A 119633-nucleotide genomic window follows, 5' to 3' on the forward strand; every position below is an offset into this window, starting at 1 on the left:
TCTCCACATTTAGTAAATCATTTAAAAATATGCATCAGTGGTGGAGTCCGTTTTTCCTTTTACAGAGTTTTGTCTGCTATTATTCCAAAAGCTCAAGCATAGACTCAGATGTAGTTTTCACATAGATTAGTATCTGCATATATTCACCTCTAAATAATTATGCCTTTTTAAAATGCTTTTTTAATTGCTCCATTGCAAGACAATGGAGTTGTAAAATGTTACAAAAACGTTTCTGCATTATTTATGTTAATTGTACAGTATAAGCCTGTGTTTTTCAAATTTGTACTTTTACGTTTTGGGCAAAATGAATCAATTAGATTTTTAACAACTGAAAAATAATCAGATTTCTTCCTTGCAATACTTTCTGGTATGTTTACTTTGTTCTATTGAAGATTCATAAACGGCAAATGATTGTATCCATTGTAAACTGACTTAATTTACATTGATCAAATTGATCGGACCAGAAAATGTAGCAACTTACTAACCTTTATAATAACAACTGACATTGTTTCACTTAGTATTAATGTTGCGAAGTGTGAGTGAATTGTGAAAAAAAATTTACATTTAATTTAACATATTTTTCATGCAAAACCAGAAAAAACTTGGTTTTGAAAGGGATTTTTTTGCAAGTTCAAGATTGCGTAAAAAACAACAACAACCTAACAACAAACATCACGACAATAACGAAGGATAAAATGTGATGCAGTGCACTTGTTTCTATTGCGTACACGAGCCAAACAGAAGGTCCTGTGAAACACAATGTCTTATGTGCAGAATCACTTTAACGCAAAGCTAAAATGCCAAAACAAAGGCCCGTCTGGAAAGATAGATTTCAGCTTTGTTAGGACTCGGGCAAACACAGCAGCAGGGTCTCTAAACATTGCTTTTAGAAACCTGAGAACAGACCATGTTGGCTTCTTCGAGCCATAAACAAGTGACACAAACATTACTTTTCAAGGTCGTCTGTTTGAATTGGAGACTTTCGCAATCTACTGGAGAGTAAAAAAAAAAGGTTTTGAGACTTTATTCGGTGACGTTTGCACACTGGCATGTTAGAATAAAGTGACATCTATTGTTTTGTGTTTTTCAAAGCAGCTTTAAAACGCTGACCGACCAGAGATGAAATATGGTAGATGATGAGGGTGAAATAGATCTCCCCAACAAGTCCAAGTAAATAATGAAGCCAGAAAATTAATATAATTCTGCTATTTCAACAGATTTGAATCATTTGCTTTTGTTGGCATATAAATGTGGGAAATAAATCATGAATGAATGAAAACAACAGGAGTTGGGTTTTTTTTTTAAAATAAAACCACCTGCGTATTATGAAAGTCAATCCTGGTGGTGCCACTGTTTGCATTCAGGGCCCGATAAGCTGGATTCCTTGTGGGAAATGTGGATGTGGATGTCGGGGAGAAGTCGGCCTTTTCATCCTCAACCTATCTTGTAAAAACCTCAATATAAATATGTGAAAACTGTTAGAGGTCCCTTAGCTTTTAAAGCATTTCAAGTTCATTTTTACAAAGTACAAGAGCAGACTTGGAAAGCACCTCTTCCTCATTGAGGTCCTTCTAAGAATATCTGCCTCTTTGTAAACACCTAACTGTTTTAAAAAAAACTGACAGGTCCTCCACACTAAATCTGCTTCGACTTGGACAGGGCTGTAAATCTCTTCATACTGTAAAGACGTGGACGTGGTATAAATCTTTGGCTTCTCTTTGCCCTGTGGCCTTCTCGTCTGAATGGGGCTTGGTGTTTGAAGAACACCTGCTCACTATTCCCAGCCTTCAAGGCGAGGATGACACCAGGAGCGAGCAGGAGGACTTGGATAACTTGGAGAAAGGGGCAATGACCTTACATACTCCAAGAAATCACAGTGATGCCTCGGGGTCTCTACACTTTATGTGCCGCTGGTGCGGTTTTTGGTCATGTGGAAGGAGGGGCGTTGTCACGTGGTCAGGAAAGATTCATGACCGGTGGGTCTCGGAGCAGCGAGTCCTGACACACTGAACAGAAAGCTCGACATGCAAAGGCTTAAATAAACACAAAATATGGCCTCAAGTTCTGAATGAGCCACAACATGTCTGACATCAGTGAGCAGTAAATTTGCAGACAATACAAGGCAACCAAATTATTAACTTTGGAGTCAAAGCATAAGCTGCACGGTGGCGCAGTGGTCAGTGCCTCACACCGAGAAGGTACAGGTTCAAATACTGGCCGGGGCCTTTCTGTGTGGAGTTTGCATGTTCCCCCCACCCCCGTGTGTGGGTTTCCTATCGGTACTCTGGCTTTCTCCCACATTCCAAACTGAAGGGATGTAGTCAAAGCATCAAATTCTGCTGTAAATTTTGCAAGACATCATCACCAGCAACAATGTGACTTATATCCTGTGCGTTTTGTCTGTGCATATTGTCATTCGTCCAGGTAGGAGGCATGTCGACGCATTTAAATTAGGTCAACTCCCCATGGTCATATGTTTTTGGAAGAGGTTCCATCCCTAATCCAAGAGTCTTTATCACTTCATAGTGTTCCCTTTATGAGGTTGACCCTCGTCAATATGTGTGTGTTGTGATTTGATTGCAAAAACCAAGTTATCTTGTATAAACAAGACAATTGGAGAAAATAAATAGAAGAATTTTGAAACATATCCAAATTAGGAAAGGGAAAGTACAGCAAGAAGTAAAGAAGATAGGCTCAACTAATGCTACCCAGGCATCGCAACTGAAAAGCAGAGTCTTGTTACTCATTAGCACCTGTTTAATAACTGGCAAGTACAATTAGCTCAGACTTTCCAGATGCGCACGTCCTTGTGTCATCCTCCACTCTGCTCTGAGATCTCACCTCGGGGCTGGAAACCAAACACAAGGAAACGTGCACAGCGAGGGAGCCCAGTCAGCCGGCTCACGCTGCAGACGGCCGTACGTATGCAGGAAGTCTGGCAGACAGAGAGAAAGCTGCTCTGCAGAGGGTTTTGCCACATTAATCCCACATCTTCACTGGAAGTGCAGCATCGCATGATGCAAGATTTTTTTTTTTTCCTGTTTTCCTTTTATCATCGTAATGCCTTTCGTTGCTTAAGGGTTCTTGTGCTTTCATGTGGCCAGAGAAGAGGAAACATCCGCCCAGTTTGATGCCCTTTATCTTCATCAGCTAAACTAATCAAACAACTTTAAGCAATGGTTTACAAAATGTGGCACAGCCCTCTCCTAGGGGTGCTTTATGGGCTTTTGGAGTACAGTAGAAAATATCTGGGGGCCTCGGTTTTTTTGTTTTTGTTTTCACCATGACTCATTTTATTAGTTACTGTTCAGGGATTCACCTTGCTCACAAACAACATTTGGCTCAAATAAAGCATCATTCTAACCTCCAAAGACTAAAATTGAATCTCATTGTTTGTGAAATTAGAGGAATCTCGACACCAACCATTATTGGGAGTATCAAGCAATTAGTGTGAAAGGATTTTGCAGCTATATTGATTGACAAAACCATCCAACCAATCAGCATTTGGAATTTCTACCAGTACAGGTGAAGGGATGATGACAAAAAGGGTTTGGACCAGGAGAGAAATACAGAAACTGAAGAAATTGAAGCTTCACTCAAAGGTGTAATGTTAAAACAAACATCCTGTGGAAGGAATCAGTCACATTAAATGGTAAGCCTTCAGGTATCAATAAATGTATACGAGCATTAATGAAAGAAGGCTGTTGGTTGGAGGCCTCAAAATATCCTATCTATTGAGGCCTTAATTTGCCCATGGGCTTCCCTGTATCCATAATATAACCGTGATTTGTGAACTCGCATAAACTAACATGTATTCATAAATGACATGAAACAGATGGTTTGTTTTTAGAACCAAGGTTTATAAAGGTAAAAATTAGAATGTATTCAATAAGTTAATAATAAAAAAACAAAACTCAAAATGTACTGAACAGAGCAAAACAAAAATCTAATCCCCAGGCAAAATACACACAACAGCATCCACAATAAGTGACATTTGGACGTTGTGGATTCGGTGAGCTCTTTTGAATGAATCACAAACAGATCTGCCAGAGAGTCGCAAACACGTGGCTCAACAAAAAACCTCCTCATAATCAACTCTTCATGTTGGTCCAAAGCATTAGAACTGGGCCATCCGTCAACATCTTTTAGAGATAACCACACACACATTTCCCAAAACTGTCCCATATTTAAATGTTGGCCCAAGTAGAATTATGTTTCATGCTTTCTGTGTTTTTTAAGCCAACCATCACAGAATTAGATCATTTATCAGACAGAAAAAGATGCCAATCAGGCCAATTTCCTGACATCATTCACAGAAGCCCATAAAGCATTGTTTTATTTCTGGTGTTGATAGCAAAAATATATATAAAGCGAGGTCTGTCAAGAGATTATATATCACTCATCTTGAAACAAAACCATTGGTTGGACTACCAATAAAAAAATATTAAAGTATGTTTAATGTGTATGGCTGTGTCTTTCTTTCTTCTGTGTGCAGTGAACTAAAACTGATCTTTCAAATGTTTTATTCTCATATCTGACAAAAAACAAACCCACAAAAGTGGAATATTGACTTACATAATCCACATAATATCAGGTGAGTGAAGTTAGTCTTCAATGAAAAATGGAAAGTAACTTGGCTATGAACTGTTTTTACAAACAATGTTTGATAATGGCTGCTGAGTAACATTTTACAAGGCAGGAATAGACAGAACAGATCAATCAAATTTAAACCCACAAGCCTGCTTAACCTTGCCTGTTAAATCCTAACTAATGTTCTGCCAGCCAGTATTCATCCCCGTGCATTGATAAGAAAATAGAACCTGAAAGACTCCTGTTACACCTGATGTAGTTCAATCAGTCAGTCTTGAACCACTCCCCAAGTCACAGCTATCTCCAGTATCTATCAGAGTAAACCTTGAGATTATAGGAATGCAAGTAGAATATAATCAACATAGCTGATATTTTAGCCATTATGTCTGCCCCTGTGACAGACAGAGTACAAGTCTTATTTCAAAATGTTCAGGTCATTCCTATAATCGTGATAAATGAGCAGCAACGACCCCTCTCCACAATGTGCTTCCAATTTATGGTTTAAAAATGTAGTTTTAAAAGGGTGGGCAAGGGGATTAAATATCATGGCAACTTAACCAAAAAGGACAGACAGTTAAGCCAAAGCACGGCTGGAACGAACACCCAGGAACAGGCCAGTGAGATGAACTCACACAGACAAGACTGAAGACCAAACATTTATACACCAGGGGAAGGGCGGACTAACAACTCACACCTGACAGCAATTAAAGGAGACGCATGCAGCAGAGCAGCATGCAGAGCAGTTACGATGACGCTTCTACTCATGATACCATCCACTACATTTAAGCAAATTGATGTTTTTTGATGATATAGTCCAGAATTTTCTGTGGAGAGGAGAAAACCTAGAATTTAGGAGAGTAAACGTTTCACTGTCAGAGAGAACGGCGGGTTGGGCCTGTCTGATTTAAGATTATACTACTTAGCTTTTGAAATGGCTGAGATAGAAAGATATTGACAATCCACAGAGGATACAGCAGTTTGGGTGGTCACTGAAAATAACACATGTATCCTGGAAAAGTTTGAAAATTACAAACCCAATAATTCTGCAGCCAAGTGATGTCTGGACCAGAGTACACAACATTTTTCCAAAGTCACAGACAAAGATATTCATCATTGTGGTGTAATTCTGATATCATATATCTGGGAACTTATTTGAAATGGTGTATTTCTTTCAAATAGTAAATCATTGGTGAGATTTGTCCTGAAAAGTATTTTTTTGAAAATATTTTAAAGCCACTCAATGGTCCTGACAAATTACAAATTTTTTTTACACCAAATTACAAATCATCTGAAGCTACAACCTGGGAAATATTCTCAAAGTATACCAAGCATAATGATTCCAACTACTAGACACCAATGAAAAAGACCAGTTAATGAGTCACTTCAATTATTTCAATGCAGTTAATATCAAATGCATACATTGGAAGATTTAAAATGAGGCCACATTTACACGTACCTGGGTTTTTACAGAAACTGATATTTCCTCCTCTATGTTTACAAAAATGCCAAACCTGTAGGGGGCAGTGTAATGAGAAGCATTAAGCCAATCAGAATCCCGGGAAAAAAACTAATTGTGATGCAAATATCTGCCTTTCCCCCTTTTGATTCAAATGGAGAAATGGAGTTTATCCAGATCTCCACTGTGACCAGAGTTTTCAGGAATCATTGTTTGTGGTGAGTCGTAGCTGCGTTTATATATGAATGCACGGCCCAAATGCCGAGAAATATCCTAGTTTTTTCAAATACCCAGGTACGTGTAAACATGGCCTAAGTCTTTTTCATTAAATTAGTTCCCATAATTGTCATAAATGTGCTCGCTCTTAATTTAGCAGTCTTGTAGTGTGTGCCTGCATGTGTAGTTTGTTGCTCAGTCTTAACTGGGAAATACTCCAGGTCCTGCAACCCTAACTTGAATAAAGAAATTCACTACAGCATTACTTTGACCTAGTTTATCCCTCTCACCATGTTTGTGCCAACAACAAAAAAAAAAAACACCTGCTCCAGGCTGCCACAGCATTTGGAGACACAAACCACACTTAAGTAATTGAAAAAAATCTGATTCAGTAATTTTGGATGAATTCAAACTGTTTCCCATCAGAATGTTGAGGAATAAACTGAATTTGGAGTGTGAAAAATACGTCGCAGATCTTTTCCTTATTTCATTGCTGGCCTTTACTGTAAGTGGCCCCAGATGTTCATACTGCATTATTTTGAGCAGGTTTCACCTCGTCTGACTCTGGACGTATTTTCAGTGTATTTAGTTATGCTAAACTTTCAGCGCATGAGGAGCTCACAGCTATCGGATGTACACTTGAGTTTCTGCACAACCATACACGTGTTTGAGGTTTGTGACTGACAGTTGTTTGGTATTATGTTCTCACATTCTGGACACAATGCAACCATTTTGCTTGAAACAGGCTAAGAAATATTTGGCGCCAATTTTCGTCGGGGTTTTCCATTCGATCAAAACACGTAGGCAATAAAAACAGCAGAGACTTTTTGAATATGGTGTGTTGAATATGACACAAAAAGTCCAATAGACAGAGCCTCACACATGACAGCTGGAATAAAACTTTAAATAGTGGCCATGGAATCTTAATTTGTGGACACAAAATAGTCATTTGTGGCTATTGAATTAGTATTTCTTGGCTATGAAGCAGTCATTTATAACTAAAACATAATAATTTCTGTCGACAAAAAAGTACATTGTGAACATAAAATAGCCATTTCTTCCCGCATAATAGTCATATGTGGCAACCCAAAAATAATTGTGGTTGTGAAACAATAATTTCTGGCCACAGAATAGTCATTTCGTTTCACAAATTAAAGTTGTATTTCATATGCCATGTCTGGGGCTCTGTACCAGTCCAATATGTTTAGCGCTGCAGACTCTATCTCCACTTTTTAAGAAGAAAATCTTTAATCCTGCAACCGAAATTACACCCGAGTTCCTGTGGTGGCTACTAATATTCTAGAAAACTTTCTATAGTCAAAATGTGAAAAAGAAATTAAATTTAGCTTCAAATAAATTCCATTGTTACAATTTCAGCACTATCACTTAAGTGTTTTCTTTTCTTTTCTTTTTTTTTTTTTTTAACAATACTCACATAAGTGAGAGCAACTTACACTGGTGACATGATACATTTTTACACTTGTCTTTTCTGCTACAGCCACAATTCGACACACCCAATTTTAAGATTTAATCCAATGCAACAGTACAAGGTAGTGTTGTTAAGAAGCAGTACAAATACTCCGCTATCTTGACTTCAGCTGAGAGTTCACTCTACCATTTTAGAGCCAGAATAAAAACTGAGCCTCGATCCCAGTGAGCATCCACGAGGATGTGGTTTTGTCGAATGTCCAGAGGCAGCAGATGAGCAATGAGTTTGACTGCAGTTTAGGAGAAGGAAACAACTGAATGTCGGCTCTAACATGGAACGAGTGCAATGAATAGAGATCAATGATTTGATGGCAAATACAGGCGCTTTTGTCGTAAGGAAGGAGTCGCAATGGTTCAAGCAGAAGATGGCAGATACGAACAGATGAAGCAATGTCCAAATAGACTGAGAAGGAAGTACGTGAATTTGTATAAACCTTGCCGGATATGCAGGACACTTTAATACCAGCTTTAAGTAAATCTACTGGGAAAAAAATGAGCTCATTCAAACTTGTTAAATTTTCTTATTTGACCTCAGGTCTGCTGCTGCACTTCACGAGGAGACTATTTTCTTGCCCACAGTCTCTCAGATACACCAGGAACGGATGTTGTTGTCATCTATTCCCCACTTCTATTTAGAACTGCACCAACTAACCGGCCATTATCATATAATGTCTCCATGAAATCATACACTGCTTGAATCCCTGATGTCCCTCTGAGGGTGATCGCACCACTTATTATACAGCACACAACCACACGGGTCCCAATTTTTAAACATGAACGACTCAAAGCTTTTCTCAATGGATCTACGATGGTCCCGGATCACATAGCTGCTGGTGACACATGCAATCTGTCTTCATATAACATGCCACCCAAAGACAAGGTGGGTTTCAATCTGGAGCCGGATGCCAGGCTCATCATAAAAATAGATGGTTGCTGACATTATGTTTAGAACCGGTACAGCAATAGACGGCTCAAAAGCAATGCAGTCATCTTTAAAATAAAACAAATAGTCATGCCTCGTAGAATTTTTTTGACCACAGATGCTTTTTGATGATTTTGCGCACTACTTGTAGGCTGATTGAATTTTGACATGATTTTCACTGTTGATTGTTGTATTAACTTCATTGAACTGGCAACATTTTTCCACCACATAAGTGATTGACTGAGCTGTCGACACAATAACTATACAAGAAATATGCCTCAAACACTAATGATGAAGCAGAAGCAGAACATCAAATATAGAATATTAAAGAACAAATCTACTCAACAATCACTCCACCACGTTCTGGATTTCAAATTGATAATTATGGGCTCCCATATCTATTATATTGGAATGAAAAGCACCGTTGGAGGATGTGTGTGTGTGTGTGTGTGTGTGTGTGTGTGTGTGTGTGTGTGTGTGTGTGTGTGTGTGTGTGTGTGTGTGTGTGTGTGTGTGTCAGCATGTATGTGGGTAAGTGGGGCAAAGCCAGCCGAGCCAAACGAGAGCTGTGCCGCTGATTAGACATAATAACCGGCACTTTGACGGTGCGCAGAGTGACTGTGAGTGGTGGCCAATGACAGGGCTCGCTGTCTGCTGCGCTCGCTGTGCGATCTCGGTGTGGCTGAGGGGAGGCAGAGCAGAGCTGTCTGTCACTCCGGCAGCCAAGCCACAGCTGGCCAGATTACAAGAGCCTGGATTAGAGGCCACGGCTCCAGGCGGGGGGAGTTAAATGCTATTGAAAGAGAAGGGCCTCAAAAATAGTTGGGTGCCACACAATATTAATTCCCCGATGTCATCACACGGTTAATTGTAGCCATTTCTCTTGCTTTTGTTTTAATTGAACTTTATGTGGTTGCTTATAGAGGAATATGAGCCGACTTTAAGCAGGTGTGTTTCCTCATTTCTGACTAATTAAAGTAGATGTACGAACTTCAAAGTCAGATACTGGGACAAATATATAAAAACATTTTAATCCCATTTGGTATGCAATTGTTTTCATACATGCGAAAGAGACTCATGAAGCAAAAACAAAACAAAAAGGACAATGAGAACGATCTGCACCGCACACTGAGCCACAGACCGCTGGCTAGCAAGGAGGAAAAGCTGCATTACACAAACTCAGATGCGCTTCACAATCGTTTTGCTTTTTGATTCCGACCAGATCATTTATTTCCAATCACTGGTGTTAAGAAATCACCAAATGGACATCCTGTGGGAAGAAACAGAATTTTTTCGTAACTTGATCAGAATGGACAAAATGTAGAGAACAGATGGTGTATGTTAAAATAAATGATTTCTGTCATCACGTTGGGATACGTGCTGTACTCACATCCGATACTTAAGCAGAAATACAGCTGCCTGCGTAAAAAATAACTTAAGAAGAAAGAAATTTTTACTTTAGAAAAAATAAAAAGTTGAGGTCCTGAAATGAAATTAAATGTGTGTGCGTGTGTGTGTGTGTGTGTGTGTGTGTGTGTGTGTGTGTGTGTGTGTGTGTGTGTGTGTGTGTGTGTGTGTGTGTGTGTGTGTGTGTGTGTGTGTGTGTGTGTGTGTGTGTGTGTGTGTGTGTTAAGAAAAACAAATGGTAACAACCTGGTTGACTGGAAACATTACATCTTGGCATTAAACCATTAACGATGCAACTTTATCATTCTTCAAGTGGAAAATGATGCACCTTTAGTAGGGATAACTATGGATAACCCTCTTCAACTGTGATCATTTCACTGCAAGTCTAAATCTGAAGCTGTAACGTTGGTTTAAGATTATGATTTCCTAAAGAGAAATATTGGGAGAACTTTGTTGTTGTTTTTTTCTTTTTTTTTTTTTTACATAAAATACAGTATGACCTTAGCCTTTTTAACTCTGCATCATGTCTGATTTAGTTTGATTTGCTGTGTTTCTCAGAAAATGTGAATTTTGCACCCATCATTATGGTCAGCTGGCGTTAAATGTTAATTGTGTACTGCCAAACTGTGGCCGCCCCACACAACCCGTCCACCGAGCGGGCCACTGTGACTTCATAAACCGCAACGAGGAGACATCAACAAGGGTTACACATAAACGCCTAATTGTTTGTTGGGCATTCCCAAAAGCTAGTGCTCGGCCATGGTGGACTTTATAAATGCAACCGTGCCTGGACATGACTCACATCCACCACGGGTGAATGTTTATGCCACGTGACATCTTCTCTTCCAAAACACCACGGCTGAGGTTCTTCAACATTTAAGTTCAAGCGAGCACAAGTTTATATGAAAAGACTGAATTTTTGATGTTGAGCTATATTATAAACAATAATTTGATTCCTTCTGCTGCAATGTACCAATCATGGTCTCTGGCAGGAAATGTTTTTTGAGCTGAGCAACATGGGAGCCACTCTGTGGGAAGATTGCATTATGAAAAATACTTGTTATTTGATCTTCTAATAAGAGTGCGTCTTACAAAATGAAATCAAAGCAAGAGCCTGAAGATCAGGTCCACAAGGGTTTAACTCAGGGGAAAAATTATGACAGTAACAGCTGGTGGCGACCAAGAAAGTACAAAGACTTTTGTAACAAGCTTTTTCATTTCAGGCTTTTTGCAGAGTTCTTGATTTATTCATCAACTTTAATTATATTGCAGCAGGAAAACATATAAATCAGACCAGATGGTTTTGTTCCAACACCAATACTGGACATCTTTGATGTTTGGTTCTTTTTTTGTTTTTTGGCCTATCAGCAGCACACATGGACACAAATATTGCACTCTTTAAAGTATTGATTTGTCCATTTTTGACCAATCAAAATACATGTATTAGTCAATGTGAGCTGTGATTACAAAATAAACGGTCCAGATTCTTTCAAACATATTGAAGTCATAGATTCATGGATAGAGAGATTCATGTATGTAGAGAACAGTGTGACGTAAACATTCAAACTTGTTTAAACTGTCTTTCTTCATTGTGTTGGGAGAAGCACAGGTAAAAAAAAAAAATTAAGAAAAAGAGTGAACGGCACAACCAGCTCTATGGAGTCTTACATTGTTGATGTTGATTTACTTGCAAATGGAACTATAGATTGTGACTACAGTGCACATGTGCAGCATTGTTTCCATGTGTTTACATGGAGTGTTTCGAAATAAGAAGAAAAAAAGAGACATTGCAATGTAAATTATCAGCCAAAAGGAAACACTTTTTTTTCTTTTTTACTTGAAAACGTTGTCGTGTAAAGGACCTCAATCTTCATAATTCTTCTTCCTTCAAATTTCCTCATACATGTTGTGCCTTTTTTCTTGCCAGGGAATCTCTCATCTGAACACCACTGAGTTTTCCAAAATAGAATTATAGCTAAATGTTGCGGTTCACCACCCAAAACCAGCAGTTAGCCAGTACTCTCAGTGTCTTTCCTCATATTTCACAGAATTCGCCCCCTGGTTGGATTTGCCCCTGAATAAGCAATGGCACACTGCAGCAGGGATTCTTCTAGAACAAAGCAGTAGAAGAAAGGACCTATCTGGTGATATGCAGAAAAGAGGAATTCGTTAGAATTCTCATTTCAACAAGGACAATAAAGTATTCTAATAGACGACACACTGAAGCAAAACAACCTCAGAACTGATCTTGGTTTTCATTTCAAAGCAGTAATACAGCCTTTCCAAAGGGAGCAGGAGGCAGAGTCGTGTCCCTGAAGCGGCTCCAAAATCTTGATTCAAGCGATGTGATTCGATTACAAATGAATGGTGGTTCTGGAGGAGCAGATGTGGTTTCACTAGTTCAACGCATATAGCTTAGATGTCCCCTCTGACTTGCAAATATCTCTCTCTCACAGCAATATGTGAACATGAGTCCCTCGTGTTAACTTTCAATCCATGTCACACAAAGATGAGACATAATTGACATAGACATCCAAGTAATTGATAATGGCATGGAGCTGCTCCCCTGGACCTTTTCAAGAGGTCCTCATGTTATGCCGTCTGTCATTGATCCGGAGCTGGAATGCAAAGACTTCAGCAGAAAAAAAGTGCAGAAATATGAGTAAAAGCTTTTGCTTTTTTTTTTTATTGTTTGCATGTTAGCAGGCCCATATTAGAGAGTGATGCTCTATGCAAGAATGATAAGCACATTTTCAGTGTTTTAAGTCCAGAGATTTAATTATAAAACAGCAAAACTATAGAAACAAGCAAATCTAATGCTGTCTATTTCTTAAAAGACTCCACATCTACTTCACTGGTAATATAAAATGTTTGGAGCTTTCTGTCCATCACAGGATGTCAAAGGTCAGATGTGAAGCTTGACAAGAGAAGGTTGTTCATCACTACATCTCCACAGTTCACAGCGAGCTAATCAACAGCTGATGAACACTGGGATTCGGTCACTCTGCAAGCTGCCTAATAACATCTGTCTGCTGGCTTTTTTTTTTTTTACCCCAGAAAATGAAAGGACTGTCATAGGTGATGCCCTCAGACTGCTGGGGTCAAAGTACTTTCTTAAAAGCCAGATGGTGGTAAGTAAGTAAAAAAAGGACTCAATTTTCGTATAAATTTAACATAACTTTCAACAAAATATGCTGCAGAGTCACATTGTAGTCCAGTTTAAACTTGTCAAAAAAAAAAAAAGCTGCATTTATATGTAGTCATTTTGTGCTCTCCGCTGTATTCAAATGGAAAATATAATTGCTGCTGGAATGAGATTAGTTTCAGAAAATAAGCATACAATTCTCAGAGATTTAACTAGGCTGAACATTGTTTGTAGTATTCATTTCTATAAATCTAAAGGAACCAACACTTTTAATTGGTCGATGGACTGACTCACAAAGCTTGATCCAAACCCATAATTGACATTACCAGTTTGAAAAAGAACCTGCTATTTGACAGCCATTCAACAAGTGGTTTATTGTTAGCGTGTGATTAAAAGACACTGAGATGTTTTCTTATTTATTTTATCTGGACTGGACACCTTTGCCATTGGTGAGGCTCAAAAATGAAACATACCACAGAATAACAGCAAATAATTAGGAATTCAGAAAAAAATATTTTAAAACAATGCAATATTGGAGATAATCCATTACTCAGTCAAAGCTGGGAGAACATTTTTAAAAAGCAACAAAGAGATAAAGAGAAGATGGAAAGACCTGCAAATAAAAGTCTTGAGGAGCCAGCTGAATAAATGCTCCCACCACAATAACATAAATAGATTGGGAGTGTTATTTATTTTGTGCATCTTTCAGATACAATCCTCTCCCCATCCCGTCAGTAGATCCATTCCCACTTGTTTTACAATAACACATCCATGCCTGTTTTCTTACACCCAAGCCTTGACCAGAGGACCATGTCTGCTACTTTACTGTTCATCTTGGTACTATTATGCCTGAACTACCTGCCCTATACATTCCCGTTATCCTCTGCAGTTTTAATCAATTGCATGTCACTGTCAACGGTTTAAAAACAATATGCTATGAATTGAACCCAGCTATGTGTATTTAAGATGTTGATGCAAACTTACTGAGACAAGGCTGGTTTTAATGTTCCACAAGTGATTTCACTGCGCCAACATACAACCGGCAGCACTCGCTTCCTGCGGAGGTGTTTTTGTTGTAGAAGCAGGAATGATGGCCACTGACATGACACTTCACAGCATGTACCTGTGGAGAAGGCCTCCGCAGGTTCGAAAACATTTGTGGTCCGGTTCAGGATCCTGCGGAGCCGAGAGGCCACAGGCCGTTCGATGTTGTTAACGCAGCTGCAGCCAGACATTTCCAGGACGTCCTGCACGTGCCGTGGAAAAACACACTGCTGTCCACATCCAACGAGACATTCGCTGCCCTTTACCGATGCACCTAGGAATGTGAGTGACGCATTAAAATCACAAAATTAACAGACTGGCATAGCTGAAAATAATGGGGGGGGGGGAATTATAAAAGGTCAATCTGTGAGGTGTTTTCTAGTTTGTGGTTTGGTCAATAGCTGCTGTGGAAAAGTGTAACTCAAGGAAAACCTTGAATATCTTGTTTTTTTGGTGAAATACCAATGCAAAAACAGCATTCATTAGAGTCTGATTTAGACTCTAATGACCTCAATTCTTACGAAAGTGGTTCAATGCTTTCATCTCCTCTGAGGCTCTGCAGGATTAACGCCTTATTGTTTTCTCAGGCAGATTAATTTATAGACACATCACTTGTAGATGAAATCCATCCTGTGATCCTTTTTGATGAATCGCTCTATGAGGCTGCTAAAACCACTGCTATTCCATGTTCCAGAGCTTGAAATGAAGAGTAAACCTGGCCAGCAGAACAGCTTGTTGCGCTACCAGCTCACTGTCACCCAGTCGCAGTGTTGGTAGTTTCCCTCTCTAAAATGCTGTACAAAGCCTTGGGTCTTCCTCTACTCACAATTTCTATTTCTTCTGCAAACGGGCACCTTGATAAAGGTCCCTGAAGCAGATCCGCTATCGTATCATCCTATCTTGCTGTTAAATTAGCCGCCATCACTCCAGATTAGTGGATAATAACAGCACGTCATCACGCACCTGCCTATTGGCCAATCAGTCAAGCTCATTTCAATGATGGCACCAAGACCAACCCAAGAAACTCCACTTGCCCGAGGTCATACCATTAATAACGCATCAAAATCTGATTGGCTGATGATACAGTCACTCAACATTTTAAGCCAATAGCAGCGTCCAGCTTCGATCAGATGCCAGCAAGGCAGTTACTGCTGGCCCCGGCTGAGGAAAGGAGCTGTGATACGCTTCGAAGACGTAGGATATTTGAGATCCACAAAATATAACCAGTCGTTTTCCAGGTAAAGTTGTATGCTGAACAAGCAGTCTAATTGATTCCAGACACAGATCCAGAATCACTCTTTAATAAAAAAAAGAAAAATCATTTTTGCTAATCAATCATTGCCAGTCCTGCTGCCCCTGACTGCACACCACTGTGTAAAAATAAGAAGTCTTCTTTGCAAGTCTCTGAATGAGCCTGGATGAATGGCCTTACATGGCTTAACGGTCAGAAATGGCTTTTGAGCAACAGGAAAAGTATTCTCTTTTAGTTTAGATTTTTGTCTCCACAATCCCTGTTGGTTCTTTGTACTTTTTGCTGTAAACTCCAAAATGTATGCAGGTCAAATCACAAATTAGTCTCATCCAGGGGCTGTGACACCACTGAATCGGTTATTTTGGCAGTTTAGATGACAGACAGCTCGTTTCTCTTGCCTCATCTTTAGAAACACTGTAACAGTCCAGATGAATTGTCCCAAAGTTTAAGTGAACTCGAAAATACACAGTGGCTACAGCTGATCGTCACCTTACAAACATCAGAAGACATGCACAGCCCCAGAGGTGAGTCAGTCAGTGAAGTTCAACTACCTGCTCACCTCCTGCTGAGAGGGTGGACTGATGTTTTACTGTCTTGCTAGACTTTTAATGACCTACTGTGGCTCTGGCTCATGTAAATCACATTCCGTGAGAAAATAATTACACTCCACTGACACTTGGCACTACTGTTGAAATATTACAGAGAAACTAGGTGACAGGGTCATTTTAACAATATAAATTTACGAGCCAGGTCTAATTCCTCGAGTGTCGAATTCCTCCAGCACATGTGAACATGGCACGTTGCTCCTATTGGTAGTCCTGGACCACAACAAACAGGAAGGATCAATACATTTTGGCCTGGGACCACCCCAGACAGGTTTTTAAAAACATACATTTGTTTATATGGTCACAATCGCTCCGAACCAGGTCTGGACCAGATAATACTGCCAATATTTTGATAATGTGAATGACAGAATATACAAAAAAACCCAAGTGAGAAATATTTGTAAGGCATGATAATCACAAAAGGATACTGCCTCTATCAGTTTAATCTATTCATATCTTCCATGAAAAGAAATATAATATACTTCCTTTTGTCAGAAATGGAATTTGATTTTTTTTTTTTTTTTTTTTTGTAGGTTCTCTGAAATTCACCCCACTTGGAGATAAACAACTTTCCTCATTTAAAGATGTGTCTAAATTCTTCACCATGTTAAAAAGCATTTACGGCCTTTCTTCTGGAGACATAGTAACACCACGCACTGTTTAAACCACTGACATTTAAACAGGGTCCCCCTGCCTCTTGTTTTACTGTTAACTTTTTCGCCCGACATTAGCTTAAGCTTGTCCTCAGTCAGAAGTTGCGCCCTGACTTTTGATAGTGAAGCTGATACATTTCCAGTGTACTCCACCCAGTATTTTTTACCTCAAGGAAACTCTCTGACCTTGGAGATTCATAATGAAACGGCCTCTGCACTCCAAGGTATTTTTCCTGAAACATAATCCCACAGAAAGCCTGGTGCATATGGAGGCCAATCTAAAGCACTGTGTGGCACAGTGGCACAAATGACTCTTTGTTGCCTCGCGGGTCTTACATCATCTCCAGACTCCGGTTCCTGGACCGACTGCAGGACTTTTGATGGGAGATCCCTGTGGTACACTTGACCCCAGACTCAACCCTTTACATTTCTACTTTTCTCACAGAAGTTGCTGTTCGCTCAATTATAACCTCACACGTTCCCATGCACGGCTTTCCTGTTTCTCTCAGTCGTTTGAGACGAGATCTCACCTTTTGGTGCTACGTCGGCCTCTGAACCACACTGCTTTGGATCAGGAGTTACAGGGAGCCTCTGTGGCTGGCAGGTTAACTGTGTCCATGTTGGAATGGCTTCTGCTCGGTCTCAATTGACTGGCCTGCCTGAGCTCACGTTTTCCAGCCTGGCCAGTTGGTGAGGGAACCACTTTCATATGGGAACCCTTGTTTCCACCCCCTGTGCCCAACCATGACTTTACGGCGTTATGGGACAAGACTCCGGCAGAGAGAAACACAGACAAGAGAGATCTTTCAGCTCTTCCCTGAGGTCACCTTCACTTGGCACAATAACGCTGCCCTCACATGAGCTCTGCTCCGCCAAATGCATAAACAATCAATGGAAACATTCATGAGCTGCTCATCCTTCACTCATCTGACACTTTTACAAGGTTTAACTGGACACATGTACAAAAACGAATATGTAAATTATTCCTAAACCACAGATGCTTTGAAAGGTGCTATTGACCAAACTAAAACGTGTCACAAGGTGCTGACATACTGGTTGTGACAGTAATGACTCATCGTTTCCAAATATGCCCTTGGCTTGTGACAACAAAGAGGTTAAATGGTTATATTCAAGTAAACTGCTCTTGTTGAGGACAGCTGAAATGTGCGCTCTGTGATTTGTTGTATTTGTACAATAATGAACAACATTTCCCCAAAATCGGTCATTGGTCATTGACTGAAGATGTACATGATTATTATTAGAGGGCAACGGCCTCATCTGAAGTACTATTAACAAGAGGATGTCAAACTCATATCTATGAGAGCTGGACACAAGTGAAAACTTTAGAAGACAAAATGGCAAAACGGAGTGTGTTGTCCTTTACAATTTAGCTTTACTCATTTGGTTGTTTTTTGGGTTGTTTTTTTTAACTTGATAAAAAAATTGTATTTGTTCATTCAACAGCAGGGTTGACGTGTTTGACCTGTTGCTATTTGATTTTCATTTTAGGATTAAAAACTGTTACAGAATAGACATCTCTCTCTGCCCTGCTTATTGAGGAAGTTGTTTTAGTGTGAGGCTCAACTGATGTATCACAGCAACTTTACAAAAAAAAAAGATTCCATAAGATTTCCCAAAACTTTCATCTTAACTCTCACAATTGGCTTTTGACTTTTCCACTATATTTTAACTGAAATCTTTTCTCGCATAAAGCTTTTTCCCTCGGTGGAGCTCTAAACATACCATCATACCTGTATAGTCTAGATAGAAAATGTGTGTAGGCAACTGTTATTGTAGCATATAATATCCACTCCCCTTCAGCTGACTAATACTCCACAATCTTCAGCCACCTGTTGTAAACTTTGACTTGATGCGGATGAAGGAGTGGATTTATCCAAACTATAATGAACCAACTTTTCTAATGGAAGGATGACAGCAGAGACAAAGCAGAACAAAAACAGGGAATTACCATGCCATAAAATCAAAACACAGAGCTTAAAGTTGCTAAAAACGATCACTGAGAAAGGTCAGGGTGTGGCGCGGATGTGGACTTCCAACCTACTTTCAACAAATGCCAACTTAAAAAAAAAACACACAAAAAAACCATGGTTTCTATTTTTTTAAGCTTGCAAAATTAAAAAAAATAAATAAATAAAGGAAAACATTCAGAAGATATTCACTGTGTGCTTTAGTGTTGCACCACCAACAGCAGCAAGAGCCCATTGTGGTTTAATATGTCCCTTAATGTACCAAGTTTCCAGCTGATAAAATAGTGTCTTGGTAGCAACAGCACTCGGCCCACAAAAATGGGACTTTTCTGGCCTTTGTGCTTGTCTTTATGTGACACACAGTAAAGCTGGTATGCGGCTGAGCGAGGTGACTGACTGGAACTAACAACAGCCTGAGCCACTGTGGGGAATGGAGGACACTGGTAAACCAGAAAATCTCCCCTAAAATTATAAGAGACCAAAAGGAACAAGAGATCCGGATTGAAAGCCAGAAGAAGGAAAAGAAAGAGAGAAGCAGGAGGAGCAAAATAAAAGAAACGTGCAGTGGAATGGAGAGAAGGATTATAAAACCTGAAGTACACACTGCAAACACACTCACAAAAGCGTCTTCTTTATAGAAATTAAGAGGTGGATCAGTACATGCCTTTAACCGGGGAAGCATGTGTCTGTCTTTATTGTGCTGTATATTGCTTTGCTGGCACCGAGGGGCTTTATTAAGACTCAGAGAATTACATCTGTGAAAACAACCAGACTTTCGCTGGCTGCTGAGGCCAGAAACTGTGGTTGGCCGTTATACTAATTTAACGACAATTGTATTATGCAACAGTAAACACAGCATGCACAAATGTACACACATGCTTTTGGAAAATATAAATATATTGGTGAGATGTTCCAAAATCACTATGAACATGCTTTAACTGGATTAAAGTTATAATTCATGAAAAAGTTTCCTGCTTCTGTCACTGACTGAAAAGCCTGTTTGAGGTCTTCAGTGTTCCCATTTCAGCCTTTTACTGTTTTGGAGTTGTTTTTGTTTTTTACACTCTATGTGCCAGTTACAAATAAGCGTGATTCAACATGCTGCTCATTTGTCCCAGAATAACACATTTGTGCCAGAAACAGACTTCTCCCTAAAGACAAACATAGTGAAATCCTCAATCATTGTCATGTGATAAAGCCATAAATTACCATCTCACAGCTTCCAGGCGAGTGTGAATCTGTCTGTGGTTGAAATTTTCATGATGAGCGCTAACGTTTGATCCATTTCAGCCCTTTAAACTGACTCACTTCCCCTGTCTCCCGTCCCTGTCATGTCAAGCCTGCGGTCAGGTATCGTCATTGGCGGCACTTTGAAGAACATAAAAGCGACCGGTCAGCTCAGATGCACCAGTGCAGCTGTCAGTCCACATGAAAAACTCCTTGGTGCAGTATGTAAATACAGAGTTTCATCCAGCAGATGGGGTGAGAACGCCAACCCAAAAGGAATGTTTGATCAGGGGTAATTGAGATATAAATGCAGCAAGAGTCAGATTACAAACCAATCAGAGACTAATTATTTAAAGACTTCCTATCACATGAAGCTTCTCAAACTCAAATCCAGACAAAACCCACAAAATAAATTATAGATCATAAAGTCCTCTCAGCCGTTGCTGTAATGTTTTCGAGTTAAACCATTTCACAAACTTGAGCAATAGAAATTTGTTCCTGGTTCCTGTTGGACATGGATCAAATACTTATTCATCTCTGTGAGAAGACTTTGAGGAAACTTCTGACAGCCATTGTATGAGAAAATCTGAAAAGTAAAGCTACTATATACAAGGTTGAACTCTAACTGTAAATATTGATCAACCAAGCCATTGACTTCTACAATAACTTCTAAAATTGCTATGATTATTAGCTGTATACAACGGTTCTCTTTTTTCTTAGGGGAGTTTGCATGTTTTCTCTGTGTGTGGATGCATTTTCTTTTCCTCCCACAGTCCAAAAACCTGCATTTGAGGTTCACTCTGAATCCCCCATAGTGTCATGAGCGTGGCTTTGGTTTTCTATGTTGTTCAGTGTTCTTTCCCACTGTTGTATCGCCATGTTGTTTTGGTTTCCTTTCTGTTTGTTTTTTTCCCCCCTTGTATTCCCTCAGGTTGATGTGTGGTATACACTCCCAGCCTGAGTTCAGTGTATTTTCACTTGTGTCCTCCTCAGGGTTCCCTCCCCTCCCCAAATATCCTTGATCATTGTCTGGTATGTCTTGTTGTCACTCCTGCCTCCAGTATATTTCAACCCGCAGTCTGTCCCTGTGACTTTGTTAGGCCATCTGCTTAGAGCTCCGTTCTTCCTGCTGTGTCTCTGCGGTTTTTGGTTCCCTGTGGTTCTGTCTTGTTCTGCAGGGTTTTCTGGCCTCCATCTAGTTTAATAAATATTGATTCGTGCTTGCAACTGGTTGTGTGTTTGGTTCTTCAGTCTTTGCATTCTGACACATAGATGTAGATGTGAGTGTGTGTGATTGTTTGTGTCTTTGTGTTTGCGTTTTGTTGGACCAGCAACATGTATATGTTGCACCCGACCTTCACCCAGATTCAATTTCTTGAATTTTCTTTGAAATGTCATCAAAGTAGCACTATTAGATTGGAATAAACTGGGGGAAATGGCAACGTATCAGAATATAGCCATTTATCAGATGAAGAAAAGCCTTCATTATAATGTAGTCCAAATCAAAAATGAAAGACTAAACCATGTTTTGCAGTTGGATATTAAAATTAATTGTTGCATTGCTTTAAGATGAGATGTGTATAAAAACCAATGACATTTAGTAGCTCACCCATAACATGTTTTTCTCATTTGAGCTACGACTTATGACTCGTTTTAAATCATACTTGTCACAGGGAGAAATTATGGTATGAGTTCTTTATATTGTGGCGTTGAAGTGAAGTGCATGGCTCTGATAGATCTTCCATGTCAGATATCTGTCTCCTTCTTGTGTTTGTTTTACAATACTATACTCAAATTGTGACAATGCATTGTTTGTTCTAATTTCTTGCTTTCCCCATTTTTTCCCAGACAGTTTTGCCCTGCTTTTGCTTTCTTTTCTTTTCTCTCGTTCAAACCATGTATTTAGAATCCTCTTCTGCTCAAATGAATCTCGGGTGATATTGATCAGAAGATGAATGTCAGGCATAACAGTGGGAAGTAAAAATGATTGCAGACTAAGGGCCCCTGCTAATTAACGATCGATAAAACTAATCAAAACCAATCATTCTTGCATTGGCAAGGAGGGATGCATCTATGTCTGCTGAGAGGCTCTGTGGATTAGTCTTATTGCACCTTGTGTTTCATTTAAATGATGCTGAAAATCGGGGTAACGTCACAAAAAGGTCAGCAGAATGGATCAGCCTGCATTAATAAAAATAAATAAACAATACGTTTAACCTGTGCTATAAAACAATATTAATAGTTAATATATCCATAAATAATTCACAATGTTGTTACAAAAAGGGGGTAAACACTCAGGTTGATGGCTCCTGTAAGAGCTTGTTGGAATCAGGGGTTAGTGAACAACAAGTCCAGTCAATAAAACCAGCCGGTGTTGCGGCACTTTGACTTTTACGATACCTGCATTTTATCGAGTTTGCTTTTCCTGTCACCATCAGGATTTGATGCCACTTTTCTGATTTAATGAAAAGCACCAAAACCTTGGAACGTCTTTCCAATTAAACTCTGGCGCCTTTAAAATCACATTATAAAGCCTTTATGTGCTGTATTAAATGTTTTACTGCTTGATGTTATGTATGCATCATTCTGACCAACTGCAAAGACCCTTTGTGGGATTTTATTAATTTTAATATGATCTTTAAATTGTTGTCATTGTTGTCTTTCCACTGCTCCCTCTGCAGGTGAAGACTTTTGTTCACAAGGTTGTTCGTTATCATGTAGTTATATATTGTATAATGATTATTTTAATACTTTGTGAAACACATCCATCCATCCATCCATTGGCTACCGCTTTATCCGGGGCCGGGTCGCGGAGGCAGCAGTCTGAGCAGAGTTGCCCAGACTTCCCTCGCCCCAGACACTTCCTCCAGCTCCTCCGGTGGCACCCCAAGGCGTTCCCAGGCCAGCCGAGAGACATAGTCCCTCCAGCGTGTCCTGGGTCTGCCCCGAGGCCTCCTACCGGAGGGACATGCCCGAAACACCTCCCTCGGGAGGCGTCCGGGGGGCATCCGAAATAGATGCCCGAGCCACCTCAGCTGGCTCCTCTCGATGTGGAGGAGCAGCGGCTCTACTCCGAGCTCCTCCCTGGTGACTGAGCTCCTCACCCTATCTCTAAGGGTACGCCCAGCCACCCTACGGAGGAAGCTCATTTCAGCCGCTTGTATCCGGGATCTCGTTCTTTCGGTCATGACCCATAGTTCATGACCATAGGTGAGGGTAGGAACGAAGATCGACCGGTAAATCGAGAGCTTCGCTTTTTGGCTCAGCTCCTTCTTCACCACGACGGACCGATACAACGTCCGCATAACTGCAGACGCTGCACCGATCCGCCTGTCGATCTCACGCTCCATCTTTCCCCCACTCGTGAACAAGACCCCAAGATACTTAAACTCCTCCACTTGGGACAAGGGCACTCCACCGACCTGGAGGGGGCAAGCCACCTTTTTCCGGTCGAGAACCATGGCCTCGGATTTAGAGGTGCTGATCCTCATCCCAGCTGCTTCACACTCGGCTGCGAACCGTGTCAGTGCACGCTGGAGATCCAGGCTTGATGGGGCCAACAGAACCACATCATCCGCAAATAGCAGAGATGAGATTCTGTGGTCCCCAAGCCGGACCCCCTCCGGCCCCCGGCTGTGCCTAGAAATTCTGTCCATATATATGATGAACAGAACCGGTGACAAAGGACACCCCTGCCGGAGGCCAACGTGCACAGGGAACAGGTCCGACTTACTGCCGGCAATGCGAACCAGACTCCTGCTCCGGGAATACAAGGACCGAACAGCCCTCAGCAAGGGACCCCGGACTCCGTACTCCCGGAGCACCCCCCACAGGACATCTCGGGGGACGCGGTCGAACGCCTTCTCCAGATCCACAAAACACATGTGGACTGGTTGGGCGAACTCCCACGAACCCTCAAGCACCTGGCGGAGGGTATAGAGCTGGTCCAGTGTTCCACGACCAGGACGAAAACCGCATTGTTCCTCTTGGATCCGAGGTTCGACTAACGGCCGGACCCTCCTCTCCAGTACCCTGGAATAGACTTTCCCGGGGAGGCTGAGGAGTGTGATCCCTCTGTAGTTGGAACACACCCTCCGATCCCCCTTCTTAAAGAGAGGGACCACCACCCCGGTCTGCCAGTCCAGAGGTACTGTCCCCGCCCGCCACGCGATGTTGCAGAGACGAGTCAGCCACGACAGTCCCTGCACATCCAGAGACTTAAGGAACTCTGGGCGAATCTCATCCACTCCCGGTGCCTTGCCACCGAGGAGCTTCACAACAACCTCGGTGACTTCAGCTTGGGAGATGGACGAGTCCACCTCTGAGAACCCAGTCTCTGCTTCCTCAATGGAAGACGTGGTGGTGGGATTGAGGAGGTCCTCGAAGTATTCCTTCCACCGCCCAACAATGTCCCCAGTTGAGGTCAACAGCTCCCCACTTCCACTGTAAACAGTGTTGGTGGAGAACTGCTTCCCCCGCCTGAGGCGCCGGACGGTTTGCCAGAATTTCCTCGAGGCCGACCGAAAGTCCTCCTCCATGGCCTCTCCGAACTCCTCCCAGGCCCGAGTTTTTGCCTCCACCACAGCCCGGGCTGCGGCTCGCTTGGCCTGCCGGTACCTGTCGATTGCCTCGGGAGTCCTATGAGCTAACAGTGCCCGGTAGGACTCCTTCTTCAGCTTGACGGCATCCCCTACTTCCGGTGTCCACCACCGGGTTCGGGGATTGCCGCCACGACAGGCGCCAGAGACCCTGCGGCCACAGCTCCGAGCAGCAGCTTCGACAATGGAAGTGGAGAACATGGTCCACTCGGACTCAATGTCTCCAACCTCCCTCGGGATCTGTGAGAAGCTCTCCCGGAGGTGGGAGTTGAAGGCTGCGCGGACGGAGGGCTCGGCCAGATGTTCCCAGCAGACCCTCACAACACGTTTGGGCCTGCCGAGTCTATCCGGCCTCCTCCCAGTCCAGCGCATCCAACTCACCACCAGGTGGTGATCAGTTGACAGCTCTGCCCCTCTCTTTACCCGAGTGTCCAAGACACGCGGCCAGAGATCAGATGACACGACCACAAAGTCTATCATTGACCTCCGGCCTAGGGTGTCCTGGTGCCATGTGCACTTATGGACACCCCTGTGCTCGAACATGGTGTTCGTTATGGACAAACTGTGACTGGCACAGAAGTCCAATAACAGAACACCACTCGGGTTCAGATCGGGGAGGCCGTTCCTCCCAATCACCCCCTTCCAAGTCTCGCTGTCATTACCCACGTGTGCGTTGAAGTCCCCCAGGAGAACAATGGAGTCCCCAGTTGGGGCACTATCCAGCACCCCTCCCAGGGACTCCAAGAAGGTTGGGTACTCTGAGCTGCTGTTCGGTGCATAGGCCGAGACAACAGTCAGAGACCTGTCCCCTACTTGTAGGCGTAGGGACGCAACCCTCTCGTTCACCGGGGTGAACTCCAACACATGGCGGCTGAGCTGTGGGGCAATAAGCAAGCCCACTCCAGCCCGCCGCCTTACACCGCGGGCAACTCCAGAAAAGTGGAGTATCCAGCCCCTGTCGAGGAGCTGGGTTCCAGAGTCCAAGCTGTGAGTGGAGGTGAGCCCGACTATATCTAGCCGGTATCTCTCAACCTCCCTCACAAGCTCGGGCTCCTTCCCCCCCAGCGAGGTCACATTCCATGTCCCAAAAGCTAGAGTCCGTGTCCGGGGATCGGGTCGTCGAGGCCCCTGCCGTCGACTGCCACCCAATCCACACTGCACCCGACCCCTACGGCAGCCTCTGTGGGTGGTGGGTCCACAGGAGGATGAGGAAGAGGGGCCCGCGTCGTCCCTTCGGGCTGAGCCCGGCCGAGTCCCGCGGGCGAGAACGCGGCCACCAGGCGCTCGCGTGCGAGCCTCCACCCCGGGCCTGGCTCCAGGGTGTGGCCCCGGCTGCGCCAAACCGGGCGACGTCACCTTGCTCCTCTTGCGTGTATCCATGGGGGTTTTGTGAACTGCTTTTAGTCTGACCCGTCGCCTCGGACCTGTTTGCCTTGGGAGACCCTACTGGGGGGGCAAGCCCCCCGACAACATAGCTCCGAGGGTCATTCGGGTGCTCAAACTCCCCCACCACGATAAGGTTGCAGTTCAAGGGGGAGAAACACATTGTAATAATATTTTTGTAGCTCCGGTAAAATGTTATCACCTCCATTTTTTCAAAACTTAATAATGTATAATATAAATATGACAATAATCCTATGACTTGTCACAGCGCCCAAGCTGAAGATTGCACCCTGCTTAAAGCTCTTACTTCTGTGCAACAGAAATACCCCAAGGAGCAATGAAAAAGTATTGCATCATATTTTGTTGTTGTGTGTACAGTCAGTGGCATATGTGATTCACCTGGGGGAAACGTGTCATCCGTATGTAATGCAATAGGACAGCAAGCAGGTGGAGGTAGTGTGAAGCACAAGGAAATGTTCTGCTAGGAAACATATGTCCTGGTATAACATGTAGCATTTACTGCACTGCAGAGACGATACACCTCCTGGCTCCCCGGGGAACTTTCGTGAGCTTTCATGGGCCCTGTCAGGCTGTGGAAATCGTTCAGGAATTCAAAAATGCACCGGCGTTCAATCCATGTGTGGAATGTGCTGGAAAAACACATCTGACCTATGGAGGCCACTCCTCACTGAGACTTAAAGGATTCGCTGTTAACATCTTGGGCTGTGTTGCAAAGCATGAAGTGAACCACGCAGGGTGGCTACACAGGGAGCCTTCTTTCAAAAACAATATTGGTAGTTCGATTCCTTTGTCTGCTTTTACATGCATCAAAGTGTCTTTAAGAAGCAAACATTATTATTAATATATATGGGTTACTTGAAGGAAATTAACTAATACGTAGGGAACATGAAAACAAATTTATGAACCCGGACTTGGTCTGGGTTTATGCAGCTGTGATGCTGATGTGCTTCCCACTGCACAACATACAGTCCACAGACACTTATATGTACTGGACTGGCACGACAACCACAGAACACGAAAAGACGCAACACTTTAGGAACCATCCATCCACTTCAGACTCCACACAAAAAAGCCTGGTCCAGACTCAAAAATATAACTTTATTGTTATGCGGAATGCTAATCACTAAGCACCGTGTGGCTTCAGTAGGAAGAATGAGGAAACACGATGGGAAAAGAAACCATGAAGCCACAAAAGAGGACTGACAACAAAACTAAACTCTAAAGTTGTGACACTTCAAAGGTCACTTCTGTATGAACTTCCTACAACATTGCCAACTCACCCTGTTCAGGTCCCAATACTGAATAGTTGATGGTTGTTTTACTCGACTTTGAACCCATTCAGCATGGACAGGTTTGCCCAGCCACTGACGGCACACATCTCTCCATCAATACACCTGCAAGTCCATGTTTATCTGTGATCATTGAGCTGTTTGAAGATACTAATGGGCATCTGTCTGCAAATCCTCCTGTCCCCATGCCACTCAAAGTCCACATAGAATTTACTTTAAATCCTCCAAAACACAGAGAGTTGAAGGGCCGCTGCCACGCAGACATTAAAAATTTTTAAAAAGCATGAAAATGTGCCGGCGTCATGAGTGACAGCTGGTCTGCAATGACTGCTAAATTGTCAGGTATGGAGAGAGAGCCTGAAGGAGGGACCTGCCTGTTATCGCTGCCATCACCAGACATACGTCTCTCACTCTCACAGAGTGACCTGGAAATATGACTTGTCTTATCTGATTATTCAGGTTACCATCCAGAACCAGTTGTTGTTGTTGTTGTTGTTGTTGTTCACTCATCTACCTGTTATTAAGTAAATCAGCTGTGTGTGTGTGTCAGTGAATATCTGCATTTGATGTTTGATTCCTGCTTGCTTGACTGACATTCACATGAAAGCAAAGCAACACTCAAGGTTTTCTTATAGGGCACTACTGCCTCCTATTGGTAGACAAAGCAGGATTTAAATTTGCTTTTTAATGCAAACGTGTGTGCAGATTTATCATCATTGAGGAAAATAAATATTTCTCATCTAATAAAGGATACTTATTTTATTCTTAATGATTCACATGCATGCAAGTCTATGTGAGTGCAACATGTAAGAGTTCCTCCATGGTCATTATTAAAAGTAATATTGCAGGATTTATTTTATTGTTTTTATCTGTATGTATGTGCTCTGGCTGCATAATAAAGTACAGCCAAATTTTAATAGCAATAGTAATCATCATCATCATCATTATCATCATCATCCTCATGATCTTCTCACCTAACAATTCCACTGAAGCAGAGTAATTAAGAGAAACAAGCAAATGTCACACTATATCTGTGCCATGTGTGCTTGGTGCATGTAAAACAGGCTTTTAGCAGGGTTTTTTCAGGATTAGTCGTGTTCAGCACTAATTGTCAGTTGTCTGCAGTGGCACAAGATGGAAGAATATAATTGTTAAGCTTTCAAAATCACATTCAAGTTGAACTAAATGAAATACAGACTATGGGATAAAGTGGGGATAACTGAAAAAAAAAGTGAGTGAATGGGCTCAAAATGCTAAAAAAAAAAAAAAAAAAAAAAAAAAAAACATGAAATTATTTGTTTCTTTCAAATATAACCAATTTAACTTGATCTCCAAATGTTATATTTATTTTGGCATGAAGACTCAACTATTTTGATTTATGTGTTCATTTGTCAGATTTGTTTTTGAAGAATAAAATATATTACCAGCTGGATTGTGCTTGTTATTGGAGTAATTATGAAATGTTGACAGCACATTTCTTTTTTTCCTTGTGACTTGCATCTAATTAAACCACGTTATTGTTATGGTTTTGTAGGGGAGGCACTTTAGAAACACTCGTTCAGGTCAGTATTTAGCCTCAAATGCATGATTTTGAACTGTGGAAGGAAAGACTTGGAGCAACAAAAAGACACACATGATGAGACCATGGAAACTCCACAGAAAGACCCCCCCAAGCCCAACCAGAACTCAATAAAACATCGAACTGTGACCTCTAACTGTCTGTCCATCCCTCATTTTGTAAAGAAGGGATAATTGAATCTCATAGCTCTCTTTTGTCAGACAGCTATAATAGTGCATCTTTGTGTATCAGCTCTACCTTGTACATTTTCGAAATAGGATGAGCGTGACATTCTTAATTCCATATGATTCACTTTAATATCTTTGAAAGATGGGAAACTGCAATTTGACGGGAGATCGTCAGACATTATAGTAGCGACTCCAGCATAACTCCAGTAATTCAGGTCACCAGCTCCTGACATCACTCAGTTGTAGTCATTTATTAATCTGTGAACATGGTAACCGAAGCATTCTGCTTGTCTTCCTGTAAATCCCCTGGACCTGCCATAGATTTCCAGAAATGTTTTGTTCTTTTTGCTCCTTGATTCACCCACCCTGCGTGAATCCCTGAGAGCAGCAGACGCCCCAGAGCGACCGCCGGTCTCCCGGAGGGATGACGCTCGGCTGCCTAAACAATTCAGACAGGCTGGGAAAAGCTTCGGTTTGGGTTTCTCTCTGCCGCGGTCTCGAATATTAAAATGAATTAAAGAGAGGCTGGTATGCCCCTCCTCTGGTTTATGTGTCACTCTTGTGGAATACATTCTCCTTTCTGCCCCCTAAACAACAAGGGAAAAAAAACAAGTTCATTGCAATTTGGCCAAGCAGGCCCAAGAGAAATGTTCTGTTGATAGGGGAAATGATGCATCTTGAAAGTAAATCTCAACTTTCACACGTCCTCATGAGTCAAGATGACCTGACACTATTAGCAGTGGCACCTGTCACAATTGCAGTCACACCTACACAGGAAGCCTGGACACTCCGAAACCCAGACCTCCAGCTCCTTTTGAAAAACAGGAAACCTTGCAGATGCTGTTCTGTGGAGAACAATTTCTGATCTTTTCCCCCCATAATTGTGTGCACAACTTATCTTTCCGTCATCATTGTTATGCCCTTGTGACTTTCTGCTGATGAATTTCGGGTTGGGATATTAGTTTTTACTCATTAAGAAAAGTAAAAGAACCGGAATCTGCTTCAGCACACAATGGTGATGCACTCTGGTTTCCCCTCCAGGCTGTTCTCTTCAGCCTGCCTTCCACTGGCCAAATGTTTGCCAATATGAGGCCTTCGATATCAAAAGTGTTATTTACCATCTTTGTTATTCATTCGATGTCAGAATTTTTCCATTTATTATCGTTTTTGTTCATTGCATCATAAAGAATGTCAGACATTCCTGGTTTGAACCTGTTGACCAATTAAGCCTCACAGTGTGTAGTTTGCATGTTCTCTCTGCCTGCGTGTGTTTTTCACTGAGAAGGTTTCAGCTTCCTCTGATTACTCTAAGACGACTGAATGGATGTTGCAGAAGTGTGAATGATGGACCACTTGGACATAAATGGAAACAACATAAACGAGTAAGCGAACGTTTTAGTTTGATGATATTTGGGAAAAAAGCACGATAATAAGAATTTTCAATATCAATGCTTTTTGATCATTTAGTTTAAAAAAAAATACATTTCACTTAGTATTGCAATTATTTTGACTTTATTCATTTTGTTGATATTTCCTTGTGTAGATTAGTCATATATATTCATTACATGTTCAAACAGACTGTTAGAAGGATTCTTTTCAGAACTTAAACCAAAAAATGAAACAAAATAAATTAAAAATGACTTGGTAAAATTATATGTAGAAACTTCAAAAAAATGCTCTAATCCATTCCTGTATTTCTTTGTCTTCCATTAGATATCATATGTAATACTTTAGGTAAGGCTCATGTACCATGTAAGGTAATTGCAGTCAGTAAGCTGTAAGGGTTAAAGTATGGCCCATCATGTTGATGATGCATAATGTTTTTAATTGCATACACTGTCTGAGGACGACACTGTCTCATAAAGAGGTAATCTCTCAGGTCATAATGTAGTGGCTGACGTCGTGTATGTCCTCTCTCGCGCTCTGGCCTCGGGCTCATGCTGGAAGGAAGCTCGGAGGGGAAACACTGGAGCTGCCATTCGACCTGTTCAGCAGCATCTTGGTTGCCTGTTGCCCAGCAACCACGTTAATTAAATCAGGCCTCACTTACAGTCACCAGGAATAATAGTTACGAGAAAGAAAGAAAAGAAAACATACAAAAAAAAAAAGAAGACAGGTTGAGAGAAACTCTTTGATTCTTTCTCTATTTTGTGAATGCAGTCAGTGGACTTGTTAATAAATCTTTCAGTGCTGCCAATAATAGCCCGGCAAACCATTTGATGATTGATTTTTTCCCCCTTATTTAAATAAGCTTTGACTACTGCTGAATAACAGTGAGCACATTAAATTATTATCACTGTTGTGCATTCGAATGAGCCAATCACATATGATGCTGCACTGCATTGTATGACTCAGTTGCTGCTGTGGCTGGAGGCAACAGTTAAAGATTTTCTTCTTTTTTTTAAGACTATGGGACAGGATTTCATGGTGTGCATGATGCACAGATTCAGTTTTAACCATAAAATAATGAAGGTAAGGTTGCTCTCAAGAATTTATAGAAGGGGCTCAAGCAGAAAGGCAATTATCATTCAAATGTTCTCTGGGTTAGGTCTCTGGCTCCCAATTATTGTGTAATTGAAATATCTGGGCAATGTCCTCAGACCTCTCTTGCCAGCCAGGCACAGAATAGCTGATGGGTAGTTAAGGGTTCCATTTTCAGGTTCTCTTGGCTTCTTTCTTTCTTTTTTGTCATTAGAACAGCTGTCCATCAAAACATACCGTCCTTGTAAATTTTGTTTACAACCAGGTCATTGTCCTTCAAAAGCAGAGAACAGCTACAGCTTTGGACTTTTAATTCACGGCTTCAAACTAATATGAGACTTTACATCACCGATAACCTTCTATCTGTCAAGAGCAAAGGCAGAGGAGTGTTGCATTGTTGTAGCACACCTGACCGCTATCTGTCTCAAGCATTCAGCAATAATATGTACTCTTTGCTTTTAGTTTTACTTACTGCCCCTGGTAAAGCACAATGTGATTTGTACAATTCAAGCCTGCTCTGCTTTTGTATACATGATGTCCAATCTGCTGTGTTTTACAACGTGTCGTTGCCAACGTGTTGCTCCAAACCATTCAGCCACTTCACCGTCACTCTTGAAATGATTAACAATTGGCTCATTTATTACTTTAGGCCTAAATGTGATGATGGCAATGATTCAACCCAGTTGCACGCATTGTTTATTTGTTTATGTAGAGATTTTATTGCCACCATGTCATCTTTTCCCTGTAAAGTTCACCACGAGGCTTGTTTGTTGAGTTCAATCAGGTGAGAAGCTATAATCATACTCATCTTGAATAATGCTGGTGACAAAAAAAAGAAAAAGTGATTTAATTACTAAGCTCTTAATAATCAACCCTAAATTGTTGTTAGGGGCAGCTCTGTGTTACAAATCAGTCACGTTGTATTACTTTGCACAATATGTCCGCATAAAAACATGATTCTATTGTAATACACTGATGCATCTTAATAAATTGTAATATTGATTTTTCTCATGGTTTAATTTTATCACTGAGAGCATTTTCAATTTTTGACCCAAAAAATGTAATATTTCAAGGTGTTTTTATTTTTATTTTATTTTATATGTGTAGCTAATAAGTCATTAAAAACACAATAACATTTTAGAACATCAAATAATGTAAGATAATTCTTTCCTACTCTCTTTACAGAGTAAATATTTATTGCAATTGAAATTTTAAAAACACGGCAGAGTTCCTAAGACTGTCAAAAATAACTGACAAAACAAATAACTTTTCAATTTAATTACAATTTGATGGTATTTTAGAAGCCGACAAAGGAGTGTTTTGTGGTAGAATGAAACATTTCCCATACTGATAAGACTTCAAAGTAATTAAAACTAATGTAATTACACAAGAAAGGTTCAGAGCATAATTTGCTGTATGTCCATTTGATTTTCCATTTTAAATTGATTTGCCTCCATTCACCTTAGTCTGCACCAGAAACACAATACTATTACCCACAGTGGGTTTTCCACGGAGACTAAAGGGAAGAAAAAAACAATGACGACATGAAAAGCACCACCTACGACAGCTCCTGCTTAGATTGCAATAAACCAAAGCTGATAACAAACACAGACTTTGTTCCACTCATTCAGTTTCTCCAAAGTCCCTCATGTGCTTGATCTTATAAAGACTGTAAAGGAGATTAAACTCTAATTTCTACAGTCTGGATTGCAGTTGCTGGAATAGAAAATGCTTTGGTCAGAACTGACGGATTGTTTGAAGTTGATGAAAGAGAGGGATTTTTTTTCGTAAATGTTTTGCTGGATGCCTAAATGCAACAGTGGCTGTGCAGTCAGACCATATCATAGCTTTTCTAAATGGCAGAAAGTCATTTATCTCTTCATACACCTTGATGATCACCCTACCCCATCCATTATAACACCAAAAATAACAGAACACAACAAAGGCTGACAATTTTTATGAGAAGTCTGCCCCAACTAGAATAAAGAAACTGGTTTTAATCCATTTTCTGTTGTTTTGCAAGGTTTCTTTTGTATTTCAAGCAACATTGCCCATCAAAAAGCCACAAAAAGGACAAATGTGTACTTTGAAGTATACGGATGAAGAACCTATGAGGGAAAAAAAGACACGTTGATCACTTGTCCTGTGGTCGTGGATCCTCCACACCTCAGGTTAAGGTTTAAGCTGATAAACACTGATGAGGGAGACAGAGATAACATTAAGATTAAACCATCCATCAGTGTGATGTGATCGATTTGACCGTGAGTGAAAACCATCAATAAAGAGTTTTAATCCTGGATGCTTATTGTACATGGCTGATTGACAGTATTAAATTATGGAAAGATTAATCATCTTTTCACTTCCAGTGTCATGTCTTTGGATTTGGAGATTCAGTTTGATATTCAGTTTTAAATGCCGTCAGCTATTAAAATGTTTCATTTTCACAAACATGTCTTTTATTCCCAGTTTACACAGTTCATCCTCCATCAGAGATGACTGCTCCGTATGTCAGGAGCTCTAAACATGTTTGTTGTCAAGCTCTTAAAGGATACGAGTGGCTGTGTTGTATGACTGAGGCTCGAATGAAACGAGTGAAAACTACAAGCCGAGGCCAGAGTATTCCGATAACAACTGTTTGATTTTCTTGTTCTGTGTTACACTTCAAGGCAGTCAGCTGCTTTGTGAGCTCTGTATTCATCCTGCGTTGGGTATCTGCCACGGCAGCCACTCTGAACAGCATTGAGCATCCTTATAGATCATCTCTGGAACCGACGCACCAGAATAAACACATTACTCATCTGTTTCCTGCTTTTAACTAGTAGCTGTGGATATTGTTTCAAGTCAGGCGTGACTTCACAATTTTGCCTGATAACCGCATGTGGGGATGTAGCGGGGATTCAAGCTCTTTGTGGACATAGCAGGGCATTGTGGGTAGCCCCCGAAGGGAGTTACGGCTCGGCAAATATTTGAAGTGCAGCTGAACACTGTTTACCTCGGCTGAAGGTTCGGCGCGGAAACTGTTACTGCTGAATTATGCATCATCACAAAGGAGACAGAGCCACAAGTGTCAGTCAGAGAATTTTTAAATTCATATCACAGAGGTTCTGGTGGTATAAAATGTGCAATTGTTTCTACTTGCTTTATTTTGCAGTCATTTTAAAGAGCAATTGGTTTTAAAGACAACCTGTGAGAAATCAATGAAAATTGACCAAAGGGAACCAAATGATTCCAAACTAGAGACGGTAATATTCCTCATTTGTTTCAGTTGTTGGTGCACTTTGGGTTCCAGTAAACAAGACTAAACACACAGTCTGATTGCTTCACATCTGTCAACATGTATTTGCATACGCTACATCTGCATTTTCATCATTCAAAAAAAAAAATCCACTTAGATTTAAAGTACAAAGGACGAGAACATCTAGCACATGAGAGGGAATATTAATATTAAAGAAGTGGGACTTGAGAAGCTGAAAATTGTATGTTAATGTAAAATTATGTTAACTATGATTACAAAAAGGGTCCCATAAAAGGGTAAGTGAAAGAACCGACGCTAAAACGTGTTAATTTACAGAGTGCAATCACAGCATCTTACAAAATATTCTGTTAATAGACCCAATATTTTTGCTGTCAAAATGTATTATTCAATATCAGTGCATCCCAGAGGAATTGGATTTGCACAGGATGTTTATTTGGACTCTTGGTGCCAGCTTCAATCAAACAGGAGAGATTAGAAAATAGAACAGCTTTCTCAATCACTGTAAAGGCCTTTCACTGTGAAATTGTGTCTTTTGGAATCGTGCTAAGGCTGACATCATTCTCAGATTAAAAATGTTTGATATTGAATCTGTTCGGTAGGAAAACTTCCACATCTCACAGGTGACTGGCTTTTGTGCAGTCAAGTAAAAAGTATGATCTTCTACAAACTGCAAATCAGAGAAAAGTGTCAAACGAAGGGTTTAAATTGACCAGAAGAAAGCACATGTACATCAATATCTCTCGGAGGCCTGGTTGACCCATGAGGCCTGCCTGTAATGAGTTCAGTGTTCAGTCTTGCTGATTGGAAAGCAGCAGAATTGTTCACGGGTCCACGGTGGGAATTGTGCTGACCTTGTTGTTCCTGCTGATGCGGCGTTCGGGCCGCGGCCTGGGCAGCTTAGTCTGGATCAGCTCCTCGGGGGTGTTACCCAGCGGGGGCAGCAGCCTTTTCTTGCTGTTCCTGGTTTCAGGTAACCACTGAGGGGGCAGCTCAAATGGTCCAAAGCCAAACTGCGGTGAGTCCTCTGCTTCTGTGGGCGTGGCGGGAGCCACCTGTGACGAGGAGGCGTACGCACACGTGTGCGCCGGAGAGGCTCGTGGTGCAACCGCTGAAGCAGGGGCCTCTTTAGTGATGATGAGCCCTCCTCCTGTCCCCTGGAGGGACTCTTTGTTGGAGCCACCTTCACTTCGGACGCTCCCGAGTCTTGACCGACTCTTTTGGTCATCTTTGGGCCCTGAGCAGCTTCCTGGTGCTTGAGGAGGAACCTCATTTTCTACGTCCTCCTCTTCTTCCTCCTCAGAGGGTTTGAAGATCTGCTGCTGGCCGATGTTAAACATCTCCAGAAGTTGGCTCCCTGAGCGGCCAGCTGTCTCCAGTCCTACAGGCTCTCCTATCGGCCCCTCTGTCCCTAAAGAGGCCAGACCTCCAGTGGTGACCACGTTACGGCGGCTGTAACGTCTATGAAGCCGTGCCAGCAGGTCCAGCCAGCTGTGGCGCGCCGAGCGGTTAACAGTCAGAAATAAGAGTGGGTTGGTGAGCAGGGAGATCTTGGGCAGCCAGAGGGCTGTGAGGTACAAGGCGACAGGCAGCTTTTCGGTCTCTGCTAAGATAGTGCGGTAAACCACCAAGGCCCCATAGGGGGCGCTGCAGGCAGAGAAGGCCAACACCACCGCCAGGAGAGTGGCATGGAGTTCAGCTTCTCTCTGAGAGACATACGGGATGGAGATGCTGTTCTGGGGAGTCCGCAGCGCCGCAATGATCACCTTCTTCTTCTGGCTGGCACTGAGTGCTCTGCGAATCAGCAGCATGAAGAGGAAGACCAGAGCCAGAGGCAGGATCACCGTGGTGAGGTTGTAGATCAGCACGTACACCATGTGGCCCAGGGAGCGGGCATGGTCGTCTGAGCAGGACGAGGTCACGTACACATCTGTCACGTTGGTCACAGCAAGCACGGGGAAGCTGGCCACAGCTGCGTGGACCCAGATGTAGATGACCAGGTCTCGAGATCTCGCGTCTGAGATTTTCCTCTCTAACGGGTACAGCACCGAGTAGTACCTGCAGACAACAGCACAACAGTACCTCAGCTTAACAACTTCAATTCAAACCTTTTCAGGTGTTTTATGATGATTAACATGGAAATACAGATATAGACGGCAGGATAATATACCTTGGATGTGCCAAGAGCACTGAAACAAATCACTGTGATACTAAAACCTTTTTCCACTGTTCAAATATATAGTCTCCAATGAAGAAAGTTGGCTAAAACTGACACAACACTCTCTGACGGAATGAGGGAGTGCAAGTGTAAAATGTGAAAATGTAAAATATTGTGCATCCGTTACGATAGCAGCAAGACATAAAGGTAAGGCATGCAGGAGTTTATCTAATAAAACATGGAGACAGCTCATTTATTCTACAGCTTCCAAACTCATTTACGGAAGTCTGTTTCTGCTATGTGGGATAAAAATGCATACTAATGTCTTTGTTATGATACAATAATGAGATACAGACTCATAATCATGACAAAACTAAGATAGAAATGGCATATAAACCCATAACTAGATGAAGAGTTATGATTTGGGGAAATTAAATCTTATATGTGGTACAGATTTGTAATGTACTGGCAACCTGGACAGGATGAACCTCGACTCTCACACAGGATCAGGAGGAGTCATAAGATACTTGTCATAAATATGAGTAACTGAGTCTCAATTATAATGCATCTTATTAAAGAATAAGTTATATTAGTATGATGCAAGGAAGAAATGACCATCTTAATCATATTTGAGATGTAGTATTAACAAACAAAACATACATAAAGATACGTGATATCATAACAATATACTCTTTTTAATGAGGTAAGACTAATAACTGGACGTGAACCAGGCTTCTGCTCAAATGATCTTATTATTAAAATAGGTAACAGCAATGTATGATACATTTTCTCGTATGTAATGAAAATAAGTCTCGACTATATCTTTAAAGATCAATAAAGTACAACATCAATAAGAAACCAGCCACTCTGAGGAGCTTATTCAAGACTCTTAATGACTCATATGATGATATTTCACATTGATAATTTTTCCATTTATCTGTGGCATGATAATAGATGCAGAAGTAAAAGTGTGTGGTGTTTAATGTGCACCCACATCACTGCGTCTTCTGCTGTCTGCATTACAGACAACAGTATTCAGAGTGTCTCATATCCTTTTGTTGTCCTGTGATCATAAACAAATCACAGGAGGGAGTTATTGTTTCCGCAGACCGGCGCTTCTCTGCCACTTTATGAGCGTGTGTGTATGAGCCCGCGGTATCAACCTGCCTGTGCAACCGCAGCCTTGATTACCCTTCCCGAGAATAAATTATTCATCGGTTTGGTATAATTCTAACTGTAGTTGCTATGGAGGCATCATAATCTTTATCGGAGTGAAAGCAGGGTTGAAGCAAGGCAATATCAGCACAAGATCTGACTTCAGTCGTGAATAAGTAAATCAACCTCATCTTTAAAACTGATAAACTACACTCAGTGTGCTTCTGCTCATTTCTTCACATTTTTATTTTTAACAATAACAATATTCATTCATCACCTTTTGTGAAGATTCACTTGGGGATTAATGGGGAGACTTAAACTGTTGTTTACTAGTATGATCATGATTAACAGGGAAAATGGAGTCAGAATGCTGGTGAATATGTCAAACTTTGGATAGTAGTATGTTTTGGAAAGCTCAGAGAAGCAGATTTCATCGTTTTAATTAAAAAATTGCTGCAATCAACTCTGATTGCATAATGCAAAACATTGCCCAAGTGTTCTATTATTGCCATTTTATGCACTTTCCAGTCTTTATATTAGACAAAGGCAACGTATGAGGATTGCGGTTGGGATTATTTTCTGGCTAATGAAGGTGGAAAAAACATTGTTTACAAAAAAAATGACAGTAGCTTTAAGAAGAAGAGACAGTCTATGTGGGCAGCCGCCATTTCAGCATTTAGTGCTGCAGGGCAACTGGGACACATGCTCCATCGATTGCAGTCCTCCACCCCCTCTTATCCTCTCATCAGAGTGCAGATGAAGACAGAAAAAGTCTCTTTTTCTTTCCACAAAAAAAACCCAACAAAAAACCTAAACAATCTGAGCTGCTCCACGTGGGTTCCTGCACTGAAGGCTCAGGACTCCAGCTGACTCAGCCTGAGCTACATATTGATAAAATTATCCAAAGAATTGATTAATTGATTTACAATCCAATTCTCTAAAGTGGCCCTGCCAAATACTGCAAAGTGAGTGGGAGGTCCCTGCTGGCTGTTTTCAAACACATATTTCAAAGTCAGTGGCTGTGGTTGCTCCCCTGAAGTGAGCAAAACACGAAACCACTCGAGGACTTAGAGCCCTTTTTGGGATTTTTTTTTTGTCCTCTTTATTTCAGCACTGATTTCAATTTCAAGAGTAAACCGCAATCCTCTCTGAATAAAAGAAAACGTATTATTCCTGTCCTTATTTCCTACTTTACCCAAGTGTACAAACAGGATTCTAATGTCAGACGTGTTGTGAGTTGACCTGTCGAGTGCGATGGCGCTGAAGCTGAGCACGGTGGCCGAGCAGAAAAGCTTATGCAGGAACTTGAGGGCCTTGCAGAGCAGCAGTGTGTGAAGCCACCAGCAGCAGCGGGGGTTTGCTCCGAGCGCCACGTCGAAGGGGACACACACCAGGCCGGCGCAGATACCCGAGCATGCCAGGTTCTTGATGAATCGATTGGTGACGGACTTGAAGACATTGGTGCAGCAGGTGCACCAAATCACTGTGGCGTTGCCTGTTGGGAGCGACAAAGACACTCAGATCAGACACACGTGCAGGTTTGACCGGGTGGGAAGACAAATAACCAAAGAGATTTTCTCGGCATCAAACTCCTCCGGTTTCTAATAGAGGCTTCCAAAGAAACCAGGGCTTCGCGAGGATATTTGAAAACTAACGCAACCAGTTTATAACACAACATGCAGTAAAGAACAAAAAGGTGTGACACTTGCATGGTTTTACAGGCCATGTGACTGGTGGGTTTGTTTCAGGCGTCATTGAGAAGCTGCCACAGATCTGCTGGATTAAGACCTTCTCACATGCTTCACGTAATCCCAGTCTGACGCACTAACGTCGAGATCAGGGCTCTTTGCGAATGTGGTTGCACGTTTTGGGCAGATCAAATGCCTTCCTGATTGCACAGCTTGACGTACGTCATTAACACAAAAATTGTGACCTCAAGATGTTCATTTAAGTTCTTTGAAGTTCAAGTAGACTTTTAAGAGATTAATTAGGTCTCATAATCAAATAATTATTATTATTTCTTACATTTTTTCATATAAAATTATAATTATTTCATTATGAGAACTAATTAATCTCTTGAAAACCCTTCATTGTTGCATTTACACGAAGAAAAGGTTCATATATGTACTATATTTAAATGTATTCAAACAAAATCTAACTCGTGAATGAAATTTAAAAAATAATTAGAGAAACAAATATAGCACAACATTGCATTTCAGCTCCTACTTTACAGTATAATATCAATGAATTTACCTGTACTGGTTAAAGGCATCATTATTTGTCATTATTTAAGGCCAACTCGCAAACTGATTCAAATTAAAGTCAACTCGCAGGAAAAACATAGTGATGACAGTTCAGTGTGACTTAAAAAAAACAATTACAATCTATTTGTTTATCTATTTGTTTGATTCTTACATTTTTCTCATCTTTTATTATCACTATTGCCTATATTGGATATATCAAGAACATAGTTGCAAAGCGTTGACTATATATGCACTGCATGAAACAAAAAATGTATGATACTTTAAAGGTGTTTAAAAAAGAAGATGCTGATGAGGGCTCCGCAGGCAAATCGCTCTAACAGCAGAGTCTCGATCTCTTCGTTTCCCACCATGTTGTGAGGACTGTCAGCGGGATACTGCCTGAGGACTTGATGTTACACAGAGGACGCTGTGTCTGGCAAATGCAGCAGCACTCATAAACAATTCAGATTCTCATGACTATTTGTAACACACTTGTTTTGTATTCTCTGCAAGCCGAGTGCAATGCTTAGGTTTGGACCAATGTCAAAAAATGAAAAGAACAGATCATCATCAAACAGATTGGCTCCTCTGAAAATATTTTGGCCGTTAAAAAAAACAAACAAACTGTGTAAGCTGTACATGGGGGACAGTGTGTACTTGCAGAGACGTGTGAAGGAGCAATGCATTCAGGTGTCTTGTCAGGTGGAAAAGAAAAATTAAGAATAACAGAATCCCACCTTACAACAAGTTTAGAAGACACATTATGTGATTATGTGTGATTATGTGATTATCCTGGAAGTCTTGAAAGGACCTACGTCTGTCACAAATGTAAGATATTTTGATTTCTCTGCAGTATAAAAAGATTAAACCTAGCGGAAAAGCACAAGTCTCGGTGTAAGGCTATCCTTTTTATGTTACTTTCCTAAATTTACACCGAGACGATAATAAAGACTCGTGATTACAGCTAAAACAAAGTACTTCATTCTATCGGAGGCGCACTGACTGATGTCAGGTCAGAGAGGGCCAAGGTGATACCAGCTCCTTCAAAAGTAATTACCAGTGGAGTGTTAGCTGTGCTCCCATTGTCAAAAACACAGTAATCTGTCATTTGGTGAAGAAGAAAGCCGTTTGGTCTAAAGGTTATTATTTTTTGATCTCTCTAATTCTTGAAAAAAGATGTGCCTCTGTCAGTCAGATAGAAAGAGACACTTATCATCAGTCAACATGAAATAATTATACAGTTCCCGTTTAAAATTCCTTTTAAAAAGCCTTCCACGCAATGAAAGTCAAGTTCGATCCGGAAGCTTTCATAGAATACGGTGTTTTACTTACTTTAAGTGTTACTGCAGGAGTAATCTTTCCAGTATAAAGAAGTAGTAAATAATAAACTAATTTTTTTCCTCTGTATTCTGTGATTCTGACTTGTGGGTGATGAGGAAATTCATGGAAAATTCAGTGTGATGAGGAAATTCACAGAAAATTCAAATGCGGTAATAAATAAAGTGTTTCTTTTTTGATTGAGTGATCTAAAAAAAAAAAACACATTTTGTGCAAAAACTACGAGCCCATCCTGAAAACATTTTTAAATTGAAAAAAAATGGTGATTATATTTTAAACCATCGTAAATTTATTTGCAAAAAATGCAGCATCACAGAACTGTCAGCCGCAGGCATTGTTGCAATTGTTGTTTATTCTGTTCTGTGAGTCCATGTCAAGTGTAAACCTCTCATTTTACAAAAACTGACATTTCTTTCTGGGGTTTTATCAGCAACATACAAACATACACCAGCGCATTTACAAGTTGTCCAAAATGAGGTAATAGAAATGACCAGATTATTATCGTAACTGCAATAAATGCACAAGTACTGAATTGTTGAGCCCCATCTACACGGAGACGCAGACGTTTGAATTTACAAAAGGTTTTCCATGCAAACAACACTGCATCAAGAAATGTGTCTGTCCAACAAAATGAGGAGGAGAAGATGTTTGTAAAAGCCAAGAAAAAAAGCTCAGTAGCTTCTGTTGCCTTTATCCACCATTGTGATGCTGTTGGCAGAGTTCAGAGGGAGAAAGATCTACCACATCAGCGTTTATACATTTTAATCGGTAAGGGCAGAGACGCTGAGCGAGACGGTTTGAAAGTTCAGCACTGATGCTTTCTGAAAGAAGATGCAACCATCAGTCTTTTAAACTGTGCGCCATGCTGGACCAAAGGAGTCTGACTGTTTAAAATACAATATAATTGCAATTGATGCAATGCAAATTTCAGAGCAAATAAATATATATATTGGGAGAATTTTCATTTCACTGTTTCTAAAGTGGCACTGAAACTCTTGGCCCAAGTGACCATATTTGGTAACTTTGTTAACGTGCTGACTTACACTGTTCTGAAGTATGATGTATTTGACTGGATAACACAATATAGGAACAAATAATGCAATAATATTCTTCAATATTATTGAGATAGGCATTATTTTTTATAACAGCGTAATAATCACTGTTTGTACTCCTATTGTCAGTCAGTGCATTTGCTTGATGCATTTATCAAAATATAAAATATATTTTGGGGGGGGGGGGATGTGTAAAATATGAAATAAAAAATCTAAATGTGACTCAAAAGGTTCTATTCAGTGATCTATTCTTACTTCAATAAGCCTCATAGGTCATACTGGGTGTACTTCTTTCTCTTTTTATTTCATATGCAAACCCTAGGGAATTATGGCATTTCAACCAAAAAGCCAATGTTGCTGTTTTTTCTTTGAGGAAGAATTGTTAAAATAAAGAGACTGATCACCAGAAGAAATATACCTTAGAATTAGATCAAATAAATTGATTCATAAAACTCACAACAACAACAAAAAAAACATCTGCCTTAATTAAAATGGAGTGGTTCATTTAACCTCAGCAACTGTAGAAAATGTCAAATCACTCATCATTTCCTTACTCATGGTCTCCCTATTGATAACTAATCACTGTAAATAATTAGTCCGGTGTGACCGGGGCTTTGACAGGAGACGTGTGACGGGCTAACTACAGCACAGCTCCAGTGGTGTCATGTGACAACTTGTTACTGGCTGCAAAACAAGTGCTGCATGTGAGATCACACTTACAGCACAATATGTGAAATTAGAGGGAAAAAAACAAGTTCTGTTGCATTTACAAGGAATTCCCTTCAGTATGAAATCGCTGGCTTGTGAACACCAAGTTCCCCACAAAGAGTCGGCTGTGACTAATAAAATATGGTGTCCTTGTCAGTGACTTTCATCCGACCACTGTATATGGCCTCCCTTCCTTTATTGTACGAACATGCATTGTTTCTAAAAACCTCATTGTCCTTCCAAGCTTCCAATACTCACCTGGTACTTCAGGAACACCTTGGCAACCATAGAAAGAGCAGCCAATAGGGAGAAAGAGCGAACATAATAGTGGGGTTTTTTTTGCACTTAACAAATTGCGGTGTAACTAAAGGTAGCACCGTGATGGACAAGGAAAAATAGCACAATCTTTTAAAAATGCTTTTGTTCGGCTTCCAATTAAGTTGTCTCATCCATGGCTTGGTGCTAATGAGCTGCTGTTTTGGGCGTGCGTTGACAGAGGTGAGGTACGTTCAGGTGTCTAAACATAGTAACAAGAGCTGTTTGAGCACGAGGTGCTGTTAGAAGCATTAACACGTGTGACAGCTTTTAAGGCACATCATGATGGTGTTAAACCTACTTTTGTTTGAGGTCTTTTTATGAACCGCCGAGAGAACTGGAGAGCGAGCCCGTCCACGTCATTCCTCACGGGCCTGATTACGACGGTTGAAAATGTCAACCACTGACAAGTACATTATGACATATTAATCAGATTAACAGTGTAAACACTGACCTGTGCTTTATCAGTACAGTACCGGGTCATTTCCTTAGCTTATGACTGGGGAAGTTAACATGCCAGAGAGTTCGTTTTAGCTGCTGCCTTACAGGATCATGTGATTCAACATGTTGGATTTGGCACCAGTTTTGTGACGGATGTTGGAGGCGAAGGGCCACATAGAGGTGACATTACCTCAGCGGTACTCGAACCAGCAAGCTTGGTCACATGCAATGTTTCTGATTTTTGCCAAGAAAAACGTTTGGCAATTGAGCTCAAATTCACTAATAAGTTATACATTTCACGCAAAAAAACGAATGCAGTTTTGTGCACAAGCTCCATCCCTGAGAGGATCTCGCTAACGCTGCTTGTTGCCTGAGTGAGGCTTTTCATGCTAATCTGTAGTATGAATAACAAGTAATATATGAGGTTGAGGCTGAGGTTTCTTTCTCACACCTGTACATTAAATATGAATGTTGCCAGATCTATGCATATGAATCATGTGAATCTTGCAAGCAAACATGTATACAGTAGGTGATGTAGAGATTGACAATGCTCCAAGAAAATTGCTGGGATTTTTTCAAGCAGCCCCACTCATTTTTGGGGAGGGGGAGAAAAAATGAAATTAGATTAGATTCTCTCAAGATTTAAAGTGCCTATATGAAATAATCAATATGGCTTAATTACTGTCTGAATGTCAAAGCAAGGGTTTTGCTTCAATCATGGGAGCAAACCATTTTTATACTCAATACAAACGGTTTAAGTTATTCAATTTTAAAATACAAAAGCATTGGTTAAAACTGATAATCCATATATAATCTATTCAATGTGTTCTTTCTCTTTTGATTACTCCCTTCAGCTTTTGACAGAATGGATCATCTGCCTCCATCTCACCGGTCTCCTGCGTCTGCTACAACAACCGCCTCCATCAATTTATCCTCCATCACTCATGTTCGAACCATCTCTCGCTTCGACTGTATATCTTTAGCTTTATCTAAACTGCTCCTCCAGAGCTGTCATGATTATATTGTTTAATCTCGATCATTAACAGTTGTGTGTTATGTCGTGTGACACAGTAACTCTATCGGCAAGGAGTGAATAAACAATCTTATATCTTATTTATTCATAGTTTGTCGGCATAATCAATTAGATTTATTTCCACATCGTCAGGACAAATTTGCAAATGTAAGACTGAGCATGACCGCTGGCTTATTTTTGGGTCTAATAAAAACAATAAAGAGCTGGCTTCGTAATAGTGAAGTGGATTGTCAAAACTAAATGTATCTATTGAGGATTCTAGTGTTAAAAAAAGGGAATTACTCTCCAAATATAAATGTTTTGTAAATCTATGTTGTTTCAGTGCAGATAGGAGTTTAGAAGACAAAGAGCAACTTGGACCTGTCATTGTAAAGTACGCTATGGCTATATAAATGCCCCCACGCCATAGTGATAAGGTCATCAAGTCAGAGTCGGACTACAACAATCATGTGAGGAGCTTTGTCAACTTTAACAAAAGCAACAAAGTTGCTGAAGAAAAGGGCTAAGCAGGAATAACATACAACTTTAATTCCATTCATTACTATTAGTATTGGTAACAAAAATACTAGTTTTGTTTGAGGAATGTCTCATGAAAATCGAATATACAATGTAGTAAACTGGTTTCTCTGTGTCACAACAGCAGCTCTGACCCTTTCGAGCATGAACTCTAAAAGACCTCTGAGGGTGGCCGGGGGTATCTGACACAAAGAATCTGACACAAAAACATTAGCAGCAGACCCTTTCAGTAATCCAGCACGCAGTCAGTCTGAGCCTCCGTGATTTAAATCTCCACAGCTGATCATAAGCGCCCCACACAGCCGCCGCTTTCCAGACATGTTCCCACCCTGTCAAACAGCCGTAATGTACCAAAGTCCCTCTGGTTTAACACCCATTCTTCCCACTCCTGACACGCTGTCACCTGAAACGCACTCACTGGATGTTTTCTCAGGTACATCTGTAATTTGTCCAATGTAGTGGAAGATATTTGTCCCCAAAAAAAACTTTCTCTGATGCAATACAAGTGAAACCAGAGGTCATTTAATTGATCCAGATTCAACTCAGCTCCATTTTCAACAACAGCTCTGCACATTAATACCCTGTTTCACTCTGTTCATCAGACATCGAGGCGGCATTTCTGATTAATATTCTCAATTTTAATCAACACATCAAAATTATTGTTCACCAGCTTTGAAAATGTTCTAAAACCCACCCCGCTTGTCACCTTTAAACCATTTAGATTACAACAATTCTTTGTTCTCTTGTCTATCCAAATCAAACGCGAACAAACTTCAGCTGACACACTGCTCACTAATGTGAACAAAACAGAATGATACATCAATCCAATTTTAGCTTCACTGCACTGCTTACCAGTACATGATAGAATTGATTTTAAGATTGCAGTCATTACTTTTGAGGTGAGGATGGGACTGGCTCACTTTTATTCCATATGAACCAAAGAGTAACCTCTGAGGTCATTCGGCCTCTGTTATTGATACTCAGAACAACATTACAAAACAGGGGTGACAAATCCCTTTCCGTGAGTACCATGGTGCTTGAAAATGACCTGCTGGAGGAAATTATGCAGGCCTCATCCCTGTCCTCTTTTAACTTTATACGGAAAACACATCTTTATAAATAGATCATTATGAATCCAATATATTCTGTCCAAATTGAACGTTCTTTTTTAAAGGGGGTCGTTGTTCTGTTTTGAGCTGTATTGGGTTGTTTGAACCTTTTATAGAACAGCCGTTAAAATAGATCTTCACCATTTATTGTTGTTGTTGCTGTTGTTATTATTACTATGCTGATGTGTGATTCAAATATCACATTCACATGTCTGCTAATTTAATGGGCAAAACATCAGATACACCACCTTATCCACCACTATATACTACATCTAAACCTTAAGTTAACTAAATAAATGAATACCTGTATTACAGCCCCAAACAAAACTTGTTAGTATAATCTTTTTCAAATGTAGTATTTATGGCAAAACTGTTGTAAAGGGGGAAATAGCAACAAATTGTTCCAGTCTCCCTAATGAATTAACTGGATAAAATATATACAGAGTATTTTTTTTAATCTAATAACTAATCAGTATTATCAACTTGAGTCTCATTACTTTTTATTTTATTTTGGTGTATATATTTCCCTCTACTGACACCAAATAAAGAGAACCAATAATAGTTTTCCTAAAACACCATTTTTAACATCCATTCATGTCTTGTTTTCTTAACCCTGCCACATTGTTGTGTGCAGGAGGTGGTGTAGAGTCAAAGCAACAGTCATTTGGTCATTTTTTTGCCACTTGTGGTGTCAATTGCACCGTGTTTCATCATCGTGCACACTACAAAAAGCCTCAGCCGCTCACAGAAACCACAACAGAAAGAGTCACTGGAGGTTCGAGTGTATGTTTTCTCTGGCTGGGAGAGGTGGTGGCACAACCACATTTCTGACAAATAATGCATTCATTCATAGAGCTAATTTTAAGGGGGGGATTAGGTTTGTGGCTGCTGATGAAATGGAAGGGATGTTAAAACCAGGACTGTGAGAGCTTGATGTGCTAGTAGTCCATCAATGCTCACTGCTCCTTCCCCAACTCCATCACCATCAGCAGGAGCAGCCTGTATTTCTACCAGCAGCAGCAGCAGGGGCAGTTCGAACAAAGACAGGAGCTTTACTCATGCATGCAAGGTGACATCTGCCATTTGTCTGTTACAAAAGCAACGTCAATCAAGTTTACAGCCCACCAAGATGTTGTTTTTTGTCTTAATATTGTCATCCACCAGATTTTCACCTTCAATTATTGGTCATTTGAAACGGTACTACAATAAAGTCCGACTGTGTCATTTTTCTATTTCTGTTAAATTAACCACCAAATGAATCTCTCAACGTGAAACACCCAGTCAGGCTCCCAGGTGCTGAAGGAGGTACGAAGTCACTGAGTTGAATGAACCTATGTAACAGTCTTCAAACCACTTGGGAAGACGTTTTGAAAGCAAATGGCCACATTCACTCAAATGATATATCTGAAGACTTTCACCATCCATACTATGTTATTTGTCAAAATAAACAGGAGTGACCAAGGGATGTGTTGAGAGTGATATGGTGGGTATTTTCGCTAGAGGTGCTTCAGATTGAATAGTAATAGGGCAGTGCCACAGGGTTTGCAGTTAGACTGATCATATATGACACGTTTCAGTTGGAGCCTTGAGGGTGAAGCCAGGAGGGACCAGCTGCCTGTCACTGATGGTTTGAATGGTGGATGACAGCAAAATAATGAAACTATCTATAATTTTTTTATTGTATATTCTAAAAGATCCCAAGCTTTAAATCAATTTAGTGTACAACGTCTTTGAAGATCTTCCATCCATCCATCTTCTATACTCTTTTTTTTTTTTTTTTTTTTTCCCCCAATTCAGAGACCTGGAGCGCTGGAGCTGCCACCAGTGCATATTTACACCTCCAGTTAATATAGAATGACAAGTCAAACTCTGTGTGACCACTGGAGAATGAATCTGCCTGAAGAAAACCCAGGAGGACATGGGGGGGAAGAAAAAGATCCACAAGGAGAGGCAGCCAGCAAAGACTCAAACTGAAACCATAGAACTAACCACTACACCACCACGATGCTCCTTTAGAGATCTTATATAGTCACCTTTGTTTCTTTATTATTGAATGAGAACAAAAACCTATATGATCAAGATCCAAATCCTGCTTCCCAGGCAGTCTTTTTTTTTTTTAGCACAGGTGAAGCTGCTTGCTAATTGTTGGAAACTGCTTCAGATATTTTAATCATCCAGGCACAAAAGATGTCCTCACTGAAAGGTGCTCATGACCCAGATTTTTAGAGTCAAACTACTGAGGCTTCCTGGAAAATAGTGGGGGACGTTGTGTCTATGTGTGTGTGTGTTTCATTAAGCCACACGAAAGCTGTGCACAGATTTATTTCATTATTTATGTTTGTTATCAGTATGTATCTCTGGACACATCCATGTGTATGAACGCACTTACCGAGCAGTGAACCGATGAGGATGAAGACCTGGACGGTGGTGGTGAAGTCCCGGTAGGCTTGCTCTCGGATGAGACGCTGGTCCTCGTCCGGCCCGGTCCCTTCGGCAGGCGGGCTGCCGTCCCACCGCGTCGACGGACTGGACGCGTTGAGGAGATCCATCCAGAGGTGGGCTGCTGTGAAATTGGCCGCACCGTCCCCCACCGTCGCTGCCCGGCTTCCACTCTCCATGTCGAGACTCACACCGGGGATCCACACGGCGGTTTTCCTCTCTTTTTCTTATTTTTCTTTTCTTTTTTTCTCTCCTTTTTTTTAAGAAAGCAGGCAGATTGGAAAAGCCATATCTGACCGGCAGTTTCTGCATGTAGAGATGTTGCCTTAAAAGAGGGAAATCTTCATTTCACAGCTTGGATGTGAATGGAGATGCAGGGTGGACATAAAGCAGGCATTGCGCACGGCTGCCAGCAATGACAGGGTGCTTTGGATATGGATATGACAGATAAATCAAGAATAAGAGAAAAATAGCATGGTCAAATAATCAAACATCAACGCATAAGGAAATGGAGAGATGGGACGAGTGCTCGATAATGTTCCGACGCGGACGCATGGCAGGGATGACCGGGATCCGTGCGCAGTGTGGATGGATGGATGGCCGGATGGATGGATGCATGCATGCATGCAGCCCTCTGACACTTCAAACCACACTGGCTGATTGTAAAGTGTCCATTCCGGGAATGAAGCCTGCAGCACCGAGAACACCGGACCATCACCTCTTGTCGAAAAAGAAAATATATATATATATATATATATTGTAGCTGACAGGCTTGTTACTCCTGCTGTCGCTGCCAATCGCACTGTCAGAGGCTATTTATTGGTAGACTAGTGTGGGGAGACTGCGAGTGGATATTTCACAGCATGAGGTGCAACACTGAAGAGGAAAGCCCCTCCTCCTCTTCCTCCTCCAACCCACCCTTGGAGTGTTGAGAAACTCCACTCAATCTTGTGAATGACGGTGTGGCTATAAATACTCACTGATATGTATTGATCCGATTTGTAATAAACATCTATTTTTAAATACACCACATCAGATGACACTCCACTTGTTTTGTTTTAAATCATGATGTTGATCTAAAACAGTGGTCAAATGTAGGGGTGGGGGTATTAGGTGGTGCATTCTGATGTCCTTGGCTTGAGTCTATGCTTGGGAGCCTTTCTGTGTGTGGTTTATTTTCTCTGTGTGCATTGGTTTCCTTCTCTCATTGCTCTGGATGTCTCCTGTCTTCCTGGCCTCAGCCTATCTTATGCAACCTAAAGTTTTATAAAGCAGTGGATGGTGGATTGCATGAGGCGCCTCCTATACATTGCCGCTGTTGTGTTGTTCAGTCTGGACTCTCACAAGTGTATATCACATTCCTCTCTGGGTCGCTAAAAATACCAAAAAGAGGTGAGGGCGTACTTTAGCAATGCACAACAAACTCATGTATGACCCCCGTTTCAATAAGAAGACAGGGAATAAGGATCCAAAGACACCCAAGATGAAGCTCTGTATGAAAACACCTTTTCATCCCAGGGCTCGTCACAGAAGATGAAGGTGACACCTCATTACAACAACTGATGACTCATATTGATCTGAAGACATGCCTGCGACTTAACACCGAGTTCAGCAGGAGGAGGGGGATCCCTGCTTGTCGGACTCGTCTGAATCATACTCTATAGGTTTTATAGTTGAAAGAAAAGAGTGAATCCAAAATCATCAAAGTAAATCCACTACTCTTGCAATGAGCCAAAAAAGAACATGTTTAATGGCAAACAAAATACCTTAGCAAAACTGTGCGATCTAGTCAGGACGAGAAAATCAAGGTTCAATTCCAGGCTTGGGTGATATCCCAGTTTGCATGTTCTCCCTGTGTGCACTTTTTATTTTGGTATTCAGTATGTTCATTAAGTGAGTATAGTAGAAGGTGGATGGTTGCATGACTTCTAATAATTAGATTAGATCAGACTTTATTCATCCCACAATTAAATCAGAAAAACAGCAATTTCACATTGCACAAAATAGTTAAAGACTACTACACATATACTACTACACATATTTACACACAGAGAAACTATATCGATTATATATACAAATACATTTCACTTTATATATACACCAGTTGAAATGTTCTATTTATACAATTGATTATTAAAGAGCCCTCACATGCTAAAACAAATATATGTTCTTACAAGTGGTCATTCAGAATAATACACGGGAAACAGGAGAAGGAGAAAACATTCACAATTAACATGAATCCTCCCATCTTATTAGTTACCGATTAAAGCCATACCATGTGCGACACATTCTGAGACATTTCAGTCTGGAGCCTGGGAAATGTGGGTCATTCTCCCAGCAGTCACACTAGAAAAAGCGAAAGTGTAATTAATAATGATAATGGCAGCGGCCGGGCTTCTGCTCTTGTGAAACAGTTTGATTTTGGAACTAAGGAGTGATGAATGTGCTTGGTGTAGAATAATCCAAAACAAAAGTGTTCATACAGTATCTTTTCATGCCCACCTCAACAGCTGCATGTGTTAAAAATTACCGGTTGTGTACATCTCTAACATCAACAATCATTCACTGATGTTTGACAGACTTGATGCAGCATTGCTTGCTAAGAAGAGCTCTTGTGCTGCAAGTGGCTCTTGAAGAAAGCCTGAACTCTTTCCCATAGGTCCAGCTGAGCCTCAGAATGAGCTTTTGGCTCTCCTCCAAAAGACACAACGCTCCCTACAGCTGCGTGAAACCCAGTAGGACAATGAGGCATGTGAGGGACATCCAGAAAGTGTCCAGCATTTGGATAAGAAACCACCTGAAATGACTCTTTGCCATGATCTCTGAGGACCGCAGCAGCATGCTTGGCAAAAAAGGCACTGTTCCAGTTGTGGTCGTCTTCAGAAACGGCAAACAGGAACTGGCAGCTGGCACGTTCGATTGGAATCAAAGACGCTCGGTTTTCTCCTGAGGTAGGGTCTGCTAAGGCATTGCGTATATCTATCAGCCCAGAGTCTGTGATTGTAACATTCTCTATGACAGGTTGGAGGGGGGGTATTACCATGTCTTTATAATGTACAGGAATCACAGTGTTCGCAATGCAGCCATTGATACAGATCGTTGCTGAGATCCCAGACAGAAAAGATGCCATTGATAAAGCCATGCCACCACTGTGAGAAATAGATATGACGCCAACCCCGGGTCCTGTAACCTGAACAGAGAGACAATGTGTTCATAATTCATTGGATTTTTGTTGTAGATAACCCTAACCCTGCAAATAATTCCTTCTAAAGGGCATTTATTGTCACATGTGTTTGCAGATAAAATGGGGAAAAAAACACACCAGGCAGAGACTTATAGGGTGAAAAGGTGATGTGTACATAAGTCACTCAGACAGGTCAATCTCTGTTGTGTTCCTCCAAATAAAAAATGTCAAATTAATAGTGTTCTGAGGAGGTGGGGACACATCTGTGAATGACACTGCAACCAATATGGATAATGAAACCTGTGCAAAGTCCCAATCTACACTCACGAAATTAATCTTAAACTTGAATTATTGCTTGAACAGATCAGGTTTGAAGTCTAAGGCACGTAATTATATGCATTTCAGTACAGTGTTTTAAGCTGCAATTACATATATTGAACTCTGAAACTCGCTTGGCTGATAAAATGTGAAAATCAACAGAAATACTATATTAAGCAATCACTTAAAAATAAAAGTAAAAGTTAATCAGCTCTAAAATAGGACAATCATTCAATCATTCAATAAATTAATGGCGGTAATTTTTAGATGTATGTTCAAATTAAGTCATGGTACTATTTGTCCAAGACTTATCCAAACCCCCATCAAGCAAGCGGAAAAATTGTAATCGTATAAACCTGTTTAACACTCTAATTCCAGAATTCAACACAGCATAATTCATCATTGTTTTAATGTACACCCTAGTGTTCTGAAGAACCTAACATTGGCCACTATATGTTTCAGTCATTTTATTTCAAGTGGAAATTTTAGCTGAAAACCAAAAACACAAACAAAGTGTAACAATCAAATACTTAGAATGTATAGTGTTTGTCTTTATAGTTCATGAGTGCTTTAAGATGAGTGTTTTTGTGACCGTAATTATCACAATTGACATTTCAAAATGTCAGAACCTTTTGAGTTTATATATGATGAGTGCATAAAATAAGGAATAAATTAATGACTATGTTTAGTGACGCGCATGCAAACACACAACTGCAATATCAAAGGATGCCAGTAGGTGGCAACACTGACAGTAAATACAAATATGTTTCTGCTGTAGCCCCACTTCATTCTCACTTTCATTGTTTAGACAGTACATGATACTGTATGTCTGCAAGAGATTAAACAGGATATGTGATTTAGCAGCTTTAATCTTAAATACTAACCTCTGGTCGTGTCCTCAGATATGTTACAGCCTCTTCGAAATACTCCAAATCAAAGTTTTCTGGGTATTTTGGTAAATCCTGGTAGCGGTAATAGGCCAGTGCCAGGACAACATATCCTTTACCTGCCAAGAGGCTGGCTCTGGGCTCCGTAAGACCTCCACCAAAGGTGAACAAATCCAAAATTCCTGGAAATGGACCCTTTCCTAAACACACGATTGGAAAGAAACTTCAAGTTAAATAATGACAAAACTCAGATTTTCTAGTTTTCTGAGCTCCAGTTCCACCATGATATCTCTGACCTGGTGGTATGAAGAGGACTCCACGTAATCTGCCGTCTTGCAGTGGTATTCTCTTCATTCCCTCGGTCATGTATCCTCTCTCGTTGGTTTCAGTTGCTAAGAGCTCACCAGTCTCGCCATTCAGGGCTTCGAACTCCACCACAGCTGGACTGAGCACAGTCTTCTTCTGGAGCTTACTGTGTGGTGTGTCTGGCGCCATGGACCAAAACAAACCCATTGGCTCAACGCCCCTGTAACTCCCTCCCAGAGAAGGTGAACTGCAGACATCCACCAGGCCAGCTTCATCTGCTTTGTACCGGGCAGAAGCTCTGAAGACGACTCCTTTATCATCAACCAGTTTGGACCTCAGCTCCACTGGTTTATGAGGAGCCAGTCCCTCCACTTTTATCTGCACCAGTTTATCAAAGAGACAACGAACGCTGGGGAGAATTTTCAGGCGGGCCTGCGAATACGCCATTTCAACTGGTCAGGATAGTAACAATGGATCACTTGGTCTTTTGCTTTGGCTTTGATTGCAGTCTTTCTGGCAATGTCGTGGTTTCTCTACATCTGCCAAAGAAATCAAAGGGGGAAAAAAGGGGGAAAGAGTACCATTAATTTTACACGGAGAAATCCTGTCTTTTTCATTGAGGGACAATAAATGATGCCCCATTCATTACAAAATAAAATGCAGATATTGTATAATGTCTGTGAGGGATTTTACATACTGACCCATGCACACGTTTTACATTAAATAGCAGACTTTTTATAGTGGCAAAGTCAATATATAATAGTACTGATGTATAATAATAATAAATATAATATATAGAATAAAATATAGAGAAGAAGAAGAAGAAGAAGAAGAAGAAGAAGAAGAAGAAGAAGAAGAAGAAGACAATATATAGAATATAATAATGATGTACAATAGTAAATGTAATGATTCAAAAGCAGTTGTAGTTCCATATTTGTGAAATATGCAATGTGCTAACAATGTTGTTGAGTACAATATGACTTGCGATAAATAAACAAACACTTCAGTCTATGATCTTGATTTCTTTGTGTTGTGAAACTTGATTTTACACACAACGTGTGAGTCTGCTGTTCCCACAAGCAAGCGTTCAGAAGTCGGGCAGTTGCTTGTATAAGTCATGAGTTCCTGACTCCTGGTTGTTTGTGTACATGTTAACACAAACTGGGGCAGTAGGCCTCCATCTGACTGGACAAATATGTTGACAGATGGAAGATAAAGGGGAAATATATGAGACGTCTAATCTAAGAGTTGCAAGGAGGTGAAGGCAAGCCCAGCTGATTAGACGCAAAACCAGGACTCTCAAGTCAAACAAGAAGAGACATAGTCACACAAACACAAGGAAAGAGAAACCTCATTTACACAAAGGGTGAAGAAGAAGAAGAAGAAGAAGAAGAAGAAGAAGAAGAAGAAGAAGAAGAAGAAGGCACACGAAATTTGCTCTGGAATCTTCGAGTTTAAGTACCGGTAGTCATTTATTTGATAAAAATTGATTTTTCAAGAAAATTCTAAACTTCAGCCTTACATATGAGTATTGACTTTACATGCGAGGCAAAAACTTGGAGAGTTGAAACTTAAGTCACATACAGGGTTATTTTCGGTAGTAAGTGACTTTCCATTCATCAGAATACATGTGTATTGAAAATCCACACGTAGAAAAGAGGGAAATTAGGTCAAGTAACGTCTGATTGTTAAAACTAACCACCCAGATCAGAACCACGAAGACAATAGTAGAGGTCTTCAGTCTGGTGGAAAAGAGACGGGATAAATCACATTTGGCAAGCTGAATGTCCTGACACTTGACGGCATGTGATCAACATTTTGGAGCTAAAGATAGAAATGCTGTAACGATGTTCAGCTGATGGGAAGAGGTGCATACAAGGACAACATGACAGTACTGTTTATCTTGGTGAAAGTTCGTTGGGGCGAGAGGTAAAGCAACCGGCAAACGCCACACAAAAGTTACTGGTAAAAGTACCGAACGACTTTGCAAGCTTGAGTTGAACTGCAATTTTTTTTTCTTGCTTTGATTCAGGACAACTCGAATAAATACAGTGTATATACATTATTTTTTTTTTAACAAAGATCCTAACAACTCAACACTCGATCAAATTGACAACAATCATGTCTTGCCAGTACTCACCGAACCGGAAGTGACTAAGAGGACGCAACCACTTTCACAAAGAACGGGGGGAGGACAGAAGTTTAACACTAACTTGTGTTGCTGAGTGTTTGTGCTGTGATAGTATCCCTTTTTTTTGCACCCGTAATATCAAAATGTTATGTTATTAAGCGCGTATTTCCACTCAAAATTTAAATCTTTCACAAGACCCGAACGAGAATAGCTCGTAGCCCCTATATGTAGTGTAACTGTCCATATTATTGAAGACTTATTAGTTTAGTCTCAGGTGAGAGTGTGAAGCTACGAATGCAATAAATCATATGTAATGAATAATAGTAAGAATTTCAAAAATCAATCTTGACAGGGTATTTGAAAATATAGTAGAATTGCGTACCCATACACTAAATTATTAAATAAATGCAGCCACGAGGTGTCACCATTGTCACAGATTTAGCCCTGGGAAAGGCTTCCTGTTTGGATTTTGTCATTTTCCATTATACATGTATTCTGTCGTCCTCAGCACATATTTCACCGATTTTGCTCGTGGAGTACCCCTACCCAACATGATTTAGATGTCCCCTTGCTCCAACACACCCGATTCGAGAAAATAGGTCAATATAAATCTCTGCAGAGGCCTGGGAACTACTTCTTCATTGAAACCAGGTGTATTGGTGCAGGAGAGATTCTGAAACATTCAGAGCATTGGGTCCCACGGGACCATCTCTGGAGTACACTGAACACGTTGTAACCTATGGTAGGTAGAACATGTCCTTTCTTTATCATTATAGGCAGCAGGACAGGAACAATGGGCTTCTGATAGGAAACTAATTTACACTGAAGGTCGTTTCTTGTGAATAAGATGATCTGATTATGTCCCACCGCCTAACTGTATATATTTTCATTTTAATGAGCAAATTCACAGGATCCATGCTCTATAGCCATTTGTGCATCTTCAGGGTTGTGTTAGTATTCACGGATATTTTTATTATAGAAACCCAACATTATGGCACAGTTAGTAGGTGAGAGTTTCTCCTCTGCTTGAATTTTAAAACATCTATAAATGTATTTTAAAACAGATAGTAACAGAGAGGACCCTGAAGGCAGGACATGGGTGAATTAATAAAAAAACAAAAAAACAAGGTGGATGTCAAAGATGTAAAAATGACTGTGAAACAGTGGATCTCACAGATATGCAGTGAAACAGAAACAGATGACAATATTGTGTGAACTTGAATCTTGATAAAATGCTAAAGCTTTTTTTTTCCAGATTGAAGCATCATGACAGCATTCAGGTCTTCTGTGCCCTTCTGGGTGAATCCTACACTTCAAAGGAAACCTCTTTAGTCATTACTGGAGTATTGATTCCTCCCTACTTTTAAAAAGTTCAGATTACTGATGCAATCTAAGAAAATAAGATACGAATTAATATATAATATGAGTGAACTCATTCTTCTAAATCTTCAAAATCTTGACTGCAGTTGACCAATAGATAGATAGAAATCTGGTGTATGTCTCCCAGTCTGCCTTATGTATTTTATCGATCCAAAAAAAATCCATATTTTCTTCAGTCTCTGGAGAGCCATTATTCTATAAATGTGCATGACATGATTGATTCGATGTTTACTGTTCTGTAACTGTAAGGTGTTTGCAGTAGTCGATGAACTCTCTGGGGATGTGGCATGAAGGCAGGAAATTCGAAAAAAAACAAACAAACAGTCAGATCCTCTTTCACTGCACCTTTGCAGTGATGCATAGTGTGGCTGTTGACATTATGAGTGAACCACTTTTAGGTTTAATAATTGTCCTTTACTTCTCCACTGTGTGAATGAAAGTTTAAATGTCACCCACTCATTCGCCTCAATCCTCCATCTGCAAGTGCATTATGTAAATATTAAACAGCAATGTATATTTCATAACAAAATACGCAATAGTGGCGTAGGACATTTAGCTCATGTTTTTGTCCATTTATCACTTTTACAGTTTAACACCCACTCATCTCAAAGAAAATCTAATGGCTCTGCACACTGTGACAATGTACTTTTTTCAACCTAAGGGTCTATAATGAAACAAAGCAATACTGGGTGGTCTGATAATAGGGCACGGCAGACACACCACTTGAAGTTGTGTTCAATAATGCAGTACTGGTAATGATGTTGTGAATGCAGTAAGAAGTAAATTGTGAAATATTCCTAAATATTGATATGGTTATTTAAATCAATTTGTAGTATCGCTGTAACAACCTACATTTGTTTTGTTTGTTGTTTGCTATGATTACACAAATGTCAACTCATATTACGATAAACTCAAAAATGAATTGCATGGACAAAAAATCAAACAAAAACCTTTTGATAAAATTACATTAAACATTATATAATTTTGAAAGATATGGAAGAGTTTTGGAAGATATGGAACAAATAAGTGTACTGGTGTACATGTTCTCATGTTTTGGCCTGCTATGTGCTTTGTCCCCATTGTCGGAAATGAACTCGAAGGAATATTTAAGATAACGATCCACAAGTCAGTGACAAGATTACAGAAAATCAGTCTGCTACAACACTCAATTCTTTTCAATCAGAACTGGGCTATTGTTTGTTCACTGTTGCCTTTGATTGAATCAAATTAAAGGTTGATTACAATGACATTGTGTATGTAATTTTGCAATTAAAATTTTAATATATTTGATCCAGTGTCCACGATGCTTTGTTTTGCATATTTGTTCTTTGGTGTTTGTAATATACTATTTTATTTGCGTAAAAGAGTGTGAATGCTGCTGGTTACAGTAGCCTTGGTTGTAATAGATTTTAAAATATTACTGGTCTTTAGAACTCAATACCTCCTTTTAATCTGTAGGCAAAAAATATCTGTAACAAACTCCCTGAACTGCAGGACAGCTCCAACTTTTAGTTATTTGTTCTGTTTGCTGCTGCCTTTTAGTAATCAAAGTAGGTATTTATCATCGTGACAGATATATGAATAGGTCTGTCTCAGACTTAAAATTATAAATCATAAACACGAGAACTTAGAGAAATGACACACCACACGTTCCGTTCTCTCATGTGCAATATATAATATTCATTTATTCTCTGCAATAATAAGAAATCTCTAGTATGTTTCAAATCACTACCAACATTATCTTGCATGAACACATACTATTTTCACAGTAATAATCTTGTTTTTATATATTATTTAATATTCATTATTATTCTTCCTTCTTATTTTGCTACTATTGTTATATTACCGTTCACTTGCTCCTTCAACAATGAAAATGTCTCCATTGCGGGACAAAAACATTTCTTATTATATACTTATATATGTTATGTTGCATTGTATCTCTGTAGCGCTGTCACTATTTTATTTCCTTTTCCTGATTTCTGTTTTGCTTTTTTATTATTCATATTTGCCAACTGTGCATGTTTGTAAAGCACTTTAAATTACCTTTTTGCTCAAATGTGCAATACCAATGTGGTTTGTTTATATTTATTAATCTTGAATGAGCATGAGAGCAAGCATAGTTCTGTTTCTGTCATGCCAGTTACAAAAACCTAAAAGTAATTGATGAACAGCAGTTGATAATATATCCTCCGCCTTGAGGCCGTTGCAGTTGTCATTGTTCTCAGTCATGATGTTTCAGCTTTTGTTCTTTTGTCCTCTCATCAAATCTCGTGCTTTTTTTATATGGAAGTCGCGACGTGCGCTTTTGGATCCGCCCTTTTTCCCGAGGTCGCCATGGAGACCGCGCGAGAGAGAGGCGGGCAGCCCCGTGGAGTTCTCACAGCGAGTGTTTCCGCTCACCTCAAATAAAGAGCTGCTGGCGAGCCGCGGACACGGAACCGAGCAGGACTACACGACGAAAGCAGGGATTTTTTTTTTTTTAAACCGAATCTTTTCACCATTCTGGCTTCAGTGGTTCCAATAACGTCACCATTAATGTCTCGAATGTGAACCGAGCGCGAGGAGGGCTCGCTACTGGTAACCTTTACGTTGGTGAGTCTTATCGGTTTTTTTGTTTTTTTCGCAAGCTAAGCACACATAGGCCACTACGAGCTCTCGCTCACCCTTTCGCTTTCTACTTAATACACAATAACATTGAAAATGTCCACAATGTGCCATCGTTTAACAAAAAAAAAAAAAAGCAAAGCCGCCAAGTGCCTGTCAGTTTTCTCCTTTTTTCAACTAACGAATGTTGTTCACCAAGCTAGCCGCGATCTTTGTTGTCTAAACGTTGTATTTTTGTTTATGTGAGCTCTGCCGTGTGTTCCAAGTTCACTATCCCACTTTGACAAAGTGCGTAGTGACAAGATATAAACACGAAATATCCCCAGTTGCTCGCCTGTCCCGTGTCTTAATAGTTAACAGCTGTTTGGTTACTGTATTATTACGTTCGGTCATGTGAACAATAAACCGTACAAGGAAGCGAGAGGTTCTCCTCTGTCGCATAATGGATTCTTTTATGACGCTTGTGTGGGAGTGGAGGTGGATCAGAGGTTTCACAGATATGTGTGCGTGCTGGACTGTCACTTTGGTGGAGGTTTTGTCTTTGTTTTTATTCGCGTGTGTGCGTGAGTCTGTGCGTGTGTGCGCGCGCGCGCGCTGGCAGCCCACCACACTCTTTGTTTAAATAGCTCGCAGTACAGTTGCACGTGTCGGAGCGTGTGACTCTGCTTCGGGCCAGCTCGTGAGCCAGTTGGCCACGTTACATCCAGCAGCCGTGATGTGCTGTAGACTGTTGAGGATCTGCGTTGCTTTCGGTCTTTCCCAACAGTGTAATTTCCCACTCCTTCGCCTTTGTTCCAGTAAAAGTTTCGGTCGTTTCCTGTTTGCAGTGCAGGGTAAAGATTTGACACTTGGCATTTCTAGGAGCAGGGAAGTCCAGATGTGAACTATTGTTGTGTTTACTCTAGAGAACAAAGTCAAGGGAAACATTGAAGCCCAATGTTCCTTCTTGAATAACAGTTTGTGTCTTGTGTGAGGCCCACAAGTGTTTTGATCATATCTTTGTTCAACTCTTTGTTGTTGTTTTGGGGCCAACGATATGGAAGTCTCAAGTCGAATAGTAGACCCTGAGTACAATGCCCTACACTCTTTTATCGAGGCAACTTATCACACAAGTTTTCATTTAGTAACAAATTAAAGAATGATAATTCATCTTTTACTCAATCATGTTGACAGAATAACAGACGATGGCCAGAAAAAAACAGTAACAACCTCATGACACCCTGTCTGTGTAGGTACAAGTCATAAAGACAATGTATTTATCCCTTCCCCATGCTTATTATAACCGTGGAGCAATTATAGTTCTCGTTTTAACACAAGAACATAATGTATTCACTGTAACTTTTGTTGGAAACATGAACTAGATCTAATGTTGCTGTGCCGTTTCCTGCTATTAAAACAATATTATATATCATTCTTGCAAGTGTGTTTGTATCTTCAGACAACTCCATCTATTTTGTTTCTTTAAAGTCGGACTATTTACGTTCAAACCAGCCATCACAGTAAGCACGGTCCCCATCTTTGCATATTTTGTCCAACAGGACACTCTCCACTGACCGTCATTATGTTTTTGCTCTCAGAAATTGCTCAGCTTTGTTTCTAAAAAATCCATTCTGTGGTGTATCTGAAGACTATTGTAATTTTATACGACAACATGGGAATAACCCATGATTGGTTTGCTCACTTGTATTATTTTTATATATATTAACTGTATGGTTGGCATGGTCTTATGAATGCCAAACAATACCCGATATTAGTGGTTTTGCAGGGATACTTTGACGAGCCTGGTAAAATAATCAGAATTATTTTCCCAACACCACAATCACCCATTAGACCACCATTGTTCCAAATTGCTTGTTTTGTTTTCACGCATTGTACATGCTCAAGCTTTCCCAGAATAAATCGAAGATGTGCAGCATTTAGTGGCTCTCAATTTCAAAGACATTGTGGAACTGCAGGGATATTTATTATTCACTGCTGAATCGTGTGGCAATGTTGTGTTTGACAACATGGTAAGAAGAAAACATGCATTTTGAGCAAAAATAAGAACAATTCATTCTCCTTCAGTGTCATTCTTAGATTACCCTGCTTGTCCCGCTGTCAACACAGCGGGAGAATATTTCAGTCATTTTTGCATGTTTTTCCTCTGTTATCTTGTTTTGTATCATGTTTTTGCCGTCTCATTACAAGCGTCATTCCAATCCTCCACCTTTGTTCCTGTTTCTGCCCCCTTCTTTGCAGCAGTACAGAGAGATGCTGAGTTACTGTGGGGCTTAATACATAATACTTAATAACAAAGGGTCCTTTCTCCGCTGCCACGCAGAGCCCCATCTCTGGGCTCCCTGCACAGGCCCACGCAAGCTCTACCAGCAGCAGTAGCACTGGGGCCTATCGGGTGGAAATCTCCTCTTGGCTGTTTCTTTGGCACACTGAGTCCTCTCTGTTCCCAACACATGCCTGTGCTGCTGCTCTCCTTGGCTCCCTTTGCATTCCAGGAGCCCCGGGCAGCTGAAAAACTGCAGTAGCAGCCTGCTGGCTGGCTGGGTGTCTCATTGGTTTCTGAAGTGGAGGGTTGCAGAGTTTTTTCCCCCCCAAGTAAAGGACTTAACAGGCAAAGCATTTATGTCTTTAAAACCTCCACTTTGTTGATGTACTGGCCCACAGGTTAGCCTAGAGATTGTGCAAAGGCAACACCTAATTTAGCACTGTTGTTTATATTGTGTTTTGTTTTTAAATTAGGTGCTGTATTCAAGTCGCTTTTTTATATTTGAAAGCTAAGAAAAGGTCAAAATTCCTACACCAAAAAGTTGAGTTTGCAAGCCCCCAGTCAGACACTCTTCCCTTGTTCTGCCTCTGATTTGCTTTGACATGATAATGATTCCTGCTTCTTGATGAAATAAGTGGTTTTTAGCTGTTGTGTTTGTCAGAAACTCTGCTGAATTGCCCAGTCCTGCTTGGTCAATGGCGAGACACTGATGATTATGGTAATGGTCACAAATTACTCAGCGTGACTCATGTAAAAGAGGCAAAATGGGAAGTTAAAAAGGGGATCTATGTTCCAAGCTACAGCAGTTATGTATGTCAGTGTCCAGTGGTGATGTTCCACTTAGGTTCCTTGAGTTACTCATTAACCTTAGAATTGTTTATATGCCTTGAAGTGTTAAATGTCAGTGGCGCGTTGCTAGTAATTAATCATGTACTCACGCATACAGTTTTACATTGCGCAGTCACTGTTTTGTGGTTGTTTTGTGTAGGCAGAACCTAACTTAGCAGTTTCAGGTGCGACGATCGTAAAAACCACAAGAGTGTCCTGAAATACTGTCACTGAGTGGCAGTTTAAAAGTTGTACGCTATACTGTACTACTCCATTGAAACCTAATTGTTTAACTGGAAACACCTGTTTTGTTTTTGTGTGTGGGGTTTTTTTTTTCTTTCTTTTTTTATGGCTTAATGTGCAGTCCCCCACTTTATGTCCACGTGTCACAGATCCATCAGATGTTAATGTGAGTAATTGCGTTCTCAAAGTATACGCATTTAAAAATTGTTAAAGAAGGTCATTTTCACCGTTTGTTTACTATGGAACCTGGACGTCTGTTTTGTTTTGGATTTTTTTTCTCCTATGATGCCGCGGTTTCTTGCTCTGTGGGTTACACATACTTTCACTTTTTGCATTTTTATTGGTTTCTTCTTTGTCTGGACTTGCACTTTAATATCAGTTACAATAGAGTCCTACTTTACCAACGGCTCAAATGGTTATAAAACGGCTTGTCTTTCATTGCGATCAAGATGATCTAAAAGCCTCTGGTCACCTGGCTACATGCAGCTGTCAGATACAAAATGGTGTTCCAGGAAGTGAAATGTCTTGAAGTTGAAAATAGCTTCTTTAATGTTATTTGTCTAGCACATTGCTTTGGCAGCATGTGACAGGAAGCGCACACAGTCGCAGGTTAGGTTGACATCCAGAATGAAAGTGTCTCTCTGCTGTCTGCTGTCGAGCTGCTTACTGTGTTGCTAATCAAATGAAGTCAGGACCATAAAGTCAGTGCAATAAAAATCAGCAAATATTATTATAAGGCTCAGAGATATCCAGCTAATTGGATGCCATATTTTGTTGGGGATCTTAGCATTATGTTGATGTCTTTGTCCTTTCTCATACTATTTTGTGTGGAAGCAATTAAGATAATTCTGCTTAAGTTTTCACTTTGCAAATGCACTGGCTGGTCAATAGTCTGCCCTCAGCTCTTTGGGAGGTCAGTCCTGCATTATATATGCTATCCCAAGCGGATATTTCCACCCCAACACATGCCTTCCTCGCTCAAGTTCTGACTTTTGTTTGTCCTTGATGTTTCCAAGACATCCGTCTTTCACACATACCTTCTAGAAATAGTAAAGGTCCTTTTGTATGACAGAGCATCTATGTATCAAATGGCTTGCACAGGTCCTCCGCATGTGCTTTTGACTGGCTGCCCTTTGGCTCCATGCAGGACTCAGACTGTCCTGCCAAAACTGACTTACGTCACTCTCTCCCACTGGGCCTTGTCAGAGGCAGGTATGCCTCTGCGTACGACTCCTGGGGACACCAGAAAGGTCGCAGCAGTGGGGGACAGGATTTGTGCGTGTTGGAAATTGCTGGTTAATTTGGATTTCCCATATCATTAGTCGCCTGAAAAGTTCAAGTTCAGTACACCTGAGTGTAGGAAGATGGTAAATACAACTCTGCTATTTATTGAGATATTTATGTCATTATTGAGAGAGAGATTATTAAACATAATAATGCATGGCTTTTATAGATTGTTTTTTTTTTTTTTCTGGGAACTTAAAGCACTTACATTGCATTATTAATTCACTCCATACTTGATGTTGGTACGCCACAGCTGCCCTGGGTCAGATCGACAGACGCGAGGCTGCCAAACAGTTTACCATGCCGCCCACCACCTCAGAGAGCAAATCAGAATTTTTTTATTTGGTTATAATAGTATTGTTTAACTTTATTTAAGACATCCAAAGGGTTACTCAAGTATACCGACTTGCAAATACTTATCTAAATAAAATATTAAACTGATAAGACCATGCCATGCAGTTTGTATCTTCCAGTCATGTGTGCATGTTTGTTTTATCGTTCCTCTCTTGTCAGCATCCGGATTGTGTGTGGTGGTGCCAGTGGCCATGCAACAATCAAATTTGCGGCTTTCTGAGTGCAGCCATGCCATTACTGGAGGCATTTGCTCTGCAGCCTTTTGGAACTGTAATGGACCCCGTGTCTGTTCCTGCCTGCCAATTAGTTTAATAAAAAAATTTAATAAAAGATAGCCACTGCTGTTTCAATGGCTGACACTATGTGCACCTGCATCTTGTTCTCATAATTATACTGTACGTTTCTTTGTGTCCTTCCAATCAACCAACAAATGCTTTTTCAGCACACTGTGTTGTATACCATGAAGACATGTTTGCAGAGTGACACCAGAATTATTTCGTTTCTGTGCATATTTTTGTGTTTGTTTTGTTTTATTCATCTTCCAATTTCAAAAAGCAACCACACATTTTACTGTTGAACTACCCGGCATGGGGCATGTTTTGCATTGACAGCATTCAAAACTCCATAGACTGATATTATGGGCCAATATTTTTCTTCAAGAACAATGTGTCATAAAGTTATATGGGCGATGTCAGTCCAAAGTACGGCAGCCATCATGCAACAAGAATCTTGTTACTGATGTGTTTGTATACATTTATTATCGGTCTAAAAGAAATATATAAGCTCGCCAAAGTTTAGCTGACGTCGACACGATCTAGTTCCAGTTGTAATCAATATTGACTTTTTGTGCTGACCCTTTGTTCGCCTCTTTCCCCTTGATGTTGCTACGTCATCATTACCAGTAATCTGTTTCCCCCTTACATCATGTACAGGGGTTTGTAATTGAGACAGTGGAGAGATCAAACGATGCCCTATTCAAATGTGATTCTGGTCGCAATATATATGAAAGTGATACACTCCGAGAGTCATGGATGTTGCTGCTATCAGCAAAGTAATTCTGCTTGATGACATGCAGCTCAAGCCTTTTCCCGGTCACTGTTATTTTTTTCAGTCTATCCCTCTCGATTCCCTCCTGTCGCTCTGTGTTGCTTCTGGTTACGTAATCCGTGCTGAATGTTGATAGTAATCCGTGTCCTCCCTCCCCCCTCCCTCTGTGTCCCTTCCTCTATGTGTGGCCTGGACAGGTTAAGCCGTAGAGGACTCTCCCTGGTTGTCAGAGGAAAAGATGTGCGATGGAATGGTAGCGTTTCAGACGAGAGCCTTGTCCTCCTCCTCTTCTTCCTCTACCTCCTCCTCCTCTCGAGCCCGCAGGCTGGCGGCCTCCGCGCTCCTCCTCCTCTTCGTCCTGCTCCCTCATGGCCACGCATTAGGTAAGACACGCACACACACACACACACTCACACACACACGTTTTTTTTCTCATCTATGTCTATGCTCACACATGATGCACATCGAATAGGCTGCCATCTTTGCCTGTCCCCCGTGAATTGATTGAGGTTATTTTCCCCTCATCTCGCAGGTCAGTTAGATTAAATTGGCTTCTTTTACCCTTGGCTCGGTCAGGTTTCTCCGCCTCAGAGCAGCAGCTCATGCCTACACACAGTGCAAATTCATTCACTGTCCTAATGAGTCACAACAGTTTTCTCCACTACTGAGTGAGATAGAGAGATTTTGTTGTCTGCGGTCACAATGCTGTCATAAGGTTTCAATCAAGCGTGACATTTAACGTCCTCTGAGGGCTTTAAGCATGGCTAACTAACTCTGGCCTGAGCCTCACCGCAACCTTGGCATCAGGTTTATATGTCTTGCTGAGTTTAGTATCAGACTTTCAGAGAGACTCGATTATTGTCTAACTTGCATCCTCATGTGCAGGTTAAAGTAATCATACTGCCTATCGAGAAATACAGGACCGTTATAACTTGTATCCTCTGTTTGTTCTAAAATAGTGCAGCGTTGATGCTGCGGACTCGATGAACTCCTTTACTTGTGCCAGCTTTCCTTTCAGTTCAGCACTCTGATGTTCCAGTCCCCTCCCCCTACACACACACACATTCGCTCGACACATGCACTCCCCACACATAGGCAGCTTGTGAAATGTGCCAGATGTCCTTGCCACACAGAGCAAGCAGACTGTGTATGTGCGATGGCGAAAGTCTCAGGGATGTTTATAAGTGCTGAATGATTTTTTTTGTCTTCAGTGACTTTAATAAGTAGACGTGCTCATGAATGTGAGAAATGGTAACATAAGGCAACGAAAACAAGAGAGATGGAGGCGACGCGCAAAGCCGGGATGAAGCCACCGCTGATCTCCAATGTATCGTGTCTCTCGTCTTATGTAACACACATGATTCATGTAGAGCCCGGAGGAACTGGTATCACGCTCACGTTCTACAACAGACTTACACACACACACACACACACACACAGTGTCTTCCAGAACCAACAAAAATGTGGGCTGAAATCCTCGGCCCACGTGCTCACAGTCTGCGCGAGTGTGTGTGTGCATCCCTGTCTCCCAGTTTGGTTTACACACTGCTGTGCCTCCTGTCACGTTGTGCACAAAATAATCTAAAAAAGATGAACGTAGAAAAGTAAACGTGCATCCAAAAATGCTCACATGTGCCTTTAAGACAACTGTGTCAACTGTGGGGGAAGGACAGATAGTTCTCTGGACTCCCAACACGAGACCCTACGGTCGAAAATGTCCAAGTCGTTCTGTCGCATCATCTGAAGGAATCAGAACAGACATCTCCCCCAATAATATCACTTTTAATCATAACTTTTTGACTATATTTTCCTCTTTTGACAACTTGTTGCCACATGGAGGCTGTCATTTCATGCTGTAATGAACTACATTGGGAAAGAGCACTTGCCAACAATCGGACATGTGTTCAGACAAAAGCAACTTTAAAGGGGATTTATAGCACTTGATATTTGATCCTTTGTAATGATTGATTGAGAGCTAGTAACATATTAATAACTTCAGCGAATGCCTGACTTCCATCTTTCCTGGCAGTTTTTCTGACACTAAAACAGTCCCCAAGCTGTTAATGATGAATGGATACAGCTTTTCAGGTTTCAGATTAGTGGTTTTTGGAGTGTGGGCAGGAGCTGTAGTATGAAGTTAAATATTTAATCAAGCGACACAAGAAACTTATATTGAGAGATAAAACATTTAGTGCCTTGACACTTCAATAAAAGAAGAAAGAAGCTTTTCAAATGGAGCCTTCTGCTATTTTCCTTTTAGATCCTTTTTTCCAAATTCTGATCACAGAAGACAACATGAAACTGATTCTGACTGATGAAAAATAAATTCAGTTTATTTTGTTGGAAGTGGAGATAAGGAATTATCAAATAGGATAATATACAGAAGAAAACATTAAACCCTTATTACAATGTTTAAAAAAAAAAATCCTTTACGGGAGCATTTAAAACTGGACAGTATAAAGTATGTTCTTCTTCGTGAAATTATATCCGTGGTCAGATATTTTACCATAAAGGTGAGACACTCAATTTAGAGCTTTAAATTCATCATTAATTGTTCCATTCACGACCTTCTTCTTTTCTCCTGCTCGCCATACATAATTCACATAGGTAATCCCCGGACGTGCTACAGGGATGGAGATTGCTGTGGAAATTTCATGAATATGAAATTTCCTCCATGCTGACAGGCCTATTCCACACTAATAAAATAGCGGTTTGTTGAATGAATGTGAATAGATACCAAAAAATATCCTGTATTCTATTTGCATACCAGAGAAAAGGCTACCTCCAATCTGGAATACGCCAACGAGCAGAATCCAACCTGTATTTATTGTCCAGAGACGTCTGCTGTAGATATTTCTTTTAGAATATGTTCTGTAAGTGATGGAAAATGATCAAATGGGATGAGAAAGGACAAGATCAAACATCATAAAGCTTACAAGCTTCTGCATTGTAAGGTAAAGATGCTATGTTCGGAGGTAGTTAGAGAGTCTTTGGAGCCGAGGTATTTTTAGACCCAATCACGGTCCAGGTCGTGTCTTTTTTATCTTTCGCTCAGCCGTTCATTGTAAATGAGATTACCAGTAGGGAATCTGCTGAGGCGATTTAAATGGCTTTCTCAGAATTGTGTTTGTGATGACTGCACATGATTGCATTGGTGTTTATGAATCAGGACATTCTTCCGAAAGTGGCAACATGCTAAAGAAAACATCCTGTTCATTGAAACGGGCTACCAGTAAACAAACACAGAGTAGCACCTTGGGGGGGGGGGGGGGGGGGGGGGGGTTGTATTCTAACGTAGAATGGTCTCATTTTTCTCCTTTGTTTCTTGACTTTCCTAAGTCTTTTTGACATCCCACATATGTTAGCTGCTTAGCTGTTTAGTTCCTAATATGGTGTCAATTCCTAACGGTAAGCCTTTGTGGTTTGTTTTAGAGGAAGTGGGCCCAGACTGTGAGTCAGTGCTGGGAGAGTGAAGATGGCAATTCAGAGTTCGAAGGGGCCATTCTCATGATCCCAGAGTGTTTTTTCTGTGTGACTATTGCTCCACGTCAGGAGGCGAAGAGACCCGAACCATCACTCTGGGTCCAGTTAGGCAGATAAATGTTGCCCTCGAAAGCCCGTTGTCCTCTGAAGTTGAGTTAAAGTGGTACATGAAAGTGCCAGCGAGGACCAGAAGTCTCCCACAAACAAGCCTGCTGTGTGCTCTGTGTGGTGGTGACGTTAATGTATGTTCATGTGTGAGAACGGGAAATGGCTTTCCCCAGGCCTCACAAAAAAGTGGACTCATAAGATTAGAAAGAGGGGCGGAGAGCAGGACAGGGCAGCGAAAGCCTGCCTCTAATTTCCTTTCTAATTTGCGTTCTTTTTTCATCACTGGATTGTTGTGTTTGTCCACGAGGTGAATACATGTCTCTGCCTGATCCCAAGCCACTATATAGACAAAAAAAAATCCCTGTGCAGTGCAATTCCAAGATTATGATTATATTTTATTTTCTTGAAAGCTGAATCTTCAGTCTCAAGCAACAAGATTTGACAACACTCGCTATAATAACAGAGTAGAGTGGCTAGTCCAGCGTCACTGTTCTGACCACAGAGGAAAATATCTGAAAGAGCCATGCCCTACTTCAAACATCTTTAAGCAGCTGTAGTTTTTCAAAGTTTTTGCTGGCTGCAGCAAAAAATAAAGAATTAAAAAAAAAAAAACTGTGTGTATGCGTGTGCGTGTACAGTATATAAACCAGTCACACTATGCAGGCCCAGTCCCGGCCCTCACAGAAAGTTTGCTACAGAGGCTATTGAGTTTACTAACAGTACACCCTGAGGGTGGGAAGGAACAATGGTTTCTGAGCAATTAACTTTTGAGAATAGTTCCCTGAAGTCCTGTTAGCAAGGTTACTTCAGGCCGACGGGGGCAAAGCAACACATTCGGCTACTGGCTTCTCTATGAAATGTGAGAACAAAGAGGGCATTTAGGGGGTGTTGGAGGCTACGGCCCAAACCACATCTAGCTTTAGCTCCAGTAGATCACCAGTCAGCAATTACAACTTCCAACTCACTCTTTTATGTGTGTGCGAGTGCATCGAGTACAGAACAGGAACTCAGTTCATGGCTTCTTTTCTATGACGCCTCTGTTGCTTTCTTTTCTTCTCTCTCTCTTTCTCTCTCTCTCTCTCTCTGCCTTCTCCCTCGCCCTCTGGTTCAGGCTCCAGTCATTAGCCAGGTGAGACTGGGGCCCATTAGCAGCGGTCCGGTTGAATCCATCAGCCTTTCTCTTTCATTACCTGTGTGTTTATCACTTGAGCCATCACTCTGTGCTTCTCGCCCTGTGTCATTTAACAGCACTCCCAACCAATCAAGCCCTAAAGGGAAACTCAAGAAACGCCTCAGCAAACAAAGAAAAACTCAATAGAATCAGATACTGCAATGCTGACAAGCAACACAGGACTGTTTTATTCATTTCAGGAATGTTGACCTATTCCCTTACTGGTGAAGATCACAAATGGCCAGTTGTATTGTTTGCCACACCATCCTGCTACTCAGCCATCTCAGACTAGGCTTACCATTGTGTTTCTGGTTTTTAATTTTCCCACTAAGGTCTGATTTTGAGATCGTATACCGAATGAATATGATTTAGGCTTTTCGTGCAGTGTCCGGCGGGCGCATGTGTGTTTGACTTTTTTAGATTTCACTTGGCGACAGATGCTGTGTAGTAAGGGTTAATGGCAGTCAAACCAGGAAGTGGTTGTTCCTTACACCACAGGACACACCAACAGTCAAATCTGACATAATAAAGCAGAATACTGATACATGGATCTGCCTTTACACGTAACATAACGCGGCTGATGTGGTGGGAAAACTGTTCCGGTTATTGCAAAACACGTCACTTTGTATTCTTTAGAGGTTTAGTTGTGGCCTTCATTTGAGCAATTGAGGATGATTGTGAAGCGACATTAGGACTGAGGCGAGGAAAGGCATTTTGTAAATTGTTTTCCTGTGAAATGTGTGTGGCTGTCTGAAGCAGCAGGCAGTCATAATGATTTCCAAAGGGCCTCGTCTGAGGGACCAGCTTCGCTGAATAGAGGACATCTCTGACTAATGAGCTGCTAAATATATCCCCCCCCCAATCTCTCCTGGCCTCTGTTGCTTTTTTTCCCCTGTTTTTCTCACAATCGTTGATTCCCTTTTTTTTTTTTTTCCCTGAGTAATTTTGTTAACTTGACTGTATTTTTGAGATTTGGATAGACAGTGTGTTCTTCCACTTGGCTGCCTATCAAATTATTTCATTTCTTTTTTTTTTTCAGTGTTCAGTCTGCTTTCTTCTGTGTCTTCTTTCCCCTCCTTGTCCTCTTTGATGTGAGTGGTTGTTTTTTTTTTCTTCTGGCCCACTGGAACTGTGTGGGCTGTTTTTTTTGGTTTTTTTCCCATCACACCGTTAGGCAACACCAGCATCCTGTTCAAACAACTTCATCAGCGGACACATAAGACAGTGGGCATCTGACACACATGTTGAATTTGCCAATTGTTGAGACATCTCAGTTGTGTCAGACTGAGCAACCGGGATCAGCGGTGTTCACGATGCGTGCATAGGATGGGGTTCTATCTACAGCCACATGCCAGGATTGCCTAAAGTTTTTGGGGGGATTATATACTTTCCTTGTATGTTGCTTTTTTTTTTTTTTACCTCAGTTGCCTGGCCGATTCTCCGTTCCTAAAGTTGCGAGGTTAACTCAATGTGTTTTGTTGCGGAGCAGTATCTAAATTACAGGAGCAGTCACTGAAAACAACTATTAAAACGTACAGCAGAAAGAAAATCAGAGGAAACACAGATGTGCTCGACACTTTTAGCCACTTCAGCACAACAACGGATTATTCGAGAGTGGCATCTATTGTGTTTGGACACAAATATGGACAGTCGGTGTAATTATCGCCTGCTGTGGTGGGAAACAGAGTGGATTTGTACATCTTTCATGCCTTAACATGCTCAGCTGCGGTGATGTAGAAATGGGGCACATACTGCACTGTTTTTTATCTGAACTCTTTGGAACTGAATCACCATTTCACCTTTACTTCGTCATCACACAGTCTACCCAAATCTTTACTTGGGTGTACATGTCGAGGGTTCATAGGCACGTGGCAAAATGGACCTCAGATAAAGTTGTTATGCAGACTCGGTGATATTTAGCTGAGGGGGAAGGCAGGGCTATACATGTGCTATCATGCAGCATGTGCCTCGCTTGTTTTCATGGGTGGAGGTGGTGTACAGCTGTTTCTCTTTAGCCAAGTACATTTCAGACGGAGCACTCAGTCATCGCTGTCTTGTTTTTAGGGCCTTTCCACTTCAGCAGCCTTGGTATAGTGAGTGTAAATACAGGGAAGAGAGTTGATGAAACATCATAGTTTCCAGCTAATCTCCCACCACAACACCCAGCTGAGTTAAGAACAGCACTTTTGAAAGAAGTTCCTTTGAAAGACGCTCACATTGTTTGCGCAGCTCGAATACATGAGTAAATGCCTCCGTCTCATTTCCAGTCAGTTCCTCTTTATCCCCTGTTTTCCTTGTCTTGTCTCATCCCTTAAAATGTAAACTGTGCGTTACAATGTGTGTTGAGATATTTAGTGGCCTGTTGGCTTAGCGCCACTCTAATTCCCTCTGTTCATATTACATCATCTGTAAACTGCTCTTTGTAACCAACATCAACCAGACGTTGAAGGTCTCTGTAGCGACTATCCTGGAAACCGTTTAAGTAATTGCATTGGGACTTATAGAACACGTGCTTGTCTAAGTATGTACTATGTATGTGTATTTATTTGCTTATTTGTTTTTACATAGTGGTCTACTCATGCATGAAATATATTCCTGTTTTTGCTTTTTTTTTTTTATGTATTTACTATTTGATTCTTTGTCTGACTAACATTTAATCTTCAATTAAACATTTAGCTGGATATACTAAGAATTATGGGAATTCTTAAAACATCAGTTAATTTTATATTACCTTTCAGATGTTTAGATTTGATAACATGATGATACATGTGTCACTCATTTTTGTATTAACCACATACAATGGCTATTTAGCAAAAATCAACAACAACCCTGCTACTTTGTATAATGGAACTTGTAATTTGGCAGCTTTTAAGTAAACAATATTTTTGATTTGTGCTGTGCTTCACGGGGACTGACACTTTGAGATGTTGTGTTTGCGTTCTTCAAGTCATACACAGCAATATATATGAACTTTTAGTGTTTTCCTGATCATAAGCATCTAGATTATTGAATTCATCTTTATACCAATGAACTCCCTGTCAGCTTTATTTTTTGAGTGTATATTTACCAAGTGGCTTTAGTCTTACATAAGGTCTAAGGAGATTTATTTTGTGAGTTTTGTTATTTTTTTGTACGGAATGTTTTCTCATTGTCTGCACACAGGTAGTTGGACTGACAAGGTTAGTTTCTTTGAAATGCAGCCTGTGACACACAGAACACATTTGCTTTCGAGCCAGTGTCTCAACACTGACTGGTGGATTTAGATCACTGTTTGCTGTTTACTTATCTTGTGCACTCAGCTGTTCATATCCTCACAATAGTTTCACTTAAGACAGAATTATAAATTTTATTCTCGGATCAAACAAAGGGTGAAAAATAGATCTGCAAAAACATATCGATAACATTGATATAATTCGATTTCATTATCGATTCGTTGTGTCGCGCAATTAATGCGCCACTCGCCATATTGCGGAGCCGTTTACTTTAACTGTGTATACTAACTTGTAAAAATATAGACAATTTCATTACATACACTTTGACCACAACAAAGACAAACTTCGAAGTGTAAATTTAAAAAAGAATCGACGGATTAATCGATTATTAAAATAATCGTTAGTTTCAGCCCTAGTAGAAACTGCATCGGGCTTTCCTGTCAGTACTTGTTGCAATCAGTCAGAAAGTGCCTGTACTGATTCCTGGAACCTCGCCAGCAAATATAAGTTTCAACAACGCAAGCTAATAACATCTGATTAGCTTCCCCATGATATTAAGAAATCGGTATCCGTCTCAGGTGTTACTTCCACTCTGTTGCTTTATGTTAGCACGTAATGACTAACTCATATGAAGGAGATAGGACGCGCACTGACACACAGCACGCCACTCCTCCCAGAACAGCAAGCAGCACGTGTTAAGATGCTGTCCACGCTGATACTTCATGCCAGTTGCCCACTATAAGCAGTTGCTCCCTCATAGGCCATCTGGGCTTCATTGTGTTGAGGATGGATGTCAGGCTATAGCTCCGACTGTATTATTGAATCATGAAATGTGTTAATAAGCGTGGGAATGCATTTGTGCTTTATCTGGCTTTTCTGGCTTTTTTTTTTAAATGGATAAATGACCATGATCGTATACCTCAATGTGTTGACAAAACAGAAGTAAACAATTATCGTCTTATCAGACTTCCTGTTGTGTGAATATGACGGCTTTGTTTAGTGGAGCGCTCCCTTAGGACTGTGCTGTCGGTAGTACACTGTGTGCTTTTGCAGTGAACGTGGTCACAAAGCAACCGGGGTGCAGGCCAGTAAAGATGTGTCGGTTACACTAAAAATGCACATGAATGAAATAACATTTCCCGACACTGCGCGCTCATCAGTGACTCCGGTAGTAGCCACTAGCAGGTCAGCATGCTGCCTGCGGTAAGCGGGGTTGAGATTATCTCTCTGACTTTCACCTTCAACAAATGTCCCGGGCTCAGCGCTCATGCTGCGGCTCGCTGGCAGGCTCAAGCTGCCGAAATATGATCCGCCCACAGTTGCACTGACAGTTTTTTTGGTTGGGGTGGGTTGTGTGTGTCTGAACACATGCACGTGTGTGTAGGAGGGGTCCCCACACACTCTTTTGTTTTCCTCTGAAAGCTGAGAAGAAGGAATGTCTGCCTCCCAGCTGTCCTTTGCGGCGAGGGCAATAGAAGAGAGAAGGGGGAGTTCGCCGTTTGCCTCTTCTAACATCCTCCCATCTGCTCCACGCGGGCTGAGTGTGTGTCTTCGGGGTCACACAATAGTGGTACTCCCCCCCCCCCCCCCCCCACCCTGCAGTCACCCCGATTTGGCCTCACATGCATATTTAACCCTTCAAATGCAAAGTTTCTCTTGTTCTCTTTGGAGGCCTACTGCTTAAATCTGTCACTGTTCCCTGTCCCTCAGTGAGCAGGGACAATGGGGTGTAGTGGCAGCACACGTGGCTTGCTAAATGCATTGCAACAAGGGGGGGTGGGGGGGACGGCTGATTCTACCTGTTTACAGACACCATTCACTCCAGTGGTGTGTGGCTCGTGTGGTTGTGTCTCTGGGTTGCAGCTGCAGGAAGAGATGCAGTGTGTGAATAATGAGGGGATTTTTGGACAGGTTCGTTTTGAGGCTCTCACATGTTTTGTTATATTTTGTGGCAGATTTCCTGTTTACTTCACAAATGACATTGTGGCTTTTGGCACCAGTGTCAAATGCCAAAGCTTTTTTTTTTTTTTTTTTAATTGTATGAAAACCTCCACCTCCAGAATTTAGTGTAAATATGTGGAGATAAAACACATAAATCATATTGAAAACATTATGGTAAATGCTCTAGATTTATATAGCGCCTTCTAACCACACTGAGTGCAGTCCCAAAGCGCTTCACATATCAGTCATTCACCCATTCACCCATTCACGCTCACATTCACACACCAATGGGACAGAGCTGCCATGCAAGGCGCTAGTCGACCACTGGGAGCAATTTAGGGTTCAGTGTCTTGCCCAAGGACACTTCGACTCATAGACCAGTGTAGACTGGGATCGAACCTCCGACGTCTCACTCCGAAAGACGACCACTCTACCACCTGAGCCACGGTCGCCCCTATAAAGACAACGTCTTCTGAGGTTCTGATGGTAATGCTGACTGTTGGAGAATGGTGTGTGGATAAACTAATGGAGGCAATGCTTGGTGCTGAAGATCATCAAACGAGAGACACTGTTTCTAACATTGATACTGACCAAGATAACACTATATTGAATGAAGAGTTACAAGTCTCGATTTCCTTCTTGGGATACTTTCTTAGGGTTTGATCGTTCAAATCGGCCTTGGGAAATACAAGACCTCTACTGTTTTGGCAACACAACACTGTAGTGTTTTTAAAAAAAATTCTTTATTGACTTAATCCAGATAGTAAATACATGCCATCAAGGTCCTTACAAAAATCGCATGAAAATGGTTAAACCGGTACTTAAGCTGCCTTTGAGCCTTAGACATGTCAACATAATATAAAACATGAGCACTGGTCTGTCACATGCTCGTCTCTCAGCTCTGATGCACATTCACCTGTCAGAGAAGACCACTGAGACATTCAAGCCAAAGCCAGCAGATGTTCTGTGGATCAAGTTATGGATAAGTTACGAGTGCACATACTGTAACTGTAAACATAGCATCTACTTCACATAGCCGTCGCCTCCTTTTCCTTTATCACTTTCCTCCTTCCTTCTATGGCCTGTTCCCATTCACAAAATGCTTCAAAGAGAAAGCAGTAGGAAAATGGCTCTAATGACTCCACGTAATAGTTTTGTCCTGTATTCTTTCCACCTTTATAAGAACAGAAGTCATCCTATTATATGTCGGGTTTCTTTATATTTTCCACTCCTTGCTCAATAAACTGTTTTTTTTTTTTTCTCTCTCTCTCTTTTGGTCTTTTCCTTTGAGTCGTTGCCAAGATATGCTGAGTGGACAAAATATGAAAAGAAAATTCAGTAGGACGACTCTCTGTGTATAAAACCTGACACTGCTAGTATCATTCACATGGACAAAAGGCATCCCTTTTCACAGTATGAAATTACCCACCTCGCTCTATGTATTTGTTGTGTCATTTAATGGTGTGAAGTGTCTCTTGTTTGAAAATGTATCTGAGATCATTTTGGGCACGAGACAATAAATGCCCCTTATCATATCATATTTACAAGGTGTTCTATTTGTTATGCTGTATGGTGGACTTAACTATTTCGACTCTCTTCAATTGAAAGAAGTTGTTTCCCCGAGCGAAACAAGTTAAAAAAAATAAAATCATATCAAAGTAGTGCTTTCTATAGATTCTGCACTGTATTTATGTTCCGTGAAAGCCTCATGTTATGAGATTGGTAGTTACTCCAATTTATCAGTGTTCCTTAAATACTGAGGACGATTTGTACGCAGTGAAATGTGCACCTCAGAGCAGACAAGGGACACTGGCGTCCTGTAGGCCACATGCAGCCCCGGTTCAACTTTTGGTCCTTTAAAGCAGTGCTGTGGGAAATTTTTTGATGTTGTCCCAGTAAACATGTGTGGTTTGTCATTACTTTCATCTAGAAAATTTAAACAAGGTAGCATGTAGGCTGTGTTGGAACAAACTGACATAGAATCACTTCACAGGGGCACAACCACATCAACCCACACGTTTGTATATTTATCTGCCGAATGACAACTACAACTGCTGCTAGCAGCGCTGGCTAGCTCTGCCCAGGCTAAATTGACTTTTTCTAAGGTCTAATTCCATTACCTTGTTCGGTTTTTAGTTTTTTTTTCTTCCTAAAAATAGTTTCCGGGGCTGTTAGAATTAGATATAAAATTCATAACTAAGACCATATCTACCAGCAGCAGGAATTAATAGCAAGCCCTTTCATTCATTCCCAAGCTACACTACTGTGGGCTGCACCGCACTGTACAGCATTCTAATAACAACAGCTTGGCTACAAAATCCCGAGGATTAGTGGGAGAGGCAGGGGGACGTGGCAAAAAAACAAAAACAGCCCTGTCCCTAAAATGACAGCGACGTCGTCAAAAACAACAACTGAGGATGTGGAGCGCTGCCAACAAAGGAACAAAAACATATTTACCAGGCCAAAGAGAGCATCATCATCCTTTTTGGTTTTGAGCTTAATCCAATGCACAGCCCCCCATTGTACACACACACACACACACACACACACACACACACACACACACACACACACACACACACACACACACACACACACACACACCCTCTTTTATGGCCTATTGTTGTATAGCGCAAACAAAACAGCTGGCTGTAGAAGTCATCAGTATCTGATTTGCTTTAGTGCGCTCCTAGCTTGTAATAGAGGATAATTAGAAATTTAATTTGCTGGGCAAAGAGGGCTAAAGCCTCTGTCTCCCCCCCCCACCCCCCCTCCCACCAGTATTTTCCTCAATCCACCCATCCTCCTGCTCTAAGCAGGAGAGTGCCATCAGTAACAGATGGGAAAAGGGAGATATTCACAGCTCGTCCAGCACTTCAGAGCAAAGCAGGGGATATTAACGCCCCCCCATGGGCCGAGGCTCCTCTGGCATCGCCTTAAGGCGCTGGATGTTGGGATAAGCAATCAGCCTCGTGGTGCTCTGTCCTGGCCTCAGTCTCCTAATGCAAGAAGTGTTCCTTCAATTTTTTTGACAACTAAGCCTTTTCATCAGCTTACGGTTGTGTGCCTGGAAGATTTCTATTAGTTCAACTTTTTTTTTTTTTTACACAGTACCTCTACTTTATTTCACTCACCATTGCAAATGGCTTCACTGAAGTCCTGCAGGGGTCTTCACTTGTTGTATATCTGCCACAACAACAAACATTTTTTTTGTAGATTTTGCATGCATGCAAGTCATTTTTAGACAGTGTTCACAAAACATTGTTTTGTTATTTTTTCATCAATTCTCAGAAAACCTACTCTCATGAGCAAAGCCCTTCATATCAGACCAGTGGGAGAACAGCTTGTGTTTGACTGTGACTCATACTCTTCCTCATAAGCACAAAACGCTGTGTGCTGAAATCCACTCTGGCATTGCGTCGTGCTTTAATCGCTTCTTTTCCTGTGTGTGTTTTGAAAGCCACTGTTCAATTGAGGCTGAGAGGGTGATGGAAAAGTAAGAGACAGCAAAGTTGTATCTTTAACCATTAGACTCTCGCTCTTCTTTAAGTCTCTCTTTAGTTGTGCGGCCCAGCCCTCTGCATTGTCTGTACAGAGGCCGGCTGCTCGCTTACTCTTACAATTGTTGGAGTCCAGTAGTAGTCTCGCTCCCTCGTAAAATTACTGGTCGATGTCGGCTTGCCACAACATGTCTTCTTGTTTTGTGGCCCACAAGTGCTCAGGGCTGCCGCGCTTCGCTATTTTTTTTTTTTTTCGTTGCCTTCTTCTACTTCTCTTTCTCCCTTCCCCCCCTTCTCCCAGCTTATTTATCTGACGATGAGTACTTTTTTCCTGTCACTGTATCTCTCTTTTCTGCTTGTCACGTACGCTGCACACCGCTTCCCAGCATTGCCTCGGTCTGCTTTATAATTCGCAAAGGTGCTTCTTTTTATGACATTTAATATAATTATATATTCGTCTCGAGGGAAAACTCAGACTTGGTTTGACAGGTGTGATCCTACTGCTCCAAGTGCTTCAGTCACTTTTTTTTTTTTTTACTTATTTTCCATTGTTTTGACTGTTTATGCTGTCATGGCTTTGACTTTCTTTACTTCCGAGGATCAGATGAAGTGTGCAAGCGTGCATGTATTTTATGCACATCCGTAGTCTATATTTGGAACCTGTGTGAAGTTGTTATTGTGCCATGTACAGTGCAAAGCTGAACCTTATGATTGAAAAATTGTCCACATGAGTAGACAGAGGAGGCTTGTTCTGGAGGAGAAGTATTCATTGTCTTTTTTCTTCATTTCACTAAAAACAAATGTTTATTGTGTTTTAGGAGGTGACATAGGAAGTCTTCATATTCAAAGGAGTGACTTTTATCAATGAATGCGGTTGGTGGAGGAATGAGTCTAAAGTACAATATTACAATGTTAGACAGTTTTGAGAGTCCTGGGGGTGTGATAAAGTAGGTCTTGTCCAAAGCCTAATATTCACCTCCCTGAGTGATGAGCAATAATCTTGTGGGCACTAAAGAGTATAAACTGCATGTAAGACAGTTCATAATGAAGTTCAGCAGAGTTACCCTGATAATTGTATCTGACTCGGTTTTAGAAATGGTAACACATTTTCAATTATATGTTTTTATTGACTTAAACATCATGTTTACATAAAGTTTCCTGTGCAAAATGTTCCTCTTAATATGGACTTTGTTACAGTGGCCGTTGTCCTATATTCAGACAACTATGGTAGTAATAAGTTTGAATTCCAAATTTTTCAATGCTCTCGTTCTGAATTGATTGTAGGTGTTGTAGTGCTCCGGTTTTAGAAGTGTATGTAAGAAATTATGTTGATAAATACCCGATTAACCCAATTTCTGATTGCGGGTTTCTCTATGTCATATTAAAAAAAACATTGTCTCGCTACCTGTGCCATCTGGGAATTTCAAACTCTGTCAAGTTTGAGGCTGAGTCGTGGGCTTGTACTTTTGAGTAGTTTCCCTTTCGAACCACACCTCTGATTACTGTAACACGGTTTCCGAAATAAACATGTTGACGGTTTTGGTTTTGGTTTAGGTTGAGTACTTCTTTTTCTCCATTTCTCCAGCTCATTGTTCATGGGAACTCTAATGCTACAAACCTCTGTGTTGGTAGACAAACATACAAAAAAAACCTGCACCTCTTCACATGAGGGTATCAGAGAATATTTCTGTTGGTGAACGTGTGCTTTGTGATCATATTCCTGACTGTCTCTGCTTGTTGTTCCTTTCATGCGTCATTTCTTACTCCGGTACACCACCAACAGTGACCGTGATAGTGCAGACGCTCATGTGTTGTATAGACTGTAGGAAGAGGTTTGCATATTTGTTACACTTCAGTTTAAAGTATCAGCAAGTTTTAATGTCATTTACGTGGTACGCACAATGCAGCCAGATTAGTTTTTCAACTCTTTGTGAGAGAGCAGCATCACTCAGCATACATTAAAATGAATTTGCATCTCTTAGACAGTCCTGCAGATCAGAAAAGACCTTGAAGAGAAGAAAAAAAAAAAAATTATGAGTACCATTAACGTTCGTCTGTCTTCTACGGTTCTATTGACTGGGATAGAGTGCACCACAACACACCAAAAATAATTGTTAAAGGCTGTTGCCCCAAAGCACCCCTCGGGGCCTTTTTGTCCGCCGCTGCTTCACAGCCGGGGGCCATCAATTCATCACCCATACCACCATCTCGTCCTCTGAGGTCCTTTAGTCACCTCGATGTGATTCAGGGAACAACTGCTTGTGTCACAGTGTCAAATGACACACTGTAATGTGAGTGTACTGACCGTGTCGGTGTGGTCCAGGGAAAGTATTATTGTTCTCAAGGGTAAAATTGAATTCCAGTCTTAATATAAAGATGTGTGTTTTTAGAGTATTGACCGGGTTGATTTAAGTTCATAATAAAGCTATATAATAACTTTCAGTACAGTGCGCTGTAAGGGCACCTCTTAAACAGACATGAAGTTGATTTTACTGAGAAGAATGAGAAATCAAATTTCATTCATCATGGATTGTCAGGGTGGCTAAGGGGAAACTGAACAGTGATTATTGAAAAGATACTCCTTAAAAGCCAGTATATGAAAAGTTTGAAAGAAGTCTTGTCTCCACAGACGGGTTGTTCCAATGTCCACAGCTGCTGACAGAAAACACACAGTCGCCCGATTTTCTAAGGTTGCGCATTAGCGTGTATGGTGTCAGCTTCACAGTAATGAAGTTGGGGGCGACTCAAAGATGTGCTTTAAAAGGAAACAGATTTTTTGTTATTTACACCGAGGAGAAAAATTACTGTCATTGAGGTGAGAGAAGATGAATGCATGGATTCTCCGTAACAGCTGGATAAGATATATTTGATTTTGGAAATGGAGCTGGAGGAAACATGACCACAGGATGGATTTAATGTGAGGATAGAAAGAAAGGCTTGAGTCCAAAATGAGTGTTTGTGCCGGGGGGAGGGGGGGGGGGGGGGGGGGGGGCTGAGGGAATCGTCTGTGCAGGTGTTTGGATTTGAGGGACCGAACAGAAATCTTTTCAGTTTGGGAATTTTCAAGTTGGCGAAAGGTTTGGGCCATTCAGCAGTTTTAAACAGGCTTGGCGATTCATTTGTTTGTGCCTGGAGTTTGCAGGGCGGCAAAATCTCAGTTTTATTTGAATGACAGAATAACAGCATGCAATATAGCCCAATCCAGTTCACCTGATTCAATTGTTTAGAGACGCCTCCTTCGTGGACAAATGACGACATGCACCGAAAGATTGATGTTTTGTTTTCTTTATTCAATATGACACATAGTGGAACATGTTACTCCATCATTCATAGAAAATGTGGCACTTCAACTCCAAAAGTGACAGTCACTGTTGATTTTGATTGTCAAAGGGAACAGTTTCAATATATTGTGGTTGTGACTGTTAGTGTGAAACTTTAACAGGTTCGCTTTATTATCTCCTGTGTACCTATAATCTTTTGCCTCTTAATAAACAAATACATTCTTGTTGCTTCATGTTTTGTTTCAGTCTTCGTGCGCAGACAAAGTCAAATCTATTACCAGCACAGTTCAGGAACACACCCTTTGGTTTCACATGTCTGAACCTGAGGCGTGTCTTTTTGTTTGTGGGTGTTAACGTTGAGCGTTTGTGAGAGAAGGCACTCACACGTTTGAGTATTTGCATTTAATCGTGTGCTGCCAGCTTAGAGCGTCGTCTCTTCCCGGCGATTAGAGGATGTCGGAGGCACTGCTGTGGAAATAGTCTCTCTTTCAATCTCTAAACACACACGGGCCAGACAAAGTGGCTGTTCGCAGTGTTGGAGTGTTTATGCCAAGCCAGTGATAAGGCCCTGCAATAGACCATGGCTAATATGATTTTATAAATACTCACACCATGGATTAAATAATGAGCCATACGGTCATTAATGTTGCTGGTATTAATAATGTTTCTGCCACAGAGTGCTTTAATGTTCCTTGTAACATTATAAGAGGAAAAAAATCACAATGTCGTATAATCCTGTTTGAATCAAACGGCTAAGACGTAGCAATACAAGCTCAACAGTCCGTGACGTATTACAACAGCTTTACTTCGGACATACAATGGCTCAAAAAATACTTTGCCACCAGAAGCCAGCCCCAACTAACACAACCATCCAACCACACGCCAGATCGGAGATAATGAAGGCTCTGTGTTTGCATCTGGTTTCCACAGATCTCTATTCAGGCTTTAAGATCAGTCTTACTGGAAGTAAACTCAGCCTCCTGCTGTCATGTATCCGTTGACACAGGTGCTCCAATGTTGTTTCAGATCTGCTGGATTCAGCCGCTCTGCGTCAACCAGAGTGTCGCTCCAAATGTTTGTGTCTATTAGTATGTGTGTGTGTGTGTGTGTGTGTGTGCGTGTATTATGTTGTGAGCTGTGAGGGAGCAGTAATACTTAAGATAATCTACTTTCACGCCATGATGATACAAGTAGCTGGCATGATGCTGATGTGTCATAGCTGGAACAAGGGGAGCACAATCACCTTTCGGTCTTCTGCTTCATCCTGTGTTCACTGGCTGGTGCAGAGCTTCAAATCTGTCATTAATACAAAGTAAATGAGTCCTGCAACCGATTCTGTCTCACTGCCAGATAGAAGCAATGGTAGCGTGAGATGAAGACAGCTTAATGAGCAGGAGATAATCGAAAGGAATTAGATCTCTATGAAGCTCGTTTTGACATTTTAATCCACTGTAGGCGCTTGTGGTGTTCTCCGGTTGTGTACAGCATAGCTCTCTCTATCTAACTCGTCATAATGATACAGTGCTTTGCTCTTGCGGGTGTAAAAAGGAGCCTCGTTTCAAATGACAATACCAGTGAGCTTTAATTATCAGCTCAGCCTGTCAACTTGACAGTTTCACTGTGAAAAGTACTTTGACCCCTTTGGCAGCCGCCTGCAGAGGGGACCAGTAGATAGTTTATGTCAATGTAAGGAAACAGCAGCACAGTCATCCAGCAGTGCCATATTGATGTGATGCTAAAATTTTAGAGTCACTGAGTAACTATAATCGGAGCTCTCCATTAGTCTCTGATGGAAACAGACATAGACACTCGTAACTCTGACATAATAACGGTAGATCCTTCCACCAAGAGCCAGGAAACGTGCAGCATAGAACAAACACTTGCTCTCCCAGGAGGCCCGTAAATTGGAAAATGCAGGATCCATATCCTGTCCAGAGGCAGATTCGTCTCTCCTGAGTTTGTGTCCCCACCTTATAATTACTTTGTTACCTTGCATTATTAAAATGTGAAAAGGGATTGAAGGTTGGCTGCCAGCCCACAGCTGGCAGGGCCTTCCATAATGGGGAGGAAGATGCCTCAGATCTCTCTGTGCCGAACAACCCTCCCATCATCCTCATTTTCTGTGTCTTCAGGCTGCGGGCGGCCACCCAGCGTGCAGCACGGAGACCTGCTGAACCAGACCGAATCCAACCGGGGCTCCTTCCCCCCTGGCACCCTGTTGGCATATGGATGTTGGCACGGGTATATCGCAGATGGACCGACAGCCATCATTTGTACTAGTACAGGAACGTGGTCTTACGAACCTCCACGCTGCATCAAAAGCAATGGTAAGTCAGGTACAAGAACAGACCCATGACTCTGTGAACAATATTGTCATTGATTTTCACACAATAGGTTTTACTGTTGATGCCTGGTTTTTTTTTTGATCAATTTAGTATTTTTCTTGTATAGGATATTTTGTCAACACTGTTATTTTTTTTCTACTTTACATCAATGGTGATTTATATTATATCTTCTTTATTTGTATCGATCGCCTCTCACCAATATATCAAAGCAGTGATCAGCTTCCCAGGTCTGCCCTACATTCTTATTTTGTTTTTTATCCTTTGTGTATGTGTACCAAAGGATGAGCGAAATTCTCTGCTGAAGGCATGCTTTCTACCCAGTGGGTAAATTTCTTATAACAACTCTAAGAGAATAACAATGAATACAAGATAACACGAGTCTTATAGCTTCTAATAGTATTTATAGTTTTCAGGAGAAATATTATTGAAATAATTACATTCTTTCTATATCCATGGACTTCTAAATAAAAGCTGTGACTGACTGAACTCATGTACACCACCAGTTGTGTTACTAAAGCCTATGGAAAGTAACCTTGAAAGATTTCTCTGCATTAATGAATGCAGCCCAACACACCTCAATAAAGAACGTGAAACTTCCTCAAAGGTCAGCTTTCTGGACTTTGAGTTCAGCTTGTGAATACCATATTGCACCAAATCGGCACCAACAGGGTCGTTGTCCTTGAAAGCAATCCGGGAACATTTTTAAGATAAAAGCCTGAGACTTCAGACAACCACAATCAAACCTGTCCACAGGTAGAAATGATGCCAAACACTTGTTTCCCGCGTGCAACAACAGCAATCATAATCCACACTCCCTCTGCCTCTCTGCAGTGTGCTCGCCTCCTACTGAACCAGAGAACGGGGGCTACCGCTGTCACCCGTCTCCCTGCCACCTCACCCAGAAGACTGTCATCGAGTACTTCTGCGACGAGGGTTACGCTCTGAAAGGAAACTACAAGTTCCTCACCTGCCAGAACGGCGAGTGGGACGGTCCCATGCAGATCAGCTGCCGACTCACTCAAGGTCCGCCGTCTCGGTTCGCCTCGGCTGTTTAGAGGGAAAAAACAAACCTGTGAGCCACGTTCTCACTCTTTTTTTGCTTGTTCTTCTTGCGTCCTCCAGATAAAGAGCCGAGCTCCCCGCTTGGTATACCAGCCCTGTCTATTGTGGCATCCACAGCCAGTTCTGTGGCTCTTATCCTGCTTTTAGTAGTGCTGTTTGTTCTTGTCCAGCCAAAGCTCAAGTCCTTCCATCATAACAGGTAAGGGCCATGCGGCGTTCTCCACCAAATACATACATTTGTGTTGTCACCATTTACAGCTTTTCACATTATAATTTGAGATCTAACTTTTGTTAGTGGTCTTCGTTAACTAAAAAGCGCTTCATTAAAGAAAGCTTTTCTCTGTGAGGACTTCTTGCCTTGCACTGCAGCCCCTTTCACTGTGACGTGTAGTTTCTGGGCTGTTGTGCCTTTGTTGTCGCTGGTGAGGGAGTGTCAGTGAGACTGGGTGAGCTGGCACCTCAGGAGCACACTTTTGATTTTCATGTTGTGTTCCAGTATCGTCTGTGTTGTGAGAAGCCATCAGCTCCTAATACCATCCACTAAAATCAGTTTCGACTTGGTTCTGGGTTTCATATATTCGGTAAATTGAGTTCTGTAGTTTACTATTAAAGTTGTATAAAGGTTTTCCATTGACACGCGCCTTCTTCAGCAGTTTCGGCTGACTAGTTATGCAAATTCGTTCACGTATGACTAGTTCTGCAAGTTAGCATGTCTTGAATACCTGAGAAATGAACGCAGATGAAATGAGCTAATCTGATCACAGTTATTACAGGTCCTTGACAAGAAGCCTGAGACGATTCACTCTAATGCTCATCAGCCTGCTTGTTGATTGTACCGTGGACCAGAGGGCTATAAAGGGATTGTACAGTCCACACTAATCACCAGAGGTTTTACTGCAGCGGGCGTCACATGTGACTTTCAAGCGGAATTTCATTCCAGTTACGACATTGACCTTGTCCACTCTTGTCGTTTTGGTGTGTTTGACTTCTCTCTCCATCACTCTGTTCCTCAGGCGAGAACAGGGAGTCTCAGGTCACCCCAGTTCAATCATGGTGGAGGGTGTCCAGGTGGCACTTCCCTCTTATGAAGAGGCCGTATATGGAAGCAGCGGACCCTGCGGCGCTTCTGGACCTCCTCCTTCTCCGCCACCGCCTCCGGCTCCCCCGGAGTCCCGAGTTCCGATCGTTCTCTCCGAGGGGCTCCCACAGGGGGCCGCCAGAGGTCACGGCTCCGGCCGATCTCGCCACCACAGAGACTTAGACTTCTGCCTCCCTTCCACCTCCTCCTCCTCATCCTTCTCCTCCCGCCATCATGCGGAGACGGTGCTGGTTCATCAGGCACCCTCTCCTTCCTTTTCCTCCTCTTGTTCATCGTCATGGGCTCGCGAGCACCCTGGGGGTGCGTGCGCGGGCCCCCTACCTCTACGTAGAGACTCTGAGAGCAGCGACCAGCACAGTCTGCTTTCTGTCACCTCTACAGACGAGTTTTCTGATGGTAAGAGAATCTATTCAGCTGAACGGCCTTCCTCTTCTTTTTGTCATAGATATTATCGTTATAGATGTTTACTCGTTCAAGCTCCTTTTTTTCTTTTCTTCCACAAGACATTGTGTTGTTACACAATTTTGTAAAAATGTATAGAATTGTAGGTTGTTTTTTTGCTATATTTTTTCATCCAAAAGAGTGTCTGGTGATCCATCCATTCACCCGCTCCAGGCTAGAATTCTAGGGCCTTTAATCTATTTGCACCCACGTCAGTGGTACATCTGAGATGTGTAACCAGCACCGTCTCTGGTTCAGGTGCAGGTTTCTCTGGGTTCTCCAGTTTCCTCCCGCAGTCCAAAACATGCATTTTAGGCTAGTTATTGACACCAGATTGATGAACGTGAGTGTCTCTGTCTCGCTATGTTTGTCCTGTAATGGACTGTAGGCCTGTCCAGGGTGTATCCTGGAAAGTAGGTGGAATAGGCTCCAGCACCCCGTGACACGGTTTAGAAGATGGATTAGGATGATTACTATGAATGTTGAGCAACTATGTTTTCACAGTTGCCAAAATATTGTGATTTAGTGTAACCAACAATTCAGTTGACTGATATAATCAATACTTCTCAGTGATCCTGTCGAACCAGATGAACTCTTTGCATTTTATCACGTTGTTACATGTTAAGTAGATTAGAAACAACACAAGCAGGTTTGATTAAAAATTCTGGTACCTAACCTGTTTTCGCCTCCTCCATCCATCCTCGATACGGCTTGACGAATCTCGGGGTGAAGGAGGGTAGATCCTGGGTAGATCCCCAGTCCCACAATCACAAACACAGAGAAACAGAACGTCATTCTCAAAATGACAAGGGCCTTCGAGCCCAATCTGAGGTCAAACTGGCTGAAGAGTTCACCATGTTCAAATAATATAACGCCACGTGAACCGCAAAGGCAGCATCCAAGAATAAATACACGCCGGCAATCTAAATGAAAATCGGTGTGTAGAGTGATGTAATGGATTGCGTGAGTGTGTAGCTGTTGCTCCTCTCTAAGATGACTCCTCTGTTCCCCTGCAGATATTCCCCTGTTGAAGGAAGCATGAAGCCTGCTGGCCCGCTATCAGCATCTGCAGCAGAGCCCCTCTCTCCCTATCTCTCTCACTGCTGGGCAGGACTGACTGTGGCTGTCAACCCACTCCCCCCCCACCCCCATGACTCCCCTCCCTCCTCCACCCTCAGCAGCCGGCAGAGGGAAACACGAGAACGATGCCCATTCCTCCATCGCAGCCTCCTCTGCCATTGCTATCCACGCAGAGCCAAGCCAAGCCAACAACCAAGACTGCAGCAGAAGCAACGACGGAGCATCACGGGATCCGACCGCTGGGTCGACCTCACAAAGAGCCAGACTAACCGCGTGGCGCCAGCTCCACGTAAACCGTGGAGATCCTGTGTATATGAGTAAAACATACATGCTGAGTCACGGTTGTGTACTATAGGATACATATTACCATACACTTGCCTCCAGCCAGGTGTAGTTCTCTATATTCAAATCTCTCAGAGAGGCTTCTTTTGGAAAATCAAGGAGAAGTGAGACACGTGGACACTGTTCGGGATTACTGCAGATACTGGAGGAGGAGGAGAAAAAAATAAAAAAGTTGTGATTTCCACTCCTGATGCTGTGGCAACCGCAACTCAAATCGTCTTCCCGCTGTACTTGAAAAGTTGTGAGTGACGCCTGAAGTTTTCTGCTGCCCTCTTTGTGAATGCTGCATGTTGTTTTTTTCGGTTCTTGCTGTCGCAGCGCAGTGGCCCACGCTGAATGAAGCATGAAGCCCTCCTCTGTCGTTCCATCGCTCGCTCTCTCTCTCTCTCTCTCTCTCTCTCTCTCTCTCTCTCTCTCTCTCTCTCTCTCTCTCTCTCTCTTTCTCTCTCTCTCTCTCTCTCTCACGCTGAAGCTATCGGTGTATGCAGTCTAGTGTATGGATTAGTACGAGTGACAACCACTTCACCGAAGCTAAAAGCAGGAGTGCAGCGTCTTCTGATGCACCATATCACAGCTATAAACAGAACTGCTCCTTTCTTTCCTGCTGCCAGCTGCACCTGGTGTCTGGAAGCTGCTCCTTCTGTTGCATGAGTGGGATTGATTGGTGGGGGTTTTTTTTATTTTTTTTATTTTTTTTATTTTGGTGCTGCACATCTTTTAACCTGTATAAGGAAAGTGAGGCTTTAAGTCCCAACGTGTCTGACCTGAAGACAGTTGTTGAACATGGTGACTGGGCACATGACAATACTTTGATTTTTTTTTTCTTTCTTTCTGTATTTATTGTTTGGTGTGTGCTTCTGTTTGCTTTGAGTTGCTGAATCTGAGTGTGTGTGTATGTATGTGTGTGTGTGTGCGTGTGTGTGTGTGTGAGAAGCAGGGGGTGACGTGTCCTCCTATGGCAGGCCTTTGATACAGTCATTCCCAGACTCGGCATAGGAAAACATCCCCTCCCGGCGTGAAATAAGTCACATGCAGAAACCAGCGTCATTTCAAGCATCAAACCCGCCACACAATGCGTTACTCATCTTCTCTCCAGCATGAAAACGTGTTCTTTTATGATGAATGGCTGTAAATCACAAATCTCAGAGGAACTGGCTCGCTCCCATCTTCCCGCGGAACTCCACTTTTGTGCATTATTGACACAAACTGCAACTGGTTGCAGTGAAACGAGAAAGGTTTTGTTATATAGCCTCACCCCACCTCACCCCACCCCACCCCTGTCTCCAATGCCAAGTGCAAATATAGGGAAGAATCCTGTTCTTTCTCAAAGTCGTCCTCCATCTTCATAGTCACCTGAACAGCTCTGATGGTTGACCTCGTCACCCTGGAAAAAAGCAAGACTCGGACATATCTGCAGAATTACTTCTCAAGCTTCGCCACTTTAGAATAATAATTCCCCCCCAAAAAAAAAAAAAAAAAAAAGCCACACAATGACCAATTCTCAGTTTGATCTCGCATTCATGGTCTATCATGGTCCACGGCTACATTAATAATGCAAAACAAAATGTTGCCTTAGACTTGTACATTTTCTTTGTCTTTTGTTCGCGTATAATCCCGAGCCTCCGCTTTGGTTGTTTTACATTACTTCAACATTGTTCTGTTTTCCCAAATGGCCTTAATCGATTCTTTTCTATTCTATGCATAGAACTGTCTTTGCATATTTATCACTGCGTTTACTTTTGCTGTGGACACGACTGAACGAATGTCCATTCTTCTCTGTCCCCCTACTTTTATCAGGCTACTGTGATGATGGTGATGATGATGATGGTGGTGAATCTATAAGCACCTATATTGAATTACTCCTTGGCTTATCTTTTGCGACAAAGCATTAAAATATGACGGAAATGAACAAAAACGTAACTTTCTGTTCACAGACACTGTTGTACGGTGTTGCGCCCCTAAAAATAACAGGCAAAAAAAAATAAAAAATCCACATCTTGAATCCTAGTTTCAGCGCTTTCAGCTTTGGTTTTTTTTCCTCTGTACATGGCAGTGGGTGTGAAGATAGTAATTTAATATTTGTATAAAGTTTAATTTAATTTTACAGTGTGTATATAACTTTCTAATTAAAGCTTTCTTTTGAATGTGGAAGATGACGTGTCATATTTTTCTCTCCCTCCTCCATGTGGCTGTCACTTCAGGATAATAATGATGTTACTCATAAGGGAGACAATTTCATGTCTAAATATTTCAGTGGTTGCAGTGTGTGTGCGTCTGCTTCTGCGTGCGAGCCAAAAGAACATGATTCATTTTCCTTTGGATCAGGTCCTGGAAGAATTTACCATCGCTTTGCACATGGATATCACGCCGCAGTTCACTTTGAATGACAACACAGGCACAAGAAGCCATTATTTATTTGAGGTTTGTTTTCCACTATGTAAACATATATGGTTTTCCCATTCAGATCACTGTAGTTCCTTCATAGCCGACTTGTGCGGTCGTCCCCGTTGATTGAACCATCAAATATCGATGAGACTTTAGAATGGGGAAAAAAAACTGCAAAATTAATCAGCAATAAAGTAACATGAAGGAATTGAAGCCAATATAGAAAAATTAAAGATTTTAAAGATTTTTCTTAAAGAAGGGCGATCATCTTGGCTTATAGCAGAGGCCCAGTTCACCTTGTTTATTCAAGTTGGTGTGGAAGTCACTGTCAGTAACCTGCTGCTAAAGTTAAACATTTACAAGTCTGAAATGAAAGTATATCTGGCTGACTCACGGTCAAAAGTCTTCACGTTATCTATACGACTTCATTCACATTACCTGGAATATAAGAAGGTAGATACTTTATTTATCTAGGGCCAAATCATTTTTATACCACTAAAATAATGGCAACATACAATGTTGACCAATATATACAGATTAAATGTATTCAAATATCAGTATTGTACTCCATGGAGTCATTACAGTACAATAACAGCTCCATGTAAAGCAATATACTTAAATTACATCCATTAAAATAACAGCACAAGTAAACATATCAAATACATAATAGGTACATACAATATTCACCATCAAACATCAAAAGTGTACTACAGTCATATAAAGTACTCTGATTTTGCATACAAATGTTTCACTCGGGGTGTTTTGTTGGCGCTGTGTTCAAAAAGCCTGATTTCTTTTGTGTGTGAATTCATGCTTGTGGCACAGTGCCACCTTGTGGTCAGAATGGAAAACTGCACCAATCGGATGCCTCGCCGCGTCGCCTGCGTCCCACTCGGGAATCCTCGGATGTTTCCGTGCTCTGCAGTGTGCTGTGATAAGTCACGTGGGTGGAGGTTGGGCCCACTTTTCCGAACACGGCGACGCTCCATTTTGTTTGATTCAAGACTTAGCGGTTAAACTGTCGACAGCATTCATCCCCTCTCGGCTTCAAACGGTATGCACTTTTTATCTACCGACTTTCTGTGTCTTACTGCGCGGCTAACGTTATCCAAGCCGGTGTTATGTGGCGGTGCGGGTATCAGCACTTTCTAATTTTCATGCAAACCGCTTTGGTGGTTAATGTGCGCTACAAGGCCTCAAAAGGAAGGGCCAAGGCTCCTTAATACAACCGGTGGCGGTTGCCTCGTCGTGAAGATTCCGTCTCCTCTAAATTGTGTTCTTTGTTTCGTTTGCGTCCCTAGTGAACCAACCCTGGCAGACATGAGCGGATGCCGTATTTTTATTGGGCGGTTGAGTCCCTCCGCCAGAGAGAAGGATGTGGAACGGTTCTTCAAGGGATACGGCCGCATCCGAGACATCGACCTCAAGCGAGGCTTCGGCTTTGTGGTGAGTGAAGGAGGCAAAGGGGGAGGAATCATGCCGCTTTTTACCCATTCATGCCCAGTTTGTTGCTTCTATTTGTGGAGGGGGGGAAACATCTTTATATGTCGAGTTAACCTAAATAGTGTAGATTGCTAATTTTACGCAAGCTCTTGTGCGCTGGGTGGCAGTAGTGAGTCAAGATTAGTCCGCGTTAGTTATTACTGACGTATCCAAGGTGTAGTCCATGTTAGTAATAATTCCCTCACAACCACACAGAACCAAAATGCTGTCGTATTATTAAACCCAACAATAAAACGAAATTATCTTTTATGATTTGCGTGTTGTTGTTTTTTTCCTCCAGGGATAAATGATTTCTCTTCCCGATCTTAACACCACCTCCAAATGCATTTCTTTTCAAAGGCCACAGACAGTTACATTCCACATTGAGCTAGCCCGACTTGTAAACTAGAGACATCATAACCATAAAATTTTAAAGGTATAGTAGAGGATTTTCTTCTTCCGGGTGGATCATCAAAATAACTGGTCCTCCCAATTGTCAATCATTCTGGTGATATATGACGTAAGCCCGTCGTACGTGCTCGTCCCTGCGCGCAGCTCACTCCACACGGTCCTCATCAAGCCGCTGGCCGACCCGACGCATTATTCTCGGACATTTTTACAGTTTCACCCCCTCTGGTGCAAATCTTCTTGTAAAGTGAGCTTATGTGAGCGATGCCGACTTGTGACTTGTAAACAGAGCGTGCACGAGGAGAACTGGGCTCGTGCATGTCTCTCGCACGCGTTTTAGTAGGCGTTCCGTCTCGGGAGCAGGTACAGCATTGCGCATGCGCATTTTTTTCAAACGGTGGAGAGGGCGGTTCTTTCCTAAAATTCCTGAAAATCCTCCTGTATACCTTTAACTTTAGGGTCTTTCCTTGTTGTGGAACAAATAATTATATTTTTGCAAAAACCGAAGAATAGTCCCGAAAATTACCACAATTTCAACGTAAAGCCAATTTTAATGATGCCCTCTGATACAAACGACAGTGCAATATCCCCCCCAAAAAATCCACTTGCAAAAAACACATGCATTATCCACATTTTTTACAAACTTTGAGGCTAGTTTTCATGGCAGCATCATTGATATCTCCGCTTGGGCCTTAATCTTACATTGTGACCATTAATCCTAAAGTTTTTTGTTTTTTTTAAAGAAAAGTCATTGTATCCTTTGAAATCTTGACTATTTCCGTGGTGGTTTGGCGGGCTGGATTGGAGCCTCTTGCAGGCCGGTCCTGGCCCACGGGCCTCATGTTTGACAGCTGCTGAACAAATAATTTGTCAGCCTTAAAATAGTATCTGAAGTGAATCTCGCCAGCCTGACACCAGTGCCCAAAAGTTGACCTTGAGTCGAGCCATTGTCTGATCAGGTGTCACTTAGATGGATTACAGCGTTATTGCAGTTTTAATACTGATCTTTTGACGTGTGGCCCGCTGTAGGAGTTTGATGACCCCCGAGATGCTGAGGATGCCGTGTATGAACTTGATGGCAAAGAACTGTGCAATGAAAGGTAAAGCGTTTCACCGAGTACGTGACTCAAAATACATCTGCGTCGCTCGACTTAAATGCTTCCCACACCTTCTGTTTGCGACGCCAGGGTAACTATTGAACACGCCCGTGTCCGTCTGCGTGGCGGACGTGGCCGGGGTGGCAGTGGCGGAGGAGGTCGCTTCTCCGACCGCTATGGCGGCCGAGGGTCCCAGAACAGTCGGAGGTGAGCACCGACCTGAAACCTGCTGAGGTTTGATTAACGCGGGTGGTGTTTTGATGGCGTCTGCCATCGAAAGCTTGAAATGTTCCCTTCTCGTCTGCTGTTTTCTGCATTCGTTGTTATCTTTGTCTGTAACGTTCCCCCGACTTGGCCGTTAATGATGTTTCTCCCCCCCCCCAGTCGCAATCCGCCTCCGATGCGTACTGAGAACCGTCTGATTGTGGAGAATTTGTCCTCTCGCGTCAGCTGGCAGGTCAGTAACACCACACCTTTGTTGTAGACTTTTTAAGTTTCTAACAGCTACATCTTGACACTTGCCAGAGTCTGCCTCCAACAATATACATACAGTGTACACATATAGGCGTAGAACTGCTGCTAAATAAACGGTGACTCTGTTCTAGTCAGTACTAGTAATGGATGTAGCTGATTATATTGTATGACTAGTATTTGTAAGTTGACAGCAAATTTATTGTTTGAAGCTCTCAATTTTTTATCTGCACCAACATGCAGTTTATGAAATGACTCAGAGCAATGATTGCAACAAAACAATTTTTTAATTTGTTCCTGTTTTTCAAATTTTAACCAATTCTTCACCCCTTTATTTGCCAGCCTGACTGTTGTGTCATGTGGAAGAGCTCGCTTATGGTGGAGTTAACCCCTTCTGGGTCCTTCTGTCTGGGTTGAGCCTGTGGTGTCAGCCAGTCTGTCCTACTCCTAGTTGATGCCTGCTGGTCATGTGAGCGCTCGCTCCACACTAGAGGCGCTGGCGGCCCCCTTCGCTCGCTCGCAACGCCTGCTGTGTGGTTGAGAGCGAGAGAGAGGAAACAGAATTGGCAGAGAGAAAGCAGAGGAAAGAGCGAGAGTCGATGATGATGGTGGTGGCGTATTGATCGATGGTTCGTTAATTTGAGGGGCTCCGATCGATCGATATCCCCCCTCCCCTCCCCCCTCTGGTGTTCCCGCACATCGCGAGAGAGAGTGTGAGTTCCTCCCAGGTGCCCATGGATATAATCTGCTGTTATCCCGGTTATGGTGGGCTCGGAGAGCCTGCGGCCCGCCCCCAAGGGGCTTCGCTCTCAGGTAGTAGTTTCCTCTCTTCCACCCTGTTCACTCTCTTTACTGAGGTGGGGTGCCGAGGCACGGGCGGTCCCGGCGCGGAGCCCTGTGCCCTCCTTGCCAGGGACAACGGGGCTCTTAGTGCCAAATGCTGCCCAGGCGGCACCACTGCAGTTCAGTCTATGCAGATGGTGTTTATTTCTCTGTAGTCTTAATGAGACGTTTGTCCAAGGATCTTAACGTGAATCCAGTAATGACGCGTCACAATTGGCTCATACCAAAATTCACTGGCATACAATTGGTCAAATCACAAAATTGCTTTTCCAAAAACAGAAGGGAGAAAAAAGAAAAAAAAAAAAGGCACCCACTTAATTGAATGAGTTAATCAGCATTTGAGGTCCTTGGACTCGCTCTCCTTATCTGCAGTAGCCTGTGTAGTCCTATCAGATTCTAACCATTTCTCTTTTTGGGTAAATCAGTTCATATTTCAGCTTGTGTTTGTGTTCTGTGCCTCTCCGCGAATTGACCGGTGTCTACCTGTGTAGGACCTGAAAGATTTCATGAGACAAGCTGGCGAGGTAACATTTGCAGACGCACATCGCCCCAAGCTCAACGAAGGGTAAGAGCCGACGTCACCGTCGCCACACCGCGGCAGGTCGGATCGAACCACATTGTGACGTGGCGTTAATTTGACTCTTTTGTTTCTGTCCAGGGTGGTTGAGTTTGCCTCTTATAGTGATCTGAAAAATGCCCTTGATAAACTGTCTGGAAAAGAAATCAATGGCAGGAAAATTAAGCTCATTGAGGCAGCTAAGAAGAGGTGAGTGGTCCGCTGTGGTTTGAATCGGAAGCTTTAACCTAAATTAAGAGTTGTATCAATACCTGCAGGTGTTTGTGTTCCAAGAGGCGTCGTTGATGATTCTCTTCGTCCACAGGTCAAGAAGTCGTTCCCGGTCTGAGAGCTCCTCCCGCTCTCGCTCCCGTTCCCGAGGTCGTTCTGCGTCTCGCTCCCCGAGGCGCTCCCGCAGCCCCGCCAAGGCCCACAACCGCTCCCGCTCTCGCTCCCGCTCCCGGTCCCGGTCCCGGTCCCGCACGCCGTCCCGCTCCCGCAGTCGCTCGCCGGCAGGCGGCGCCTCCTCCCCGGGCTCCAAATCGAAGGAGGCGGCGAAGCGCTCCAAGATGAACAAGTCGGCCACGCCTCCCTCCCCCGCCCCCGCCCAGAGGTCCTCCGTGTCCCGCTCCCGCTCTCGCTCACGCTCCCGTTCCCGCTCCCGCTCCCGCTCCACGGACAGCCAGCGCTAAAGTCCGCTCGACTCGTCGGTGATCAGCAGCGGAAGCGGCTTGTAGGATTACAATCAGCTCAGAGGAGGCGACACACGAGCTGCAGCTCTTCTTGAAGCCCACGCGAGTTTTCATCCAGTAAAGTTTGGTTGTTTTACATGAATGCCCTTCGATTTTTCTCACTTACAGAAACGTTATTAAACATGAAGAGCAATATTGCAGACTTCAGGTTATTTCCTCCCTTGGTGACGTCATTGCTGGTTTCAGGTGCACAGCTTGCTGAGAGCAGCGGCGTGTCTGTCGGGTGTTTCTCTCCACGCCGATCAACTTTGAACAGCAGCTCTTTATCAGTATTGAGATGCTTTTCATTGGCTGTTAACCTTCACCTCATTCTTTGCGCCCCTCATGTTTTCAGACTTATTGTACCTGCCACAACTGCTGTGTTGACATCTGTATATCGGGATGCTTGCATGGGCTTTTTTTTTTTTTTTTTTTTTTTTAGCCCTATTTTTAAATGTTTTTTTGTTTTTTTTAGCCTTTTTTGAATTGAACATATTTCAACTCGGCTTCCAGCTTGTTCACAAACCTTTATAACTGGCAGCTTCTGTATTGAGAGCCCTCGTGTAAAGTTACTGAGTTAATCAGATGTATAGTGACTTGATTTCATGTCTCCTGCTTCATTCAGTGACCGTTAAGCTTTGATTTTTGCAACGTTTTTTTTTTTTTTTTTTTTTTAATTTGGGAGTTTGTGTACAGATTTCTGACTTGTGTTAAAAGGATTTAAATGTAATTCCAAGAATACTTGTTGGTACTGTGACTGATGTGACTGTGGTTTAACAAAATGTAGACGAGTTTGAGAAACACTTTTGTACATGAGGATTTTTATTTTCAGTGAAAACTATGAGGGATGTTTGTATAACGTAGGAAGACTAGACGTAACCAATAAATGAGTTTTAACTAAATTGCTTTTGTTTGATTATGTATTGCATATGTAACCACAATGAAGATCTGAGTATATAAAGGTGCTTCCTGGTTCCCAGCAGTCAACAGTTTTATCTTCTCCGGTCAGAAACGGTTCAAACTTCAGAGAAGCTGAGGTCCTTCTGGTTTATCTGCGTTCAGCTTTTTCAGGGGCTCGTTCACGTTGTTGTCGGTCACTGGTTGGCAGGATGAGAAAGTCAAAACATTAGCCTGCATCAAGCAGAATAAACTTAACGATTTCAGAGTACTACTATTGAAAACTACTATCAATGCAACACTGGACAGAGGTAAATCTTGTGACATTGCAGAAACGTATTGAAGCAATGCCACAGCGAAAGCATGCTGTAGTCAAAGCTAAAGAACTTATTCGTGTGTGACCCCCCTTTTTTTTTTTTAGGTGATGGCCTTTTTATCTGGCCAGGCAGTGTAACTTGAGAAGCAATTCTCACACCAAAACTTGGGAATGGACAATATACTCTAAACTGTTCATATGACATTGCCCCTGGCGTTGCGGTTGCCTCCGTTACCTTTCTTCTCGCCGGCGAACCTTTCATAACATCTGAATAAGACAATAAGCATGGTGGCCTCTGTGATCTGGAAGAACCCAAAGACCATGGGGAGCATGAAGAGTGGGCCCATCTCTGCTGGCGGGAAGGCCACCTTCAAGATGGCGGCGCACAGCTGGATGTTCTGACAGCCTGTTTCCATAGCAACAGTCCTCCGCTGCCTAAAGGGAGGGGAAATATGTCTCTTCGTAAGTCATACATGCATTGCAGAATGGCTGTTGATTCTTTAACAAGTAATTCTCCACCCCCAACAACAACAACAACATGAATGACCGTCACCATTTCCCTCAGTGGAGCGGCCGAATGTTGAAACTTACGAGTGGTTGAGTCTGAAGAGCGAGGAGATGATGTATCCAAAGGAGTAGCCTATCATCGGCATGATAACACAGATGGCAATTAGGCTGGGATGCAGCACCGTCAACCAAGTGCTTCCCATGTCGATAAAAAGCAAGAGTATGACGACAATGACACAAGCACACAAGGTAATGACGCCGACCTGAGGAAAACGGCACAAGAAGGAAAACGTATGTTGGCTGTAGGTCAGGTGATAAACTGGCTTTTTATTATTTGAACCCATTCTTCCTGTTGGGAGAGTGTCAGTTGTTGTGATGTGCGTTCACTCTGATAGTTTGTTGAAAACTGTCAAGGAAGTGTGTTTTGATTGTGTGTGATGTTTTTGTTACATTGGAAGTCATTAGTGGTCTACCATCAAAAATGGCACCTAAAGGGTTCAACCTTAATTTTAATTAATTGGGTAATACAATGATATATATCATATATAATAGAGGTGAAAAAAACTCCAAACTGGTTGCTCCATAATCATTTTCAACAAGTTAAAGTTAATAATACAAATCATACCAATGTATTTTCTTTAAAAGAGGGAAATAGAGTCAAATAAATCCTGCAAAGAACTAAGAATGTGCACAAGTCACATGAAAGAAATTAATGTGTACATTTCTGTTGCATGTTCATTTGTGTGCAGTCATGATTACAAAGACAATAACATTTCTGCACTTTAACAACCGTTAGGCGTCATTCGGTAAAAATATCAACGATACACCACAATAACATGAATGTTCATGTCTAATGTATGTCTCTCCAAACTGCCACTGAATAGTGAAGAACAGTTCTTCAGTATTATCCATTGTGCCTCTTCTGCCCCACCTGCAGGCTGCACTTTGTACTGCAAGCAACAAGTAAGTTTGAAGGTGGAAATTAACTTGTATGCTTCAGTTTGGCCTGGACTAACTATTTACCAGACAGTCAATAAAATAATCCAAGGGCCTTTCTGAGGGTCATTATTTCATCTGAGACTCATCAAAGTAATTGATCAAGGAGAGAGAGAGAGGGAGAGAGAGAGAGAGAGGGAGGATCTGGATCCCATGTTACTTTTTAACACTGCAATGCCAACTGGTTATTTGGTTCTTAGTTTGACAGTAACTCGTTTTCCGTCGCCACCACCCAAGAGCTCGTACTTACCTTCATGAAGATGTTGGCATACTTTGGCCTGTAGTGGTTGATCATAATGCCGATGCCACAGGGTACAAGGATCATGGCCAGCGATGCAACGATCTGGGCGTAAGGCAGAAGCTTGTGCAGGTTGGGGAAACCCTGGCAGTAAAGGTAGAGGAGGAGCGGCATCATTCCCAGAGCCAGCACCGTGGAGCAGGTCGTCATCACGATGCTGCAGGGAAAGAGGAAAGACAAGCTCACATTGCATAGATACAATTTAGATGTTGTATTTTATTAAGTGGAAGTGTCTCTCAAAAAGAAAAATACAGGAATGATCAGACACGTCCTAATCATCAAGAACCTGAAGCAGTGATTTGGTCTCTCTGTCCTGTGGTTTATCCACATGGAAATTAAAACCATAACAATAACTAGACAGTCAAAGTCAACACAGATTCAATTCAATTGGACTTTATTTATTATAGCACCAAATACAACACAGTCCTTTCTCAGTGCTTTTTACAGAGCGAAACGAAACAGATCCACGTGAGCAAGCATAGCGACTGTGGAAAGGAAAAACTCCCTCTAACAGGAAGAAACCTCAGCAGAATCTAGACTGAGGTGTCAAGTCTCCTCATGTGTCATAGTCAAGTCCGCCTCTCACGCCTGTTTTGTGTGTGTTTCACCTGTGTCCTCCCCGTCCCAGTGTTTTAAACCTCCTTCCCTCATGTTTCTGTGCCCCGTCGTCATTGTTCTTTCGTGTCTCTGACATCATGCGTCTCCTCTGTTTTCTCCTTTTGGTTTGTGGCTTTGACTTTGCGACTGGATCGCGTTTTTTCTTAAACACTTATGGAGTTAAGGAAAAACAAGTAGGAAAGGAGATTGGAGGGACTATTTGGATCCATCCCTGGTGTTACTGAGCGCTGGGGGTTGAAGCCTCTTCCTCATGTCTTTTCCGTGCCATTATCAAGGAAGGGGAGGCATATTAGTTGACAGTCCCTGGCACATTTTGCTTCATCATCCACCAGTGGCAACGCCTCCTTTCTGCTCCACAGGAACAGTAGAAGTGTAGAATTTGAGACAAACAATTTCAACCGAATTAAATTACCAATAAAATGCATTGATTGACATTTGCAAGGAGATGAAAGCAGCTTCCCAGTCCCTCTGTAACACTTCAGATTGTTGTCCGAGAACATCACCAAGTCCAATGTGCAGCATCAATTGTTTCCACATCAGAGGAAACAGACAGAGATTCAGTGTCTTCTCACAACAAATCTGTTTTTCCAGTTGCCGCCTAGTTTGCTGAAGAGGATTGCTTCCGATCTTGGTTTTCACCGGTTCCCACCTTTGATTTTTTTTGAGTTCCGGTGTTGAGGTTTTTTTTCCCTCCCTGCATGGTAAAGCAGGTCAGGGTGCGGGATGCTGAGACGGTTGCAGACAGGACTATTAGTATGTCCAAAATCCTGCACATAACATTCAAGCCTTTGTTTTGTGTTCCTTCAGTTCCCTGCTGTGACTCAAAGGTAGGGTGGTGTCAGAGTTGCAAAGTCTATTTACTTCTATTTTGAGTCTACTTTTAAGTCTGTGATAAGCATGCCTGGAGAAGTGGAGCTTCCTGTTACTGCATTCAAGGAAACTTAGCAACTTGTTTTTTCTGCTTTTAGAGAAATGCATGGAAACTGTTTCTGATGCTGCTATATAAGTCCAGAAGATTTCTTTACCCTCATCAAGGAGGAACCCGTTTCAATAGAGACTCTGAATAATCACCAATGGTAACCGTTTCTCTTGAAGTATATTGTGACTTTTTTATTATTGTTTTTTAGTATGTAACATGAGTTGACATGAGCCAGGTAAAGTTGCTCTTCCTGAATATCATTCATTGTATTCTAATCACTGACTATCTCGAGGTCACTGCACCTTTACCTTTAGACCTGTGTAAAACCCATATCATGTAAACATTATGAAAGTATTTTTATTGTCTTGAGTTTTCTTCTTACAAATTATATGATGTTCTTTTTAATGATACATACCTAATCTACACACAAGACACTCATTTAAATGGTTTTATTAACTTCAGATTATGTAAATGAACACAAAGTTGCATCACATTGTTACTCTTGTTATTATTTGAAAAATAATAACCTGTACAAATCATTCAGTATCTAGATGCACATTGGCACATTTGTTTGTAACTTTGTAGCGTAGCAGCATGAAAAAAAAGTGATTACTTTATTTCTCTCTCTCTCTCTCTCTCTCTCTCTCTCTCTCTCTCTCTCTCTCTCTCTCTCTCTCTCTCTCTCTCTCTCTCTCTCTCTCTCTCTCCTATGCATAAGGTCTAATATGGTTTAATGTCTTTTATTGTGAAAGCCATGATATGAAAGGAGAGGGTACCTGCTTGTAAATTATAATGATTTGATCAATCAAAATTCAGACTTCATTTTATATTCATCAATTTAGTGGCTTGTGTTAACCATAAACCCCTTTCAGAGTGCTGCGTTTGTTTAAAAATATATTTTCAGACAGAGAGGTAATTTTTTTGCAACATTTCTTCAATGCACTGAATGTTGCAATGCAACAATTGTTATCAGAGAAGTTTCACATGTGAAGCATCAAATGTGTCGCTCTTGTCAAACATTTGCTACAAAGTCTTGGAGCAGTGAAGTCTACAGTAGATGTAGCAATAATGTCTTTGCTGCAGAGCAAAGGGAACCACTGACTTAACTGAAATCCAAGTGTAATTCTTAACCTTAAATACATGCAAGTCATTCTGTGTTTCATTTTGTTTGGTGCTCAACAATTTCGACTTAATAATCATCTACCTGAGGTTCATGTCCCCCTTCAGAGCCAGAGCCAGGATGTTGGAGAAAGCTCCTCCAGGACTGCAGCCACAGATCAACACTGCCACTGCCATCAGGCCCTGGAGCTGGAACGCCTGCAACACCACACGAGTACAACCTCACCCAGAAAGCCACCCATGTCTGCCACTCTTCATAAGTTCTATGAAGGTTTATGAGTTTTAATGTGAAGGAAGTTCAGAGAGTTGAATTGATCAGTTTTCAGCACCAAGGTAAATACATTAAATACATTATGATTCCTTTATCAGTTGCTTTGGTCATTTGCTGTATCTCTCTATTTTTATTTTATTTTATCATTATGAGGATTGTCAAGCATAGATACACTGTAAATGATCATCTTTGCACTTTCAACAACCCTAACATCTTTGCAGAATTTCCACATCAATGCCTCATGTATAAACAGATGTCAATACATTTATTTTTAATATAACATCTTGAGATGGATGGACATTTCTTGAATGTGCATCTTGGTGAATAAAGTAGAATCTGAATTCATTGAAAAGCTCAGATTCACAATCATCAATTCTGCTGTTTATGTCCAATATAATTCCAACAAACGTTTTTAAATCAGCACTTGAATGCTGGCATTTTCAAGTGCCTTATTTTGTTTTGTGGATTTTTGTGTGCTTTAAACAGACAAGTTTGGAAACTTTACTTTTTAAGGGCACAGAAAGCAATCATTTCTCCAAAAAAAAATCAGTTATTCTAAATGTTGATAATTACAATAAAATTGATAATTTCTTTACCAAGTGTGGTGGCCTTCTCATCCAGCGCCCTGCAACCCTGACAGGATAAAGCAGGATTGAAGATGGATGGATCAATAATCGGCCACTTCTATTTGCATGTTTTCCCTGTGCATGTGTGAGTACTCTGGCTTCTGTCCACAGATTAGTCACCGAACCTGAAATTCTTGTAGGTATTATTGTGACCTGGAGCCCTGTGAAGGACTTGTGATCACATAATGTTCACTGGGAGACAACCTTGATTTGGATGAAAGGATCCCTGTTTACTAGAATAAAGGCAACATGACTCCTGCAGAGATACCAACCTTTGATAGAGTGAAGGCAGTGAGAGGCATAACCCCGTATTGTGCCACGATAGCGATTGCCACTCCTTTAGGTTTTAGTATGTTTTTCTGAAAAGAACAAAGGGTACAAACGTCTTAATAAAACTATAAAGTGGATCTATATTGTGCATGCACAGTGAACGTAAATGAGCAGACTTGCTGAGTTCACCTTGATCTTGGATATCTCCATGGTGCAACCCATTGACACCATGTTTATTGTCAACGCCACGATCAGAGTAATGCTGATGACTTTGCTCATTACTGGTGACAAGTGAGCGTAGACGGTGCTGGAGTTACTAGCAGTCAAATTGAACAGGAAGCTGACATTTTCCCCCAGATCAAGATCAGGTAACAGATCAGTTGTGTAATCCATGATGTCCATGTGGGGTCGTGAGCTGTAACTGGAAAACACAGAAAGCAGAGTTAGACAACAAGACAAGAAGACGTATGAGGACACATGACTGGAATGAATCTAACGTGTTTAAAATGTTTAGTTAAAGGAGTACAATAAATAATTAACAATGTGACTGCCTAGAAAACATATTTCAAACAGAAACAGACAATCGCAACCACACTCACATTCATAAAGAAACCATTATAGGGACAAATTCCTGTTTTAAAACTGTCATATATAAACCCACATATAGAAGTCCACAGTGCTAACCAAAACCGATCTTTACACAGTGACGAACAAAAATCTGCTGAAATATATGACAATGTTAAGGAAGTTTGTGCATTTAAATTCCCCTTTGTGCAATTAAAATGATCAGACAGGAGTACTTTATATTTACACACGTGTTGTTTTAGTGGCAGCCGCAGCACATTTTGGCTTTAAATGGTGTTTCTCATGCAAAAATACGACAAAAATAAAATAAAATAAGTGGGCAAAAGATTATTTTGTGGGTTTAAAAGGATTATGATTCTCATTCTCTCACTCTGTTTCTCTTAAGAAACCAAACTGTGTTGTTTGATCAACTCTTGTGTATTGTTGTATGCACAAACGCTTGAAAGTTTGGTTACATTTCTCGACAAATGATAACAGGACAACTTGTTCTGCAGGTACTTGAAAAGTGGATATTTCATCAAAGGGAGGAAATATGACCAATATACAGAAACATTTGCGCACACAACATACCATAACTTTGAATCTCCTGTTTTGGAACCGCTCCGGAGTTAATCTCATCCCAGCATCAGCAACGTTAACATGTCCTCTGCTGTTATTACTCCCGCTTTAATTTCCAAATAAGAATTGATAATAGAATCAATAAAGAACTAAATCATTTGAGCAGAATCGAAAATGGAATCGGAATGATTAAAAAACCTCATCAATTCTTAATCCTCATCACAGCGGTAATGCTTCGAGTCCAGTTAAGATCCTTTCTCTCGAAGTACTTCAGTTTCCCCTCATGGTCCAAATCCATATGTTGAACTTTACTCAGTGACACTAAATTGCCCATAAGTGTGGATTTGTGAGTGTGTGATAGCTTATCTCGCTGTGTTTGCTCTGTCATAAACTGTCAGCTATGATTGGCTGAAATGATCAAATGTAGAAAGCATTGCAGGAGATGAATGAATGTGAACTTTTGCATAATCTTTTAAAAATACAGGCTATAATTTCTCATGTTTTCCATGTGTAGTATATAAAAAGATGTTCATGGATCATTTTCAAATACCTGTGGGTCATATTCCAAACGTCACTTAACTATTTGTTAACTTGTCCTAATATTTTAGAAAAGAAACACAGTTTTCTTTGCCACAAAGAAGAAACACGTGAAGTCTTTCACTGATTCCTTGACACTCTTTTGTGCTTCAATGAGGAATCAAGTTCCACTGTATCTCCATACTTGACAATTGCATCCTCTATCCTGGCATGCTTGCATGCTGTGTTCAGACAAATTGCTTTCACATATCTATTTTGAACTCATGAAAAGGAGCACAGGTATGATTTTTTTTTTTTTTTAAGCTACATAACACCAAGTCTCCAGACAAGCATCAACCTGGTAGAAATTGTCTTGAAAGTGAGAATTGCTTAAGTGTTCATGTAGGTCAGTTTGTGATAAAGTGAGAGAGAAAAAAAAAAAAAACAGGCAAAGGAAACTGCATGATTCCCCAGAAACGAGCAGCTTTGTCAAGCTTTTCTTGATTTTCCAAATTTTCTTGTCTTGTAGTTTTTGACAGATCTGTTTGCAGGCTGGATTAGATTTACTTGTTTCCTCAAAGCTCTTCTCTTCTCTTCTCTTCTCTTCTCTTCTCTTCTCTTCTCTTCTCTTCTCTTCTCCAAGGTGTCATTCCTTTTGTAAGTCACACACAGCACATGAATGCTTGTGCCATCTCGCACTGTTGACCTCCGAAGTCTTTAAGTGAGATAACATGCAGACGCACTCAGCCTCTTTGATCACACCTTCCCTAGAGACTGATCTCAGAGTGCTCTTCACTTTGTTTGTCTGCCCGAAATCTTTCCAATCGTTCCAAATGTTTTCTGTTTCTACCTGTTCATGTGTGGAGAAGACAGAGGGGAATAATTTATGTTCTGTACGAGCCCATATTATATGTTTGCTTATGGGATCCACAAAGGTTGAACAAAATCATTGAAATGTGACATTGAATGATAGATTGGAAAAGTACAAAGGTTAAAAAAATATATAAGAATATGTAAACAAAATAGGAAAATACAAAGAAAACACAAAGTAAAATATGTGCAATACATAATTCTGCATGAGCAATATCATATAAGCTTTAAATACCCAATGAAGGCAGCAAAATATACCTTTTCTTTGACAAAAAAAGGAGACTGATCTAACAGTGAGTGGCAGGATGCAGTTATCTAACAGACACAGAACAAACTCACAATTTTGCATTTCATACATCCATTCATCTTCTTTGCTTACTTTATTCATGTTACCGAAGTCTAGTCGAGATGCAGGTTGTCTCCTGCTGCATTTTTCTCCATCGTCTCTCTCTCTCTCTCTCTCTCTCTCTATATATATATATATATATATATACATATATATATATATATACATATATTTATAAAACAGGAAAAGTTGGATGAATCAACAAAAAACAATCACGATGAGCAGTGAGGCTCAAGGCTGGCGATGCACAATCACAGTTACACATTTTTGTGTGTGCATGGGGGAAGTCAGTCTCCTGTGAGCAGAAAGGGGGGGGTTTGCATGCATGGGTCTGCTGTGTCTGCAGGGCCCCTCTGCTGGGTGTGATGCTCAGGCAGATTCTTGAGTCAGAATTCACATGCCGTGACTGCGTATCATGACAAATGAAGAATGAAGATTTCTTTCCTTAGAAAAGAAACAACTTTCTGGGGTCTTGTGAGATCCCACCAAAGCAAATGGAAAGGACAAAAACAAAACAGGACAGGAATTGACAAAATTGAATTAGCAAAGACATGATAGAAAACGAATACGACTACCTTGTATCATTGATTCTCTTTATATTTCCACATTTATTGCCTTTTCATTTTGGCACTCCTGTGATTCCATGTGTATACAGATTTCTGACTTGTGACTGTGGTTTTACAAAATGTAGACAAGTTTGAGAAACACTTTTGTACATGAGGATTTTATTTTCAGTGAAAACATGAGGGATGTTTATATAACACAGGATGACTAGACGTAACCAATAAATGAGCTTTAACAAAATTGCTTTTGTGTGAATATTGTTTATTGCATATGTAACCACAATGATGATCTGAGTATATAAAGGTGCTTCCTGGTTCCCAGCAGTCAACACTTTTATCTTCTCTGGTCAGAAACGGTTCAAACTTCAGAGAAGCTGAGGTCCTTCTGGTTTATCTGCGTTCAGCTTTTTCAGAGGCTCGTTCACGTTGTCGTCAGTCACTGGTTGGCAAGGTTCTGTCAATCAGACAAAAATTTATTTAAACAAAACTCTGAGGTAAAGTACTGAACTTCTCTTTCACTTTCCCAAATAGTTTTACTTTTAAGCCTCTTGTTGGATAATTACTCGATGGTTGTTGAAGTTATTTAACCCCCAGCTGATGCAATGAGCGGCTTCTCATTTAGCAACCATGTTGAAAAGATGTTAGTCTGAGAAAGTCAAAACATTAGCCTGCATCAAGCAGAACACACTGAGATTTCAGAAAACTCCTTTTGAAAACTACTATCAGTGCAACACTGGATGGAGATAAATCTTATGACATTGCAGAAACGTATTGAAGCAATGCCACAGCAAAAGTATGCTGTAGTCAAAGCTATACAACTTATTCATGTGTGACCCCCCCCCCCCTTTTTTTTTAGGTGGCAACCATTTTTTCTGGCCAGGCAGTGTAACTTGAGAAGCAATTCTCACACCAAAACTTGGGAATGGACAATATACTCTAAACTGTTCATATGACATTGCCCCTGGCGTTGCGGTTGCCTCCGTTACCTTTCTTCTCGCCGGCGAACCTTTCATAACATCTGAATAAGATAACAAGGATGGTGGTCTCTGTGATCTGGAAGAGCCCAAAGACCATGGGGAGCATGAAGAGTGGGCCCATCTCTGCTGGCGGGAAGGCCACCTTCAAGATGGCGGCGCACAGCTGGATGTTCTGACAGCCTGTTTCCATAGCAACAGTCCTCCGCTGCCTAAAGGGAGGGGAAATATGTCTCTTCGTAAGTCATACATGCATTGCAGAATGGCTGTTGATTCTTTAACAAGTAATTCTCCACCCCCAACAACAACATGAATGACCGTCACCATTTCCCTCAGTGGAGCGACTGAATGTTGAAACTTACGAGTGGTTGAGTCTGAAGAGCAAGGAGATGATGTATCCAAAGGAGTAGCCTATCATCGGCATGATAACACAGATGGCCATGAGGCTGGGATGCAGCACCGTCAACCAAGTGCTTCCCATGTCGATAAAAAGCAAGAGTATGACGACAATGACACAAGCACACAAGGTAATGACGCCGACCTGAGGAAAACGGCACAAGAAGGAAAACGTATGTTGGCTGTAGGTCAGGTGATAAACTGGCTTTTTATTATTTGAACCCATTCTTCCTGTTGGGAGAGTGTCAGTTGTTGTGATGTGCGTTCACTCTGATAGTTTGTTGAAAACTGTCAAGGAAGTGTGTTTTGATTGTGTGTGATGTTTTTGTTACATTGGAAGTCATTAGTGGTCTACCATCAAAAATGGCACCTAAAGGGTTCAACCTTAATTTTAATTAATTGGGTAATACAATGATATATATCATATATAATAGAGGTGAAAAAAACTCCAAACTGGTTGCTCCATAATCATTTTCAACAAGTTAAAGTTAATAATACAAATCATACCAATGTATTTTCTTTAAAAGAGGGAAATAGAGTCAAATAAATCCTGCAAAGAACTAAGAATGTGCACAAGTCACATGAAAGAAATTAATGTGTACATTTCTGTTGCATGTTCATTTGTGTGCAGTCATGATTACAAAGACAATAACATTTCTGCACTTTAACAACCGTTAGGCGTCATTCGGTAAAAATATCAACGATACACCACAATAACATGAATGTTCATGTCTAATGTATGTCTCTCCAAACTGCCACTGAATAGTGAAGAACAGTTCTTCAGTATTATCCATTGTGCCTCTTCTGCCCCACCTGCAGGCTGCACTTTGTACTGCAAGCAACACGTAAGTTTTAAGGGGCCTTTCTGAGGGTAATTTTTTCATCTGAGACTCATCAAAGCAATTGATCAAGGAGAAGGAGAGAGAGAGAGAGAGAGAGAGAGAGAGAGAGAGAGAGAGAGAGAGAGAGAGAGAGAGAGAGAGAGAGAGAGAGAGAGAGAGAGAGAGAGAGAGAGAGAGAGAGAGGGAGGATCTGGATCCCATGTTACTTTTTATACACTTCAATGCCAACTGGTTATTTGGTTTTTAGTTTGACAGTAACTCGTTTTCCGTCGCCACCACCCAAGAGCTCGTACTTACCTTCATGAAGATGTTGGCATACTTTGGCCTGTAGTGGTTGATCATAATGCCGATGCCACAGGGTACAAGGATCATGGCCAGCGATGCAACGATCTGGGCGTAAGGCACAAGCTTGTGCAGGTTGGGGAAACCCTGGCAGTAAAGGTAGAGGAGGAGCGGCATCATTCCCAGAGCCAGCACCGTGGAGCAGGTCGTCATCACGATGCTGCAGGAAAAGAGGAAAGACAAGCCCACATTGCATAGATACAACATTATGCTCTGATATCATACAGTCTGAAACCAGCAGAGAGAATGTTGAAGAAGCAGGAGGTTGACTATAGATGTTGTATTTTATTAAGTGGAAGCGTCTCTCAAAAAGAAAAATACAAGAATTATCAGACACGTCCTAATTATCAAGAACCTGAAGCAGTGATTTAGTCTCTCTGTCCTGTGGTTTATCCACATGGAAATTAAAACCAAAACAATAACGAGACAGTCAAACATTTCTTCAAAGCACTGAATGTTACAATGCAACAATTGTTATCAAAGAATTTTCACATGTCAAGCATCAAATGTGTCGCTTGTCTAAAACATTTAGTACAAAGTCGTGGAGCAGTGAAGTCTACAGTAGATGTAGCAATAATGTCTTTGCTGCAGAGCAAAGGGAACCACTGACTTAACTGAAATCCAAGTGTAATTCTTAACTTTAAATACATGCAAGTCATTCTGGGGCCCCACTGCAGAGTGATTATAAAACAGTGTTAGTCTGCTACCAAGCTCAACTTCAGAGTTCATTTAATATTCAATCAAATCGTAATGATGTTTCATTTTGTTTGGTGCTCAACAATTTCAACTCAATAATCGTCTACCTGAGGTTCATGTCCCCCTTCAGAGCCAGAGTCGCAACGTTGGAGAAAGCTCCTCCAGGACTGCAGCCACAGATCAACACTGCCACTGCCATCAGGCCCTGGAGCTGGAACGCCTGCAACACCACACGAGTACAACCTCACCCAGAAAGCCACCCATGTCTGCCACTCTTCATAAGTTGTATGAAGGTTTATGAGTTTTAATGTGAAGGAAGTTCAGAGAGTTGAATTGATCAATTTTCAGCACCAAGGTAAATACATTAAATACATTATGATTCCTTAATCAGTTGCTTTGGTCATTTGCTGTATCTCTCTATTTTTATTTTATGCAAACTCAGCACAGAAAGGCCCAAATAGTAGTAGTTGTGGTGGCCTTCTCATCCAGCGCCCTGCAACCCTGACAGGATAAAGCAGGATTGAAGATGGATGGATCAATAATCGGCCACTTCTATTTGCATGTTTTCCCTGTGCATGTGTGAGTACTCTGGCTTCTGTCCACAGATTAGTCACTGAATCTGAAATGCCTGTAGGTATTATTGTGACCTGGAGCCCTGTGAAGGACTTGTGATCACATAATGTTCACTGAGAGACAACCTTGATTTGGATGAAAGGATCCCTGTTTACTAGAATAAAGGCAACATGACTCCTGCAGAGATACCAACCTTTGATAGAGTGAAGCCAGTGAGAGGCATCACCCCGTATTGTGCCACGATTGCGATTGCCACTCCTTTAGGTTTTAGTATGTTTTTCTGAAAAGAACAAAGGGTGCAAACGTCTTAATAAAACTATAAAGTGGATCTATATTGTGCATGCACAGTGAACGTAAATGAGCAGACTTGCTGAGTTCACCTTGATCTTGGATATCTCCATGGTGCAACCCATTGACACCATGTTTATTGTCAACGCCACGATCAGAGTAGTGCTGATGACTTTGCTCATTACTGGTGACAAGCGAGCGTAGACGGTGCTGGAGTTACTAGCAGTCAAATTGAACAGGAAGCTGACATTTTCCCCCAGATTAGGATCGGTTGTGTAATCCATGATGTCTTCCATGTGGGATTGCGAGCTTTAACTGGAAAACACAGAAAGCAGAGTTAGGCAACAAGACGAAATCCATACATTCACAGTACAAACTCAGAATAATGCATTTCACACATCCATTCATCTTCTTTGCTTGTATTATTCAAGTCACAGAAGGATAGTCGAGATGCAGGTTGTCTGCTGCTTTTTTCGCCATCATCTGAGACATATAATAAGAAATATAACAAGAAAAGGTGGATGAATCAACAAAAAACATTGTCAGACACAATGAAGAGCAGTGAGGCTCAAGGATGGTGAGGCACAATCAAAGTTATGCATTTTGAACTGTGCAAAGTACATTATTCACTATTAATAGAATAGAACATTAAAATATAAAATCAGTAAGGATAAACTATAAATCAGTAAATGTTAATATTCACAAGGCAAATCGGGGAATTGGATGGATTGACATGAAAAATTATTACCAAAGAAGTGTCACAAGTTGGCCTTATCGGACTAAAACAAATGTGGTCCATTTACTACCAAGTAAAAAAAATTATAAAAACAGCATACTGAAAAGAGCAGTGAAAAACACACCAAACAGTAAATCACGTGATGCACATTTCATTAAAAGAAAACTAGAGATAGAGCATAAATGGTGCATTTTTAATGCATTCTGGACTACTGGATACTCCAATCTGACATGTAGATTGTGCTTCTTAACAGTTGTCCTTTTTTCTTTTAAGGTAATAGCTTCTTCTTAATGGTGATGGTTTTCACATGTACCTGTAGCTGACTCGCCTCCCTCGGAACCTCGCTCCATGTACTTGTTTATGCCCGCAGTAGATGACACATTCCTGCACACCTAAACTGAGCACATGTCGACTTTGAACTCTGAAAAAGTTTCTATTATCCTCTTATTAGTTTTAATTGAATATTGGATCTTATTTCTTATCTGCAAGCCTCATATAGTGAAGTCCCAAGTCCTTAGAATGTCACAGTCAAGCATAAATTGGTGATGGAACAAGCATGACTGTCAATACTTGTATCAAAAGCAACATATTCACAGCAAAGAATATTTTTTTCTTCAATGAAAAGCATGAATGATGTGCTATTATCCAATCATGTCAACATTTCGGAAATGGAAAAATTAGATCAATCATAGGTCCATAGAATTAGTCCCACCTGTGTGGATTCTGCTTACTGTATATAATTCCTCAACATGTTGGAAAGAAAAACTATCCAAATCCCAGCATTTGAACAGGTCAGGGTCAGGCCATAGTATTTCATCAACTTCACACATTGTGTCTTCTCTGGCCAGGCAGTGTCGGAAATGTCCCCTTGTGTGTCGTAGCAAACACTGGATAGATTCCAGAGCAATATCCTCACAGGCATTCACCATTGTCTCCAGGAGATTGTGCTGTGTGAAGGGGTTGTCGGTCACCGCCATGCTGAGCTAAATACCCATATTGGAGTTCCTATATTTTCCGTGAACCCACAAAGCTTCGTCTTTGTATGACGACTGTTGTCTACCTGCCAACCAGACCAGAAGGAAGTGAGGGCAGAATAGTAAAAAGACATTCATCCCATGACTCTGCTGGGGAAGCCAATCTGCAGTGTTTGATGCCTCAAAGAAGGCTTAACATGGCCTCTCCGCACAACCAGGAGCCAGCGCTGGAAACCAACTTTTGTGTCTCTGGTTCCACACGCTCCAGTCAGCTCACTTTCTCGTCTGGCCGCCACCGCTAGAGCACGAGCAAACTGCTGAAGCCACACGTGTCCAGCTCTCATTTGCAAACAACAAGCAGACAGACTTTGAAGCAAAAAGCTGCACTTGAAGATGTTTTGCATATACTTCAGTCAAACAAAGCAGCGACAGCGGCCCCAGCTGAGGCTGAAGCTTACATAGAGCAACATGGTCAGAAGCACACTGACCACAGCAACAATGAGTTCAAGCCTTTACCACTCTATCCTGCAGGCCTACCATCCATGCCGTCACATGCCCTGAGCCCAAAGAGAGAATCATACAATGACACTCTTATGTGAAAAGCCATCTCCATGATCTACGGCTTTGACGACCAACCAGGAAATTGCTGGGCATGGAAAACATCTTCCCATAGTGCTGTATAGTACTCTTCTTGGCTTGGTTCCTTCCAATCTATGTGCTCATCTCCAGGGAACCAACAGACATTTCTTATGTTCAAAGGACATTCTTCACCTACATGTTCCTCGTGTTCAGACTGGGCTGGGAAATCAAGCTTTTAGTTTCTCTGCCTTCTCTACCCGGAACAACCTTCAAACAGAAACTAAAATGTTCGAACTGGTATCCTTAAATCGTTTCCATTCCCTATTACTCTTCAAAGAGCGATGATTGATAATCAATGTTCATGTTTTTAAAGTTTTTACAGTTCATAAATACACCTTAAAATTTGATTGCATTTCATTCTAATTTGCCTTAAAATCTACATTTCATCTTTCAAATGTTGTCCATAAAAATCTCTTTAACTATTATATTCTCAGTGTCGTACCCTCCATTTGTATTTTTTGTGGACTTCATAAATGAGGCCAGGATTTGCAATGGTCCAAGGTTTGCTTTTGTCACCAATCCCAACACCATAAACCCTTGACCAGAAAGAATGGTGAAACAGAAACTTCAACCTCCAGCGTCTGTCAGAAAGACGGAGGTTATTCAAGCAGCAGACTCCAGTTCCAAGGCCACCGCAGATAAAACCTTCATTGACCCCGTGAGAAGGTAACATTCCCCTCTCAGTGCAAAACAAAGACTTGGGAGCACATGCACAGTGTTGAAGTGGGAGTGCTTGTGAACATTAGGAGCTGGGTCTGTAGTGAGGTACCCACTATGCTGTGTCAGTGGTACACAGTATAGCATCTGCATACTGGCAAAACTCACCACACGCACTTCCTGCTCCTTCTCCAGCCTCACATGACTTTCTCAGTGGACTCAGGCATGCCAGGTGTAGCTGGACTGGAGATGGGACAGTCCACTGTGTGTAGGGGTGCACTGTTTGTATATTGATGTGTATATATGTATAGTGGGGAATTGGTAACTGATAAAAATAATGTATTGTATATACTGTGAGTGTGATGATCATTTAGTTTTTGTTATGTACTTTATTGTTCCAATTTTTTAGTGATGCTAATATAGGGTGGTTTACACACACCTTGGACTTTTGTTTTATCCCAGCCTGTCCAGATTGGCCCAATTCAGGGTGGGGCTGGGTTTATTTAAAGAGGCACACCTTCAGTGACTGTGCGAGCATGGGTATATCCAAATTCTCCCTCCTATCTCCTTACCTATCGACTTTACCTTATCCCCGTGGGTAACATCACAGGGCTAAGGAAAGGTGTTCGAAAGGAGTTAGTGAAAAGCGATCTCGTTGGTGTGGCAGTCGGACCGCAATTTCACTTTGTGATGTCATAATAAGCCGACGGTGACGCAAGTTAGGGATGTCTGCCATGGTGGGGGAAAGAACTACAAATTTACAAAATGGACTACAAAAAGCATGTTTGGGTTTTAGATGATTTAAAGTTGTTCAATGCAGATTATTGCTTTGGTAACTTACATGATCTGCATCCTTTTTCCAACATATTGAGTTTCCCTGAATGCTCAGATGAGTGGGTCCCTTTACAAGCATGAGCTTGCCTCCTTTGCAAAATGATGCATCAGTGGTTCTTATGCTAAAGGAGGCCCTAAAGGAAGCAACAAGCCTCCTTTCCTTTGCTTATTGAGAATTTGGACAGTCCTTATTCTGGCCGCCACACAAAACACTTCCGGGGTTCAGGAAAAGTTGATAGATAAGGAGATAGGAGGGAGAATTCAGAAGTACCCAAAGTCTGAGGGGCCGTCCATACAAGCATGCCAGTTAACTAGGGTGGGGAAATTCTAAAACCCTGGCTTGTGTCGTTCACACCCTAAGGTCTGGATGGTAAAGACGATCATCTGTGGAAAAAAGATGATGTAATCACCCCCCTCTCTAGCCACCGCTTTCCACAAAGTCATCAAATAACCACAACAATCAGGGACTTCAAGCTCCTGTCAAGCTGCAGAGGCTACTGATGCTAGCAGCAGGAAGAGTGGGACCATAGACCTATGAACTCAGAGTTATATAGAGGTTTACAATCAGGAGTCTACTTCTAAATTTCATTGTGCTCTATCTTCTTCTGCGTTTTTGGTGTGTTTGGTGAGTCACAGCGCCCCGAAAGGTGTTGCATGTGTACTACATGCCCTGAAGCCTCATGTTGAGCCATGTTCGTAGTGATATGTGGACAGCATTTTTTTTGGAGAACCTTGGGGAGAAAAAAGATCGTTTTAGCTCGTGTGGATGTGGCCTGAGTCAGCCAGCTTACCGTAAGGCTGGAAATAAATGTTTGTTTCAACTCTTGTAAAAAGAACTTTTAAAATAAACCTAATTCAATTTTGGAAACGCCAATTAACACCTCATCCTTTCCTCATCTTCTCAACCACAACCAGGCTAACCACATGCCGCCGCGGGATGGCCCCTCGGGCTCTCACAGGAAGTCTACACATCCCTGCTGTGACAGCAAAGTGTCCAGAGGCTTGTGGAAACACAACTGCTCACATGTCTTGCTCCAATATTTGTTTGACTCGAGTATCTCTATTGCAACAACACATCATCAGTAGGGTCAAACTAACCTGACCTGGTTGGCCAATAGGAATTGGCTAACCAGGAAAAAAAGACAAAAATGTAAGCAGTTCTCAATGAGCAAAGTAATCGCTCACGAGTAAAGACGGAATTCTTGACCTTTTTGATATGGATGGACAGTTAGAATCATGTACATTGAAGACATGTTAAGGCATCATGGAGGCAACAGGAAGGCATGCTAATAACTTTTTTTGGAACAACTCAATTTTCTGCCATCGAGTTCACCTGGATGGCAGAAAGATTCAACTGCCAAAATGTTATCTTGAGTTTGCGGAGTTCCATCCAAACAGTGGAAAGTGAGCCAGACAATGTTGTTGAACAAGTTTTTAAAAAAAAACACAGCATGATGACAAACTGGCTCGATCAATCAAAAATGAGTACTTCCTGAAAACACCAGAGAAACCAGCCCCTAGCACATGGGTTGCCCCCTTACCTTTCCGAACACCATGGAGTCTTCTTCCAAATGACTAAGCTGATGTCTTGAAGTGCCGTTCATATCTCCAGCAAACATGACACTGGAAGCCCAAGGGGAAAGAAGATTTCATTAAATTCATGTAAAACATGTTTGAGGAAAAACAGACAGTGTCCTCCAATACTCTGGGACAGTACAAACTCCATAACTGCAAAAATCCCTGACTGTCTGATTTGCTCACCGAGCATCATGAACCTAAAAATGAATGGCTATGTTTGTGATGCACTGTTTGACAGTGGCTCCCAAGTCACAATAATCTTTGAGTCCTGATATTAAAAATACTTGCCTGATGTCCAACTTCAGCCTGTGTCTGGTCTTTGAGTGAGTCTGATGCTAGCTGTCCTTCCCGTGGCTAGATTTTGGTGGATATGGACTACCGAGCTGAGGTCGCTGGTGTTGGGATTTATGTTTGGTCATTAGTAATAGATTACTGGAAGTAACTTGTGAAAAATTTGAATTATTAATTGTCAGGGACCAAGCAGTTAGGCAGCCAGGCAAACAGGTTTTTACTGTAAAAGGGTTCCATTTACCAAAAGAAAATACTGAGATGTTATCACAACAAACTGACCTCCCAAAATGAGCCACTCAGGAGTATATACTATTTATTCTTATCGAAGCAACAGCCTCAAATATCTTAAACATAAAAGCAATGACTACACAGTTCTGGTTAGCGTTCACGTCACATAGGGAGAAGGGGAATTTTGCATGTTCTCCATGGGTTTTACTCCAGTCCCCCCTTAGTCCAAAAACAAGCATTTCAGCTTAATTATCAACTGTCAAATTGTCTTCTGTTAGGGAAAAATTTCATTAGCATTGTTTTATGCTTGTGCAAATTCTGTGCAGACCTTTGAATGCAGCGGCCTGCAGCCCCTGCACCTCACATGAGATCTTTATCTGTTAATTGTTTGTGTTTCTCCCCCCTTCGAATTAGCTGTATTTTTACGATCCTATAAGACAGACCACAGTAACCAGTTTGAACCAGTGTTTTTACAACTTGTGTAACCGCAGACTGAGCTGTCAATAAAGAAGGCTGGCAGAGAGCATTCTGTGAAGACTTCTGAGCGAGCCCTGCTGCAGCAAGTGCCTTGATTGTTTCTCGATTCCTGTGTCTTCTCTTTATTGACCTATTTCAGGGGTTTAGACCTGACATCTTCACTTGTGAATTTTATTATATGGGAGTCTACTTTTTATCCGATTGCCCAAAGTGACCTGGGATCAGCTCCAGGGGTGAAAATAAATAGATTTATGTGCTCAGCATTTACCACAAAGTTTATTTCTATTTAAAACATCCTGTATGTTCATTTCTTGTAATTGCTGCAGTTAATTGATCGCTAACTTTCAAATGCATCAAATAGTAAACACTCAGCCAGTTATTTCTTCACTGGTATTGCTCAAAGTCTTTGACAGTGTCCTGCTTCCTTCTTTGTATAAGTCATGCATTGACAACAATGGAAAGAATTAAAAAAAAAAAAAAAAAAATCTGTAATGGTGTCTGCATACTGGGGCCCTTCCAGTATAGTCTACTATATGCTGGCAGGGGACAAAAGGAGGGTGTTTTAATGGTTTAACAGGCCGTCCCCATAAGGACATAGGGGGAGGGGAGGGAGAGTCAGTCAGATCAGCCTTGTAGTTTCAGCCCAGTGCTTCACATGTCTAGATTTGTACTTTTTTTTTCTTTTCAATCCCAAGCCGAATCTAATCAATGTCTGCTCGCGTTGAGCTCCCTGCAGCCTGACTATGATGAGCTGAAATGTTGCTAAAATACTCAGGCCGGAGGGAAACAGCAGTAGGGGTGTGATAGGATAGCAGAATGAAATATGTTTTCTGCAAGCTCTACCTTATTATCATATTTTGTCTGTGACATTAACCATCCCTTGAGGTGATCTGAATGCAATTGTGCTGCAAATATGGCTGGATAGTTTCTGGCTGTCGACCATGAAGGTGGAAAGGCTTCACTGCAACAGATGCATTATTAAAGCTCGGCCTTATTGTGTTGTCATCTTTTAAATGGGCTACACTGTTACGTGCCATTTTCCGGGTGACCGTTTTTGGCATTGGTGCTGCAGGACATACAATGTAATTCAATGCTTTTTGGGGGTGGGGGGTGCAAAATAGGCAGAAGGGTTAAGAAACAGAGGTAAGACAGAATGGAAAAGGATGCACAATCGAGGATGAAGGTCATTGCAGGTCTTAAGCTCTGTATCTGCAGGGAGGACAGCGTGTCTGCAGCTGTCCTGGCCTTTTGACCTGCTGGGAGAATGGATGAGGCTTCTCCCAGCTTTTTTTTACACATACACTGATCCACTATTGCAGTGCAAAATAATCCACAGTGTAAGCTCCTTATCTACAGCACAATTTTGTTAAAAAGGAAGCACCAGAGCAGATTATTTGTAATTTGTTCCTGAACCAGCCCGCGCACAACATGAGACAACTGTAAGTCCAGATTGATTCAAAATAGTCTTTTTAAATGTGTGAGGTAAAAACAGTGTGGGATATTAAACGATTTGCTTCTGATTGGCCTTAATGTTAAACTGACGTCAGTAAATAAAAAAAAGTCCATCAAAAACAATTCACAGCCAATCTTCCATTAAGTTATTTTTAGTACAAATAGATGTATTCTTCTTCATTGGATTTCGAACACTGAAACCTACTGTTTCATACCAGATCTGTGGAATAAGTCATACATTTC

At 41.5% G+C, this 119633-nt stretch overlaps 6 protein-coding genes across 6 annotated transcripts; 2 read left to right on the top strand and 4 right to left on the bottom strand.

Moving 5' to 3' along the window:
- Positions 1–35588: 35588 nt before the first annotated feature.
- On the bottom strand, positions 35589–49450 carry gpr176 (G protein-coupled receptor 176; the record flags this gene model as incomplete). Its single annotated transcript, XM_080514391.1, has 3 exons — positions 35589–36822; positions 39320–39572; positions 49222–49450. The coding sequence occupies 3 exons, from the start codon at positions 49448–49450 to the stop codon at positions 35589–35591; spliced, it is 1716 nt and encodes a 571-aa protein (XP_080370517.1).
- Positions 49451–51238: 1788 nt separating this feature from the next.
- On the bottom strand, positions 51239–54477 carry acot20 (acyl-CoA thioesterase 20). Its single transcript, XM_080513707.1, has 3 exons — positions 53957–54477; positions 53658–53860; positions 51239–52461 (listed from the first exon to the last, which is right to left on the bottom strand). Exons 1-3 carry the CDS (start codon positions 54411–54413, stop codon positions 51871–51873), a joined length of 1251 nt encoding a protein of 416 aa, XP_080369833.1. The 5' UTR covers positions 54414–54477; the 3' UTR covers positions 51239–51870.
- Positions 54478–59897: 5420 nt separating this feature from the next.
- susd6 (sushi domain containing 6) lies at positions 59898–91316 on the top strand. The gene is made up of 7 exons (XM_080513673.1): positions 59898–60069; positions 66298–66483; positions 84929–85123; positions 85973–86164; positions 86264–86402; positions 87217–87698; positions 88760–91316. Exons 2-7 carry the CDS (start codon positions 66339–66341, stop codon positions 88783–88785), a joined length of 1179 nt encoding a protein of 392 aa, XP_080369799.1. The 5' UTR covers positions 59898–60069; positions 66298–66338; the 3' UTR covers positions 88786–91316.
- Positions 91317–92488: 1172 nt separating this feature from the next.
- On the top strand, positions 92489–98034 carry srsf5b (serine and arginine rich splicing factor 5b). The gene is made up of 8 exons (XM_080513904.1): positions 92489–92604; positions 92852–92996; positions 94470–94540; positions 94628–94744; positions 94922–94994; positions 96343–96416; positions 96510–96617; positions 96733–98034. Exons 2-8 carry the CDS (start codon positions 92871–92873, stop codon positions 97097–97099), a joined length of 936 nt encoding a protein of 311 aa, XP_080370030.1. The 5' UTR covers positions 92489–92604; positions 92852–92870; the 3' UTR covers positions 97100–98034.
- Positions 98035–98161: 127 nt separating this feature from the next.
- Positions 98162–104236, bottom strand: slc10a1 (solute carrier family 10 member 1; the record flags this gene model as incomplete). Its single annotated transcript, XM_080514036.1, has 7 exons — positions 104165–104236; positions 103978–104064; positions 102894–103006; positions 100105–100309; positions 98943–99121; positions 98587–98786; positions 98162–98235 (listed from the first exon to the last, which is right to left on the bottom strand). The coding sequence occupies exons 1-7, from the start codon at positions 104204–104206 to the stop codon at positions 98162–98164; spliced, it is 900 nt and encodes a 299-aa protein (XP_080370162.1). The 5' UTR covers positions 104207–104236.
- A 3542-nt stretch (positions 104237–107778) lies between these two features.
- LOC308143298 (hepatic sodium/bile acid cotransporter-like) lies at positions 107779–111658 on the bottom strand (the record flags this gene model as incomplete). Its single annotated transcript, XM_080514037.1, has 7 exons — positions 107779–107867; positions 108400–108599; positions 108750–108928; positions 109923–110127; positions 110771–110883; positions 111430–111516; positions 111617–111658. 7 exons carry the CDS (start codon positions 111656–111658, stop codon positions 107779–107781), a joined length of 915 nt encoding a protein of 304 aa, XP_080370163.1.
- Positions 111659–119633: the final 7975 nt, after the last annotated feature.

Source organism: Blennius ocellaris, assembly GCF_963422515.1.
Source record: "Blennius ocellaris genome assembly, chromosome: 18".
NCBI lineage: Eukaryota > Metazoa > Chordata > Actinopteri > Blenniiformes > Blenniidae > Blennius > Blennius ocellaris.

Excerpts from the sequence above, each read along its gene's own strand:
- susd6 (XM_080513673.1), top strand. The coding sequence starts at position 66,339 with ATGTGCGATGGAATGGTAGCGTTTCAGACGAGAGCCTTGTCCTCCTCC. Across the intron at positions 85,124-85,972 it reads ACGCTGCATCAAAAGCAATG|TGTGCTCGCCTCCTACTGAA; the intron begins GTAAGTCAGGTA and ends GCCTCTCTGCAG. Across the intron at positions 86,165-86,263 it reads CAGCTGCCGACTCACTCAAG|ATAAAGAGCCGAGCTCCCCG; the intron begins GTCCGCCGTCTC and ends TGCGTCCTCCAG.
- acot20 (XM_080513707.1), bottom strand. The coding sequence starts at position 54,413 with ATGGCGTATTCGCAGGCCCGCCTGAAAATTCTCCCCAGCGTTCGTTGT. Across the intron at positions 53,861-53,956 it reads AGTCCTCTTCATACCACCAG|GAAAGGGTCCATTTCCAGGA; the intron begins GTCAGAGATATC and ends TCGTGTGTTTAG. Across the intron at positions 52,462-53,657 it reads ATCTGAGGACACGACCAGAG|GTTACAGGACCCGGGGTTGG; the intron begins GTTAGTATTTAA and ends CTCTCTGTTCAG.
- srsf5b (XM_080513904.1), top strand. The coding sequence starts at position 92,871 with ATGAGCGGATGCCGTATTTTTATTGGGCGGTTGAGTCCCTCCGCCAGA. Across the intron at positions 92,997-94,469 it reads AGCGAGGCTTCGGCTTTGTG|GAGTTTGATGACCCCCGAGA; the intron begins GTGAGTGAAGGA and ends GGCCCGCTGTAG. Across the intron at positions 94,745-94,921 it reads GGGTCCCAGAACAGTCGGAG|TCGCAATCCGCCTCCGATGC; the intron begins GTGAGCACCGAC and ends CCCCCCCCCCAG.